The sequence below is a fragment of the Ipomoea nil genome, unplaced genomic scaffold (genome assembly GCF_001879475.1).
Source record: "Ipomoea nil cultivar Tokyo-kokei standard unplaced genomic scaffold, Asagao_1.1 scaffold2279, whole genome shotgun sequence".
Classification (NCBI taxonomy): Eukaryota; Viridiplantae; Streptophyta; class Magnoliopsida; order Solanales; family Convolvulaceae; genus Ipomoea; species Ipomoea nil.
In genome coordinates this window covers 432,066-572,500 of record NW_017618707.1, presented here as the reverse complement: position 1 = coordinate 572,500, position 140,435 = coordinate 432,066, and the positions used below count along the sequence as shown (strand labels likewise).

Genomic DNA, 140,435 nt, shown 5'->3' with positions numbered 1-140,435 from the left:
CTAACATAATGTTATACATTATTGTTCATTGTATTGTATATAATATAAATATAATCTACTATTTTTTAATAATTAAAAAAACAATTAGTGAAAGCTATATGATTATGATTGAAACATTAAAATATCATTATATTATCCATCAAATCATAGTATATATAAACTAAAATTTATATTTTTTTTCATAATTATATATGAATAGTATGTAATGTAATATACATATTTTCTTTCTTTTTAGTGTTTCTTTTTTTTTTTTTGAAGATAGCCTGCGAGGCCTGCTAACACCTGCATGTATAGATTAGGGCCAAATAAATTTGGCCCACGCAGAGGCCCACCAAATTTATAGCCCATCATAGGGCGAGCTTAACGTATGGGGTGAGACGGCTTGTATTGACACCCCTAATATTACATGGAATGGTTGAGATCCTTTGAAGTCATTAATGGAGGTTTGTCTTGATGAAGAAGATGGAGTGAAGATGAAGCAAAAATGAGAGACAAAAGCTACTAATGATAGTTCAAGAAAGTGTGTGTAGTTACGATATATTTACTCTCTATAATAATTTTTATATTCAAAAAATATTTTAATATATAATAGTACTAATTAATTTAAAGTCAAACTAGTGCGGAATCTTATATAAGGAAAAGCTTTCAATATCTATTACTCTAATGCTCTCACTTAATTAATTTATACCTATTTTTTTAGAAATTAATTTATACCTTATTTAAATTAATCCCTTCCACTCAAATTGAAGATCATTGGAACCGTTATTAATATTGGGATATTCACTCATTCCCTAATATAGAGTTGCATAGTAAGAATGAATATTCAATTGTAGTTGTAAATTAACAATGATTATCCTCAGAATCCAAGCTTAGTTACGTTGTTAATTAATAATTATTATCCTCACAATCCAAGGTAAGAATAGGACATTCTTTCCTCATTGTAAACACCGTCTTTCTTGTCCCATCCCCACTTCCCAATTCATAAAGCTCTCTCAAAAATGTCACCTTGTAGCTAATGAAATTGCACCATTCATCATCTTATACTTGGAAAGAAAAATTGGCTATGATGATGAATGGTACCAGTGATCATACCCAACCCAAAAACGGCGGCTCTCGGAGGACCGCCGCCGCTGTGGCCGCTAACGGCGGCGGAAAGCGTCGTGGATGGTGTAGAGGACTAACTGACTGCATCATTTTGGGGCCCACCAATGGTTCACGATACCACTCAACTGCTCCTACAAACACCACTCATCGTCAACAGGTACTTATGTGACATATAAGTAGTGATATAACTGCTCTCAAACCATTTATTGTAGGTCGAGTTTATTATTTCACTCCATTCTTATAAGGGCAATCTCAATAAATATTTTTGGAGGTTTTTTTCATGTTGGGGGAGAAGGTAAATTATACCATGGAACAGGGTCTACCTTGCATTGTAGATCATGGTTTCTAGTTGACACATTATGTACCTGCAGTTGATAGTTTCTGTACCTGTAGCTATCATATTATGTGTAAGCAATTATCAAGTCAGATTTTGTATCTATAGTTGACATATTATGTAATGTAGCTATCATATTATGTGTCAGCAATTATCAAAGTTATTTGTTTACATGTACAAAAACGGTTATGTGTTAACTGAAGGTATATAATTTGTGTATCAGAGTTCACAAGACAATATGAACCCTGGTCTCTAAGTATAACAATGGCAAATTATTCTGTGGACTTGGGTTCAAAAATACATAATTTATATACTGAACGTTCACAATTTTTATATACTAAATGTTCACAATTTACATATTAAATGTTTCACAATTTTAATTACTAAATGTTCAATTTACATATTGAATGTTCGCAATTTACATATTGAATGTTCACAATTTTATTTACTAAATGTTCAATTTACATATTGAATGTTCACGATTTGAATTGTAAATATTTAGTATGTAAATTGTGAATATTCAGTATATAAATTGTGTATTTTAAGGTGGACCCGGTCCATGGCATAACTGTACTATAACAATTGGTGGAAGGAAGAGAAAAAAGTTAGATAGTGGATTGGAGGCCCAAAATACGCAGGTCCTTGGGCCGAGGATATCCCTAAAATAGATAACATTATAATTTGACATAATTTGATCAAGATGTTGTGTAATAATAGAAATAGAATATTGTAATTTATGTTTTTGATATTGATAAAATTGTGAAGGTGGCAGAAATGGAGAAGGAAGTAGAGAGGCAAAAGGAGCTAAAGGGAATGTACAAAATGAGGCTGGAAAGAACACAGAATTATTTAAGGTATTGTCTCCAAGTGGCCCAAGAAAATGGTTTCTTGGACTTCATCATCAACAACAAACAAAAACCTCAGCAAGAAGAAGTTGCATTATCATCCTCAAGTACTACTCTATGTAATGGGAGTATGAGTCCTCTGATTAGTACACCTCCCAGACCGCAACCGCTCTACCATTCAAATCTTGAAGCCCTCATTCATCAAGCCAAGCTTAATGGATGGTACATTGAGCCCCATGAGGTTTGTTCATTTATAGTATAACCGGCCCCTACACAAATTGCATTTATACAACCAAGTACTTGCTATTTATTATTGTTTGCACTTCATTGTTGTTCATTTATAGTTTACCCGGCCCCTACACAAACTGCATTTATCCAACCAATTACTTGCTATTTATTATTGTTTGCACTTTATTGAGCATGACTACTCTTCCACACAAAAGGCAATAAATTCCCTTGCCCTCATGCCCCACACCCCAGCACATTAAGATAGTGGATGAGTATATCACGGGCGGTGACTCTCACATGCGCCTAGTGCTGGATTTGATCATTCACCGGCCTCCACCAACATGGTGCTGGGCTTGGCCCTACTTGAACTTGCAATTCTGCCCCTGCCACCTGGTGTAGTTGGACTTGGCTCTACTCGAACTAGTGACATAACTCGGATATCACTTGTTAGGATTAATAAGCACTTACCACTAAGTCAAAAGTTATAACTTGTAGTAAATGGTGCAATTTTATTTCCTTATATCGTCATATTTTCGAGAGGCAAGGTGTTGAACTTGACCTTTCAGATTTCTGTCACATTTTTCAGAGATAAGGTGTTGACTTAGCTCTTCAATTCCCATCCAATAATCTTTTAGTCATTTAGTGCTAGACTTACCCTTTCGCTGGTTTCCTCCCCATAGTAACCGATTGAGCTGCCCATGTGAACAGAATGACTACTCCTTAGTCCTACTCCATTGATGTGCTACTATACAATCCATTTTAATAACAAGTGTGTTTTTTAATCTTATAGGTACCCAATCATATAGCATTGCTACCTAGTAAGCTATTCGACTGTCATATATATTTACCTGCAGCTTATTGTGTATTGAAAACAGATAGAACTGCAAGAACTGGTAGCGCAAGGAACCACGGCGGACATATACAAAGCAAGGTGGCGCGGCCTCGACGTCGCCGTGAAATGCATATACCCAGATTTCTTCCACTCCAACGACAACGGCGTCGGCTTCTTCGCGCAAGAAGTGGAAACCCTTTCCCGGCAACGCCACCGCTTCGTGCTAAGCCTGATGGGGGCGTGCCTGGAGCCGCCGGAGCACGGGTGGATAGTGACGGAGTTTCTGGGCACCACATTGAAAGATTGGCTCCACGGCCCGGGCAAGAGGAGAAGAGAGAGAAGTGTTCCTCTTCCCCCCATTGCAGAGAGGTTGGCTAAGGCCGTTGAGATCTCGCAGGCGATGCAGTATCTCCATGCCCAGAGGCCATTGAAGGTGGTTCATAGAGACTTGAAGCCTAGCAACATTTTTCTTGATGATGCATTTCATGTTAGAGTTGCAGATTTTGGGCATGCTAGGTTCCTAAGCTACCAGGAAAAGGCTCTAACCGGAGAAACAGGTAATTATTTTTTAACTTAATGGTTCGATCAGTAGGCAGTATTTGGTAAAAGAAGAAGGTAATTGTTTAAAAGCATAATTATACATTTATTATAATTTCATAAGTAACTCTTTAATCTCATATATTATATTTTGATTTAAAAGTATTACATTTTTATAAAAATATCACATTTTTCTTCATAACTATTACACTTTCTCTCATAAAAAACAATCAGTCAATCAATCAATTTATCAGGATTAATATTACATTTTTTCTCATAACTAAATGTTCACCTTTAAATATTATATTTTAATTTAAAAGTATTACACTTTCTGTTATAAGTAATAATCAATTTATTCCTGATTATAAGTATTATATTTTTCATCTTCATCAATGCAACCCGTCTCACGAATAAGCTAAGGATTCATGAGACATGAGACTCACCCTTAATTATGAGATGATATTATATGCATCAAGTTTATTTAATTAATTTATATTAAAATTGACTTAGATAACCAATTAACAAAAAATATATTATACTTTTTATGTGTTTATAGAAAAGTATTACATTTTTTTAAAAAAATTACATGTTTGATTTCACACCAGACATGCTTTTTTTTTTTCCTCTTTTTTTTTTTTAAATATAAAAATAAAAAAATAATTATTCCATAAATTTGATTTTTTTTTTTTCATTCACTAAATATGTAATTACTTTTTGGTGTATGGAAATACTTGTTAGATATTTTTAAGTTTGATTGACACAATCAATTCAATCATGTGGGATTATTAGTCAAATATATAATATTAAAAAAATATACTTGAAAGAAAGAAAAAAAAAAAAAAATTAGTTCGGTTACATCATATAGCTAGATTGCATATTAGTTTGGTTATATTAATTTGGACTAACCAATAAGTTCTAAATCAGTCATATCTTTGAAACTTAGCTTGGATCTATCATGATTAAAATTAGAATTTTGGTGTTATTCCTCAGCCAACACCATAATGGTATTTCAGTACTGTTCATACGCTATTGGCCTCCATTGAGGTTTTATTAATTAATGGAGTAGACTAACTTTAATTTAATATTGTTTTTTCAAAATTTTAATAATTTAATTTGGATCATTTCTTTCCAACTTTAATTATCGGGAGACTATTACTCTCGGCAAATTATTGGTCCACCCAATATTATGTGGACCATAATAAAAAATATATTTTTAATAGAGTTCATATACAAAATGGTTATCCGACTATTAGCTAATACTTGATTTTGTCCTGAAGAATTAAACTTACTCAATTTAGTCCTCTTAGTTTTTAAACGATACCCAATGTGGTCGTTTATCCATCGTTATTTTGAGGACAAAGAAGTCAATTTACTTAAGAAAACGTCATTTTGTCCCAATTTTGTATCTGTCGTTGTTCATTAAGAAAACGTGGAGGAGGTCCATGATGTTTTGTACCTGCGTCGAAAACAACGATGTTGGTTTGGTGGTGGTGTTTGAACTTTCGGGATTTGCGTGTTTGTGGAATATCTGCTCGAGGGTGGTTTTGAAGTCGAAATTGTATTTTAGGTAGTTGATGATGTAACGCGTGAGCAAGTGAACAGCGCCGCCGAGGACCGGATTTCTCGCGGCGATGTCGTTTTTGATTGAGTTTTCAAGGTCGCAGAAAATGTTCAACGAGGCTTCCGCGATTCGGTCTTCGACTGCGAGAATCTCGGACTTGATCTCGTGCTCGGAGTCGTCGAAGCAACCGTCGTCGCTGATCGCCGGGATTAGGTCCCGGATTGTTTCGTACATGTGGAGGAATTTGAAGAGCTTCTCGGCGGCGCGTTTGGTCTTGGCGACGGCGTCGGCGAAGTCGAGAAGCTGAATGACGACGGCGCGTGCTAGGTTGCTGAAGAGGCTCCGAGAAATCATGGGATGACCGGAGAAGACTGCATCGCCAAGCTCCCTTTCCGCCGGGAAGAGAATTTTGGACAACGACAAAGAAGTTAATTTACCCAACGTTTTCTTAATATACTAAAATGACGTTTATGCCCTTCAAAATAACAGTGGATAGATGACAATTCTAACGGAGGACCACATTGGGTACTAAAATTAAGAGGACTAAATTGAGTATGTTTAATTTTTTGGGACAAAATCGAGTATTAGCTAATAGTCGGAAGACAATTTTGGGTATTAACTTTTTGAGTACATTATACAAAATAATGCATTTTTAGTTTTTTTTTTTTTTTTTTAAATATAATGTATATTTTTAATATATTAAAAGTATATTATTTGATAACATAGTTCACATAGCTATATGGACCTTGGTTTACAAAATAATGATTGATCACTGACTAATTACTTTGTTATCAAACTGATTAAAATAATGATTCTTCTGTTAGAGTTAATAATATGGGTGTTGCTATTTGCACCACCCATTAACTAAAATGAGGTATAAAGCACTTTGAAAATGTAAAAAGTAGTAAATATGGGTGGTGCAAATAGCCTAATGGGTGGTCAAAATGCTATTTGCACCACCCTATTAAATTTACAATTATGAGGTCAAAATGTAATTTAAAAAAAAAAAAAAAAAAAAAAAAAAAAAAACGGAGCAGCCATCGCCTTCTCCGGTGAGAAGGCGACGGACTGCCTTCTCACCGGAGAAGGCAACTGGGCTGCCTTCTCCGGCGAGAAGGCGACCCACACAGTGGGCTGCCTTCTCGCCGGAGAAGGCAGCCCAGTTGCCTTCTCCGGTGAGAAGGCAGTCCTTCTCACCGGAGAAGGCGATCATTTTATTTTTTTTATTTTTTATTTTTAATGTTTATTGTTAAAAAATAATAAATAATAAATATTACCACCTACTTTGACTACATTTATTTGCACCACCTACTTTGGTATTTGCACCATCTATTTGACCTATTAAATAGATGGGTGCAAATAGTAAATAGGGTGGTGCAAATAGAACTTCCCTATATATATTACTTGTATCGAATTTTGTGTCATTTATTATGAATTAATTTATAGTAGAGTCAGTTAAGATGAAGAAGTAAATATTTATGGTGAAAATTTTTAATGCAATAAAATTTTCATTATGAATTTCTAGGTAAGAATTTTATTATTATTATTATTTTAATATTTGAAGTCTTGTTCTTTGTAGGAACTTATGTTTATATGGCTCCTGAAGTAATTCGCTCAGAGCCTTATGATGAAAAAAGTGATGTGTATAGCTTCGGCATCATACTCAACGAGCTTATTACCGGTGAACATCCATATATTGAAACCGAGTATGGTCCTTCAAAGGTATGCCCTTTCTATTTCAAACAATTGTCCTCGAGTCCCCTTTCTAGCTTTTCCGAAGATCACATATAATTTTTATTTTTATTTTTTAAATTTTATGACTTAAGTTTCAAATTATATATATATATGATGTTTCATATTCAATTTTGTTGCCTCTTAGATAGCCATAGAAGTTGCAGAGAATGGATTGAGGCCAGCACTTCCAGAAGAGCATGATGATGATGTCCAAACAAAAGAGATAATTGAGGTGATACAACATTCATGGGATGAAGATTCTGCCATGAGACCATCTTTTGCAACACTAACATGTGCCCTCATAAACATCCACAAAGCACTACTCACCCATGATGATGCTTTATAGCAGTGTTGCAAAAATCGTGCCTAGACACTAGGCGGTCGCCCTCCTAGAAACCCGCCTAGGCGTTCTAGGCGCTCTAGGTGCTTTAGGCGTCTTAGGCGGTCCCCAGGCGCCTAACGATTTTTTCAACATTACTTTATACTTTTATAGTATGTAGTAAATTTTCAGAAATTTAATATATTACCAATTTACCAACATGTACTGTAGTCGAATATACCAATTTATTGCCATAAACGGCCTTCGATTTTATTATACAAATTTGAACTCCAAATTTAAGGGTGTCTCACCATTCCTTCTTCTCCCAAAAGGTTGAATCCCCAACTCTAAAGGTCCTCCGGCCGCCAGAACATTTGGGAGGATGTAAATCACGATGATTTAATGGCTCAACAAATTGGGCCAAATGTCGGTACACTTTGAGCATAATCCCTACACTGCTGCCACCAAAGTTTGAAACTTGTCTATTTTCTCAAATACTACCTATTGAATCATTGAGTTAAATCCATGCGCGTATGTCTCATCATTCCTGTCATGGATAATTGGAGATTAGTGGATTTTGAAGGAGGTAAATTCTTAAAATTTTTATTTTGTTTTGGTACAACGTACAGCTCATGCGTGTTTCATATGGGGATTGTGGAACTTATAAGTTATATATATAATAGGAAATTTCTATAATGTTTTTATCATATTCGAAAAAGGAAAACAATTCTTGTTTAAAATTATTGTACCTTTCTTTCTATAATGTTTTATGGTACGATGGGAATTAGAGGTTCAATTATGCTATAGTTTATGCCATGGAGCTTGTTGAAGGAACTACCAAAAATCAAAGAATTGAAGATGACCATGGTTGGAAACAAAATGTAATCATGCCAATGCATCAATAAGTAACTTATCTGATAATTATTTTTATTTTGCTAATTGTCTTGATTGCATAATTTTAGAGTGTAAATATCTAATTACACCCTGTTCAAATGTGATAATCTAATTAATTGCATTTTTACTTCCAATTCCTTATGATACTACAATTTCAAGCCATAAAATGTACTTTTATCATTAGTTTTTTTTTTTTTTGAATTTTTGTGGGCTCCATATTTAGAGAGAAATACGCACAGAACGCTTGTCTTGAACACTTCTATAACTGCACGCGCCATGCTGTGCGCGTGATTTTTGTTTTTTCTTTTTTAATTATTTTTTAAAGCTTTTGTTTATATATATATATATATATATATATATATATATATATATATATATATATATGCTTTTTTTTTCTTCTTTTTTCCTCTTCCCTCCTCTTTCTCTCTTACTTGGACCTCAAAAAGTAAGAAAAATTATAGACTAATAGGGAACACAGTAATGACATCATTGAAAGTAAGCAGCGTGATGCACGATGCAATAGGAGGCCTCAAAGTAGTTGCCCATCTCTTTTTTTTTTTTTTTTTCTTCTAATAATGAAGTGAATATCACTTTATGGATCATATGGGGCATGCACTGCACAAATAATGAATAAGATATTTCTTATTTTAATTATTGAGCTTATGCCCACACTGACTCACCCCATAATATTCCATGACAAGATATTGTACTCATCCAAAATTATCCTATTATTACTGCGTCTGCAGCCTACACTCTCTTTTTTATTTTTTTTTAAATGCTACTAGCTCTATTACATTGTAGTATCTGTTCATATACTTTCTCAACCTACTGAAACACAAAGAGCTAATAACGCCTCCACTGAGGCTCGAACTTACAACCTTCCAAATGGAAATCCAACTTGGGTACCATTGGACCACATAGTCCTGGTAATTGCAGCCTACACTCTCTAATTACTCCATAAATTCAGTTAATTACACCCAAATATTTTATATAAAAATTTGTCTCATTTCATATATCTTCATTTATAAATTATAATTAACTTTATATTTTTCTACAGTAATGCTACCACTTCTCAAAATGTGTCTCATTTGATATATCTTTATTTTAAAGCTCGTTTTGACGTAACATATTTTATTTTAATTTATTTTATTAGTTTTTTTTTTTTTACTGTCACATATGCAAGTATTTCAAATTTAAAAAGGTTTGTAGATCAGATTTTCAGCATCTTTTGACAAAGTTTTTAGTTTTTTTTCTTTTATATAATAATTTTAATTATTATTATTATTATTATTATTATTATTATTATTATTATTATTATTATTATTATTATTATTATTATTATAATAAAGTTCAGAGGATATACTGAAAATAATATTGAATTATTACAAATATCATATGATGATAATATAATAATAAGACTAACTTTTAATAGTGATCGAGAGAGTATTCCACGGATAAACACACTCAAGAGAGCCATTATTGTATGATTAAAATAGAAAAGATCTTATTGTTGAGCTATATGTGGAGTGAATATAATCAAGAGATAATTATTTTGAGTACGTAGAGTTTATATTTTATAATGCGCTTTAGAAATAGGGTGTGTTATTATCTTGGAGAGTAAACTTCAAGATGGGCAAGTCGGTCAAGTTGGTTAGACAACTTGTTTTGGTAACTACAAAATTTCAAATTCGACTCTTTGTGAGAACTGAAATGTCTATTAGTCTTCTTGATTTGAACTAATTAGCAATGACACTCTTGACGTACTAACACAAATTACGAAATTAAGGATTTACCTTTTGAGTCATACCTTAGCTTGATCTCATTAACTTATATATTTTATTTTATTTATAAAAAAAAATTGAGTTGTAATTATTTAAATAAGTGATATTTAATATGTGATTTAGAAATATTAAATTTTCATTTTTAAAAATTAAGCTTTAAATAGTGAAGTTTAAGTTGAAATAAATACGAAAACGATGAAACGAGATGAGTTGATGCTTTAGAATGCGATGGTTGGCTACCTGTGGGGGACGACAATTATATTATTGAGACTATAATTGAAAACTGCAGAGATTGACGATTGAAAAAGAAAGAAAAAATCTTAGGAAAGTGCTACTTGGCTTATCAACCTGGTCATCCTATCCTATTAAGTATTAATTAATGGCCGACTAACTTCGACGAAAATATATCTATCATTTTTATCACTTAATTATAATTATAAACTTGCCATTTTTTAATACTTTTTTTTTTAATGAATGTATAATAACGATGTTGGCTGACGTATGGGAATAATGAAATTATCTTTTTTTTTTTTCATGTTATTATAAGTCTTCTTTTTCATTTAATCAAAAAAGAAGAGGGCAAAGAAATGTGTCTTTTTTTTTTTTTTCTTTTTCTTTTTGTTAATTTTTTTTTTTATTTCCTATTATGGTTTATGTGTGTTTCTTTGAGGGTTTTGCCTATGTCCTCTTTAGCCTTTGTTTACTTCTTTGTGATTGCAGTTAAGTGTTTAAAAAATTATAATTATTTTTAAATTTATCTATTAATTTGATTAAATTTAATCATTTAATTTTTTAGACTGAATAAATCTTATTTGAACTATATAGAATATCCTTACAAAAGGGTAAAATCCGATAAAATGTCTAAAAACGAGAGCATTTCAAATAGTTTGCATTAAAATTGATTAATTTAAAATGTTAATAGATTAACTTGAAAAAAAAATTATAAACAAATAGTAATAACAAAAATATTATGATAGTCGAAAAACTAAAAGTTAAATTAATTCATTTTATTGCAATTTGGTAACATATGAAACGAGTTTATCCATTGATGGGCCGTCAAGCAGGACTCAAAATTGAGCAGCTGCAATCAAACAAATGGGTTTCAATCACTTTTATAAAGTGATTAGTGAATTGTTAAGCTCTACTTTTAACTATTTTTTGTTGGAATTGTTGTCATTTTGGATTTCCAATATTTTTAACTTTTGGAATATTATACACCGCTGCATAGCAATCGTTATATCGTGGATCATGCTTCATTATCAGCATTATGAACCGTGGTCCAAAGTATGTACATTTAGTTAACAGATCATGTATATTCAAATACAATTAAATGTATATAATATGTTAACTGAAAATACATAATATGTTAATTAACTGTATATACATAATTTGGATTAGATCTACAATGCACATGACGGATCTGATCTTGATCCACGATATAACTTGTGATATTGCTTAGGTGAATATTATTGATAGTGCAAATTGACTTGAGTCAACATACATAGTAAGAGTGAATAGTAGGAAGAGAGTAACGAGACAAGACATTTTACATGTAAACTTGAAATGGAAAAAGTTGCAAGCCTTTTTAGGCTGGGCTAGGTCGAAATCCACTATAATTGGTTAATAATACATATTTAGTGTTATTGAAACATAAAACAAATATAAGGTGGAAACTAATGTGGTTGGGAAACTAACTAAAAGTTCGACCCTATAAGGTCAGGAAAAATGGAAAATCCAGTTGAAGTGGTGTAAGTTAGGAAAAAAGCCTCCTCGTTCACACTAGGCATAATGCCTTATTTAATTATACTAAGTAGCAAGGGAACATAATGGTGGTAAATATTGACATAGGTGATGTGGCATCCAATGATCGGGATGCCTTCAGACGCAGAGGTAGGACCGGAAATTCTAATAGGGAGGTCGGGAAGTTTTCTAACAGGGAGGTTGGGAAGTTTTCTGACACAGAGGTAGGGAAGTCTTTTGACACGGAGGTCGGGAAGTCGAGGTTGGTAAGTAGACATACTGGTAGGCATGGCCACGGTTCCGAGTCAGAACAACCGGTTCCGATTCCGGAAATGGACAAGTTGGAACCTAAACCTTAATATAAGGTTCCGGTTTCGGTTGCGGATTTTTTCTAAAAAAATAAATTATATGTTATGTTGTTTGTCTGCACGGTGGTGCTTGGAAGTATATATGTAGGGCAGGGGGTAGTACGTATAAACTTTATAAAGTGGATGGACATACATATCAACATACTGTTTATGACAAGAAATCAAGAAGAAGCACTACAGGCTGGTTTTGTTCCAGTGCTGCTGCCTCATTATGGATTTTTTCTTTTCTTTGTTTTGTTTTTTTTTTCATTTTAATTTTTGTGTGTTGCCCAACAAAAATAATGCTTACACTCTGGCCTGGGTCTGATAACATTTTCATGCATCTATCTTTTGGTACATATGAGGAGTCAGGGATAAATTAAATATGTAACTTTTTGTTTATTTAAAATTATCAATTTATACCACTTTATTATTTACTTAATTTATCGATCTCTATTACTACATCTATATTTATGGAGACTTATTGTTTTAAAGCTGCTTTTTTGTTTTCTAAAATGAAAGACAAATTATATTCAAATATAATGTTTTCTAATACAATATTACAACATTAAAAAAAAAAAAACTTGTTTTCAATAGTCAAATAAGTTTTCATTCCACTCTTATTTTCTTACTAATGTTGTCTATGCGCGGTGCGCATGTATAAACATATGCCCAATATTTATATTTTAAAAAATAATTAACAAGTTTTTACTAATTAAAACTAGTATTTTCACCCGTGCGTTGCACGAAATGAATTTGTTATAATATAGTAAGAATATTTGGGTCGTTATATAATTATTTAAATTATAACATCAAATATTATATAGTGTAATTGAAAATATGCTTTGGATCATTTATGTTTGTTGATGTTATCATTACTTGATAATTGCTCAAATTAATAATTAATGTGTAGATGTATGCATGCGGTGCTGTAATTTTAGAGATTTTATACATCATTGTTAAGATTTTTATAAATTAGGCAAATGTGATCTGCCAATCTTGTGATGATGAGCCGCGTCCCATTACAAATACCAAGAGAGTGAACTATATTCCGCAATAACATAACAGGTGCACCGATCTTTAATGTCAATGACTGATGAATGATTAGGAAGACTCGACAATCTCAAACTATTTAAGAATTCAGGAGTGTGTACTTCTGATAGATTTTCATTGTCTGATTCTGTCTTACACAAAGAGTTACAAATTAAATATGTTTGTCCTTCTGCAGTATTAATGTCGCATATGTACTGATTAGTTTGATCAACGACATCTAAAGTCGGCGAGGGGATCGCTCGGCCTTCTAGCTGTGACTCATTAAGCATGTCATATCTCGAGCTTGGTAATGTGCTTTCCACTATAGTTGCTATGGGATCGTGTCCACACTTCAACAAAAACCGTGCCAGAATATCGATCTCAAATGAACTGCCGTTTATAACCCTGCAATCCCATATTCGATGTCTGCAATCCATTTTGAAAACCAATCAACCGTCTGTCTATCTTCCTCTAAAACTAAGGTCCGTAGTTTCAAGTTATTTGTGAACCTTAATACCTTGCAATTTGTCCACAAGTATGAAAAATTAATAGTTGCTCCGACAACTACAAGTCTTGCTATTTTTGGAATAATAGGATATGTCTAAAATTGCCGCCCAAAACTATTGTCTTTCCACCAAAAGTCTTTTCAGCACTACCCGGTATGAAGAACCTCAATAGATCCCTCATGATTTTATCAAAAGCCTCAAAACAGTGTTTGTGTGTCATCAATGCTTCATCACATATTATCAATTTACTCATTATTATAAGCTCAGCAAGGTCAATGCATTGCGATATATTGCACGTGAAATCTTCGTTCAAAGGGAGTGGTATAGAAAATCTGGAATGCGTTGTCCTGCCTCCCATCAAGAGCAAAGATGTTATTTCACTAGAAGCAACATCCAAAACAATATCACCGCGGCTCCTTCTCTCTCTCTCTCTCTCTCTCTCTCTCTCTCTCTCTCTATATATATATATATATATATATATATATATATGATCATATGAGAACATGTGCTTATGTGAGAACATGAGAACATACCATGTGCATCCATCTAATTTTTTTTAATGGTCTAGATTAGAATAAGTGTGTGCGAACGCGCAATAAATGTGTGCAAACGCGATTTAGTGTGTTTGCACACATTTAATACGCGTTCGCACACACGTAATCTAATCTAGACCATTAAATGATATATATATATATATATATATATATATATATATATATATATATATATATATAACCATAATTAAAAATTCTTGTATTGTATTCCGTCAGTCACAATAATAATATAAGAATAATTAAATATTCTTCCATTCTATATTCTTCTAGGATTTCTATTACCATCATTAATTATTCCCTAATTTACCATAATTAAATAATTTGACCAATTAGAAAGAGAGATTATTAAATAATGCACGAGACAATTTTTTTAATTAAAAATTCATTAATAAAACATAAGGTTCTCAGAGTTTTTTCTTAGAAACTATTTAATGAAGCATTTTTTTTTGAGAAATTGGGGGGCCAAACATCCTACGGCAGTTTGCGGTGGATAGATCTCGAAAAAATACACGATTTAAAAAAAAATTTATCCAAAACGGTCAACTGAGTCAAAAGTTATGTCTTGCCGAACTTTTGACACATTACAACTTAAAAAAAAAAAAAAAAATCACCGGTTAAGCCGGCTAGGCGGCCGCGCAGAAGGCCGATTCCGGCCTTCCTAGCCGCGGCTAGCGGAGCGATTTTTTAGGAATTGGGCGGGAAGTTAAAGTTCAGGATATTGTTTTTATATATAGTATAGATTATAATATGTATTGTATTACACAATTTTACAATATTTGAATAAAAATTTAACCCAGAATTATAGTACGAATGAGAAAGTAGAAAATAATATATTTTATTAGGAATTGGGCGGGAAGTTAAAGTTCAGGATTTTGTTTTTATATATAGTATAGATTTAAATGAAATAAAATTTATTTATTATATTAATTCAATATATAATGTCTATGATTAAAGAATATAAGAAAAGATATAGTGAATGCATGTGTATGGTAAAAGTAATGAAAAAGATAACGAACGTTAAAACGGTAAGTGTTTTGTCAAAAAATTGTATAGTACAATTCTAAAAGCACAATGTACAAAATGGTTAGCACTAAAAACATGGACATAAATTAGGGACATAACTTTGATTGAGATTTATTATTTTTTAAATAATTTTTAAATTTGACTTTTTGGATTCAATAAAAATTTTATTATAAATTTTAATATATAAATTTTATTTGATAAAAGTAAAATAAATAATGTAAAAAAAATTAAATTATATATTATTTAATTTGGGCCAACTCGCATTTAATGTAATTAGACATTAATTAGAAGCAGCGCAGTAGGTGCATGCATGCGTGCAAGTCTTGAGTTGGTGTAGTATCCAAAATTTATTTAAGATAAATAAAATTGAAAGTGATACTTCTTAAATTCAAATTTCAACCAAACAATTGTTTGGGCAATCATTAATTTGCGATTTATATTCATAGACACAAAATTTCACAACACAAGACATATAAATTCATAACATAAGACACAATTATTAATTTGTTTCAGGTATAAAATTTGTACTATTAAGATACATAATTTCATAACACAAGACACAAACTCATAATATAAAATACATACACATATACTAGGATCTTGGGTCCATAATGCACTATGAACCCTGGCCCCTGCATGCATTTAGCGTCATTAATAATAGAGTAAATACTCAAAATAGTCCCTCGACTATAGTTAAATTCACAAATTGGTCATCGATTTTCAATTGCAACCAATTAAGTCCTTAACTTTGTAATTTTGACACGATTTGGTCCTCCTTCTATTTGACCATTTGTTGACTGTGATTTTTGAGGATATATATGTAATTTCATGGTCCACCGTTGATTTTTTAAGGTCTCGGTTGCATTTTCAGACCGCACTGTTACATTTGAATCCACTGTCGAAAGTAATCTACCAAATCCGGTTGTCTTTCTTCATCCTTCCTTTGGATTCAATGTAGTTGAGTTCGTACCAGAGCGAAGAAGACGGTGTGTTTCCGAACTAGTGCAACATCATCCTGGAGGTCTCCACATGCTCCGACAAGAGCTGAAGGTTCTTCTGGAGTTCGTCGATCATGGCCAACAAACGGTCAAATAGATGGAGGACCAAATCATGTCAAAATTGCAAAGTTAAAGATTTAATTTGTTGAAATTGAAAGTCGAGGACTATTTTGTGAATTTAGGTATAGTCGAGGGACATTTTGGATATTTACTCTTAATAATATATATATATATATATATATATATATATATATATATATATATATATATATATATATATATATATATATATATATATATATATATATATATATATATATATATACATACATCATGTGAAGTCGACTTTGAAATTTTCACACAAATATCAATGTGTATGTAGTGCAATAGAAAAATAAATAAATAAAATACAAGCACTCAGCTTGGATTGCGCATCAAATTATATATTACCTTTTTTTTTTTTTTTTTTTTTTTTTTTTTTTTTTTTTTTTTGTTGAGAAGATTATATATTACCTTATTAAATCCTCCAAATGTACGTGCATATTCATGGTCTCAACCAATATTCAAACTTTTCATTCCCAAGCTAGGCTGTATAAGAAGAGGGCCTGGTCCTATGATTCAACAATTTCTTGTAATTTTCAATTTTGGATATTTAATTTTACTTTTTGTAGTATTAGCACAAATATATTACTCGTACAAAAAAGTAATTTGTAAATAATTTGAATTAAGTGTTATTATTTGTATATAGCACATATAAAGTGAGAAGGATGGAGTACAAACATAAATGTGACATTTTCATAATTTTTTGGTTAATTGTTTCTTTCTTTTCTTTGTATTTACTTATAACATTTTCATATTTATTTCTTTATTTGGACAGTAATATATATATGTTGGCGGTCGGTCGAGTTCAGCCCCTGCTCAATTCAAGATATGTCATTGTGCATGGAGGGATGTGGTTAAATGGTTAACTGAGATCCAACAATTGGTAGAGTCGATGTCACGAGTTCGAATCGATGGCCGCTAAGCATCGAGTCAAGCATGTTAGAGATGTTATTATTTATGTTATTATTTCTATTAGTTATGTTGACTAGTCTTTGTATTAGATTAGTTAATTATGGCTTTCCTAGTTAATAGGATTAGTTCACGCTGTGTATTTAGAATATTGTTCTGTAATCTCTATTGTGTTGGAATTGAAACTGCAATCCTTATCTCATATGGTATCAAGCCGGGTTGGGTTTCTCTCTCCTCTCAATCATTCTTCGATCATCTTTTTGACTTTTCCGATCGAAAAACTCCTCCCCCAAAATCGACGGCGATACACCATGTCTACTAACTCTTCCGAGAGAACAGTATCCGCCGACGATCCTACCCTCCCTCACCCCACAGCAAATTCCCTGTCAGGAGCGCACCATTTTGTCTCCATCAAGTTGACGTATCGCAACTTCCTGTTTTGGCGAACGCAACTGGTGCCTTTCCTCCGTGGCCAAGAACTTTTTGGGTACGTCGACGGCGAGACTCCTTGCCCTCCACCGACACTGCCGGCTGCTCCGGTCTCCGATGGCTCCACGTCCGCCGCCATCACTGCTGCGCCGGTTCCGAACCCCGAGTACCGGGCGTGGGTAAAGCAAGACCAGGCGCTGCTCTCATTGCTGATTTCATCGCTTTCCGATGAAGTCATGCACCTGGCTGTCGGAAAGACTACGTCACGCGCCGTTTGGGAATCCATAGGCGCTGCACTCGGGAGCTCGACACGGGCGAGGTGTCTCAGTTTACTCGGCCAATTCCATTCCCTCAGGCAAGGGAACAGTACTGCAGCCGAATACTTGGGCCGTGCGCAGCTGCTCGTGGAGGATCTAGCACATGCCGGTCGTCCCATGTCCCTAGACGAACAAAATTTGTTCGTGTTCCGCGGATTGCGTCCCGAATACCGAGCGATGGCTTCTTCTCTCACGGCGACCGGTACTCCCGTGACGATCCCTCAAATCGCAGACTACTTGCGCGCCCAGGAATTCATCTACTCCGATGAATTTCCGGCCGGGACGGACACTGGTCTCATGACTCCGCCGACTGCCATGTTCGCCGGACGAGGACGCCGAGGTGGAGGTGACAGTGGCCGAGGCGGCTCCGGCAGCAATGGCCGCAGCAACCAGAATCGTGGTCGGGGTGGCCGCGGAAACGGAGGGCGTGGAGGACGTGGTGGCGTGCCGCGCTGCCAAATCTATCGTGCGCAAGGGCACACTGCCTTCTACTGCTACAAGCGGTACGCTCCGATGCCGCAGCCCCAGGCAAACATGGTGGTGTCCGGTGATGAGTCGACGACAGTCTCCACGGCAGCGGCAGGTTGGTTCCCCGACACCGGAGCCACAGCGCATGCCACCCCGGACCCGTCCATGATGTCTCAATCCGAAGATTATACCGGTGGTGACGTTCTTCGCGTGGGTAACGGGACAGGTTTGATAATTTCGCGTGTTGGGCATGCTAATATACCATCTGCGTCAAAAACATTACGTTTGTCAAATGTGTTACACGTTCCAAAGTTGTCTGTACCGTTATTATCTGTTTCTCGTCTTACTAATGATAATGATGTGTTTGTTGAATTTCACAAAAGTTACTTTCTTGTGAAGGATACAATCACCAAGGCAGTACTGCTTAAAGGTTTCGTGTCGGGCGGCTTATACAAGCTCCCGGTCTCCCAGTCTAATTTCGCGTTTGTTTCTGCTCGGGCAACGCCCACGATTTGGCATCGACGCTTGGGACATCCAAACACTCATGTTCAAAGTCGTGTCCTAAAGTCATGTCCGGTTGCTTCCAATAAAAACGAGTTGGGGTCGTGTGCTTCGTGTCATCTTGGCAAGGCTTGTAGATTTCCACTAGATAGGGTTAATTATTCTAGTGAAAATGTATTAGACTTGTTATATACCGATATCTGGGGTCCGACACCTGTAATGTCTACTAGTGGCTTCAGATATTTTCTATTATTTGTAGATGACTACTCACGTTTCTCCTGGTTTTATCCCTTACGGGTAAAATCAGATATTTATAAAAGTTTTGAGGTTTTTCGTGTCATGGTAGAGCGCCAATTCGGGCGTTCTATCAAGTCTATTCAATCGGATCTAGGTGGGGAATATCGCAAATTACATAACATATTCACCCAACTAGGCATAATTCACCGTCAATCGTGTGCCTATACACACGAGCAAAACGGCAGGGTCGAACGCAAAAACCGGCACATTGTTGAAACTGGTTTAGCGTTAATGGCTGAAGGCTCAGTTCCCCAACAATACTGGGACTTTGCTTTTGAGACAGCCACCTGTCTAATCAATTATTTGCCAACTCCAGTCTTACAGTTTGAAAGTCCATACACGCGTCTATACAGAACTCCACCACCATACACTTTCCTTCGGGTCTTCGGGTGCAAGTGTTACCCCTATCTACGGCCTTACAATCGGCACAAGATAGAGTATCGCTCTGCCCCATTTGTCTTCTTAGGTTACCCACTCAGCTTTAGGGGGTATAGATGCATGAACCTAACAAGTGGAAAAATCTACACCTGTCGCCATGTGCGTTTTGACGAGTCAATTTTTCCTTTTTCAGACTCAACGGACTCAAACCAAACTCCGACAGCCGCCACAGCTGTCCCGTGGGCCGTAGGGCCGCTTGTGACTCACGAGTCACCTCTTGGTAACATTGACACAGTTGCACGTGCTCAACCCAATAGTCCAACCCCGTTGGCTCAGGAATCACCGCCCTTGGCCATAGAAGGGCCGACCTTGGCTCAAACCGAGCCTCCTCGGGCTCGAGTCCGAAAACGGCGGGCGCCGGGTCAAGAACGTGCACATGTGATGTGGCTTATGCATCAAACCCGTGGCACTGAGGAGCCGTTTCAGGCGTTAAACGTGTCTGTTGATCCAACCTGTTACTCACAGGCGGTAGGCCATCCACAGTGGCGGGATGCTATGGATCAAGAGTTCAATGCTCTTATACATAACGACACTTGGAAGCTCATACCAGCAGAACCACACATGAACATAGTGGGTTGCAAGTGGGTATTCTGCACAAAACGGAATGCTGATGGCTCGATTGAGCGGTACAAGGCACGCCTTGTGGCCAAGGGGTTCAATCAAGTAGCCGGAGAGGACTTCTTTGATACTTTCAGTCCTGTGGTCAAACCGACCACCGTTCGCCTGTTGTTTTCCCTGGCCGTGTCTCATAACTGGACTATGCGTCAGCTAGATGTCCACAATGCTTTCTTAAATGGGCATTTAGCTGAGACGGTTTACATGAAGCAGCCACCGGGGTATGAAGACCCGACACACCCCGATCATGTGTGCCATCTTCAGCGGTCGCTTTACGGACTTAAACAAGCTCCCCGAGCTTGGTTTAAGCGCTTACATGATTTTTTAATCACTGCAGGTTTCTTATCCTCCAAAACAGACGTATCCCTGTTTCACTACTCTGCGGGCACATCACGCGTATATTTGTTAGTTTATGTCGACGACATAATAATGATGGGAAACGACTCTGTTCTTACTCTCAGTTGTTACAGCGTTTGTCCACTACTTTCAAAATCCGTGATCTGGGCGCACCTAGTTTATTTCTCGGGATCGAGACCTTGAAAGTAGAGTCAGGACTACTTCTGTCTCAGCAGCGCTATATGAAAGACATTCTCAACCGTGCCGGAATGATAGATTGCAAGCCTCTGGCAACCCCCGCTGCAGTCACGCAGCCAGTGACTCCGTCGGATGAACCGTTTGACAACCCGACACAGTATCGGCGTCTAGTTGGGGCACTTCAGTACCTGACTATCACGCGTCCGGATCTGTCCTTTTCTGTCAATAGGCTGTGTCAGTTTATGCATTCGCCGTCCAGTGATCATTGGAGTCTATTGAAGCGTGTGCTACGATACGTGAAAGGAACCATCTCGTATGGTTTGCGTCTTTCTGCTTCTGCCTCGTCGACTATTCACGGTTTTTCAGACTCGGATTGGGCCGGTTGTCCCATCGACAGGAAGAGCACTAGTGGGTATGCTGTGTTCCTAGGTGACAACCTCATCTCCTGGCTATCTCGGAAACAGCGCACAGTCGCCCGATCCTCAACTGAAGCTGAGTATAAAGCTCTTGCCGATGTGTCAGCTGAGGTAACCTGGGTTGTTTCACTTCTTCGAGAGCTTGGGCTACATTCGGGAGAGCCGTCCACACTTTGGTGCGATAACCTGGGTGCTACCTATCTTTGTGCCAACCCATTGTTTCATGCCAGGACCAAACATGTGGAGATTGATTTTCACTTTGTTCGAGACAAGGTGGCTTCAGGTGACTTGGTTGTTAGTTATGTTTCGACGAGGGATCAGCTTGCAGACATACTTACCAAACCGCTACCAGGGCCCCGCTTTGCAGCTCTACGTGACAAGCTCAACGTTGTTGCTCACCACCCTTGAGCTTGAGGGGGTGTGTTAGAGATGTTATTATTTATGTTATTATTTCTATTAGTTATGTTGACTAGTCTTTGTATTAGATTAGTTAATTATGGCTTTCCTAGTTAATAGGATTAGTTCATGCTGTGCAACTAGGCTAGATCCAACATATATGCCATCAAACGAAAGATAACACATTAAACAAACATTGAATCATTATTCCATTGACCATGGTGGACCATAAATAAAAAATACATTTTTAATATACTAAAAATACATTATTTGAAAGTACATTATTTGAGTACTAAAAATATATTATTTTGTATACTATCAAAATAATATTTTCAATACATAAATAATATATTTTAATATATTAAAAATATGTCTGGTATCCATGGTCCATGTAGCTGTGCGAACCATAGTCCACAAAAAAAAAAAAAAAAAAAAAAAAAAAAAAAAAAAAAAAACACATCGCCACAAACGTACACTATCTAATCGAGGCTAAAAGTTTTTATTATTACAAAACTTAGTCTAATATAAATATGAAAGGAAAATGGTTAAATAAACCATTAAGCTTTATACAAAAGTTCAATTAGGCCCCTAAATTTTTTAAATGAGTAATTAATTACTTCAACTTATTAAATTCAGTCAAATAAATCCAATTACCGATAGTCAATAGGTTACCGATATGCATGTCGTCGTTGACCGCCACTAGCTACTAATGACCGTTGTCGTATTCTGTTGACTGCAATCATTGATAATAATCGGGGGGAAAACGACAATCGACAATCATTTTTGGATGAAGGCGATGGTTGCCTTCTCCGGTGGGTTGTCTAGATAACGTGACCCACTAGTTGCCTTCCTCAAAGAAAGTAACTGGCGATCGTTCTAAGATTGTCGATTTTTTCCTCGAAAATAGTCGGAACCGCAGTGACTCGTTATTACAGATCAGGGGTCTAGTTGCACTTTCGTGTAAAGTTTGAGAGTGTATTTGACCCTTTTCCCTAAATATGAATATTATATTGCCACATTGACCAAAAATTTTCACTAAATTATTTTTACGATTTGAAACTTGCTAGCAATATTTAATGCTTCTCTTACAATGAAATATTAAAACAATATTTAACATATCCTCATGTTAACTCTTTTTATTCATTAATTGCCATGAATTAACTGATTCTACCTCACCTTAAAAAAAAGAATCTATTTATTAATCAAATACTGAAATACGAATTATATACCGCTACATTAGATGAAAAATTTTGGTCCCCTATAAAAATTAAAAATTAAAAATATCATATACTAAAATATAGCAAAAACCATGAGATTCATAACAAGTATAAATTATGGAAATTTTGACAAATTACAATTATTAGGTCTAAAAATTAATATAATTATATTTATAACACATAATTCAAGTTTGGGTCGGATACAACTTCAACACATATTATATTAACCAAATTTATGTTAGAATATATCACAATTTATTTGAACTTTTGGGGCTAAAGTTTGAATAATTTCAACACCACCAACTGCTTCCAGTACAAACTGTCCGCTGATTTAAATATGATGCTGTGGCCTGCGGGCAACTCACTACTCACTAGTCAGCAATACTAACCATCCCAGCTAATCTTATCACACACATTTCATTCATTATATCTGCTTCTGATCTCTGTTTCTAACTTTTTATGCCCTTTATATTTACTTGCTATATTTCTTTATTTTCTTCACAGCCCACAAAAAGATCGAATCTTTCTTGATGCACAAAGTCTGATGCTTTGCTGCTGAACATTTAAGGTTTGGGTTTTACTTCAAATGTGTGTGATATTAATTAGATATGTTATGCATAGTCAAAAATGTTTGATTTTTCTAGTTTTTCAGTTGTTTCTAGATGTGTACAAGAAAATGTGTATAGGAAAGACAATTTCTTTGAAACCCTTTTTTATTAGCTTTAAATTTTAGATGCTGATGAGGGGGGAAAAGGGGAGGGCTTTTATGTTCCCATGTTTTTGCTAATTGCTTTTCTTCTGTTTTTGGGTTAGTTGTTTGATGTGGTGTGATTGCAATGGATGGAAATAGTAGAGGTTCAATGGGTAGTAGTGGAGAATTCAAGAAATCCTGTGAGGTGGCTGTTCTGATCCATGGGGATGATAAAGATTCAAGAAATAATCCTCCAGATGCTTCAAGGGATCAAAAAGGCACACCTTTGGCTAATTCACCACAGAGAGTATCACTTGATTCATCTTTTGCTTCTCAGAAGGGGGTCCCAGTGAGTGGTCCCTCTCCTGAGATGGGTAGCCACCACAATAAGCCTCCTAGAATCCCAGGAACTGACACTCTCACTCGGCGAAAGTCATTCGCAAAGTCAGTTTACTCGAGATCCAAATCGAGGTTTGGGGAGCAATCTGTGCCTATTGATCCTAGTATGTTTGAGGAAAATTATGACCATGATGTGAGATCAAATGCATCTAGTCGTGCTTCGCCCAAGACTAGTGTGGGCCAAAATGCTCCCGGGGTTACACAAAGGGAATTCGCGAGGACAGTTTCTGTGTCTGTGATGCAGAAGACGCCGCCAGTGATGGCATCACCGGGGCGTTTTGGTGGGGTTGATGAACACGAGGCGATATATAACAAAGTGAACATAAGGAAAAAGTTGAGGCTTAGGAAAGTGAAACTGAAAGTTCTGATGGATTGGCTGGTGTTTCTTGGCCTTTTGGGGTTTCTAATAGCCTGCTTGACCACCGAAAAGCTGCAGCATTTCAAGATTTGGGAGTTGGAGATCTGGAAGTGGGTCGTGCTCGTTATGGTGATGATCAGCGGGATGTTGGTGTCGAAGTGGCTCATACATTTCATCGCCTTGTTGATCGAGCTCAACTTTTTGTTGAAGAAGAAGGTTCTGTACTTCGTGTATGGCTTGAAGAAGATTGTCCAGGTTTTCATTTGGTTGAGTTGGGTTCTCGTCACTTGGGTGTTGCTATTCACGACGGGGGTTAGAAGAACACATCTCGCAAACAAAATTTTGGATTATATTACTTGGACTATTGTTTCTTTGCTCATCGGTTCATTTTTGTGGCTCCTCAAGACATTGCTGCTTAAGATTCTTGCAGCCTCCTTTCATGTGAACACATTCTTTGACAGAATTCAGGAATCTCTGTTTCATCAGTACATTCTACTCACGCTCTCGGGGCTGCCAGTTATGGAGTCTGCCCAGATGGCCGGGGTAGGAGCAAATAGTACCACCGCTCAGCTTAGCTTCGACAAACCAAAGAAGGGAGGAGGGAAGGAAAAGAAGCAGAAAGAGGTGGTTGATATCAATAAGCTTCATCAGATGAAGAGGGATAAGGTCTCGGCTTGGACCATGAAAATGCTGGTTGATGTCATATCCAATTCGGGATTGTGCACTATCTCTGGCGCGTTCGATGAAAGTGCTTTCGATGGAGAGAATGACCAAGCAGATAAGCAGATTACTAACGAGGAGGAAGCCATTGCTGCTGCCTATCACATCTTCAGGAACGTTGCTCGCTACCCCAACGCCACGTAATTCTTTGTTTCCTTATACACAGGATTGTTAGTAGCGAAGGCGCAACTTTATTTCCTTATATCGCCTGATACCTCTTGTTAGGATCAAACGTTTACCACTGCGCCAAAAGCTATAGCTAGAGCGAAGGCGTAACTTTATTTCCTTATATGCGAGGCAAGGTGCTAGACTTGGCCTTACAGGCCTCTGCCCAACAATCCCCTAGCCACCTGGTGTTGGACCTGGCCATACAGGCCTCTGCCTAACAATCCCCTAGCCACCTGGTGTTGGACCTGGTCCTACAGGCCTCTGCCTAACAATCCCCTAGCCACCTGGTGTTGGACCTGGCCCTACAGGCCTCTGCCTAACAATCCCCTAGCCACTAGTATTGGACCTGGCCCTACAGGCCTTTGCCTAACAATCCCCTAGCTACCTGTTGTTGGACTTGGCCCTTCACCGACCTCTACCCAACAAAAACCTTTCTTTCGATTATCTTTCTTTATTTGCATCATAATTTAAAGTCTTTTTTTTTTCTTTTTCTTGTGAAGGTATATTGATGAGTATGACCTGATGAGATTCATGATCAAAGAAGAGGTGGATCTGGTTTTCCAAATGATAGATGTGGCTGACACTGGACAAATCCACAGAAAAGCTTTGATGGAATGGGTGGTATTATGAAATTCTTATTTCCATGGAATACAATATGAAATAAAGTTATAAGCCAAGACCTTCCAGAAGTCTGTGCTGATAGTTGGACTGCACATTTATGTTTATATATTATATATGCTCGACAGAATTGACCCTTGAGCAAAAGTTTCATTTCTCAGTGTTGATGTACTTGGTACATGCAGGTTAAGGTTTACAATGGGCGCAAAGCGCTGTCACACGCCCTGAACGATACAAAGACTGCTGTAAGGCAATTGAACAAGCTCGTCACGGTTGTCCTTATAGTTATAATAATCATAATTTGGCTTCTATTGATCGGAATAGCTACCACGAAAGTCCTCGTCTTCCTCTCATCGCAACTCGTGGTTGCAGCTTTTATGTTTGGTAACACTTGCAAGGTGATATTCGAGGCCATCGTGTTCGTATTTGTGATGCACCCTTTTGATGTTGGCGATCGCTGTGTGATCGATGGCGTTCAGGTAATTAAAGAGATGGCAATGAACTATTTCTTGTTTTCCTCGAGTATGTTGAGCATATAACCATTAATGTGCAATCCAACTATCAGCTTAGGCTTTTAGTTGAGGTGGAGCACATGCTTCAATTGAGTAATCCGTATATCATATATCTCGAAATTAATTGCAGATGACAGTTGAAGAGATGAATATCTTGACAACAGTGTTCTTGAGATTTGACAATGAGAAAATATACTATCCAAATACAGTTCTTGCCACTAGGCCTATCAGCAATTTCTACAGAAGCCCCGATATGAGTGATTGCTTCGAGTTCTGCCTCGATTTCAGGACACCATTGGAGAAGATAGGAGCTTTAAAAGAAAGAGTAAAGATGTAAGTTCAATATATATCATAACCATTCCACTATGGTTGATGTGTACTTATATTTTCCTGTTTCAGATACTTAGAGAAAAGCTCCCATTGGCATCCCAATCACAGTGTGGTCGTGAAGGAGATCGAGAATATGAATAAGATAAAGATGGCACTGTTTTTCAATCACACAATGAACTTCCAAAACATCGTAGAGAAGAATCGGAGGAGAACTGAGCTTATCTTGGAGATGAAGAAAATTTTTGAGGATTTAGATATGAGATATGATCTTCTCCCTCAAGAAGTTCATCTCGTCGAGTCAAGGGCAGCAGCTCGGGGCAGTAAATGAGTACCTAGTTAGCTCTTCGGTTCGCCTTTGATTTCTGGTATTTCGTCTATGATTCTGCATTCAAGTATTGAATGTAAGTATCATCCTCAGAAACCTTGCACTGCATGAACTTGTTACCATCTTCTTTCGGGTTTTACGACATGGATCTATGTTAGAACTTAGAATGCTGCAACAGCAACAGGCAACAGGGCACACAACACCCTTCAGGTTTCCTTGCTTCAAATGGCCACTGAATTTTAGAAGATGAGCAGAATATGTATATTCTATGTTAAGATGCAAACAAGTGTTTAATGTTTCACATGTATTAGGTATTTTGTAGATGGAGTTAAAAGTGTGAATGTTTTTCAATAAAAATCTCAACTTATCTTTGCTAAGTTAGCTATTAAATACCACAATAATTATGTAACAAAATTTCACTTAAATATCATTATTTAATATAATGTATCAAAATATCTACTTTACACATTTAAAAATTTTAAAATAAATTCTTAAAAAATTATAGTCACCAACTAATAGTTAAATGCGTTAATTCTCAAAATAGTCCTCCGGCTATGACATTTTCTCAATTTAGTAGCTCGACTTTCAAGTTTTGCACTCTAATTTAATAAATCTACGACTCCCTTTTAGCAGCTTGCACACGTTTTTTTTTGTTTTTTTTTTTTAAATTAGGTTTTTGCTCTCCTCAATTTGCGATCAAAATGTAGGATAATCAAGTAGAAAATCATTTTCGCTTAAAATTCAATAGTCGGAAGACCACTTTGGTTGCAATTAAAAGTCAAGGAACTAATTTAAGAAAATGTTATAGACGGAAGATCATTTTGAGAATTAACTCAAAAAAAAAATATAAGATTGAGATTATCCCAACAAAGATAGCATTGGCAAGATGATGTGGAAATTTAAAAAAAACATTGTTTATTTTGGTGGGTTGTCCATGTAGCCAGCAAATTTGCTAGGCAGCTTTTGCCGCCAAAATGACAGTAAAAACGGTCGCTACCATACTTTTTTTAAAATTTCTTTTATTATTATATTTGTAATTTATAATATAATATGAAAGTCTGATATTTTTAAAAGTGAAAGAGTAGAACAAATAGTAGAGAATTTACAAATTTGATTTATTATTTTTGGAAGTGAGAGAGAATGGAAGGATATGCAATCGTTTTCCTTTTTCCGCAAAGGATAACCCTATCCTGCAGAGTAGATTACAGAGTTAAGAGCTGCCACGTGGGACAGATCTGAGATGCCATGTGAGCAGAAAATCTCCCTCCTCCCTTCTCCGCCTATCGGCTATCATTACCATTTCCTTCAATTGTTCATCCCCTCCATTTCTTCTTCTTCTGATCTCAGAAAACAGTTTCCCCATTAGCTAGATCGACAAAACTACAGATCAGAGAGCAAAATGGCCTCAATGTCAATGGCTACGCCGATCGCAGCCAGCCAGAAGAGGGTGCAGCCGCCCGGCGCCGCAGCCTTCTTCAACCCATTACCGGCGAGGCGGCCCTCAAAGTCCGTCGTCTGCTCAAGATCAAGCAAGCGGCTCCAAATCTCGGCCTCTTTGAAGGAGAAGGCCATCACTGGACTCACCGCCGCCGCCTTGACTGCTTCGATGGTGGTTCCCGAGGCGGCGGAGGCGGCGGTGAGCCCGTCGCTGAAGAACTTCTTGCTGAGCATAGTGGCGGGAGGGGTTGTGGTTGCAGTCATTGTTGGAGCTGTTATTGGCGTTTCCAACTTTGACCCTGTCAAGAGAAGCTAAGTACTTAATTACTACATATATTATTATTTGCTTTAATTTAATGTAATGTAATGTAATGTGATGAGAAACTTTGAATCTCTCTCTCATTTCTACTCCGTTTTCTACTTTAATAACCTCCTCCTCCTCATCATTATTATTATTATTATTATTATTATTATTATTATTATTATTATTAAGAACTTATTTTAATTGTTTTCAAAAAAAAAAAGAACTTATTTTAATTATGAGTGTGAATTCAAAGGAAAATTACTAAAATTAATCACTATACTTCTTCCAAAAGGCTGAACCCCAACCCTAAGGGCTCCTCAATTAATCACTATACTTAGTGTAGTAGTTCGTTGTTATATACTCGAAGTCACGACTGACAGAAGGCAGCAATGTGGGGGTTCAAATCCCACCGGAAACATGAATGAGAAAAAAAAAATTTTAAGATGATGGAATTTGTGATTGGATCCCTTGTGCACACATAAAAACTAGGGTCCGATCAGTGGGTAGGTTACAAGTTCTAAAGTTCGACCCTTATTGAGAGCAGCTTATTGGTTTTCTTGGTTTGGGAGCAGCTTATTGACTTTCTTAGTTTGGACCGATCAACTATGGATAACTTAAAATAAAATAAGAAGAAGCAAGGCATCATACATAGCACCTGAAGATTTGACATAGTCAATTTCATACATTAGAAAGGCAAGACACCGACTCTCCAATCTCTAGGGTGTTCAATCGGTTAACCGAACCGTTTTAATCAAACCAATTTAAACCTTTAACCGTTAACCGAATTGAAGTTTATGTTACCGAATTAATCGAACTGAATTTTTTTTCCGATTAACCGATTAATTAACCAAACTTTTTTTAAGTTAAAATTTAAAATCCTAAAAATAACACCTAAAATAATAAATTTAATTAAAATAATACACATTATTAATAAATTCATAACAAAATATACAAAAACAATACCGTAACAACACTATAAACAAATTACATTTAAATATTTAATACATTATATATATATATATATATATATATATATATATATATATATATATATATATATTAAAAAGTTCGGTTAATCGACACTTTCGAACCGAATTAACTGTTAACAGAACTTTGGAAAAACCTTTAACCATTAACCGAACAGAAAAAGTTCGATTAAAAAACAATTAATCAAACTTTGTCAGTTCAATCGGTTAACTGAAAATTATCCGAAGTTTGCACACCCTTACCAATCTCCATAAATATGAGTTTCATGTAAAGTTTAAATTTCTCTAAAGTATACATTAGACCCACCTACCAACAAAGAAGGCAATATATAGTTAGCAATGGGCTTTAGAATCACATCTTGAAAAAATTAGTAAAAAATGGCATCTAAATAGTCATTATGAGATAATGTTTCTAGTGAAATCTATTTTGATTTAAGTCAAGTTAAAGTGGATTTGAATTCTTTTAGTTGAGATGATGTTTTTTTTATATATTTATACTATCAATCCAGATACTGATGATTAAATGATAAAATTGATTCACAAAATATACCAATGAAATTGATAAAACTAGAGCTTGAAAAATGCTTTTAATTAGTCGTTATCCTACATTGAAAAAGTATATGTGGGTTTACACTAGTATACAAACATTTTAACATGGAATAATGTTTAAATTTACAATTGAACTATACATGAAAATACAATTGAGTCATATCTCTACAAGTATAAAATGATAAAATGATTTATAAGGTCATAAATATATTGCAATATTTTTATTATTAATAATATTATAATTATAATTATAAATAAATACTCTTATTAATTGTTCAATATTAAAAATATAATTTTAAATAAAAATAGAATAAACATAAGTTGTTAATAATAAATAATTCAATATCGGTTAATGCAATTATATATAATATATGTGTGTGTCTCTTATACCGTGTGTCAATTAAAATTTCAAGCTCTATGTCGGGAGGGATTCAGAAAATCATCTTAGCGGGAGGCGAAGTTCAAATGACGTTAGAAATGTTAATGACAAAATATCAAACAACAATAATAAGGTTAAAATATAAAATACATTATAAATTATAATAGAATATTTTTGATATATTACATGATTGTTAGGGTCGGGCCAAAAATATACTTGAGTAAGGTAAAAATGTGAAAATATTTAGGATAAAATATGAAATATAATCAATTAGATAAAATAATTTGAATAACTCTATATTCATAAATGCTTTTTAATTTTAATTTTTTTTAGTCAGATCAACTTTAAGTTTTTCTAAATTAATTCGAATACAATGAAGTATAATATAAAATTGTATATTACATTAATTAAATAATTCATAAAAAGCATGAAAAAATTACACTTTTGGTCCTATGACTATTAGATTCTAGTCAATTTCAGTCCACGACTTTAAAAACTAACAATTTATTACCCTAACTATGCAATTTTTAACAATGGTCCACCTGTCCAAATTGCCGGTGGGAGAGGGGCAGCTGCCCCCACAGTGGCTTCGTCCCTGGCTCTAGGCAATTTGATAATATTAAAATATAAATTTGAATAAAAAATTGAATACATATAAACACTATAATAATCAACAATTATTAAGAATAAATTAAACTTTTAAAACGAGAATACAATAAGCTAATACCAATAAATTAATCAAAGTAGCTTTTTCATTTTCAACTTATTAATATCAATTAGTTAAATAAAAAAAAAAAACTGTTTTACCAAAGACTCATAATATTAACTGTTTGACCATCAAATAACTAAAACTAGTTAAATAATAAATCAAAATTTGATTGATAAGTCATTTCCAAACACACCCTATGTCTACTATTTGCTTATGGGCACATTATTAGGAGCTTATATAGATATTTTATTGATTTAGAAAATATTATATCAAAATAATATTTCACCAATGCATAGAACCGTGATAAAGATTTAATTTTCATGATAATGATCATTTTGAATTTTAATGAAATTATCTTAATGGAAAAATACCAAGACTATGTGGTTTAATGGTACTTGGGTTGGACTTTTATTTAGAAGGTTGTGAGTTCGAGTTTCAGTGGAGGTGTTATTCACATTGTAATAGAGCCAGTAATATGTCAATTATCAATGTCACTCCTAAATTATTAGTGGTAAATATTGTCCTCAATTTTTTCAAAACGGCGGTACATATAGTATCGCCTGTCAATTGTTATGCGCGCCATAGAACCGTGTTCACCTTACAAGGTTATAAAACTATATGTTCATAATTTTTGAACTTTATATTCACAATTATTGAACCCTATATATTCACAATTACAGAACTCTCTGTTCATAATTACTAAACACTATGTTCATAATTATAAAACTCTGTGTTCATAATTTTTGAACTTCATATTCACAATTATTGAACTTTATATATTCACAATTACAGAACTCTATGTTCATAATTACTAAACACTATGTTCATAATTATAAAACTCTGTGTTCATAATTTTTGAACTTCATATTCACAATTATTGAACTCTATATTCACAATTACAGAACTTTATGTTCATAATTATAGAACTCTATGTTCATAATTATACAACACTATGTTTATAATTTTTGAACTGAGAAAATTTCAATTTTGGTCATACGACTATAGGGGCTTTGTTAATTTCAGCACCTAACTTTCAAAAGCGTCAATTTAGTACCTTGAGTATGTAATTTTTGTTAATTTTGGTCAATCCGTCCAAATTGCTGGCCAAATTTGGCCGGAAAAATTTAATCCAACATTTATTCTAAAATCTGAAGGGCAAAATTGTATTTTCAATTCTTTCTCCTAATTGGTGTAGTTTGATCCGGTTCAGAATGGAGATCGGGATGGGGAACTCAGATGGGGACAAAATCGCCGCCGTCTTAGACCGATGGGACAATCCCAACCATGAGACGCCTCTGCATTTGGTATCCACCTCAACTATGGTTTCGTTGTCCGAACACTTGCCAATGTCGGAGCAGACATTTCTCTCCAGAACGCTGCTGGTTGGAACCCTCTCTAGGAGGCCATTGTGCGGAGGTGCTCGGACATTGTCGCGACGCTCGTGCAGCACCACCACCTCGCCGCCTGGTTCAAGTGGCGCCGACGTCTCCCCCGCCTGGCTTTCCGCCCTCTGGAGGCACGACTTCTATATAGAGATTTTCTTTCATTTCGAGAGCTCAATTGTTCCATTTGTTGGCAAAAATCGCCCCTTTGGATACGTACAAGATCTGGAAACGCGACGCCAATCTCAGAGCAGACACATCCATAACGCCAATCTCAGAGGGCGACCGCAATTTTGACATTCCTGTCGGTTCACTTCTAATTCTCAACCACGATGACCGGAAAATTTTCAATGCATTTAAAAATGCTGGAAGTCCTTTAACCGACAGTGATGTTGCCAATTTTTTTTTAGCCAAACGAGCGTATATCGTCCAGGAATGGACGTGACGAAAGCAACTCTCATCATCCATATGAATTGGAGAGGTCAAGAGAAGACGGGGAGCGTTGGAGAGTGGAAATCTAGAGTTTACGAGGTGCACAATGTGACTTTCAGCTTTCGATTAGGGAAAGCCGCCAGCGGAGAAGTCGGGAGTGAGCAAATATTACCATTAGACTTGGAGATTGAGGAAGATGCCGACGAAGGATTTCTAGTTGTCGAGAATTCGCGATTCAGCGTCTCCGTTGACTCAGACAACCGACAGAGACACCATACTAGCTTTGTTCGGGAGGATAGAGAGTTGATTAGTGTCTCACGAAATAGTGTAGACATAATTCCAGAACCGCGGCGAAGATCGACGGCGATACCGGTTGCGCCGCCTTCGCAGACGAAGGAGAAGGAGTTTGTGAAAAACCTAAAATCGTCAATTTGGTTAACTGAGCATTTTCCGTTAAAGACTAAGGAGTTGCTGCTGTATGTTACTGGACATTTTAGCCAACAAAGTGAAGGCTGTTAGGCGAATGAGAGAGCTGTTGACGAAAAAGTTTCCTCCGGGGACATTTCCGGTCAAGGTAATGGTCAAATCTGTTATTTTGAGTTCTCCATCTCCATTCTGAACGAGTCAACACTAATTAGGAGAAAAGATTGAAAATACCATTTTGCCCCTCAGATTTTAGATTAAATGTTGGATTAATTTTTTCCGGTCAAATTTGGCCGGCAATTTGGCCGGAGTGACCAAAATTGACAAAAATTACATACTCAAGGTACTAAATTGACACCTTTGAAAGTTAGGTGCTGAAATTAACAAAGCCCCTATAGTTGTGTGACCAAAATTGAAATTTTCTCTTTTTGAACTCTATATTCACAATTATGATAGTTTTAGAACCGTGTCCACCTTGCAAGGTGAGATGGTTCCATAGCATAATTTGCACCCGCCCCCCCCCCCCCACCCCCCGTTTAAATGTTGCGCTTCAATTTTCCTCACGTACGATACGATGCTTAGACTACAATATCGTTGCAATCAATCTTTCAAATTCAGAAAATGAAGAAATTTCAAAAATAGTTACCGTTGCATGAAACTGAACATATTGAGGCATCAGTATTCGGACTACCTACAAAGTCATTGTTTTTACTATGAAGTAAACAATTTATGAATCAAGAACAAAAGGTACTACTCTTTAACCTTCTACAAATATAATAAATATTAATATTTTGTTCAATACTTTCACATTAGAATGTACAACACACATCTCACAACACATGAAACATATATAGAAAAACTACGACTACCACCCGTAATCAAGAGTTCATAGTACAACTAAGATCCCAGTCATATACACAACAAACACAACAAGGTAAATCCACCACCTCTTACACCATAGTCTCATTGCATGACGCTGCCCTCTATACTACCACCAGTAATCCAATTGCACATGACACATTACCAATATAATAATAATAAAAAAGATAACAAGTACTGAAGATGAAGACAATGACAATGCTACCTGAAAGAGAATTAAAAAGATTTAGAGAAATTCAAACCAAAAGTAGTATTTATTTATACATCATTTTTAGACTAAATATTTAGACTAGCATTTTTACAAAATTACAAATATTTATTTTAGTAACAATTCTAATTAATCTCTCATATATTATATTGCATTCAAATACTTTGAATTACCGATTTAAATAAATAAATTATACATTCAATTACATATGCATGGACATCTCTTATATAATCTTGCATTGATATATATATACTTTGAAGTAGTTATTTAAAAATAAAATTAGACATTTATATTCACCCAATGCACATGAAAAGTTATTAATAATATTATAATAGCCAAAAATTGCCATGGAAAAGTATATTATGCATTATTTGTGGTGATGAAATGTTGGAGGCTTATCTACACGCGAAACAAAGATAACCAAATTAAATCATGCAATTCACAGCGACAAAAAGAAGAGCGCAGAATTGGTAGCCATGGCAGGCACTTTGGGGAATGCTTATCTTTGTGCCCAAAATTTTCTACTGTCTCCCACCTTCAAACTTGAAGTTGGTAATGGCCGGAACACCATTAGTGTACCCACCACCAACCTTACATATGCTGCGAATTACTCGTTATATCACCCAAGAAAGTTGGTCGCCGCCGTTAGGAGCTCCTCCGGCGACGACACGGCTGCCGCCACCACGGAGACGGAAGAAACGCCGGTTGGAGTAGTCTCCGACGGACCTCCTTCTCTCATCTCAGCTCTTAATGCTGAAAAGGCCATCCGCGGCATTGGTAATCACTAAAAACACATTCTTAATTTATTAAGTTAATTATGGAGTGTTTGGTAAATAGTTGTTAAGTGATAGCTGTAAACTGATTGGGTTAGTGAATTTGACTAGTTGACAGCATTAGCGGATTATAGAAAGATGTTTGGTAATTTATTTGTTAACTGATATATGATTACATATAAAATGAGTTTCTCAAAAAGCTGCTTTAATTTGAGCAACTTTTTGAATTTTAGTGTTTTGAAGTAATAAGCTGTTACAAAAAAATAATTAATCAAACACTCATATTGATTGTTTAATCAAGTCAAATAGCTAATAGTGATTAAACAAGTCAAAATTAATTGATAGACCAACTATCACCAAATAGGGCCTATATCTTTTCCAACATACCTTGGAAAATTACAATATATAATTGTGTGATTTTGGAGAAAATTCAATTTTTTTTTTAAGTGGTGGTGTTTAATATAATGTTGCATTCAGTTCAAATGGAATTTGGCTTGATTTTGATTCATTCAGTCAAGTTGGGATATTTTTAGCTGGTTTTTTTTTTTTTTTTAATGACATTATTGTACATCTTATACTAATGAACTGTATTCTAGAACACAGCAATAACAGATGTAGACCACTATGGCATCCTTGGACTTCAAAGAGGATGTCCATATGAACAGGTCAGCTCCACACATTTCTCTTATCCATAAACGTTTATTCAGAGTTATGGTATAGAAAAGCGAGTGATATAACCTGTATAGGAATAGTCTTCTTTTAAGTTAAGAGCTAAACTCCAGTAACTGAAAAAAAAAAAGGCATAATATATTTTGAGTGACAGTCCAATTCCAAAAAAGAAATAAGAGAACAAAAAGTGTTCAGACTAATTCCATATATTTTTCAGTCCTTCATTTACATATGTAGCTGTGGATCATAAAAACCACCTATTATTGCACTATTTGTAAAGTGTTATAACTATCCATGAAAATGCTAGAAAATAGTGGTTATGCAATTATACAACAACAACAACAATAATAGAACATGGGTGTATCAGAGAGTAACAACTGAAAACATATGGGGTTATTTATCAAAGTGAAAAATTAGAAATTAAAAAAAAAAAATTGGAGAAGTCGAAAATAGAAAATGAAAAACTTTGTTTACTAAAATCAATTCTTCAATTTATTAACCTATCTCCATTCTCCACTTTTTCATTGTTTTTGGAGAAGTGAGAATTAGACTTCTCTGAATGGAGAAATGGGAAAAACACACGTGAATAGTGATACTTTTCAAGAGTTGACATTGGTAATGATCTCTGTATATTTTCTAATCCGAGAAATAAGAAGGGTGAAATGGAAAATTTGTGAAATTTTCAAGTATTGAATTGAATATGCATGCATGGTTTGGTTGATTTTGATGTTGGTGCAGGTGTTAGTTGCATATAACAAGAAGGTTGAGGAAGCAAAGAATGAGGGGCTTGAAGAAGAGGACCTAAACAATAAGCTTCAACTCTTACAGGTCTTTTGGAAGAATTATATCAATTGTTGCATTATTCCAACGTAACATTACACATATAAGATATTGGAAAATTAATAAAGTTTCCATATATGCATCTAATATTAGAAGCTTTAATTTTGTGATTAATGGTAGTAGGAATCATACAGAATTTTGTCAACAATGGAGGAGAGAAGACTGTATGATTGGAGCTTGGCTAGGAGTGAGATGGGAGATACGTACACGTGGCCGTTTGAGGTTGACATTACTCAAACCCCTAAAGGAGGAACGCCTCCTCCCAGAGTACGTCCAAAACATTACACTCTTTAATCTCTTAATAATATAATTATTCCACATTTTATTACAAAATTAACACACATACATTTGGTCTCTAAATTAGAACATGATCAACACATCTCATATCGTAATCATCTGCTAGTTGTATATACATTTATTTCACTTAGCCGGCACGAGCTTAGCTCACTAGTTCAGTAGACAGTATTTGAAAGAAGAGACCAATGTTCGAACATCCGCAGTCACAATGTGAAATTATGTCCAAAGTGGACATTTTCCTATTGATTCACTGTGATTTATATCCTCTCAAATACTCTATTGGATCAGGATGTATGTATCAATAACTCAAAAGTTAAGGGACCAATGTGTCTACATCCACAAAGTAATTGATGAATTAAAGTGTAATTTTGCCTAATAATTAATTACAAATTAAACAATACTTCTTTAACTTAGCTTATTTTTTACTTTTTAATTTTACATTTTAAATATATAGTGGTGTACGTGCAGAAACCAGAGGATGAAAGACCTACAAGATTGGTTGGGTACTTCATACTGGGATGGCTAGTATTAGCAGTGGTCTTGTCAATTGCTATTGCCTCTAATTAGTAGTTAGTAATAAAAAGTTTAATTGTACATGATCCAAGAGTTATGATATGAGATGATTATTTCATTTGTCTCCACACACTTTAAAGTTGTGAATTATTTAATAAAGTCGCATCTAAATATTGAATTGTGGTATATGTTAGATATGTTCGTTGTGACTCATTATTGATCACAAAAAAGTGATTTATTTATTTTTTTGTCATTGGTCGGAAATTCCGACCACTTTTACTAAGTAGTCAGAATTTCCGACCACTATTTATATATTGGTTGGAAATTTTTTCGGCCTATTTAAAATTTTAAATTAGTCTTTTTTAAATTTTTTTTTTTTTGGGGTGTTTGGCTATTAACAAAAATGTAAGTCATAAAAAAAATACTCATTCTAGTAAAATAAAAAAAATTATATAATTAGAATGAGTTTTGGTGAACGTATTTTCACTATTTTGTATGTTTTGTAGTAGGGTGTGGAATTGGAGTGATTACCAATATTAAATAGGAAAAATTGTATTTTTCGCCTCTAAGTTATACGATAATTTTAGGATTCATCTCTAAATGTTGTACATGCCCACTTTTCGTCCCTAAGTTATAAGTTACGTTGCAATTTTCGTCCTTTTTTTTTTTTTTTTTTAACAAAAGTGCTAAGTGACTTTTTTTTTTTGTTTTTTTTTTTTTTTTCAAAGGAGTTAAAGTGACTGTTTAATGTAAGGGAAACTCTATCCAAACACATTTACAGCACGTTTGGTTCACGGAATGAATTTTGAGGTAATAGGAATGCTATTCCATAAGGAATGGAATAGGCAAGGAATAGAATATGAATTGTATTCTATTGTTTGGTTCGCGGAAGGAATAGCTTTAGGAATTATATTACAGTGTTTGGTTGATTTAAGAAATAGAAATGAAATATGTTTTAAAAGACATAAATACCCTTATAAAAATATGTGATGGTGGCGATGGTGGTGGTGGTGGTGGTGGAGGCGATGGTGGTGGCGGTGGTGGTGGTGGTGGTGCTGGGGTGGTAGTGGTAGTGGTGGCAGTGGCAGTGGTGGGGGCGACGGTGGTGGTGGTGACGGTGACGGTTGTGGCAGTGGTAGTGAGGGCGGCGACGGTTGTGGCGGCGGCGGCGGCGGCGGCGGTGATAGTGGTGGCGGTGGTGGTGATGGTGGTGGCGGCGGTGGTGGTGCTAGGGTGGTAGTGGTGGTGGTGGCGGTGGCAGTGGTGGCGGGGGTGACGATGGTTGTGGCGATGGTGGTGGCGGCGGCGGGATGGTGGTGGTGGTGGTGGTGGTGGCGGCGGCGGTGATGGTGGTGGCGGCGACGACGGTAGTGAAATAGGATAAATTTATATATATGATAAAAAAAATTAGGTGAAAGAAAGGGGTAAAAAAGAAAATAGATTCTAAAATCTATTCCTGAGCGTTCAGTAATAGGCTAATACCAGGGGGGCCCTAGTAATAGCTATTACCTTATTTGAGGTAATAGGCTATTACCAGGAATATTATTCCTGGTAATAGCAGTGGTTACCAAACAAAGGAATAAGCCTATTACTGGGAATGCTATGCCATTCCCGACCTATTCCGTGAACCAAACGGGCCATTAGTCCTTAATATTGCCCTAATTATAATAGTTCCCGAAAAGTATTCTTGTTGTAATCAAGCACAACCTTAGTAGGTTTTCAATACTGACTCTTTAAAGCACTTAGACATCCTTTCCTTTCACGCTACCATTTTTTCATATCTCAAAACACAAAATTGACGTTCTGTCTTGGCGAAGCATTCCAAAAATTTCTCGATGACTAGTTGGTTTAAGCAATTTCGTTAATTTTGCTTTTTTCTTTGAGTACTATTGACTCTATTATAAGGTAGTATATGTTCTATACTTTCTCAATCTATTGCCGTCTAAAGAGTCAAGACTCCGCCACCAAGATTCGATCCTGTGACCTCCCCTCAAGGAGAGCCAAAGAGGTGTCATCTGAGCACAAGTTGCTTGGCAAACTCCATCCATTGTTAATTTTTTAATTTTTTGTTTTTTTGTTTAGGGCTTAGTTTTTGTTTGTTTGCTAGTTGGGTTAAATTGTTACTCTGTATTTGTTTAATAGCTTTGTATTTAGGTTCTAAATGTTTTACGAATGTTGTTGATACTAAATATTTTAGCAGTATCATCACAGAACGTAAATTTTGCATGTTTAAAATATGAAAAAAAATATTAAAGTAACGAACCTTGAAGGACTAAATGTGTTTGGACAGAATTATCTTTACATTAAACAGTTATTTAATATCTCTGTTAGAAAAAGGACAAAAATTGCAACATAATTTATAACTTAGATACGAAAAGTGGGGCACGTACAACACTTAGGGATGAATCCTACAATTATCCTATATCTTAGGGACGAAAAATGCAATTTTCCCTATTAAATAATAGTAATGTTTGGTTATGTATAACTCTATAATCGGAATAAAATTATTAAAAATACAAAAATAAAAAAATCAGGGCAATTGATTTTAAGAGTGACGATGAAGTGAGTAGGCAATAATGCAGTGAGAAAGTCGATGAAGTGAGGAGAGATGAGTGATGAGGCGACTAATTAAAATGAGGACGTGGCGAAAGAAGAAGGAATAAGACTGAATTAATAGAATGATACTTGATTTAAATTATGTAATGAGTTTTGTAATTATAATGGTAATCAAATCGTATACGTATGTTTTAAAAAGTTATCAACCAAACAATGTGTATGATTTTAATTCTCATTCTTTCGGTCTAACCCCATAAACCAAACACACTCCAATAGATTAGATCATTAGTGAACCAAAAAGTAAACAACTATAGTATTCTTAATCCCATTGCAATTAATATATCTTCCCAATTCCTAATTCTTCCCAAGTCGCACATAATCTTTTTAAGATTTTCCTGATTCTACAAGATTTTCAATTGATGCATTGTTTACAGAACAACAAGCAAGTTTCTCAAGTTCAACGGCTTAGATTCTGATATAAATTTATGATATCTTTTGTTTACTCAGATAATATATCACCCTACTACATCAACATATATGCCGTGTCAAACTGTCAATGCCTTGAGGTCCTGAGGACCACAACATCATATTTATTTTCATCAAATAAAATGTAATAATAATAATTACCATTATTAAATTATAAGAAGAAATGCATTTTCAGTTTTTAATTACAATTCTTTATGAAATTTGATTATTATCTTTTAATTGAAATAAATTTAGTCCCTTAAAAGTATCGTAAATGCAATCCTTTACGATATAGTATTCTCAAACTCCATTACTAAATGGGTTTATAATCCATGGCCAATATTTTTACTCGAAAAGTGTCAAATTGGTTCCCTAAGTCGAGAGGATAGTACAATTGGGTCGCCTAAGTGAAAAAAGCTCTATTTAGGTCCCCTAAACTTGTAAAATTGTTCAATTAAGTTCAAGTTGACTTGTTTATCAAGTTAAATGCATACGGTGTTAACACGTGTCCTTATTTTATTTTTTATTAAAAATATTATTTATTATATATTAATTAAAATAATAATTAAAAAGAATTTAAAAAAAAAAAAAAAACAGTTGTGACCGTTCGGCCACGGCCGTCTAGGGAAGACGGCCATGACCAACGAAAGAAGACGGCCATGGCCGTCTTCTAGATCTGGACGTCTGGAACGAGGGCGGCGGTGAAGGCCGCAGCCCTCGTCTAGATCTAGAAGACATCCATGGCTGTCTTCCTTCGTCGGCCATCGCCGTCTTCCTTGTCCGGCCACGGTTGTCCTTGAAGAAGGAAGACAGCCACCGACTGTCCGGCGTGGACAGCCAGTGGTTGTTTTTATTTTATTTTATTTTTTTAATTTTTTTAATTATTATTATTTTAATTAATTTATAATAAATAATATTTTTAATAAAAAAATAAAATAAGGACAAATGTCAACACCGTACCGTATGCATTTAACCTGATAAACAAGTCAATTTGGACTTAATTAAACAATTTTACCACCGATTTAGGGGACTTGAATGAAACTTTTTTCACTTATGGGACCCAATTGCACTATCCACTCGACTTAGGGGGTCAATTTGACACTTTTTCCTATTTTTAATTGTATATTAATAGAGTTTGAAAGTATTATACCGTTAAGGACTAAATTAATAACAGTATGAACAATTGAGATATTAAACCTCTTCAAAATAAATAAATAAATAAATAAATAAATAAATAACAAAAAACAAAGACCAATTTCATAAAAGAACAATAATTCAAGGATAAAAATACATTGAATTAATTTCACTTTTGATCTCACGAATTTTGAGGTCTTATCATTTTTGGTGCACAACTTAATTTTTTTTTTTTAAAAAAAATTTTGGTGCCTAACTTTGTTATTTTTATCAGTTTTGATCATTCCATCCAAATTGACGGTGAAATGTTGCTGAATTTTATATTTTAAGAATAAAATCATCATCCCAAAAAAAGATTTTCAATATCTAAACAAAATCACTGTAAAATATTTTGACAAAACATACTACTTTGGTGGCAATTTGTTAATTTATTAATTTGACACCAAAGTAGTATGTTTCGTCAAATATTAACAAAATATACTAAAAGAGAGTGTTTTGTAAATGGTTATTAGCTGATTGGGTTAGTGGGTTGTTTGAGTTGATAGCATTAGTTGATTGTAGAAAAATGTTTGGTAAGTTAGTTGTTAGTTGATAGCTGATTACATACAAAATGACTTTTTTAAAAAACTGATCGAAAAAGATACGTACGTATTTTGAAGAGCTTTTTGAATATAATTTTAGTATTTTGGAGCAGTAAGTTGTTACAAAAAGCTAATTAATCAAACACCCATATTGATTATTTAACGAAGTCAAACAACTAATAGTAATCAAAAAAATTAAAATTGACTGACAAACTAACTATTTTACGAAAGAAGGCAAAAAACTTCCATTTTTAAACACTTAATTATTAACAAGGTAATATCTTACAATTTAAAATCTCTTTAAATCTAAATCACCTTCAGCTTGCCATTGATATGGCATTTTGATCTTCACTTTAATTTCATTACAATAAAAATTGTTCACATGGGACCAAAAACCACTTTGAAAGAAATGAATTCATTATATCCACATAATTGAAGAATAAAAGTGTTCATTTTCCTATTACATATATTCGGACATATGTTTAAGGTGTGCATATATATCCTAGTAATCTCCTATTTCTGTGTCAAGACTCAAGAAGACCACAGCTTTATATTATTTGCATAGTTTGAGCATGATGTGAAAATAAATCAAGCAAGGGATCTGATGGCTTACTCAACAAGTCTCAAATCATGCATAGGAGACAAAAATTCTATTCCAATATCCTAACCCAAGATTGTCATCAGATTTTCACACCTAAAAGTGATATGCATCAAGCTAAGCATTTTGATTTCCAAGATTTGGTTTTGTAATGCTTTGAGATAACTTATGTGTGTTGTAATGCACTATATGAAATGACTTGTCATTTTCAATCAAGAAATAATATTCGTATCAAATCTTTGACGTTAAATATTATGACATGTGATGTGACTTAACTTGTGATATTTATTATTACAATCATTTATATAAGTGAATATAGTACACTTTACCAATTAATTAAGTAGATAAAGTTGTCTACCAATAATAGTACAATTTTCGAAGGAACAAAACTTAGTTCAAGAAGCATTACTTAATAATAATAATAATAATAATAATAATAATAAGATATGTACAAATACTTTTTCATCTTTATTGACACAACATGTTTGAATTAATCTTTAAAATATACGTCATAATTTTTATTCCTCCTCCAATTCTAACTTTTCATTTCTTGACAAGTAAAATAACATCAAATTAGCTAGCTTAGCTTTAAGCAACCTCACTAATATTGGTTTTTGATGGGCTTTTTACAGGTCAACTAGGACAGCTAGGACAGATATAGAAAGAGAGGAGGGAAAAAAAAAAGGAAAAAAACAAAAAAGAAATATGAAAAAAAAGGGGAAAAAGAGAAAAGAAGATTTACGCGTCCAGTTAGGCGCGACAGTGCAGCCCATACACAGTTACGTGACAATTGCTTCTATTTTTTATGCGGGTCCCACAAAAAAAATATTATTTACAGGAGAAAAACTATTAAAAAAGAAAATAATTCATTAATCTAAAAACTTACCTCACAGTAGTTGGCCTGCAAAAAACTCCCAAAAATATTGAAGAGTTCACTTATCAAAAATTATTTTAAAACTCAACTTATTTTAATATGTAAATAGCTATAAATTCTATTTAGTGCAAAATTACAAATTAAAAATAAACTCAACTTATTTGATTGGCGGACGAAGTGTTATATCTCGCCGTCGGCCGCACCACGTCACAGGAGGTCTGGACATCCATCACAGCGGCGCTTGGTTCCTCCACACGGGCGAGATGCCTTAATCTCCTGGTGCAATTCCAATCGCTCAGGCAAGGCGACAGTACACCCGCCGAGTATCTCGGCCGCGCGCAATTACTGGTGGAAGATTTAGCGTTGGTCAGCCGTCCGGTCTCGCTTGATGAACAAAACCTCTGGGTTTTCCGAGGACTGCGCCCCGAATTCCGGTCGATGGCTTCCTCCCTTGCGGCATCCGGAACACCGGTCTCGATTCCGCAACTTTCGGACTATCTCCAGGCCCAAGAATTCATCTGGGCAGATGAATTCTCCACTGCCGGCGCTTCCTCCGGGCACACTGCGTTGACTGCTGGCCGAGGCTACGGACAAAATCAGGCCGCTGGCGGTGGACCTCGGCATGCTGGTTCCGGACAGCAGTGGCGCGGCAGAGGCGGCCGTGGTCGGGGTGGACAAGGCAGAGGGCGTGGCGGAGGACCGAGATGCCAAATCTGCCGGTCTCATGGGCATTCGGCGCTCCACTGCTTCAAGCGCTACTCCGGCGCACCGCAACCGCAAGCCCATGCGGCAGTTCCCGGAGACGAAGCGGCGGTTGTGGCAGACGCATGGTACCCGGACACCGGGGCGTCGTCGCATGCCACGCCTGATCAGACGATGATGGCGCAATCAGATCCCTACTCCGGCGGTGATGTGCTCCGCGTAGGCAACGGATCAGGTTTGGGTATAACCAGTGTTGGCCATGCATCATTAAACTCTGTGTCTAGAACTCTTAAATTAAACAATATTCTGCATGTCCCCCGTCTTTCCTTACCGTTGTTATCAGTTAATCATTTTACAATTGATAATGCTGTATATTTTGAATTTCATCATGATCATTTTGTTGTGAAGGACTGTCACACCAAGGCGGTGCTCCTTAGGGGTCCTTTCACGGGGGGTTTGTACAAGCTACCCATGTCACGGTCACATGTTGCGTTAATAACGGCTCGTGCGCCACCGAACGTTTGGCATCGCAGGCTTGGACATCCGCATGAACCTGCCCAAAATCGAGTCTTACAAAAATGCCCGGTCACTCAATCAAAGTCCAGTATGTCGAAGTTGTGTTCATCGTGTCAGCTCGGGAAATCGTCTCGATTCCCGCTAGATAGGGTTTTTTCTAGTAGTAATAATATACTTGACTTGCTGTACACGGACATTTGGGGCCCGGCACCCGTTGTTTCTGCCGGGGGTTTTAGATACTTTGTATTTTTGTGGATGACCACACACGTTTTTGCTGGTTTTACCCTATGCGGTTAAAATCAGACATTTATAATATCTTCGAATCTCAACGCCACTCGTAAGTGACTACGGTTTACCGGTCCACGTGTTGCTTGGAACCCACCGCACACGTGAGGGGGCGTGTGAGCATATAGCCATTAATGTGTAGTCCAACTATCAACTTAGGCTTTTAGTTGAGATGGAGCACATGCTTTAATTATTCTTAGACGTTATAAAACATATAGAATTCGAGTAATAAACCCTAAGCCATAAAAAGTGAATCATTAAACAAAAATAAAAAGCAAAACACTAAACCAAACCAAATATCTAAACCATAGACTCAAAAAGATGACCACTAAGTACACTATACATTCAAATTAGTCAAAATGCACAGTATACTATTACAAAGTGCACTATATAGTGTTGAAAAAATCGATCACTTTACATTTGAAAAAAAAAATTACCAAAAAATACCATTACGATTTCTTTTCCTTTCTTGCTCTAGAGCGTTAAGTCTAACCATTGCAAACAAACTATGGGTGTGTTTGGTTCGCACATGAGAATCGGAATCGGAATCGGAATGTGTATCAAATAGTAATTGTAATGGATTTTGGTGAAAGTATTTAACATGTTTGGTAGTGGGGTGGAATGGGAATGGTTACAAACAGTAGTGCTTGAGAATGAATAAGTACATGAAACCCTTATTTTATTTGGGTATGAATTTTTCAATTGATGGGGTATTCGAAACCCATAGTAATGTTCTAAAAACCTATCAACCAAACACAATCGTTATGCCTTGGACCCGTGTCCAGCATGCTTGCTGGACACGGGTAACAGTGCCGTTAGGCACTGTTATCTCCTTCTTTTTTTTTTTTTCTTTTTTTTTTTTTAATTTCAGATCACTTTGTTATAGAAGTATATGTTCATAATTTTATTACTATATGTTAATAACTATACATTCATAACTCCATAACTGTACGTTCATAACTCTATAACTGTACATTCATAACTCTATAACTGTACATTCATAACGTCATAACTGTACATTCATAACTCCATAATTGTACATTCATAATTTTCGAAGCTCTATGTTCACAATTTTAGAGCTCTATGTTCATAATTTTATCACTATATGTTCATAATTGTAAGTTCATAATGTTAGAGCTCTTTGTTCATAATTCGATCAATAACTGTACATTCATAATTCCATAACTGTAGATTCATAATCTCATAACTGTAGATTCATAACTCCATAACTGTAGATTCATAACTCTATAACTGTACATTCATAATCTTCGAAGCTCTATATTCACAATTTTAAAGCTCCATGGTCATAATTTTATCACTATATATGTTCATAATTGTAAGTTCATAATGTTAGAGCTCTGTGTTCATAATTTCATAATTGCATAACTGTACATTCATAACGGCATAACTATACATTCATAATCAAAAAAAAAAAAAATAACGCCGTTAACGCCGTTAACGGCAAAACACGCGCGAAATTTTTTTTTTTAACTAAATGACGCGTTTTTTTTAAAAAAACGACGTCGTTTTGGGCCCGTGTCTACAATTCAATGTGGACACCGGTCCAGAGCATAATTTGCCAACCAAACAATAACAATCACTTTCATACTCATTCCTATGGGCAAAACCTATCAACCAAACACACCCTCTCATATGATCCTTTAATTTTCACACTCATACACACACACATATAAAGTGAATTAAGATCAATTGGGAACACTCTCTCAAGTGAGAAGTGTGGACAAATCACATCTATACATATTAGAAAATCTAACAACAATAATATTAAAAAAAAAAAGGTAAAATAAAAACAATGTATTGACATTTTTATAATTATTACAAAATTCATTTATGCACTAGGAAAAGCTTGAGAGTATATATGATGATAACTAACAGTGCACTCATTATTTGTATATATCATGATTGCATTGTTAGTCATTAGCGGATGCACATGGTCACAAGATTTTCCCAATATACATATAAAGTTGATAATAGTTACAAAAATATCGTCACATTTTTCCCCTTTCCCCTTATGTTTTAGCCATTAGATTTTTCATATCGATGACTAGTATTTGTTCGCACTTCTTACCTCAGAAAGTTTTCTCACTTAAATTTTTATAAAGAGAATACTAGATTTTTTGTTTATAAAAAAAAAAAAAAACAATTAAAAGAGAGAGGCAATAATCATATATTTTTGTAAATATATTATGATGGTCTTAGAAAATTTATTTTTGAAAATTTTAGCATAAAATCGCATTCAAGTGACTATTTTGTGGTACAAATTAAATAGAGTTCTACTACATGTACTCTCAAATCTTACTCTCTGATGTGGCGGGTTCTGATAAGTTATTTTTTCATGTGGGTCACAATACAACTGTCTACATAAGTTTTTGTGTGTGAGAGTAAAAGTTGGGAGTATAAAGTGAAAGTACACATAGTATTTTCCATACAAATATATACGGGGTTCACTTCTAATTTAGGTAAGACCAAAGTAAATTCGCCTTCAAATTCCAAATTGAGCATGAAAGGACTTTGACTCATGTGGTTACAAATATGAATTCATTGATTTTTTTTTTTTTTTTTTTTTTGTTGATTTTGAGAACTTCAAAATCTTTTTGTTTCCTAATTGTTTTGGAAAAAAAAAAAATCAAACATTCATACATTGTGATAATTATATTAAAATTTTTAAAATTTAATAAATCAATATCATACCTTTTTTCTTAGCTTTATAACAATTATTATAACTAAGTATACCATCTAGTTTTTGAAAAGTCTACTAAACATCGATCTATTAAGTTATTGTAGCTGGTGTAGTGTAATGTATAAACTTAATCCGGCCATCCAGTAGGACCAGTACATGAGAAATGTTAATTTTTGGAGAATTTGTGAAAGCCAAATGATAATTGCGAGAAGTGAATGGATTGGAGGGGATAAGAATTGTGTGGTCTTACGTTGGAAAATCATAGGCGTTGGTTGTCTGATGACGCAGGGTAGGGTGTCAGCAGATTAAGTGAATCTCGTCAAGGAGACCGCCGTCACACCAATTCAATTCAATATATTTACAAACTGATTGCGTAGCAGATATGATCATCACGCATGTGCATTTCGATCGGATCAATTCAAGTTTTTCCCTTCTTTACTCATTGCGATATGATCTATTGAATTAACACGTTACAAGTTACAACCTCCTCTCTCACCACCCACCTCCTTTTTGATACGCCATAACATAAGTCATGATATATATCAAGTAGCTAGAATGCTTAAAAAGAAATGAGTATTTGGAGTTGCACGAATACGTTAGTTGATTTTTGTGTGATAGATTGTGAATAAGAATATAAGGTCTAACTTGTTGGAAAAAAATAGTCAAAAATGATATTGTAAGTGACTAATTTTGGTACAAATATATGTGGGGGTCCACTTTCGATTTGGGTCGCGTCAAAGTGGATTCGAGTTTTTCGTAGTGAGACGAAGATATTAATATATTGTACGCTCAAAACGGATAATGAGTGAATTAGAAATTGATTCTCAAAGTAGACTCATTTAAGTTAATTGAAAAATATATGTGGAAATGCTTGAAACAAGCACTTGTCCCACATTGAAAAAAAAAAAAGATTTGCACCACGATATATACAAGAGCCTTTGATAAGGTGTTGAATTGTATATCATAGAGACTCTCTCTCTCGCAAGTGCGCAAATCAAATTGCTAAAGCAGCTTGAAAGGTACCATTTGGAATAGGGGTGGTTGTTTCGGATTTTGGTTTTAAAAAAATTAAGTCATTCGTCGGGTTTTGGTTTTAAAAAAATTAAATAATTCGATTTAACATTAGAGTGCGGTTCGGTTTCAATTCAGATTTAATTCGGTTCGGTTTAAGATTCCTAAATTTCAACATTTCCTAATTTTACGAAAATACTACCAAACAATACATAATCACATAATCTATATCAAAAATCTAAACATTACATAACAAAATAGCAATTCAAAGTTCAAACATACTACTAAGTACTAATTGTGAGGTAAAGAACAACTGCAACAAACAACAAAAGTGCAAAGTAGAGAACAAGCTATAAAGAAATCAAATAAAAAATTTAAGATACTAGTGAGAATAGGAACTGAACAACGGAGCAGGCATCAAGGACTTAGATTTACTTATTATTATTATTAAAACCAAACGGTATTCAATTCGGTTCGGTACGGATCAGATCAGTCCGGTTCGGTACGGATCAGATCAGTCCGGTTCGGATAAACCGAATCGAATTACCTGCCCCTAATTCGGTATAATTACCTCTCGAACTACTCACGTTCCGAACCATTCGAGCCACTCATCGAAATACCGTCTGGGTATTAATTCTGATCTCTTCGTAGTACCGTTCTGGGTATTAATATAATATGAAGGTTAGGTCTCAAAATCCTCTGCTCATCTTCCTCCTCCTCTGTCTGTGTTCTACCCGTGTTCTAGTTTGTTGGGCTCACTTGTTTGAGTGCACAAACATGGAGTCGTAGTACATTTTATCTTGGGAAACCTAGGCTATAATGCTCCTAACACCTTTGGGGGGAAACAAATAAGGTTTTAAAGAAAGAGTGTTTCGCTCGACTTGTACTAAACCCTCAACCTTTCGTTGCATGTGCTTGTATTTTTTCCAGAAATAATATGTTCGTAGGATTATTTCGTTACAAGCTTAAAACCTTATTTTCTCTGATTTTCCGTGAAGAATATGGAGAACCATGTATTGCTAGTTAACAACAATGGGAACGATAATGTTGGAAACACAAATGGTGGGAGTAGCAATAATGTTGCACATTCTTAAGCACCAGTGAACTTTGGTTCACAAACCGGTGAGAGCACTGGGGGGTACATCTCCACGATGCAGGTACCAGTTTCGGTACCGAGTGGTTCAGCTAAAAAGCAGGAGAAGTTCAACGGATCAAATTTCAAGTGGTGGCAGCAAAAGATTATGTTCTACCTGGAAACTCTCGGCTTGGAAAGGTTCTTGATCGAAAGGGTTTTTGAGATGAAGGAACAGGACACACAATCCGTGTTAGCGGTAGGTGCATGGAAAGTTTCTGACATCCTTTACCGAAACTACATACTCAACGGGTTGTGAGATGCGCTTTACGATGTATTTCGCAAAATCAACACAATGAAAGCGTTGTGGGAAGCCTTGGATCACAAGTACAAAAGCGAGGATGGCAGCGCAAAGAAATTTGTTGCCGGTTGATTCCTTGAATTTAAAATGGTTTATTCCAAAATCGTGCTTAGACAAGTTAAGACCTACAATTAATCTTTGACGAGATCTGTGACGAAGGCATGATGGTGAGTGAAGCCTTCCAAGTGGCATCTATAATCCACTTGTTGCCTCCATGTTGGAAGGACTTCAAGAATTACTTGAAGCACAAGCGAAAAGAAATGAACTTGGAGGACATGATCCAATGACTCTGAATTGAGGATGGGAATATGAAAAATGATGAGAATGGTCCTATCATTGCTGGCGCTAAGGCCAACGTTGTGGATTACAGTAAAAGCTCCAACCAGCGCTAAGGCCAACGTTGTTAGAGAAAGCGGTCACAAAGAGGCCAAGATCAGCCTTTCGGTAATGGTGACTGAGGTGAATCCTGTGGGCTCCAACCAGCATGAGTGGTTCATCGACACTAGTGCAACAAGGCATCTATGTTGCAACCGTGAGCTGTTTAGCACCTTCCATGCTGTTGAGGGCAAAAAGGTGTGGATGGGAAACTCTGCTCAGTTTGTTGTGGAGGGCATGGGCAAGGTGGTTCTGAAGATGACTTCTGGGAAAGAACTAATGTTGAACAACGTGCTGTATGTTTCGGAGCTGAGGAATAATCTTGAGTCTGGCTCGCTGCTAAGCAGGCATGGATTCCGTATGGTTTCTAGTCAGAGAAAGTTGTATTGTCTAAGTTAGGCATGTTTGTAGGAAAATGTTATGTACTTGGTGAGCTTTTCAAGCTCAATGTAATAACCATAATGAATAAAAGCAAAGTTAATTTTTTTTTACTTGTTTGTGTCTTCCAATTTGTGGCGTGGTAAACTAGGTCATGTTAATTTAATTTTATTTTTTAAAAATAAAGAAACTCATTCATTTAATCATAAGCTGAAGCAATTACAAATAGGATCGATGGAACAGTAAACCATTCCTTACAATCAAACATAGAAACAACTTCCCTAGCAATGCTATAAAGAACTTGAATCGCAAGTTGTTTCATAAATTTGAAGCTCAATTCGTTAGATGAATTTAACGCTTCTTTAATATCATTGAATAATTGATCAAACGTTGTCAAGACTAACTTTGGTTGAAAAGTCTTACACATCACTTGAGTATATATTTTTCATTTGTCGTTCATTGACAATATCCATCGAGCTGAGATGTAGATGCTAGCTCTTTTACATTGTCATCTTTGTCACCCAGGATGAAGTTCACAAAGGTCATGACCAACTTATATGATTCACACTTATGAAGAAAATAACTCGCCAAAATAAACGAGAGGAAAACAAACACGCCAAAAGAAACGAGAGGAAAACAAACTCGTCACACAAACGAGAGAAAAATACAGAAAAAAAGCAAAACACAAAAGAAAAGAGAAGCAATAGTACACCTCTTGAACTTTATTTTACGGATCCACGGGAATTAAGCCACTTCTTTACCCGGATCTGGCAGAATCCTTAAGCTTTAGATCTTTGGAACTACCGCAACTTCCTTGAAGGGTTGATAGTTGATTCGGCACTGGACTTTATTATGAAACTTAAAAAAAAAAAAACAAAAAACAAAAAACAAAAAACAAAAAAACAAAAAAAAAAACAAAACAAAAAACAAAAACAAAAAACAAAAAACAAAAAAAAAAAAACAAAACAAAAGAAAATAGGAGACCGCCGGCCAGGAAACGAAGTTTCGTCAAAGGCTCAAAGCTTCGGCCAGAGGCCGGTGGCCACCAGATGAAGAAACGCTCAAAAAAAAAGCAAGGTTTCGTGAGACAAAAAGAAGCAATGTTAATTTTAATTCAATACGTAGATTAATTAGCATGAACCATATTCCTACATTCGAAATTGACAGAAATAATAAGTGTGAATCAATGTTGCAAAACACGCTAGGCGCCCCCTAGGAGCCAAGGGGGCGCCTAGGCGCCGGTTTTTTATTTTTTATTTTTTATTTTTTATTTTTTTTTATTTTTTAATTAAAAATAAAATTAAAAATTAAAAATTTTTAAAATTTAGTAATAAAACATAAGGTTTCCATAGTTATTTCTTAGAAACTATTTACGAAAGTGGTTGTAAAAGTGTTCAAAATATTGTTTAAACCATCTAAATACATAAAAAACTAAAATTAAGAGCTAAAGAAGCATTTTTTTGAGAAATTAGTGGACCAAGCTGCCTTTGGCTGTTTGCGGTGTATAGATCTCGAAAAAATACGCGATTTGAAAAAAAAATTGTCCAAATCGGACAACCGAGTCAAAAGTTATGCCTTCCGAAAGTTTTCCGACATTTTCAAAAAAAAATTAAAAGCGCCGGTTCAGCCGGCTAGGCGGCCGGCCGCGAAGATGGCCGATTTCGGCCGGCGGCGCAATGGCGCCTAGGCGCGATTTTTGCAACATTGGTGTGAATTAAAATTTATGTTGAGGCAAAACTAACTAAGACACATTTCAAATCGGTTGAAAAGCAAACTGAACTATTTGAATTAATCCATAGTGATTTGTGCGATTTAAATCGATGCAAACGAGAGGTGGTAATAAATATTTTATCATGTTTATCGATGATAGCACACGTTATTGTTATGTTTATTTTGTGAAAAAATAAAGATGAAACCTTAAAGAAATTCATTCTTTATAAGAATAAAGTCGAAAACCAACTTAATCGTTAGATTAAGAAGGTTAGAAGCGATAGAGGTGGTGAGTATGAAGCACCTACCGGTGACTTCTGTGCAAGTGTAGGTATCATACACGAGCGTATGACACCTTACACACCTCAATCGTATGGTGTTACCGAACTCAAGAATCGCACATTGAAAGACGATGAATGCGATGCTTATAAGTTCGTGTCTACCTCAAAACATGTGGAGTGAGGCAATTTTTACAAGTAATTACCTTTTAAATAAGGTACCCCGCAAGAAACTCGATAAGACTCCTTATGAACTATGAAAAGGTAGAAAGTCTTCCTACCAATACCTCAAAATGTGGAGGTGTCTTACCAAAGTGTTGGTGCTAACACCTAATAAAATAAAGATAAGTCCTAACAACTCAAATAACTCAATCAGTGAAAAAAAAAAAAAAAAAAACTTAAACAATTGGAATAATAACTAGTTTGACATATAATTGCCCTAATTGCCTCCCCTCTATTTCTCTAGGGTTTTTTTTTTTTTTTTTTTTTTTTTTTTTTTTTTTTTGAGTAATCAGCCGTTACTGGTTTTGATCAACGCATATTAAATTAATTATTAGTTATTTTGTAAAAAGTGTGATGAATTATTTATTTATTATTATTATAAATAATCTATAAAAATATGATTATATTTCTTAGAAGGGTTTTGACTTTGGATTCCCTGTAACTATCTAGCTTGAAACTTGAAAATATTGTCAACCCCTTACAATATCTCAAAAACGTGGCAAGTGATGAAAAACATGCAATACCTTATACCTCTGACTTTAGGAGGTTGAAGATATCACAATAATTTATTATTTTAGTATTTGAATTACGTTTGATGAAATTAATGTAGAGAAACATCATATAATTACATGGTCAAATCGGGTGTACCCTTCTAGTGCGATCTATATATATATATATATATATATATATATATATATATTACATGGTCAATGTAATCAATTTATTATATAATCTTCATTTTTAATTATTATATTTTGTTTAAAATCTTTGTACATCATCAAGGGTCACACCTTCATTAGTTTAGGCCGGAACGATTTTTTTTCTTCTTAAAACTAGTTAATTCAATGAATTGAAGGAGGTTACAAAGTCAAAGGTATGACCTTGCAACAAAAGTCAAGACCGATAACTTATGACGATTTTTGAGTTTTAATTTTGTATTTAAAAAAAAAAAAAAAAAAAAAAAAAAAAACAGCCGAAAGAGTTCCTTGACCACAATTTTAATATCTCAAATTTATATTAGTCCGAAACTACAAGTAATTACCAAATATCCCAATGTGGTGATATAAAAGAAAAATATATATAAACAAAAAGTCAACTTTTTAAGCCAGCCATGGTCAAATAAATTGGAATAATCTGTGAAGTATTATATAGTGTGATGACACCTCTGTTACAATTATAAATAGGTTGTGATAGAACTGAACCCAGTGATGGAAGTCAGATACTACATTGTAAAGAGTGATGAGTGTTTAAAAGAATTTAGAATAATCCATTTTAGCCTTTTTATTGCCTAGGCCTATTAAAATTGTCAACATAATTAATGCATTAAATATACCATCTTAAAATGATATATTTTTGAAAGATAATGGCAAATTATACCAAGGGCCAGGGTCTACTTGTTGTAGATCGATCTTAGGCAAAAAGTAATCTTCTGTACATGCAATTAATTACATTTTGTATCTGTAGTTAACTGTTTCTGTACATGTAAACAAACTGAATGCATATTACATGGTAATTTCAGACATATAACATGATAACTACAGAAACATAAATTGTTAACTGCAAGTACATGATAGGTTGGTTAACTGTAGACACATAACAGGTTAACTAACATCTTATGTGTTTGCAGTTAACATATTTTGTACCAGCATTAACAATTTATGTCTGTAGTTAATTATCATGTTAATTATGTGCCTTTAGTTTGTTTACTGATACAAAAATTATAAATTGTAAATATAAAATATATTAATTGTAGACACATAATTTTTAAACCAAGGTTCACAATACAATATTAACTCTGGTCCATAGTATAAAAATTGAAAGATAACAATTGTTACTGGACAAAATAAATAATATAAATTAAGCTTCAAACAATTACATTCTGATTTGCTTGTCTACCACTGCTTACAACACTTATTTAATTGTACCGACAAGCAATTTTTAGTTAGTTATTGCAGTCGGTTTTTTAATATTTATTTAATTTCACCAATCATGTGTTTTATTAAATTAAAACGAATCCGTTTGATACCCATAAAATATACGATAACAATGAAGAAAAAAATTATCAACATTTGTTAGTTTATTACAATGAGTGATGTGAGATCATCTCACGGATCTTTATCCGCGAAATGGATTGAATCGAATCGCGTCAATATAAAATGTCATACTTATTTTAAAAAATGTAATACTAATTAGGAATAAAGTGTTTTTTACTTATAAGAGAAAATGTAATACTTTTAAGAACAAATGTAATATTTATTATTTAAAAGTATTATAGTTTTCATCAAAAATATTACATTTTACTTTATAAGTGCCTAAGTGGTGTTCACAAATGCTTGTTAGTTATAAGGGAAAATATAATGCTTTTGAGGAAAAATATAATCATTTAAATCAAAATGAAAAAGTATTACATTTTTCTTCAAAAAGTATTACATTTTTTCATATAAGATAATTATTTTATTTCTTATTAGTATTACATTTTTCCGTATAAATATTAAATTTGATCTTGACCTAACCCATCTTACGAACAAGAATCTATGAGAGGTGTCACACAAGTTTTTGCGTTTTTTAAATTATTATTCATAACTTGTGATGGGTCTTCTAGTCCGCTGGTAATCATTGAATTTAAAAAGTGGTTCGTGGTCAACAATAATAGAATTCAATTTATATATTTAGGATATTAAAATTATATTCAAATCTCATAACCATCTTGGTTGGCGTGAGTAGCCGTGTACTCTTGTCCTTTAAAAACGAGACGAGATGTCAAGAGTCCGAACAAAGAACCTCCCTCTCGTATAGAAAAATCAATCTGGGTAGCACTTTGCCCCTTAATTAGACCAGGCCTATGCGAACAGAGATTAGTGTGAATATGATACAATTATCCGAAGGATAATGACATGTATTTAAGACACATCAAATTAAGATATTTGGATCGAGTTTTTTATACTTTTGTTCTCACGAGTATTTTGACACTAATAATGTGAATACATAACTTTTAACACTTGCATAATTTTTTGATGAGTATCAATTTGTTTTATAAAAAATGGTCCTTCCGGTGACATTTCGACAATTTTTCACCGGAAAATGACTTACTTTCAGTGAAAAATTGATGGAAATGTCACCGGAATGACCGTTTTTACAAAAAAAAAAAAAAAAAAAAAAAAAAAAAAAAAAAAAAAAAAAAAAAAAAAAAAAAAAAGATACCCGTGAACCAATTATGCAAGGTTTAAAAGTGGAAAATTCACATTGTTACTGTCAAAATACTCGTGGGACCAAAAGTGCAAAAAAAAAACTCGATTTGGACTCAAAGAAAAGATTCCAACATTATATATATGTACCGTTTTAAAAATTGAGAGGCAACATTTATACCATTAATAATTCAGGGGTGACATTGATAATTGGCATATTATGGAGGGGCAATAAATATATATATATATATATATATATATATATATATATATATATATATATATATATATATATATATATATAAAGGTTCATGTGAGAACATACTTCTATGTAAAAAATGTATACTGATCTAATTCATTCATCTAGGTAAGTCAACTATTAATAAACCTAGCCTGATAAACGGTTAAGATTAGTCAGGATCAAATGAGAACAAGTTCTCCGGTAAAAAAGTGATGGTTGATATCAGCCGTTCATCAGGGTTCGTCAATGGTTGAGAGTTTTAGTAAAAAACAAACTACAAGATTAATTTTATAATTATCATAAACTTTTAAGTTTCTAATATTTATAAAATTGACACGCTCATTTACCTTTATTTTTCAGCAATCGTCAACTATTGATCTATTCAGATGGATTGATACGATTAATCATGAGTTTTTAAATTTTTATCTAGAAGCCAACTCTCACCTCACTAGTAGAAAATTGCCACCTAACCAATGTGTCGCTGCTCAACTGTTTGAAGACGATGATCATATCGCTTTCTTTACAGCTCATGTTTAACTAAGTTAATTTCACTAGAGGTCTTTTGTCTTTAACGATAATTTCAAATTTAATTCCTGACTATCATTTTTGTCATTTGACATTTCAAACTATTATTTTTTGAACACTTTAAGTCTTCAACTTTTTCTATTTTTAGTAAGGACATTTTTTGTGTTTTCATATTTTTCTTTTGTTATTTCTTTCCTGTTTCAACCGGTTTAATTGGTTCAGAACTTTAGGTAACCTCTAATTTAAAGTCCTAAACCAATTAAACTGGAAAAATAACAACAACAAAAAATGAAGAGACAAAAATGTCCTTACTAAAAATAGCAAAAGTCATGAGAATGACTAAAAGTGTCCAAAAAATAATAGTCTGGGATGTTAAATGGCAAAAATAATAGTCTGAGACTAAATTTGAAATCATCACCACTGACAAGAGACCTCTGCTGAAATTAACTCTATTTAACTAGTATAGTTAGTAAAATTATCAGCCAATGTATGTTGATGCAGGAAATGACTAGTGGAGTTTCTTAATTAGAAGCTTAATTATAATGTCTTATATAGTTGGATGTCTTATTTGACCATTTTCCCTTACAAAAACGAAAGAAAATAAACAATATGCACACCATATATCATATAATATAGTATGTGGCTAAGCAAAGTGTACTGTTATAATTTTTCATATACAATAATGTAATAAAGTAAAGTTAAATGAAATGGTAAAAAAATTGTATAAAATTAATTACACACACAAAAGATAAAGTAAAAGAAGAATCAATTTAAAAAAAAAAAAAAAAACAAAAAACAAAAAACAAAAAACAAAAAACAAAACAAAACAAAAAATCAATCACTTTCTAAGTTTCTATCTTCATTGTACTTACTATATTGAGACCAAATAGCTTCGCTTTCACGACTTGCTGGCTGTCATTAGAGATAATTTCACCTACGCCCTCGACATCTTTCATATTAACACTTCCACTCCTTTAATTCCAAAAAGTTGTTAGAAATTAATGAAACTTGAATTCTCAAATTATAAAATTCTAGGAATAAGTTTCGAATGCAATTACTAAAAAGTAATAAATTAAAAAGATGATTAATTAAAATTATCAAGGACGATTGAGTACAATACTTTTGAGTCACTAGTAAAAAATATAATACAAGTCATGGTGAACCAATCGCACAAATCATACCCGTAATAATTTAATGATCAACAAAACGTTCTTTATCCTTAGCCTTTTTTTTTTTTAATCCTTTTTTTTTTTTTTTTTGTCCATAGAAGTTTGAAGATGCAATGTTGTACAAAGTGTCACTGTGCTGAAAGTTGAGTCATCATTCTAACGCAAGAGTACCCATCCAATAGGCCAGGGTTTACATATGTAAGACCACGACAACTGTTTTTGTATGTATTGAATTAAGGATCTTTTTAGTGTGATTTACCTCTTTTATATGGTCGGTGAACTAACACATATGAGCAATGTTTATTCAGTGCACACTCTCTGACTTTCGGATAATGGCTGCGAATTTTCATCGTCACTTTTAAAAAATTAAATTTTAACGGTTTACCTCTCATGTGTGGTTTGTGGGTTATTGTTGGAAAAAATAGCTAAAAATGGCATAAAATGGCATGTTAAGTGGCTATTTTGTGGTACAATTATCAGTGGGGTCCACTTCCGATTTGGGTCGGGTTAAAGTGGATTCGGATTCTTCGTAGTGAGACAAAGAGATTGATATATTGTACGCTCAAAACGGATAATGGGTGAATGAGATATTGATTCTCAAAGTAGACCCATTTGAGTTGGAAAATGAAGGGAAAAAGTGAGCTTTTGTCCCACATTGCTTTGGAATGAAGATTTCCCCCCTCCCCCCCCCCCCCCCCTATATACAAGAGCTCTTTTGAAACTTGTAGAATTGTATAGCATAGAGGCTCTCTCGCGCGGGGGGGGGGGGGGGGGGGGGGGTTGCAAATCAAATTCCAACTAGCAGAGCTTGGAGAAGGCTTGATTCAAGCCCGAGCTCGTGTGCGCCGGCACCTGGGGGCACGAATGTCGTCCAGAAATTGGCTGGCCTTGCGAGCACAACTCTCGTGCAATAGAGTCCACGAAAGGTGCAAGGGCCGAAACTGGATGAGGTCGAAAGTTGAGACAGAACCCTGTACGCTAACGGTCTGGAACCCGAAAGTTCTGACTGTTGAGGGCCGAGAGCACAACTCTCGTGCTACACGAGAGGTTGTGGTGCACCGAGAGCACAACAGAGTCCACGAAAGGTGCAAGGGCCGAAACTGGATGAGGTCGAAAGTTGAGACCGAACCCTGTACGCTAACGGTCTGGAACCCGAAAGTTCTGACTGTTGAGGGGATTGAATTCATCTGTTACGCTATTAATTCCAATTTTGAATTCTGAATTCAATTCCCAGGTAGTGGCCTGCTGTTATAGCTGTTGGAAGACAGCTTTAATGTCATTTTTAATTGCCATAATAAAGGCTATTGGCTCCTTCAACCCTATATAAGAGAGGGTAGAGGCAGTAGAGTTTTACACACAAAAACATAGAACACGAAAGTTCGTTTTTTCAGCTTCAAAACCTCTCTGCTTCTACTCTTTCTTGGCCTACTGTGTTCATAGCCATTGTCTTGCTCGCCGGATTCCTTGTTTGAGTGCTCAAACATTGAATCATTAGCAAGTTTTATCCTGGGAAGCCTAGGCCACAACGCTCCTAGCATGTTTAGGAGGTGGCAAATAAGGTTTTAAGGAAAGAGTGCTCACTTGACTCTTGCAAAAACCCAACACCAAACACTAGCCAAATTTCTTCATCTTTTCTTCCCTTCTTTCTAGAAAATAATAGTCAATTTTAATTTGATTATTATTTGTGTTTTCTACCAACGGTACCAACAGTTATCACATAAGAGTTGAATTTTTCTAGTACACACTCTTAAATGATGGCTGCAAATTCCCTAAACGCCCAAAAAAATAATTTTTATTTATGCACATTAAACTTAAATCAACTTCTTATTGTTAGTAATATTGATGTATATTATTATATCATATGCTTTATATGTTTGTGGCTGTAATTTATTTGGTTTAGTCTAGCTTAGAGTTTAGGAGACTGTTGTGTTATCCTTCTTATAGGTTCTATCTTGTTGTAATCTTCTCTAACTGAATCAATTTTGAATTGTGTTGATCTCATCTAGTATCAGTTGCGTTAGGCTCTCATCCTGATTTTTCTCCCCCAAAATACTATGTCGACTAACTTTTTCGAGCGTTTATCTTATGTTTATGCACGATTGTATATGTTTTAGTTAATTAATTTGGCGTGCATCTTTACATGAGGGTGCAATTCAGATACATTTGCATGGTTAGAAATGCATACACTCCACGTCTAGAGTTATAAAATGTTATACTTTTGGAAGAATAAAATGTTATACTTAATTTCTCTTTATGAGGATAGGGTTAGTATTTCTTTTAGATTAATATCTTGATGAGGATAGGTTTAGTATTTTTTTTAGATTAATATCTTTATAGATTATAACAATTAACAAATCATCACATCATCAACATCAAAATATATCACTCCTTTTCTTAAAATATCTTGATGACACGCAATGCTCTTCAAAGAGGATAAATTGAATTATTTGTTAAAAAATGGATTTTTTTTTTTGAATACTATTGACTATATTACAATATAGTATCTATTCATATACTTTCTCAACCTACTGAAACACAAAGAACCAATAATGCCTCCACTGAGGCTTGAACTCATAACCTTCCAAATAGAAGTCAAACTCGGGTACTATTAGATCACATAATCTTAGTGTTAAAAAAGGGAATTAGTTCATCAAGAAAAAGAAACCCAACTTCAACCTATCTACCAGAAATAGAACGAATTTACCAATTTTGAAAGAGGAGTGACTAAGTGAGACATATTTATTATGACGGAAGTATTATTTTTTCAAGTTAATGAAAATTGACCGCGAACTAATTTTGGATTTACTTCATTTATCTATTTTCTATTTCTCTAGGAATTGATTATGACGGAACTATTATTTTTTTAAGTTAATGAAAAATTGACTGCAAACTAATTTTCGATTTACTTCATATCAGTTTTCTATTTCTCTATGAATTGACCAAAAAAAAAAAAAAAAGAGTTAGAAATAATGTTGTAAGGAATTGACAGTTCATGTCTTTCTCTATTTCTCCAAATTTAAAAAATTAGTTAAATAGATTCTCAAATTCTTCATTGGAGTGTGGTCTGTTTTTTAATTGTTCATTTCTCTAATTTTTTTAAAGGAAAATCACACTTTTAGTCCCTCAATTAGTAGCCAAAATATAATGTCATTCATACTTTCTAATTTGGACAAAATTGGTCCCTCAATTATTCGACCCTTAATCGATTTAGTCCTTCTGTGAGACCATCAGTTTAACTCCGTTTAAACCATGGGTATAATTGGAATTTCACATAATATAATAAGCCTATTTCTTCCTTTTTCTCCACCCGATCTGCCATTTCCCCTTCCGCGTCTTTGTTGTCTTCTTCATCGATCAAACGCTTCCAAGCCGGCAATGCTGCACTGCGACCCTCCCAAGGCCTCATCTCTCCTCATAAACATGATCGCCATTAACAATTTCATTATCAACACCCTTCTGCGAAGTCTCATATCGCGAACTAGAACCTGTCATTAGAGGCTTCTTTGGTGTTTGAGTCCTTGCATGGACCATCGGAATCCATGGATGAGGCAATGGATGCGTCTTGATCAACCTCCGCTACTCAGATTATAAATCGGCAATCGCCGAAATTTCTGGGATTTGGTTCGTTGTTGGCGAGTCTCCATCGACCTGAGGAGTCCAGAACGATTGGTGGCGTTGGTCTCGGGGTGGTGGCGGCTGCTGTTTCATCTAACTTGGACTCAATTCGAAGGCCCCCAAGCGATGGTCTTGCCCCGGCTTCTTGCGCTCCATTGGTCATGGGAATGGGACTGCTAGTAGAAACCATTCTGCTCAAAATGGTCTTACTCTTGTTTCTCAAAGCAGTTTGTCGACACTTAGTAACTCTGTTGATGCTAATACTGGGACTAATGCTACAGTTAGATTCACAAATGATGTGTCTAATTTGATTGCTAATGATAGCGGAAACTTACTAATATGGTGGAAGTTCACGAAGAAGTAGAAGCCGTTGGGGAAGTTCGCCATTCACGAAGAAAGAAAAGCCATACCCAGGAGCATACTGTAAAACAGAGCAAACGCTAAAGAAATAAAAATGGATTCGTCTTCTTCCTCGTCCTTCTATGTTCAATGTCATCTGGATTGTTGTGGAAGCCGGAGGAATCACAAACGAGACCGCCTCGTTGCTAGCCAAGTCGGGGCTCCGAACTATCCTGTCTATCCATATTGGATTCCGCGAGAAAATGGCTATTCTATGGAAGCATCGCCACAAACTGAAGTCCAGAATGCGAGTTCATGATTTGAGGTATGCAAAATTGAAGCTTTATTGGCTCCACTTTCATGCCTATATTTCAGAACTTGAATTTGGATTTGATAGAATAAGTGTTGTTTGTTTTTAATTTTGAATTTTGAGCAGAAATGTAAGAGATGAAAAGCTAGATGGGATAGTGATGTTTGCGGATGAATAGATGATAGTAATATGCACAGTCTGGAGTTATTTGATGAGATCCAAAAGGCGAAATGGGGTTGCTGCAATGTCTGTTGGTATTCTTGCTCATTCAAGGAGTGCCGAGGCAAAGCATATGCAACTGCAAACCCAGTGGGGGCGGAAATAGCAGACCGGGCAGAGAAAGAGGTAGAAATAGACTTATTATATTCAAGGTTATGTGAAATTTCAATTATACCCATGATTTAAATGGAGTTAATTAAACTGATGGTCTCACAGAAGGACTAAATCGGCTAAGGGTCAAATAATTGAGGGACCAATTCTGTCCAAATTAGAAAGTAGGGATGACATTGCATTTTGGCTACTAATTGAGGGACCAAAACTACGATTTCTATTTTTTTTTTTAATTTTCTAAAAAATAACCCATTTTTTCCAATTACTAAACTTCTTAAATTAAACTAGAAAAAAAAAAAGTATAATGGCCATTATTGAGAAAGAGCGAGTCTAGTGTGACTCTCTAATACCGTCTCACAGATCCTTATTCGTGAGACGGGTCAGATCAAGATAGAAATGTAATACTTATATTGAAAAATGTAATACTAATTAGGAATAAATTGTTTATTAATACTTATAAGAAAAAGTTTTTTTTTTTTTGAAAGTTAATGGCTCTATTACATTGTAGTATCTGTTCATATACTTTCTCAACCTACTGAAACACACAAAGAATCAATAGCGCATCAACTGAGGCTGGAAGTCCAACCCGGGTACCATTAGACCACATAGTCCTGTTAAGAGAGAGAAAGTTTAATACTTTTGAATTAAAATGTAAAAGTATTACACTTTCTTTTACAAGTAACAGACACGTATTACATTTTTATGTTGATTCAACTCTTGTCACAGACAAAGATTTGTGAGTCAGCTTGAGACAAGTTTTGGAAAATAAGAAATTGAGTTTATACGTTTTTTTTAAAGTATTATTGACTCTATTACAATTCAATTGAGTTTATACTTAAACAATTGAAGTCATTTTCTCCTACCTGTTTTATTGCATCAGCAGCAATGCCAACCTCACATTTTCCCATTTCAATCCCCTCCTCCAGGCTGCACCTCCACTACCAATCCCGCCGCTATTTAAATCCTCCTCCTCAAACCTCCAAACCCCATTCCCAGATTTCAAAATTTTCTATTCTCGTTTAACCAAAAAACCACCAAACATTTCAATTCTGAACCCTTCTTTACATACATTTAAACAGAGAGAAGAATGACAGCATTTCTAACGGAGCGCTACTCGTCGGAAAATAAATCTGCAGATTCGATACCGGAACCGGAGAGTGAAAGCGGCGGCGTTTTGAGCATCTGCGATGCGCTGGCCGACCTACAGGGGGTTGTAGACTACGGCCCGACCTCCGCAAGCTTAGCGGCTAAGGATTTCGGCGGCTTGCATGCCGTCAAGCCGCTGGCTGTCGTGAGCCCAGCCAGCGCCGATGACGTGGCGCGGGTGGTTAAGCTGGCGTTACGGTCACCCTCCCTCACCGTCGCCGCCAGAGGCAACGGCCACTCCATCAACGGCCAGGCTATGACCCACCGCGGCCTCGTCGTCAACCTCAGATCGCTGGTCGGCGGCTGCGAGAACGCCGGGATCACCGTCGTCCGCCGCTGCGGCAACGGCGGCGGGGCCTACGCTGACGTCAGCGGCGGGGCCTTGTGGTCCGAAGTGCTGGAACGGTGCGTTTCGGGGCACGGGCTAGCGCCCCGGTCGTTTACCGATTATCTGGACTTAACGGTGGGCGGGACGTTATCTAACGCCGGCGTTAGTGGCCAGGCCTTCCGTTTCGGCCCACAAACGTCAAATGTAACGGAGCTAGAAGTCGTCACCGGAAACGGAGATATAGCCGTCTGCTCCGAAACCCACAATTCCGAACTCTTCTACTCCGTGCTTGGTGGTCTCGGCCAATTTGGTATCATCACTAGAGCTCGGGTCATGCTCCAACCCGCCCCGGATATGGTGAGTATTTTTTATTTATTTATTTATTTCAATTTATAAAATATATTTTATTAGCTAACCCGCCATTTGTATTGTGCACAATACACATCATGATGTTACAAGATATTATAAAATTCATCTATTATATATTAATTTATTGTAATTGAGTACTATATAGAGATACTGGAATTGTAATACACTAGATCTTAGTAGTTTCATATAATATTATAACTTAAGTAAAATGTGTCATGTTTAACCTTATTTTCGAATATACAGGTGAGATGGATAAGAGTAGTATACAGTGCCTTCGAGGACTTCACTCAAGATGCAGAATCGTTAGTGACTCGAGATGAGTCCTTTGATTATGTGGAAGGATTTGTGTTTGTAAATAGTGATGACCCTGTGAATGGATGGTCTACGGTGCCATTGAATTCGGATCATCAGCTTAACCCGACCTATATACCTAAGGATGCTGGTCCTGTTTTGTATTGTCTTGAAATGGCTCTACATTATAAAAATAACGATCATCCCTCTACCATTAATAAGGTAACTATATTCATATTTTCTTTATCTTTTTCTTTATAAATGCTTGAGTATTACAAGTAGTTGCAGTAATGAAATTGACTAATTAATGTTGTGGATCGAGTGCAGAAGGTGGAGAGATTGGTTGGAGGGTTGAGATATTGCAAAAAGTTAAGGTTTGAAGTGAACGTAAGTTATATGAATTTTTTACTGCGAGTGAAGAAAGGGGAAGAGCACGCTCGAGCCAATGGGACATGGGACACCCCACATCCATGGCTCAATTTGTTCATTTCTAAGAAAAACATTGCTAGTTTTGATCGTGGTGTGTTTAAGAAGATACTCAAGAATGGGGTCGGTGGTCCTATGTTGATTTATCCCATGCTTCGTAGCAAGTAAGAATATTGTCTTTTTTTTTTCTATTTATATAGTAACAGTACAACTTATGATGTCTTTTTTTTTTTTTCTTTTATTTATTTATTATTTATTTTGTAAAATAGGTGGGATAATCGCACTTCAGTGGTACTGCCTGACAGTGAAATCTTTTATCTAGTTGCACTTCTCCGGTTTTGTCCTCAACGCACGAATGGACCCCCACTACAAGAATTAGAACAAAACAGGGAAATTGTGCAATTTTGCATAAATAGTGGGCTCGATTTCAAATTATACTTTCCTCACTACAGCTTCAAGGATGAATGGATGCAACACTTTGGGGATCAATGGTCTAGATTTGTCGACAGAAAATCTGCGTTTGATCCGAGGGCTATCCTTGCTCCAGGACAGAAAATCTTTACTAGGAACCAACAACTCCTGTAATATAATATACAGCACTGGCCTGGTCTTGTCAGTCATTAAGTCTATATTTGATTTTATCCTCTTTTTATTTTATTTATTTTTGTAATTTTTCTATTTTACGTATCATATACTCTATCACGTTATTATTATTATTGCCATGTCAATGATTCTACCATTTATCATTACCGCATTATATTTCTTTATAAAATCTACATCTACAAACTTAATAAAAACTAATAAAATCAGGTCCCTAACACTAACTAAAAAATATTGATGTAATTGTTTGTTGAAATAAATGGTTTATATTATTTGATTTTAAATTTTTTTCCTATTTTAATCTCTATTACATCATTTACTTTTCTTAAATACCCCTGCATTTCGTCTGTGTAAACTTTAGTAACGAAATATTCTGTTAACTATTTATTATTCTTATCTTACTCATCGATTTTCATAAGGAAGATCTTATGTTCGAACCTCATCATATCCCAATTAAAATTGACATAATTGTTAAACATATACTATGAATATGTTAGAGTGTATTAAAAAATATAATATAATATTTAACATGAACTTTGGTCAATTAATTAGAATCACACATTGATCATTGATGTAACGGCACACATAATTTACAGTATATATTCAATACAGATGAGAAACTATGCATATTACCATTATCTTTTTGGGGAAGGAAGATTTGGTTCTATTTTATAAGGTAGTGCACTATGTCAAGGCACTAAAATTGCAGTGAAGCACACACCAAGGGACTGGACTAAATCAAGAATTCATTTCTGGCGGAAGTGGCAACAAGAGGAAGCATAAATCACGCTAATTAATATGGTTGTGTTACAAAAATTATGTTTGGGTACTATCCAGTGAGTGTGTTTTCTTTTAAACCTGCTATTGCACTAGTTGACTTTATAAAAAAAAAAAAAAAAAAATTATGCCACATGTCATAGTTATGCATTCTTGAAATATTTACCTTTATGAAAAATTTAATAATTGATATATGTCAGGATATCGAATGATACTTTGAAAATTCTGAAACACTAATTTAAAAATACATATTGGACATTGGACTATTCGCATAATGTGCGCGTGGTAACTCAGCTAGTAATAATAATAATTTAAAATTTCATTAATAAGAATTATACATAACCAATTACATAATGAATAGATATTTAAACTAATGTACTATAGCCAAAAATCGTGTAGTCAAGTGGTATGAAGTGACTTTCCCGAATGGGAGTGAGGTCATGCGTTTGAGTCTCAATAGGGGTAATATTGACATTCTTTAATTAAATATATTTGAAAATGATATTAAAATTGATTGTGTATTTGAAAAAAATGAAATGAAAACCATTTAAAAAAAAAAAAAAAAAAACCTTCTTTGAGCAGTAATATTTCATACATTCTTCCATCTCGATCGTCCTCTATATATTATTTCAAGCAATAAAATAATAAGTTACCCATATGAAAAGTCATAAGTCATGTGACAATTTAAAAAATTGCAAGATTTAAATATTTAGTTATTTTATCATTTTTCTAAAAAAAATTCCACCATCCATTAAAGAGTTTAAACATTGTAGACTAGTAATAGCATCATTGGCACCCATTTGCATGAAAGGTACATAGGCAACATGTTGATGGCAATGAGAGCTAGTTAAAGCCAACAACTAACTTTAATTTTTCTTATATTATATTTGCTATTGTACGATTGAGAAAGAATCTATCTTTTGATAGGATTAGTTTTTAGAGATGATTTCTTGCTTCTCTTAGAAAGATAATAACAATAACAATAATAATAATAATAACAACAACACTATGCAAAGACATTTAATTTGTCTATTTTAATTGGGGATAAAGTGCAAATAAGTCACTGAACTATTTTGGAAACATCAATTAAGCCATCGAACTCAAATAACCCCCAAATAAGCCATTGAACCCTGAAAAAAAGAACAATCAACATTTTTAACAGGTTAACTCTAAGTTTTTGCTGACTGGATTGTTAAATGTTTATTTTATTTATGTTTTTTTTTTTTCATTATAATCCACCACATACTAATATATTTTAAAGTAATTATAATCAAAATAGTTTTATCTTGTCTAGATCTAATTTATTTATTTATTATTATTTTTTAAGCAAAAGATCTAGTGAAAAAATAATAATAAATAAATCAATCAAATCTCGACAAGACAAAACTATTTTGATTATAATTACTTTAAAATATAATACTATCCAAGTGGATGATATATTAATATTAATAATAATAAGAAGAAACGTAAATAAAATAAACATTTGACAATCCAGTCAGCAAAAATCTAGAGATAATAACCTGTTAAAAATGTTAATTGTTCTTTTCTCCGGATTCAATGACTTATTTGCTCTTTTTTCCCAGGTTCAATGATGGCTTACTTGATGTTTCTCAAATAGTTCAGTGGCTTTTTGTACTTTACCCCTTTTAATTGTTATCATGGTATTCAATCATGCTACAAAAAATGAGTTCGAACAACTCTAAATAGCAAAAACCATGAGGTTATCAACGATGTTGCTTGCAACATATATGGTGAATAAAAGGCTATATAACAAAGGGATAATGGTGAAATAGCGCAAATTATGCCGTGGAAACGTGTTCACCATGCTTGGTGAACACGATCCCAAACGGTATCGTTTTTATCGGAAAAAATAAATAAATTTAGTTAATGTGCTGTTAACGACGTTTTGCATTCTATGATCAGATTATGAATTTACATTTATTAAATTATGAATTTTATGTTATGAGATTATGAATTTAAAGTTATGTAATTATGAATTTTCTGTACATTCATAATTTCATAACAGAAAATTCATAATTTCATAACATAAAATTCATAATTTCATAACAGAAAATTCATAATATCATAATAACAGAAAATCCATAATCTCATAAAAGAAAATTCATAATTTCATAACTGCACATTCATAAATCCATACCTGCACATTAATAATTTATGAGTGTTGAAGAAACTTGCGCGAAGAGGAAGTGAAACTGCAAAATGTGAATATGAAGAAGAAAAGTCGCGCCCTGTTAATTAAAAAAAAAAAAAAAAAAGATTGGTGGAAGATAACGGTGCCCAGCGTTTGGGACCGTGTTCACCATGGATGGTGAACACAGTTCCATGGCATAACGATTGGTGAAATAGGTCCTCCAACTATAAGTCAAAGTGAAATTAACCCCATGAACTAACAAAAGCTCCAATTAGGCCCTTCATTTCTTTACTTATATGCAATTAAGTCCATAACTTTTAAATTTGTACAATTAACTCAATTTGCAGGTAAACATAAGGTAATAACAGGTAAAATTAATTTTTTAAAAATAATTTTTTTAAAAAAATAAAATAAAATTGGACAGGTGATGACCTTCTTCTCCATCAACTGGACGGAGAAACCGGCAGAAGCCATTGCTGATTTCTCCGTCCAATTGGATGGAGAAGCCATTGCCAGCTTCTCCGTCAACTGGACGGAGAAGCCATGGCCGACTTCTCCGTCAACTGGACGGAGAATCCATTACCGACTTGTCCGTCCAGTTGGACGGAGAAGCCATGGCCGACTTCTCCGTTAACCGGGCAGAGAAGCCGCGGTGGCGGATTTTTTTTTTTTAATTGAATTAAAAATATATTTTTTTATTTTAATTCTTTTTAAAAATTGCTATTTTTATTTTTTATTTTAATGTGATCCTCACAAGCTTAACCTATATAGGCTTGCGTTCGATTAAGAGTCATATTTTAGGTGAGAACATGAGAACTACATACTACATGAATGCACACAATTCTAATGTGATCTGCTATCTAATAATCTAATGAGACTTGAATACAGAGTCCTAATAATTCCCAGGGCGGGAATAACCTAGCTATTGATTTGTTCTGGCCATCCTTGTGATCCTTTGTCATCAGGTATAAGAAAAAGAAATGATGTGTGTAGTTCTAAGAAAATGAAAAAGAATGGGAAGCAAATTACAATATCGAACTCAAAAGTACATTATTTTTTTTAATAACCGATGTTAACCTAAAAGCCTTCCCCAATATAATGAACCCGGGAAACAAGACGACGGCCTTGAAGATGATGAAAAAGGAAGTTGATTAAATCAAGATCTATCGCCGTTCTTATATATGCATAATGCATGCAGATTATATTGCAGAGATGGAATTGAAGGCCGTACAAGTGAATCCAAGTGAATCCAATAAAAGTGGCCTGAAAAGTTGTGTTCTCCACATCCATATAATTTGGCATCTAATAAATAATTAAGATTTATTAAGTAACGACAGGAATTCAAAAGGAAGCTCTTTTAATAACAAGATTAATTAGTTTGCATGGCGGGTTTAAGTTGATTAATTAGTCTCTAGCTACTAGGAATTAAATTAAAGTCTAATAATAAGCTATTATATATATAGGGTAGCAGGAGAGTATCAGATTCTCTGCTCTTTTCATCTCATGCAATGCAAACATACACCTGAAAAAGATGATCCAAACTACTAAATATTTATTTTGCTTTTTCAATTCTTTAGATGATTTCCTGCCCCTTAGCTTCTTTTCCGATCCTTTCCATTTTTCTATTCCAAATCTCCAATAATCTTAGATTATGTTACTTCATCAGATCTTCCAAAGTTTTTATATATAAATAATAAATTATGAAGCCTTGTGATAGTTTTCTTAATTAATGAAAACCACTTCAATTCTTAAACTCCATCAAGTACCATATTTTATGCTTTACATGCATGGTATAGTAGGATGTTATTGTTGTCCCTAGTTCTCATTCATGTTCGTATTTTGTCATTAATTTTTTTTTTTTACCCAAATTGCGATTTTTATTTATAATTCTTAGTTAATAGTTATTTTTGTCCTTAGCCCTTATCCAAGTTGTATAATTTTTGTAGGGGAGGATTTCGGTAAATTATGCCGTGCAACCGTGTGGACCATGCATGGTTTACACTGTTCTATGTTCATAATTACTGAACTATATGTTCATAATTATAAATGCAATATATTCATAATTTTTTAACTTCATATATATTTATAATTATTGAACCCTATAATTACAATTACAGAACTCTATGTTCATAATTTTCAATGTTCATATTCTCAATTGTTGAACTCTGTATTCACAAATCACAGAACTATATGTTCATAATTTGATAACTATACAGTTTAAAAATTATGAATGTACAGTACAGATATTATGAGTCTGCAGTATAGAAATTATAAATCTACTGTATTCAAATTATGAATCTACGGTTTAGAAATTATGAATCTACAGTATAGATTTTATGAATCTACAATATAAAAATTATGAATCTATAGTATAGAAATTATAAATCTATAGTATAGAAATTATGAATTGAAATCGTGTGCACTTTGCATAGTACACACGGTTGCACAGCATAACGTTCCGAGAATTTCCTTTTTTTTTTTTTTTTTTTTAAATGGAAGTAACTCTAAGCTCAAAATGTCAACTACCATGTAGTGTGATGATATTCCGGTTACCATTTCAAATGAATGGTCAAAGGTCCGAACTCTCAGCTAAAAATGTTTGAGAAAATATAGAACAGATACTATCTTATAAAGCACCAGGACCGGATGGAATAAATCCGGGTTTCTACCAGCATTTTTGGGATGTAGTGGGTGGTGATGTATCGGCCTATATTGTGAATTGTCTTAATACTCACTTGTTTCCAGCTCGCCTAAATGATACAAATATAATATTAATCCCTAAGAAGAAAACCCCTGAGATGGTCTCGGATTATAGACCGATAGCACTGAGTAACGTGGTATACAGGATTATGGCTAAGGTTATAACTGCCAGGATGAAACCGCTTATGGGGGATATTATATCTGACACCCAAAGTGCTTTTATTTCTGACAGGCTAATAACAGATAATATTTTGATTGCTGCTGAGATTGGACATTTTTTGAACAGAAAGCAATGTGGAATCACAGGATAGGGGGCTTTGAAACTGGATATGGCAAAAGCTTATGACCGAATGGAGTGGCCCTTCTTGCGGAGTATGATGTTAGCATTGGGCTTTGATGAAAGGTGGGTGGATTTGATAATGCTGTGTGTGACCTCAGTTTCATATAGTATTCAGGTTGGTGGAACACGAAGTGACCAGATCATGCCGACTCGTGGATTGAGGCAGGGTGATCCACTGTCACCTTATCTCTTTATTATTTGTGCTGAGGGACTTTCATTGCTACTACAACAGGCACAGTTGAGAGGAGATCTACATGGGTGCAGAGTAGCTAGGGGAGCCCCCCCTATATCCCACTTATGTTTTGCAGATGACAGCTTACTCTTTTTTAGAGCAACTGCGCAGGAAGCCAGTGTGGTAAAACAGTGTTTATCGGTGTATGAGGAAATGTCTGGGCAAGCAGTGAATTACTATAAGTCAAGTATTTGCTATAGTAAGAATACGCGGGATGAACACAGAGAGGAGATTGCCAGTATTTTGGGAGTGGTTCAGGCTCCGAATTTTGGGAAGTATTTAGGACTTCCATCGTTTGTGGGCAGGAATAGGAGAGCAGTTTTCTCATATATTGATGATAAGATTAGACAGCGGATTGGGTCCTGGAATAAGAAATTGCTTTCACAGGCAGGTAAGGAGGTCTTATTGAAAAGTGCGGCACAGTCTATGCCCACTTTTTCTATAAGTGTCTTTTTACTACCTATGAATACTTGTACAGCCATTGAGAAAGCTATGAATCGTTACTGGTGGAGATCTAAGGATGATCAGGGAATCCATTGGAAGGCATGGGATAAATTGTGCATCCCTAAGAAATATGGGGGATTGGGCTTTAAGGAGTTGCATGCCTTTAATTTAGCAATGCTGGGGAAGCAGGCCTGGCGTTTACTCACCAAACCTGAATCATTGGTTTCCAGGATATATAAAGCCAGGTACTATCCTAAAGGGACATTCTTTGATGCTTGTATAGGGAATAATCCAAGTTACTGCTGGCGTAGTATTATGGCTGCACAGGAATTAATTTGTGGGGGAGTCAGACGCAGGATTGGAAATGGGAAGGGAACTCTTATATGGGATCACCCATGGCTTCAGGATGAAAATAATGCGAAAATAATCACTGACAAACCACCATACTTGGCGCAGGCAACTGTAATGGGATTAATAGATCAGGAAGCGGCGGCCTGGGATCATGATATTTTAACTGATATTTTCATCCCGGAGGATGTGACACGAATATTGAAAATACATGTGTCACCAGATTATGAGGATATGTGGTATTGGCATGGTGATATAATAGGAGAATACTCGGTAAAAAGCGGTTACAGGCAAATAGTGGGAAATTATGAACAGACGACAGGGATGTTTGATAAATGGCCCAAATTATGGAAGCTCAAAGTACCCCCGAGATGGAAAACATTTTTATGGAGAACCTTGAATAATATATTGCCCACAACAACGAACCTCATTATAAAGAGAGTGGAGATTAGCCCAACATGTGCTATGTGTGGGATTATGCATGAGAATGTTATGCACTCTTTGGTTAGATGTGATTATACAAGAAACATTTGGGCACAATCTCACCTTCCAATCCCCAATACTATCACAGATCTTTTCCATGCTTGGTTTAATGAGATATTAAATATTCTAGATGATGATGGAATTATTTATGTAGTAGGCCTACTATACTATATATGGCGAGCCAGGAATGGAGCTGTGTGGGATGCATACTTGCCCAGACCACAAAAGATAATTGCAACTGTAACCGCAGCGATCCGGGCATGGCAAATTGCACACCCGGACCGCCCGCAACAGCAACACGCCCCGCGTGGATTGCCCACGGCAACATCCGAGCAGCGCCAAGGAGTGGCACAACAGCCTGCCGCCGTCCCGCCCACAAGCCACACGGCTGCCTCCCCACGGAATAAATGTTACTTTGATGCGGCCTTTTTCCATGCCACAAATAAGACCGCTGTTGGGGCAATTCTCCTAGACGAACAGGGATCGTATATCACAGCTCTACAGGCGCCATTGATAGACTACTTCTCCCCGCTTATGGCAGAAGCAATTGCATGTAAAGAAGTGTTATCCTGGCTATGGGATCGTGGAGAGAGATCGGTAGACATACTAACGGATTGTTTGTTACTACAGCAGTATTTATCACAAGCGAAGGATACACCACGTTCATACCTCGGCTATGCCATTGACACCTGCAGAAACCGGATGGTTTCCTTTGATTATGTTTCAGTTAATTATGTTCCTAGATCGGATAATTGTTTAGCACTTATTTTAGCCACTTCGGCCTTTAATTATTCAGCACCTATGTATTCGGACAATGGTCCGCCAGACTCTATTTCAGCATATTTCCAATAAATGCCGCGCAGGCTCTTTTCAAAAAAAAAAAAAAAAAATACTATCTTATAAAGAATCATGTATTTAAAAAAAAAAAAAAAAAAAAAAAAAAAAAAAAAAAAAAAAAAAAAAACCACAAACTCAAAAGAGCTAAGGGTGGCTCAGCTCGTTGTCTTGCCCAATGCGCAAAAGCATATAGGCTTGAATATACGTTACGTACGTTCTCCGGTTAATGTGCCATGCATGCATGGACTCTCCTTTTCTTTTCTTTTTAAGTCAAAAAACACTACTTTATGCCCTCACTAAACCACGTGAATTACTGCATGGTCTAATTATTTAAAATAAAGTTTAAAGTAATTGAAAATGTGATTGAAAGTTGACGACACACACTTTCATCCAAAACTAATATTAGAAAACGAAAACCAAAAACCAAAAACCAAAAAAATGGTACGTAAAATATGATGTGAAAAGCAGGCGATATATATTTCTAATCAAATATCACATGCACGACGTAGCTCATGTATTCAAGAGGATTTTCAAGTGAATTGTATGAGTCACATATTCGATAATGAGATTATTTAGTTTTTTTTTTTTTTGTTTTTTTAGTATTACTGACTCTGTTACAACTTACAATATAGTATCTGTTCATAACTACTTTATCAATCTACTGAAACATAAAAAGCCAATAGTCAGCGAACCTCCAATAGGGAAAAAATTTGGTATCAATGGACCACAAGGTCCTTGGTAAGAGCAGTTATATAATTAGTTTTCACTAGGGTATAAAAAATTATACTTGCACTAATGTATTCAACAATATTGTAATTATGTTAGGAGTAACTGTAATTAATAAATTATTTTAAGATGTTATTTAAAAAAAAAAAAAAACAACACAAAATGCGCTAAATATAGAAACATAAGAGTTCAAGTTAAAATCTCTCGCGTTAATTATAATTTTCTGAAGAAAATAATGTGTAAATATTTACAAGTTTAACAAATACAGAATCAAGTCTAAAAATACGCTCGTAAATTAAGTAGCCACTTTATTATCATTCATGGGGGTGTAGCTCATATGGTAGAGTGCTTGCTTCGCATGTGAGAGGCACAGGGTTCAATTCCCTGCACCTCCATATGGTCATTGAAATAGCATTTTGATTTTTATTTAATTCATGTTTTAAAAGCAATAGTATGCAAATGGGGATGTAGTTTAGTTGGTAAGGTGCTTTCTTAATTAGCATGCTAGAGGTATAAGGATTGATATCTTGCTTCTTTATTATTTGATTGTGTTGAATTTTTTTTCTCGCCAAAAATGATTTTGTGAGAAACTAAAAGAGTTGAGATGTTTGAAATTATACATACAGAGTTGAGATGTTATTAAGCTTTCAACTATTTCATGATCTCTTAGTAATAGGTCACATCTCAATATATATATATATATATATATATATATATATATATATATATATATATATATATATATATATATATATATATATATATATATATATATATATATATATATTTAACACTCCTAAAACCTGCAATAATATGAAGTTGCAAACAAATTAAAATGCATTGAAAATATAAGTAAAAAAAAAAAAAAAAAAAAAAAAAAGCAAACATCATTAATCATAGCAAACTATAGTAAGTCTTCATTGGATATGCATACCTTGAGTTTTTCACTTGTGAATTTTCTCTACCATTTCTCCATCTCTATTGCACTCATTCCAAATAGTTAATCGTTTGTATCTAAGTTGGCAAACTTATTAATAGGTAATTAAAAATATATATCTTTTAAAAAATTTATTTGATTAACACTTGAAAAGACGGGCTAACGAAAACTACCTTGGAGATGGGAGTTCCAAAAATAAACTAAAGCATTAATGGACAGATTAGAGAGGGAAGGTTATAGAGGATTTTGTTTTCTCTTATACCTTCAAAAAAATATCATTTCATCAAAATTAATTATAATTTTTTAAAGTAAATAATGTGTAAATAATCGCAAGTTCAACAAATATAGAATCAAGTCTAAACATTCAATTCGCTTATAAATTGAGTAGCCACTTTATTATTATTCATGGGGGTGTAGCTCATATGGTAGAGCGCTCGCTTCGCATGCGAGAGGCACAGGGTTCAATTCCCTGCACCTCCATATGTTCATTCAAAATTCATGTTTTAAAAGCCCTTATATTTCAAAGGGGATATAGCTCAGTTGGTACGCAAATTATGCTATGGAATCGTGTTCACCGAGAATGGTGAACACAAGGCAAAACGACGTCGTTTTTAGGCCAAAAAAAAAAATTTCGCGGATGTGGAGTTAACGGCGCGCGTTTGATCAAATTATGAATTTTCTGTTATGAGATTATGAATTTTATGAAAATTCATAATCGCATAACAGAAAATTCATAATCGAATAACAGAAAATTCATAATCGCATAACAGAAAATTCATAATCTCACAACTGAAAATTCATAATCTCATAACAGAAAATTCATAATCTCATAACAGAAAATTCATAATTTTATAACAGAAAATTCATAATCTCATGGTTCCAAAGTGAATGTGTAGGCATGGTTCCAAAGTGAATGTGCAGGCATGGTTCCAAAGTGAATGTGCAGGCATGGATTCATAATTTATGAATGTTCGTGATTTCGGACGGGAATATGTAGGCATGGTTCCAAAGTGAATGTGCAGGCATGAATTCATAATTTATGAATGTTCGAAATTATGAATGTAATGAAAATTCATAATCTCATAACAGAAAATTCATAATCGCATAACAGAAAATTCATAATCTCATAACTGAAAATTCATAATCTCATAACAAAAAATTCATAATCTTATAACAGAAAACTCATAATCTCATGGTTCCAAAGTGAATGTGTAGGCATGGTTCCAAAGTGAATGTGCAGGCATGGATTCATAATTTATGAATGTCCGTGATTTCGGACGGAAATGTGTAGGCATGGTTCCAAAATGAATGTGCAGGCATGAATTCATAATTTATGAATGTCCGAAATCTTTTTTCACCTCAAATTAAAGTGAAACCGCAAAATGTGAAAATAAAGAAGAAAATTCACGCAATTAATTAAGAAAAAAAAAAAAAAAAAAAAAGATAACGGTGTACTAACACCGTTGGAACCGTGTTCACCATGGCATAACGACCCTAGTTGGTAGGGTGCTTGCTTTGCATGCTAGAGGTATAAGGATTGTAGACTGAAAATTTCTCCGCTGGGAATAAAATCTGTGAATTGGAAAAGAGTCCAAATCAAATGGAATTGGATCCTATGTATTGGCTAGCTTTAATTGGGCCTTTATCACATATGAGTGTACTATATACTTTATGTAAGTCCACTTTCAATGCAATATGTCCCCTCTTCCCCTTCTTCTGTCTCATCATATATATATATATATATATGGATGATTGTATTGAGTTAATGTAATATTAGTAATTGAAACTTTCTTTCTTAGTATAAAGTTGCTTTTAAAAAAGTCAAATTAATAAGCATATCATGAAGGGTTTCAATCACCTTATCAAAAACTTTATAAGCAACCTTATGTGATTGGTCTAAAACTGCTTGAATTAACTAGGTTTTCACTTTTGGTGTTAATACCATATATGCCCTCTTAAGGGTATGCATGTATAAAAACTAAATACTCTCATTAACTAACATATTAATGTATCACTCACATGAAGATGTTATATAGTTAATTGCTGATTCTTCTTTTAAAAGGACGATGAATTTCTGACTCCAAGAGCTCTCAATTTCGATCCGACAGAGCATTTGAAAGGATATAAATTACGGTGACTTAATGACTCAACAAACAGAATCAAATGCCGATCGCACAAGAGATCAGCAAACAGGACCAAATGTCGGTCCGTATTTAATTGGTATATAAATCTGTTGTAACTTTAATTCTTTCTTTGTCATGAATTGCGAACAAATTACATGTTCTCGTTTCGGTCAACTACTGCGGCTCTACCCTTATTTAATTTCTTTCTTCTTATAAAGTACAAGAAAGAAAGTGAGAAACAAAGAAAAATTCAATGGCCATAGACAAAATGTATTGTCCATATATACAATCATTCAATAATTTCACTTGGATCCCTGAGGTATTAGATAATAACATTCCAACCTCTTGTTCGGAAATCACATGATTCACATCTAGCTAGGCCCCTTCCAAATGTTCAGCTTTTGTCAACGTACTGATCTGTTCATAAGTCATAACTATTTTCTTAACTTGCTGAAGCACAAATAATCAATATCGTTCTCATTGAGGTTCAAGAGCCATTTCGTATCACTAGACCATTAGGTCATTGACGCCTTATCTATTGATTTACTATCATTCTCTTATATAATTTCTATTCTCTTAGTCTCTTCAATTTTTAGTATTATTTCCATGATATCTCTAATCTATATCTTGAATAAGTTTATTGATTTACCCTATAATCAAAATACCAAGCTCATCAATAATTAATTTGAGCGACTTAAAAAAATAGTATTCAATTTTTATTTCAATCCAATTTTTGCCTATTCAAATCTAACATGAACAATCCAATAATAGAATGCAAAAATAATTAATATGAAAAATGAAACAATCAAACCTAACATTTAATAATTGGATAACATAGGATTCAAAATTTTTATCAATATTTCAAGATATTAAGAGAAGTGGGTAATTAAATATACGTATGCCCTTATAAGTCATTTTACATGTTAACTGTTAATCCTAAAAATATTTTTTTTTTATAAATTGTTGATCCTTTGGTCAAAATTGCTAACACAATCTGTTTAGGAATGACAATTTGTCCTATCCCTCTTGAAAAAAAATTTGGGGAGCGGGGACGCGGATACTCCTCCCTGAATATATATATATATATATATATATATATATATATATATATATATATATATATATATATATATATATATAAATTAATATTTAGGTTTTTAATTTTTTAAAATTAAAAATTATTCTAATTTAAGATTTTGACTAAAAATTGACTGGAGACAGGAATTTCCTGTTCCCACGAGAACGAGAATGAAGACTATTTTCAATTTTTCACCGAAAATGGGAACGAGGACGGGGTCAGAATTTTGGGAATAGGGGGTATACTCTCCGCCCCCGCCCCGCCCCGTTGTCATCCCTAAATCTGCTATCCGCTAGCGGATTGCAAATGTTAAACCAGGCCAATATTTCAAGAGATTAAAAAAAAGTGGGTAATTAAATAGTCCGTATAAGTTTAGGGGTCTATTCACAAATTGCAAAACGAGAGGAGGCAGAGTGAAATTATGTAGAACAATAATTTCAGTCCGTACTAGGATTGTAGTTGGAGAATTTGGAGCATACGGCGGAAGATATAAATATGAAAGCTTTTCAAAATATTTTTGTCGGGCCACCAATCTGAAGCTTCCCCTTTTTCTCCTTCTTCGCCGAAAATGCGTGGCACTTCGCGGCCACTTTCTCTCTCTACGCCTGTGGATATTCTATATTCTCATGTCTTTTTACGAAATTTCAACCCAATTTTACTACGCCTTCCGTATAGGTCCACTTCAATGCCTCTTATTATAGACTCTCCCTATTATAGTAATATAATTATAATTATTGTCTTAAATTTTACTTTTGCTATTCCTTTAATTGTTTTTAATATTATCCCCATTTATTGCTGCTCTTCCGCTACTGTTTCTTCATTTTTTAAGCATGATGGTGATGATTATGGTGATTATGATGCCCTTTTCAGAGGAAGAAACCGTATGAACTCAGCGGTGTCAAGATTCTGTATGAATTTTCTGATTTTCACTCTCTTGTTCCGTTTCTTTGGTCGGAATTTTTATTGGGTTTTCGAGTTTAAATACAATTTTTCTGATTTTCAAGGCTATCAAGATCGTTTCTGATCAAAGCCCTTGATTTTTTTTTTTTGGGGTTCTGGGTTCTGTTCCGTATATATTTGTAATTGTATACATAGAGAATTTTGGGTTTCAGTATAATAGGAAAGCTGACTCTGTTGCCTCTGAATCTTTCCATTGTTTCTGATCAAAACCCTAGGAATTTTTTTTGGGGTTTTGCTCTGGGATATATATATGTGGTGTGTGGAGAAGATTGGGCTCTCATTCATATAGGAATTCTTGAAATTTTGTTTCTTTAAATTGATCGTTAGGGTTTTGGATTCTTGGCTTGCCCTTACTCTAAGCCGCACATAAACATGATATACATATAAGTGAAGTGATTGGATGAAAATCAAGGTTGTGGGGAGGGTATGAATATGGATGATATGAGAGGGATGAAAAGGCTGGGTGAGGAAGTTGGAGGTAACTTGGAAATTAAGAAAGTAAGGGTAGGAGAAGTTGATGGGATTCTTGGGACTCTGAATGAAGTTAGGCTTCTGCAAGAGGTTGAGCCGGATATGGCGGCGGGTTTAGGAAATTTTTTGTCTGATAACCATTTTCTAGGGTTTGAAGAAACTGGGGTTGCTAAGGGGTTTGATGGAGGTTTTCGGGATGCAGGGGATATGACTGGTGATTTGATAAGAGGGGAAAGGATCGACAATGAGGTTGTGGTTGTTGGAGAAGATGATATGTATAGAGGAAAGGAGGTATCTTATAGTGGTTTACAACCGGTAAATAGTAATAATCAACTTACGGCAGAGAGGAGAGAGGGAGTAATTGACATATCATCTGATGACAGTGATGAAGAGGTAATAGTCCTGGGTGAAGCTAAAGGGAAGGGAAAACAAGTTGAGCAAATAAATTCGTATGAGAATTTTGGATATTTTAGTAATGTCTTGGGAGGAACGGAAATGGACTTGTTACATCTTCAGAATATAGATTCATTTGAAAGTTTCGATCTTGGGTTTGGAGGAATGGAGATGGACAGGTCACAGGCTGAGGAAATAAATCCATTTGAAAACTTTGGAAATTTTAATCTTGGCATTGGAGGAATGGAGATGCCAATGGACCGTGCTCTGCGTGGTGGAAATTCAGGGAGATATTCCATGGAAGAAAAAGGGAAAGCAAAAGTCGGTGATTCTTGGCTATCAATTGCCAGTGAGCCATTTCAAATGGATGTCCTATCTGAGGAACACGAATTTGGAATTCAGTACGATACTTCCTCGTCAATTCCATTTCAGTTTGAAACTATAGAGCTCGAGCAAACTGATGATCCCTTTTTGACAGCAGATCTTGGGCTTAGATTAGAGCAGGTTGCTGGATATGCAGACCTGGTAATGCCTCAGTATGAACTTCCCTTGATCGAACAACAAATTAATCAGGCCCCGGAGTTCGGGAGGGAGTGGGGTGCTGGCAATGCTGCACAGCCAGTTAGACATCGTACAGTTTCGAGCCAGGTAGCCCAGCATTATGCACGGTTCAATTCCCAAGAAGCAGATACCGGTTTGAAACAGAAGTCGCCATCCATAGAAATCGATGAACAACTAGGAAGCTCTCCCGGTCCCTTTTCTACAGCATTGAAGATAATCAGGGAGCGAAACCTGAAAAAGAACGCTCCGCTGCTGATTGGATGGAAACCGTCTCGAAATGCTGACTTTGATGGTTCTGCCCGCCCTGCTCCTTCTCTGCTGGATCTTTCTTTGAAAATCCTTGTACAAAATGCTGAATCTTTAGTTTCACTTGAGGGTGTCCCTGACACACTGAGGAAAAGACTTATGGACTTGCTATGTGATTCCAGGAGAATGAATACCCGAATGCTGAACCTCCTCTTAAAGGGATCTCCAACTGAGATCAGGATAAAGGACTGTTCATGGTTAACAGAAGACGGGTTTTCCAAATCATTCCGAGACCTTGATGGATCTAACTTGATGGTAAGTCAGAATTCTTTGCTTTTTTATTGTAAACTTGTTTTAATTGCTTGATCTAAAAGAGAGGGGTAGCAAAGAGAGAGGACTTAAAGGTGCCTCCTACAGTTAGGGCTTGCTCAGGACACCTCGTGGTCTGACCCCCCAAAAAAAAAAATTACATTTTTATAGATTCAAATATGCCTTTCTCATGCTATTCCCTGTCTTAATAGTATTGTCTAAGCTCTTATCTGGAACTTCAAGAAAGTCTTAGCTTTCTTTTTCTTCTAACTATCTCCCCGTACTTCCTCTAGAATGTGATGGTCTTATTTCCCATTCTTGATGTCTTGAAACAGGTCCTTCAGCTTGACATGTGTGGGCAAGGCTTGCTTGACCCTGTGTTGGGCGAAACCATAGCTCGATCTTCACATGGTTTGCCGAATTTGGGTATTCTATCACTAAGGGGCGCGTGTCGTTTATCTGATAGTGCATTGACATCACTCGTAGCTTCGGCGCCTTTACTGCAGTCAATAAATCTGGGACAGTGCTCTCTTCTCACACACAGCTGCATCGAAACTATCTCCAACTCACTGGGAGGACTTCTTAAGGAGCTCCACATCAACGAATGCCATAGTATAGATGCAATGTGTACTATCCCCGCATTGAAGAAGTTGAAATGTTTGGAAGTGTTATCAGTTGCTGGAATTCAGACTGTATGTGATCAGTTTGTTTGTGAAATCGTGAAAGAATGTGGTAAAAATCTGAAAGAGCTTGATTTGGCGGACTGCGAGTAAGTCCACAGCACATTGCTTCTTCAACTCGAAACTCTTCTAGTGTTTTCTTCGTTTATTAATAGCAATTTCACTTTGGCTGCAGGAAATTGAGTGATTATTCTATGAAGGTCATCGGAGATGGATGTGCGAATTTGTGTTCGTTAAATATCTCAAACTTACAGAGATTGACAGATGTGGGAATTCAGTTTCTCGCAAACGGTTGTCGATCAATTCAAAGACTCAATTTGCAGCGCAATGGCTTTAGGTCAGTTCTTACACACCAGACTATTGTAATATGTAATCTGGTTTAATATTTAAGGAATATTATATGAATACTTAGTGAGTTAGTGGCCTATCTATTAATTGGCAGCTGATTGTGTTATATTAATTGCTATTGTTTCCACTAATTTTCTGTTGATCGTTCATTACATGCTCAGTGATGATGCTCTTGCTGCATATTTGGAAGCTTCGGGACAGTGTTTGGAGGAACTTTCGCTTAATAATTGCTCCAAGGTAAAACTTGCGTGTCTTATAATACCCGTGCCAAGATTACATCTATACATAATGTCACGGGCATAGAGTCCGGCGGAGCACACAATGCCCGTGCGGCGTCCCGGGGCCCCTCATACCCCGCGGACCAGCCTTACCCTCATACGTGCCAATCTGGTTTCGCCCTGCCATGGGCTCATCAGGGAAGCGGCAATAGCTCCCGACCAGTTGTGCCCTTCGAATTGCATCAGTCCCCTTTATAGTCAAGTCCAAGACTAGCGACAGGCTCCACAAATTTAATCAGGTCGGCGTGCCTAATTCGGCCAGACCTTAGCGACTAAGGCAGAACAACCCTTAACGCTATCGACACCCCCTTCACCCATTTGGCATTTAACCAGCTGGCCGTTTCATTCTTTGGGTCTTAACACGGTCACGGAAAACAGTCCGTGCCAGGAAAAATGAAGAAACCGTTTTCTTTAATAATTTGTTTATTTTTTGGCTTAATTGTTGTCTGTGCCTGAAACGGTGGATGTTGTATGATATTTGTAGGTTAACCAAAATACTGCATCGTCACTCGCCAAATGTTCGAGAGCGTTAGTCTGCTTGGACCTATCATGGTGTCGCAGAATATCTGACGAGGCACTTGGACTCATCCTAGACAGCTGCCCCCTCAAGCTCGTTAAACTCTTTGGCTGCACACAGGTGAGCTTTAATAACGAGCAAGAGAAAGCTATCCTAGTAATTCTCGGTTAAGTTGTTAATACATATATAGATGTTGCGAGATAAGAAAAGGACATATATAGATGTATCAACTATTGTCACATTGCGTGTTGTCTGAAACGAGTCGTTTTTTGAGCAGATCACAGGCGCTTCCGTCAATGGGCACTCCAACTCTACTGTCCAGATTGTCGGGCTGAGGGGGACGCCCATATTACACAACATTAACAAGCTCGAACCCGAGGAAGTTTTCTTGCGCTATTCGCCTCTCCTGACATCTTCTGGTATCTGACAACTGCGATCATATGTATTATTCGAACATGATAGCGCATACGTTTTGTTGTCTGTTGGATTGGTTGGTTAAAATTGTTTTCTTTAGGCTTGATTGTTTCTGGTCATACAGAATGCTAACATGTATCACCAAAAGGATGAATATATTTTGATTGCAAGCCTATTTGTTTGCAGATAAACCTATGATCATATTGTTGATTTTCTGTGTCTGCCTAACATGTTTGGTCCATGGGAATAGCAGTGGCAAATTATGTTGTAGATCATGGTTCATATTCACTAATAAATCTTCATTTTTAGTATATTGAAGATTTATTTGTAGGTAAGTAGTGTACTTAAAAATTAATCTTCAATATACTAAAAATGAACATTCAAAAAATAACTATTTATATATCAAGTTGACTCGACTGATGTCATACTCTAAGGATATGGAGGTCAATGTCGACGGTTACAAGTGCCTGCTTCTTTGTGAGGCATTCGGATTGCACAGGGTGTTACGAAAAGAGATGTGATTTTTCTTATATAAATAGTTCAATTCTTGTCTTGTTGAGACATCTTTCGTCTCATTATTATACTTTATCAGTTTATCTTGTAATCACAGAGTAATTATTGACAAATATTACAAGTTCTTTGTCTTATTTCGAGTATTCCCTTTCATTTTATTCATTTAGCTATTTTTATTATTATTATGTTGGGGCTAATTAATTTGGACCTCTTGGTTAGTTTTCTACATAATTGGTACTTTCATTGAGTGTTTGGTATTCAAGCTTGAGTATGCTCACACTAATGTCTCTTTGACGGGTGACTAAAGCTAATCAATTTATTGTCAAGTGAGAGGTTACTCAAAGCAGATGGTTAAAATTAGATGTGGACGCTGCTATTAACAAAGGAAGGAGAATGATAGGTCTTGGTTTTATCCTCCAAGATGAGTTTGAGAATTTTATTGCAGCAAAAAGAATTCCCTAAAATGGGACCTTTCAAGTTTCAACCCATCGAAGCCCGAAGCTGAAGCCTTAGCAGTCCTAGAGGCATTGAGTTGAATCAAAGAAAAAGGCATGAATTTTTTTACAGCGGAATTTGATGGTTTGCCTGTTATCTAAAATCACAGATTAGATAGTGAGAATTTTTCTTTCGATTTACCAGTATTATATGCTAAAGAAATGTTGAGCTCTTTGGCTTAAGTTGATTTCTCTTTTGTTAAGTGACTTACAAACCGCGGCTACCCATTTAGTGGCTAGAGAATCTGTTTCTTTGTTAGGTTGTAGGATATGATCAATTCGGCCTCTTTCTTTTTTGTTAAATGTCTTTGTTTTAGTAATTTAGTAGGAATGTTGAAGAGGAGATGAGGGGTACAGTGTGTACTATACTGGGAGTGAATAGGGTTGAGGGGAGAGAGAATTACTTGGGACTACTTATGCTGGTGGGTAGAAACAAGAAGTAGATCTTCGACTTCTTAAAACAGAAAATTTTGAGCAGGATTGGGGGGGGGGGGGGGGGGGGGAATCGAGATTCCTGTGTAGAGCAGTGAGAGAGGTCCTCCTAAAATGCATTATACAAGCCATTCCATCCTATGCAATGGGGGTTTTCCTAATTCCTAAAGACATCATAAAGGAAATTGAGATTACCATGAATGATTTCTGGTGGAAAGGTGGTCACATTGAGAACAATATTGGCATTAAATGAAACTCTTGGAAGAAGTTGTGTGTACCAAAGGACTGGGGAGGAATTGGTTTTTGGAACCTAAGGAATTTTAACTTATCTATGCTCACTAAGAAATCTTGGAGACTTATCAACAATCCTCAATCCTTGGCGGCCAGAGTTTACAGAGCAAGATACTAATACCCCAATTCCACTTTCTTGGAGGCTCGTAGAGGTTCAAACCCATCATTCATTTGGAGTAGTCTAATGGAAACTCAGGACATTGTAAGGAAACATGAAGAGTTGGGAGGGAAAATTCCATCCACATATGGAATGACAAGTGGCTTCCTGATAATCTGAATCCAAAAGTTACATCTTTTCCTTTCTTGCTGATGGAGAATGCAACTATGAATACCTTGAAGGATCTTTCTGAGAACCATTGAGATGTGGAAACTGTTGGAGCAATTTTCAATGACAGAGATACAAAATTAATTCTGAAAATTCCTCTACCTTCTAATGACTCCCCGGACAAAGTAATTTGGTCACCCGATGAAGATGGTGTCTTTTCTGTCAAGAGCTGTTATAGAGCTCTCAATGGTGAACAGCCACATGAGGAGAAGGAACAATCGCCGCCATTCTAGAGATTAAAGCTTCCTCCAAAAGTCAAAATTTTCTTTTGGCAGATGTGTACTAACTGCCTTCCAACAAGAGACCTCCTTCGGAGGAGGAAAATTGATTGTGAAACCCTATGTCCATTGTGCTGCAATGAAGATGCGTCTATAGGGCACCTCTTTGTTACATGCAGGTATGTAGGAGCAATCCGGAGACATGCAAGGTACACTTTTCAGGCGGTACAAATCTGTTCATTCCGTGACTGGCTAAATGTTAACATGAAGCGGTTGAACACTGTGCAACTTGGTTACTTCATCATAACATGTTGGGATCTTTGGAAGCGACGAAATGACAAAGTCTGGAATAACAAAAATCCTCTACCTGCACCAGAGACACTGAAAAGAGCAAAATCCTTCTTGGATGATTAGAGGAAAGCAATGGATAGCCCACGGGCAGTGCAGACAGTGACAAGATGCGATGAGGGTAGCTAGACTAAACCACAACATGGTTTCCTCAAAGTGAATGTGGATGCGGCTATAAACAAGAACAGTGAAAGGATGAGTTTTGGATGTGTTATACGCAATGAAACTGGTCAGTTTATTGCTGCAAAGGAAATTTAGTGGATCGGCTTATACACTTCAAGAGAAGCCGAGGCAATTGCGAACCGGGAAGCCCTAAGCTGGATAAAGGAATTACATTTAGATAGGGTGTATGTGGAGACAGATTCTCTCAAAGTGGTTCAAAGCTTAAAACATAGTTAAGGGGAGTCTAATTTTAACTTAGTAATCAAGGATATCAAAAATCTACTGAGTTGTTTTTCTCATTTACTTTTATTGTTTTCAAAACGGTCAGCGAATCGGGCAGCTCATCTAGTAGCTAAGCAGTCCGTTTCTACACATTATGCGGAATGATTTTTTAACCCTCCTCCTATCTTTGTAATATCTTGTTTTCAGACTTTTATTAATCTATGAAAAAAAATTTTAAAAAAAAATTAATGAAATATTTTTCTCTTCATAAAAGAAAAAAAAAAAAAAAAACTCTAATTGTTTACCTAGCCCTCTAGTTTCTAAAGTTCTAAAATGAAGTCCTAATTCAAAACCCTCCGTGTCTCCCTCAGCTTCCCCATCCACCACCGTCAGGACCGCCGATCGCCACCCTCCAGCCTCGCCATCTACCGCCGACCTCCAAATCTGAAATCTCCGTATTCCGTAAGCAGACCTCCGTATGTGTTTGAAATTTTGTAGCCAAATCAAAATGAGATACGTGCTGTATGATTGTGTACCAGTTATTCATATTCAACACTTTTGAGTCTGAGAAGTCAATGCCATTTAAATAATGTTAGCTCCGGGTAGTGTTTTATGAATTTATGACTTATGAGCTCCTGTTGTTGTGCAATTTGAATTGAAGAGGATGATGAAATATACACACACACACATACTTTTTTGTTATTATTGTATTTTTTTTTTATTCAGAAAATTAAATGAAGAGATTAAATTTTGAATTTTTTATATGATGGAGGTTTAAGGCTTTGGCAATTTGGCGTTTGGCGTTTATATTCTGTGTTTCTAATGAATATATGAATGCATGAATACTCCATATAAATATATTTAGGAGACTTTTTAAAACTTTGTATTAAGTTTGTTCAGAGATATCTAGGCTAACTATTACATTACCTATTTGAGTTGGTGTTTTATTTCTTATTATTTTTTTTGAAGTTCTTTACATTTTTGATGGGTTAACCAAATGGCAGGTTATGGCGGGATGGGGGCCAGTCTGCCTTGCTAACTCGTTCCAACAGTATTAAGCACTAACTCCAGCAGAAACAGAAGTCAAGTTGCTTTTCGTGCGTGCAGAGGAGCGAGGACAATGCTCTGAAGATCATGTTGGCATCATCAAGAAATTCATGTTGTCAGTTTTCAAAATCCATGTTAAATGTTTCCAAACTTTGTCGGTAATGCTTCCACATTTCCTCAAAGATCCCTGCTGTTTCATGTATTATAGTGTCCTTGTGCTTTATCAGGGATTAGTATACTTGATTATTTAATGCTTCACTTTATGCAGGAAGCCTCATCTTTCTTCTAGCGTTTTCACGGATGGTGATCTCAGTCAATTGTTATTGAAAAGAACAATCAGTCATGTAGTAGACTCAATCTGGAGATGCTACTGGCCATTAAAATTCCATCCTGCATTCTCCTATGAGTCCCCTCCAGTCAATACATTATGTCAAAGATCGTTTGGGTTTCATTCGAAACCGTTAGAGGCTAGACAAATGCGTGATGTGTCAATTGAGCTGAAGACAGATAAAGATGTGGTGAGATTTTCGGTCAGTGAAGAGACACAGAAGGGTGGTTCACATGCAAAAGCTAAGAATGTAGGCAAAAAGATTAAAATGTCTAAAAGAGCTAAAGTGAATGAACTCAGGTTTTACAGATTGAAGGCAAAGAAGAAAATGAAATCGCCAAATCCTGAAGTTAGAATAAGATACAAGCTTGATAAGGTTGGTGGTAGTTGATCATATAAACATTCCAAGTACTATGTTTATGATGCCTATCAATAGCTGATTAATTAATTTCGCTACTATGGAATCGCTGACAATTTATGCTTTTTATGTTAGGCAAAACGAAAGGAGGTTTGGTTGATTGAGAAATTGAGAAAATTTGAGGTTCCCAAAGCGCCGGCTGAACCACATGACCCTGAAATTTTGACAGAAGAAGATCGCTTTTATTTGAAGCGCACTGGTGAGAAAAAGAAACATTATGTACCTGTTGGAAGACGAGGTGTATTTGGAGGTGTAGTTTTAAATATGCATCTTCACTGGAAAAAGCACGAAACAGTTAAGGTTGTTTGCAAGCCTTGCAAGCCAGGGCAAGTTCATGAATATGCTGCAGAGTTGGCACGCTTAAGTGGAGGCGTTGTTATTAACATCAAACCCGACAATACAATAATATTTTATCGAGGAAAGAATTACGCCCGACCAGATGTTTTATCCCCTCCAGATACCCTATCCAAAGCAAAGGTATTATTAGTTTCTCATTTCAAATTTCACATTTTAAACTAATTGTCAATTTCATTCTTAGCAATTCTGTTGAATGAACTCGCATATTCAGGCCTTGGAAAAGTATAAGTTGGAGCAATCACTAGAGCATACAAGTCAATTCATTGAGAAATTAGAGAAAGAGCTGGAAGACTACCATGAATACCTTGCTCAGAAGAGGGAAAGAGAGACTTTGAGGGATTTGGATGCTAATACTTGAAGGTATCCTATGCTTAACATGTTAAAGGTTAATATTCTGTTTGTTTATTGTACGGTGGTGCCAGTGAGTTTCTGTATCTTTCTCTATTATCATCCCAAAGTTAGATATATCAATTTTGAATATATAATACGGAGTATATGAGTTTGAACTTTGAAATATTTCAACAATTTGCAGTCCATGACTAGTTGGGGTAAATTTGACTTGAATATATCTTTCTCAATCAACTTCTGGAATTGCATATGTTCAGTATAGCACATACATAAATGCAGATCAGTGTTCTGAAGGTTTCGATTTGAACATCTGACTTGCTTTCAACTAGAATGTGTTGATATAGAATTGCCATTGTTCTTTCTTGTGTTCAAACTTCAAATAGATGCTTCATAATTATATCTGACATAAAGCTGGTTTGAAGCTCAGCAATGAAGCGGATACTCTTATTTTCTGCGCTGCTTGCCTGCCACGAGCAACATTTTACGACAGTTCACAGTTGCCATGTTGGAATAATCTAGGCATTGTGGCATCAATAGACAAAGTATCTGCTTGTTATAAGTTATAATCTGCATTTTTATTTTATATAAGAGTGCTCGAGTACTTGTTACTTGAAAGCTCCTTATGTTAAAGTTTTCCTGCTCCCGGTTTGAGCTCTGTACATTTGCAATCATGTTGCTATGTGTTATTCTCTAACCATTGATGTGAAACTGGCCTGGGCTATCATGTCCTACATAATAAATTAGAGAAGAATGATCAAAAGCCTTTACTAGTTTATACTTTCTACTGATTTGAGTGATTTCATTTCAACATGGTGTCTAATATCCTTTTACGAGCTTTCTTGTCTCTTTTACAAAGCACTCTCCATTACATTCCGCTCATTTGCATCAAAAGTGGCGAGCCTAATTGTCACGAAGGTTGATTCATCTGTAACTGATTTACAGCTCCTTTAGAGCCGGTACTGACCGAAACATGTTGACACTGTTGCAGATCTGCTAACGAGAAGGATCTCCAAGCCAAGCTCCGCTGAACAGAATACGGTGATGATGGCAGCGCGTTACCTTGGCACCCTTTAAACAGCGGGTTAAGGCGAGATATAGCCGGGGAAGATCTTAGAATAGTTTCATCGTTACTGCTGGCAGAGGAGCAGGTCATGGCTGTGGCCAAAGCCAACGACGTTTTGCTAAAGTTTGCTCCTTTCTTCGATATCCCACCACCACCATGATATCTGAATGGGGAGCTCTTGGCCTTGCCATTGCCATTGTTCTCCAGGTAAAGAGCACAAGCCAGTAGGTTTCTGCGTTTTCTTATGTAGGCGTTCTCGGGTTTCGCAAGCTCTTTGATTGATGAAGAGGATGACGCCTCGCGGAGAGTTGTGAATGACTTTGATCTGCCATTGTAGAATCTTGATATGCCTCGCCTGCTCATGGTAGCAGCAATACAGGAAATTAAATCATGTATACCTTCTTTTAGTTATTGTGATTATAATTATGGACAAAAGTAAAAACAAAAAATAATAAGCTCACATCCCGCATGGACAATTCAACTGGTCACTGAAGTAAAATTTATCACAAAAAATCAAAGATTAAGTTTCACTTGCAACAGTACGAGAGCAACCTCTCAAATTAGGGGTTCTTTGTGTGCAATAAGCAAAAATCAGTTAGCTTTTGTCAGAAAAAAAAAGCTCACAATACTCTTTTACATTTTCCATATCACAATATTGTCTTCTGTGTAGCATTTAATTCTAGTACTATAATTAATATTAATATTTTCTTAGTAAAAAGCAAAGAAATCTTAAATATTAAAAATAAATCTGGCAAAGAGATGCTCAGTTACAGTTCCTACCTAGTCCTAGTAACCCCACCTCGTGTTTTATTTTGAGACAAAATGGATAAGGACGAGCAAAAGCATGATTCACAGCTCATCACATAAATATTTCCCTTTATTTTATCCCAATCCAATTTTTTTTTATTCAAAAGTTGCTGTAGATAACATTTCTTCTTTCATGATACCCTTTTTTCTGCACTTCTTCATCTTTTTTACTTTAAAATTCATTTTTCTATGAATCCCCAGCCTCAAGAACTCAACGTTCCGACCCAACAGACTAACATAGAGATTAAACCAACTGAGCTGTCTATACGGATTCTTTTTACTTTAAAATTCATGATCTATAAACACAACCCATAATATAAATTCATCCCCTCTAAAATTATTATCTTCAAAACTCAAAAAAATTACAAAATTATTTATTCAACAAAATAAATTTATTTTTAAAAAAAGTACCTTATTGGCAAAGCTTCCTCGAGTGGGTGAATGGAATGGAAGGAAGGAGGTTTTAAAGGGCTCTGAACCTCTTCCGTATCATCTGATTTCTCCTCCAAAGATCCCTCAGATAAATCACTGTTTTTCCCAATAGAAGATGTGGAAGAGCTGCATGAATCATCCACACCGTCCATTTTTTCTCTCTTCTTCTCCTCATTAACATCTCCGAAAACCGCCTTTTTCTGATCACCCAACAAGAATCTCCGATCGCCCTGGAGAATCTCCGGCGGTGCCTCCACCACTGAGATGTAGGGAAACCCATGCACGTAGGGCGGCCCACGTGAAGAGCCGTCCAGCTCACCCTTCTTCACAACACTCACAGACATAATCTTCTTCAATTCCTCCGATCCTTTTACTTTTCTTCTACCTCAAAAATAATATAAAATATGTATATATGCACAGAAAATTAATAAATATTGTACACTGGAAAACTATAAAAGTAAGGATTCAGATGAAAGGTTGGTGGTATATGTATGGTAAGGAAGATCTGTATTGGCCATGGAAAAAGCTTAGATCTCTGAAATAGAGAGAAGGGGAAAGCAAAGGACGCATGTGTTCCTTTATATATATATATATATATATATATATATATATATATATATATATATATATATATATATATATATATATATATATATATATATATATATAAATATATAATATATATATAGAGAGAGAGAGAGAGAGAGAGGGGTGTTGTTAGTTGTTACAGTGTTACTATGAGAAATTGAGAACCACCTCCCTAAGTCTATGAGAATTAATTTGATGTATTAAAAATTAGATATATGAATGACATTAATTGAGAATTAAATACGCGTGTATGTATATAGAGGATTTTGAGTATGCGTATTAAGTATGGTGTTGTGTATAACATAGTGACACGCATAATATGTAAATATTATAATGCTCTATATGCCAGCAGGTTTTTAATTTCCCAATTAATCTTATCCATAGATCTATTTTTAATTGTGAATTGGTTCTCATAAACTCATGGGGACGGATGGTTCTCATCCGACCTCTCATATATATAGATACTGATTCAAATGTGGACAATGCTTCAATGCGGTCGATGCAAACAAAAATATACAACACTACAGTGTTCAGAAATTGTTATAATAATAATAATATTATTATTATATTTATTAAACCAAGTCTTAAGCACAAACATGGTAATGGAATACATGGGTGTACGTGCAGTGTGGCAACATTACGTGGAGTTGTGCAACCTTTATTTCCCTAATTTCATGGTTAATTAGTTTCTTCTTTCACTATAAATAGGATGTATTACTCATTTTAATTCATCAATCAAGTTATCTATTCCTCTCTCTCTCTCTCTCTCCTCAATATATATAAATATAATATATATATACATATTATATTTAATATAAATTATAGATATATTATATTATATTTAATATATATTATATTAAATATATTATATTTAATATATCTAACATTTGGTATCAGAGCCAGTCAACCTTTCAACCCCGAGATATTTCCCGTAGTGAAATATGGCTACAAATTTCAATATTGTATGGACGGGTCCCAAATTGGACGAGAAACTCGATTACAATTATTGGCAAATTATGATGTCCACACATTTGCAAGCTCAAAATCTTTGGAGCTTTGTTGATCCCGGTCTACCCGAAGGAGCTGATGCAGCCGCTATACGGCGAGATAAATTGGCCTTGGGTAAGATTCACCAAGGTGTTCATTATTCCATTTTTAGGCAATTAGCTCGTGCTCAAACAGCAAAACAAGCTTGGGACATCTTAAAGGTGTCACACAAAGGAGTCGATCGGGCACAGAAGTCTAAGTTGCAGTCGTTGAGAAGGTTGTACGATAATTGTGAGATGACCTCTACAGAAACAGTAGATGCGTATTTCACTCGTCTTATTGATATGGTGAATAAGATGAGGCTATATGGAGATACGATTGAAGATGGTGCAGTGGTTGAAAAAGTTCTTCGAACTATGCCGATGAAGTATGACCATGTGGTGGCTTCAATAACAGAGTCACACAAAACCGAGCTCTTATCAATTGCAGAGCTGAAAGGTATGGTAGAAAGTCATATTGACAGGATTGCGTCAAAATCGGAACCACTAGCAGAAGAAGCTTTGAAGAGTCAAGTCACCCTTAATGTGACTGGCACTAATCAAAGAGGTGGAGGATCTGGTAGAGGTCGTGGAAGAGGAAGAGGAGGTTCTAGTGGAAGAGGTCGTGGTAACTTCAACCAAGGAGGATGACGTGGTAACTCCAACCAAGGAAGAGGTGGAGGTAATACCAAACAAGGTAAATTTCCATTTCATTGCTACAATTGTGGCAAGTATGGGCACAAGATTGCAGATTGTTGGTATAATGAGGACAACAATCATGGAAATCAAGCAAACATTGCTGAAAACACTGCTGAAAAGTCTGGTGAGAGTTCTGAAACTTTACTTTTAGCCAGCGATAGTTTTTCTGCAGATAAGAACATATGGTTCTTGGATACTGGGTGTAGTAACCATATGTGTGGGAAGAAAGAATTGTTTTCTGAACTGGATGAATCAGTCCGGTCTGAAGTGACATTTGGCAACAAGTCAAAAGTGCCAATTTTGGGAAAAGGTAAAATCTCTATTCAGTTGAAGGATGGTACTCACAATTTTATATCCGATGTGTTCTATGTTCCTGAACTACACCAAAATTTGTTGAGTATGGGTCAGTTGTCAGAAAAAGGATATAAGATACATATTGCTCAGGGGTGTTGTACCATTGCAGATGCTAAGGGAGTCTTGATTGCAAAGGTAAATATGTCCCAGAATCGACTATTTCCTTTGAAAATTAAGCATACTCTCCTTGCTTGCTTTAATTCTGAAGTTTGTGATGATAATTGGTTATTGCATATGCGGTTTGGGCATTTTCATTTTTCTGGGTTAAACTATCTTGCGAGAAAGGAACTTGTTGCTGATTTACCTGTTGTGAATGTCCCTAATCGTATCTGTGAGATTTGTGTGATTGGGAAGAAGCATAGAGATCCCTTTCCCGTGGACAAGTCAAGGAGAGCCACAAAACAGTTGGAGATTGTTCACTCAGACCTGTGTTCGTTGGAGGTTCCCTCATATGGAAGTTGTAAGTACTTTATTACTTTCATTGATGATTTCAGTAGGAAAACATGGGTTTACTTTCTGAAGCAAAAGTCTGAAGCATGTGATGTTTCAAACAATTTAAGGCTTTTGTTGAAAAGCAGAGTGGTTATGAGATTAAAATCTTGAGAACTGATAGAAGTACAGAATATATTGCTTGTGATAATTTTCTGAAAGAAAAGGGTATTCAGCACCAAATGACAGCTAGATACACTCCACAACAAAACGGAGTGGCTGAGAGGAAGAATAGGTCAATCATGAATATGGTGAGGTGCATGTTGAAATCCAAGAATCTGCCTAAGCCTTTTTTGGCAGAAGCTGTTGCTTGTGTTGTCTATGTGTTGAATAGGTGTCCAACTAAAAGTGTGTGTGATAAGACACCCGAAGAAGCTTGGAGTGGGAGAAAACCCTCTATCAAATATCTCAAGGTTTTTGGATGTTTGGTCTATGCACATGTGCCAGATCCATTGAGAAAGAAGTTGGATGATAAAGGTGAGAAATGCATATTCATTGGTTATAGTGACGCTTCAAAGGCTTATAAACTATACAATCCTGAAACTAAAAAGGTTGTTATAAGTCGTGATGTCACTTTTGATGAATATGGTGCCTGGGATTGGTTAGCTAAAGATGAAAGTTCAGTTGTTATTCCTGTTGTTGAAAATATTGTTAAAGAGCAACCGATTCTAGATAATGTCCAGTCTCCTTCACAGCCAGAATCGTCAGTTTGACGATCTCAGCGCGAGCGCCACTTACCAGCTCGCTTGCAAGATTATGTTTTGGGTCATGATGATGACCTGTCTGATGAAGAGATTGTTCAATTTGCTCTCTTTGCAGATTGTGATCCTTTAACTTTTGAGGAGGCTGCTACAGAAACTCATTGGCTTAAGGCGATGGATGAGGAGATACGTGCCATTGAAAAGAATGGTACCTGGGAGTTAACAGATTTACCTCCTGGAAAGAAGCCAATTGGAGTGAAGTGGGTTTACAGAACGAAGTACAAGTCAAATGGAGAAATTGACCGTTTTAAGGCACGGTTAGTAGCAAAGGGTTACAAACAGAAACCAGGTATTGATTATTTTGAGGTTTTTGCTCCTGTAAGTAGACTTGATACAGTTCGAATGGTTATTTCTCTTGCTGCTCAAAATGATTGGAAACTGCATCAAATGGATGTCAAGTCTGCTTTTTTGAATGGTTTTCTTGAAGAAGAAATATATGTTGAGCAACCTGCAGGATTTCTGAAGAAGGGGAGGAAAATAAAGTGTACAGGTTGAGAAAAACCTTGTATGGCTTAAAGCAAGCGCCTAGGGCGTGGTATGGTTGCATTGACTCATATTTTGTTGAAAGTGGTTTTATGAGATGTCCTCATGAACACACTTTGTATGTCAAATGCACGGATTCTGGTGATATTGTTTTAATCTGTCTGTATGTTGATGATCTGATTTTTACTGGAAACAACTTGAAGCTAATCTCAGAATTCAGGGAGGCACTCATTAAGAGGTTTGAAATGACCGATATGGGCCTTATGTCTTACTTTCTTGGCCTTGAGGTTATTCAGATGGATGGTGGAATCTTTATTTCACAGAAGAAGTATGCTGCTGATATTTTGAAAAAGTTCAAAATGGAAAACTCCAAACCAGTTTCGACTCCGTTAGCTGAAAAGTTAAATGTGTCCAAAGATGAGTGTGGTAAGAATGTGAATGTTACAGCTTATAAAAGTTTAATTGGAAGTCTGAGGTATCCGGTGGCAACAAGGCCAGATATTTCTTTTGGAGTTGGAATACTTAGCAGATTCATGGAGGAGCCAAAAGAATCACATTGGGCTGCAGCAAAGCGAATTCTGATATATGTGAAAGGTACGAGTAATGATGGACTTTTTTACTCTACTAATGAAGCTGTGGAACTTGTTGGGTACACGGACAGTGATTGGGCTGGAGATATGGAGACCAGAAAAAGCACATCAGGATATGCCTTCTATCTTGGTTCAGCCATATTTTCTTGGTCGTCAAAGAAGCAGCAGATTGTAGCACTTTCAACAGCAAAAGCAGAATATATTGCAGCAGCAAACTGTGCTACTCAAGCAGTTTGGCTGAGGAGAATTTTGGAGTTCTTACAACACAAGCAGGAAGCATCTACAACTATTTTTTGTGACAACAAGACATCAATATCATTGTCTAAAAATCCAGTCTTTCATGGTCGCAGCAAACACATTGATATCAAGTATCACAAAATCAGAGAGTTGGTTGTTGAAAAACAAATCAACATTGAGTATTGTTCAAGTGAATGTCAAGTTGCAGATATCTTTACAAAATCGTTGAAGACGGAGACATTCCTTAAATTGAAGAAAGATATTGGAATGACCAATATATCCAAGGTTTAAAGGAGGCAATGTTATAATAATAATATTATTATTATTATATTTGTTAAACCAAGTCTTAAGCACAAACATGGTAATGGAATACATGGGTGTACGTGCAGTGTGGCAACATTACGTGGAGTTGTGCAACCTTTATTTCCCTAATTTCATGGTTAATTAGTTTCTTCTTTCACTATAAATAGGATGTATTACTCATTTTAATTCATCAATCAAGTTATCTATTCCTCTCTCTCTCTCTCCTCAATATATATAAATATAATATATATACATATTATATTTAATATAAATTATAGATATATTATATTATATTTAATATATATTATATTAAATATATTATATTTAATATATCTAACAGAAATGCATCACAATAAAATGCACCAACGCACCACAAAATTCATCACACACCAAAAAAAAAAAAAAAATGCACCATACCGCACCACACCTAATGAAGCATTTTTAAATATTTTGTGGTGCATTTTAACGTACCTAATGGTGAGTGACCGCACGGGAGGCACTATCTGCAGGTAAACCTGACCGTATATATATATATATATATATATATATATATATATATATATATATATATATATATATATATATATATATATATATATATGTGTGTGTGTGTGTGTGTGTGTGTGTGTGTGTGTGTGTGTGTGTGTGTGTGGGGGGGGGGGGGGGGGGGATTCAATTCCCGTGCGGTTGCATGATTAAATTTGAGCCATTGATCTTGCCTAAATCAACGTCTACGACTAACAAAATAATAAAAAAAGATACGGTGGCAATTTAGTAATTTTTGCATCTAGGTCAAATTTAAGGTGCGTGATTTTCCCTCTTAAGGTGCGTAATTTTTGTGCTTGAGGTGAATTGTTTTTGTGCTATGTGATTAGGGTGCGTCAATTGTTGAAAGTTAAGTGCGTTGGTCTAAAGCTTTAGGTGCGCGGTTTTCCTTCTTAAAGTACGTGGTTTGTGTGCTTGAGGTGTGTTAGTGTTGAAACTTAAGACGCGTCAACCTAAAGCTTTAGGTGCGTGGTTTTCCTTCTTAAGGTGCGTTGTTTTCATTCTTAAAGTGCATGATTTGTATGGTTAAGGTGTATCAGTTGGAAGCGAACTAGCTTCATTGCCGGGCTCAGGAAGAGATTCAAAACCTTCTAATACAAGCTCTCCGTCGCTGGTCATATCGACTTCAGCCCCTCCGGACTTAAGGTGCGCCATTTAAAACTTTAGGTACTTGATTTGTGATCTTAAGGTGTTTTGTTTGTGTGCTTAAAGTGCATCGATTTGTGTACTTAAGGTGCGTCGGTCTAAAGCTTTAGGTGCGCGTGGTTTGTGTTGAGATTTGTATGCTTAATGTGTGCCAGTTGTTGAAACTTAAGGTGCACCATTTTAAAACTTTAAGTGCGTGGTTTGTGTTCTTAAAGTGCGTATTTTTTAGTTAACCGCACGGGAAACTATACTCGCACCTGAACCCTTCCCTCTGTGTGTGTGTGTGTGTATAGAAGGATCATGTGCGGTTATAGGCTGCGGGTCAAAGATGCGGTTTAATCTCAGCCCTTGATCTAGCCAAAATCAACAGGCCAGATTGAAAAGAAAGCTTTAAAAAAATGCGATGACATTATGATAATTTTTCATAAGTTCAAAACTTAATGTGCGTAGTTTTATAGCTTAAGGTGCGTCACTTTCTAGTTTAAAGTGCATCTGTTTTAAACTTAAGGTGCTTAAGTTTTTAAGGTTAAGGTGCGTAGTTTTATAACTTAAAGTGCGTATGTTTAAAGCTTAAGGTGCGTCACTTTCTAGTTTAAGGTGCATCAATTTAAAACTTAAGATTTTAAAGTTAAGGTGCGTATGTTTAAAACTTAAGGTGAGTCACTTTTCTAGTTTAAGGTGCGTAGTTTTATACTTAAGTTGCACCAGTTTGAGACAGTTGATCATTTGCATGCATGTTGAAGGAAGCGCGTTTCTTTTTTTAAATCAATGGCTCAAATCTCACCCCATCTTTCACCTGGAAGACTCTCCGCACGTGAACTGATATATATATATATATATATATATATATATATATATATATATATATATATATATATATATATATATATATATATATATAGTAGAGTTTAGGTGCGGCCGCGACTTAACGTGCGGTCAGTGCGGCCATACCAATAGTTATGCAAATATGCACCAATAGTGTTAGGAAATGCACAACACAAATATGCACCATTAGGTATGCATCACCAAAAAACGCACAATTAGGTATGCATAAAAGCACCACACAGTGTTCGGAAATGCACAATTAGGTGTGGGGAGTTACGGTGCATTATTTTGTGTGTGTTGTGTGTTTTTTGGTGTATTTATGCATTTCATTGTTGTGCATTTTCCTAACACTATTGGTGTCTTTTGTTAACTATATTGGTGCCTTATTTGAGCAGAAGTGTATATATATATATATATATATATATATATATATATATATATATATATATATATATATATATATAATTAGGATCATATGAGAACATGTGCTTAGGTGAGAATGTGAGAACACATCATGTGCATCCATCTAATATTTTTTAATGGTCTAGATTAGATTAAGTGTGTGCGAACGCGCATTAAATGTGTGCAAACACACAAAATCACATTTGCACACATTTAATACGCGTTCGCACACACTTAATCTAATCTAGACCATTAAAAAATATTAGATGGATGCACAAGATGTGTTCTCACGTTCTCACCTAAACACATGTTCTCACTGGAACTCTACCATATATATATATATATATATATATATATATATATATATATATATATATATATATATATATATATATGGATGAGTTCTGGTGCGGAGATAGCTTGCGGTTAACACAAAATCACGCACCTTAAGCATTAAAATGACGCACCTTAAAACTTCAAACTATGTGACCAACTGAGCTGTCCATACAAGCACATCATAATAATTCATGACTAAAAGTAAAACTTGCTCAATATAAAAGAATAATAACATTTGTTTTAGAATAAAAGTTAATTTCAGATAGAAAATTTAAAATAGGAAAAATGGTCAAATAAGTCCTCTAACTTTACACGAAAGTGTAATTAGCTCCCTAAACTTCTAAAAAGTACAATCAAACACTTCAACTGACTATTTTAATACATTGAGACCCTAAAATTAACTAATTAGCTAATGACATATAATAGCAGGTCACTTGTAGGTCATTCATATTCCGACGGTCGACGGTTTTATCGAAGCAGAGGGCAATTCAACCACATCTAGGTCGTCTCTCGTCGGACAAGGCGACCAAAGTGGTCGCCTTCTCCCCTGGAGAGGGCGACCACTGTGGTCACCTTCTCGACCACCGGGGAAAAAGGCGACCATTGTGGTCTCCTTCTCCAGGCGAAGGCAACCACTGGTCGCCCTCTCCGGTGTAGAATGCAACCATAGTGGTTGCCTTCTTTAATGAGGGTCACCGGTCGTCGTTTATTCTTCGATTATTATAGTCAATAGCATTCCACGGCGGTCAACGGCAAATAGTGACGGTCAACGATAACTTATATATTATTAACCTGTTTGGTTAGTGATACATTAGACTTATTTGATCCAATTTACTAAGTTGAAGTGTTTATTTTCAAAAAAGTTGAAGTGTTTAATTTTACATGATGGCTTATTTGACCATTTTTCTTTTAAAATATTGCAATAGTGGTAATGTATATGAAATTTTGTTAAATGTGTTTAGACTAAGTTGTGAGTTTTTTGAAATAGTGTTTTTTTCAGAAAGTCATACAGAAATAAAGTTCATTTATGATTTGTTTAGGCTTTTATTTTTTAAAAAATTTTTTTTTTTTTGGGGTTTGTTGTGTGTCTGTGTGTTTGAAAAATTAATTAAATATAATCATGACATGTTAAAAATCTTGAAAATGCAATAATAATTTTGAGTTAACATTAGATTTGGAATATGTAATCTATATATAATTTTGTCTATAGGAAAGGTTAAATATTTTTATTTTAAAAAAAAAAAAAAAAAAAGCTATAGAAGTTATAAAAGAATTGTTGGTCCGGGGAGGTAATTTCTTTTAATTAAAAATATTACTTAAAATCTAGTCACGGTATAATTGAAAATTAATTCAAGACGTGTCACACACACTGACACATTGTCCTTAAAATTGATTCACTTCTTCTTGATGGTGTTAGGAGTTTTGAAGCGTCAATTTCTCATAATACAATGAATTATTATAGTTTATTCGAGAACTCAAATAAAACGTACGACGAACTTGAACAAAAATGAACACTTCAAATTTTAAAAAAGTGTTGACAAAATTTTAGAAGAGTATAGAGAAGTTCATAGTAGTGAAAAATAGGAATTCCAGAATCAAAAGTTGAAAACATTCTACCCAACACAAAGGTATTTATTATAAGGATTTAGGAATTCATTAGCGTTCAAAATTGAATTTAAAAAATCAAATTCAAACTAATCGGAATAAATCTAATGTTACCTAAGATAAATTGGATAAATTTCAGGTGTGCCAAAATTAAAGTTGAAAACATTCTACCCAACGCAATGTATTTATAGGGAATTAGGAATCATTAGTAGTAATAATGACATTCAAAATTGATTTTAAAAATTGGAATAAGGTCCAAATTGGCCCCTGAATGAAACGTGAAAGTGCAATTTGGTTCCTGAACGTAAAAGAAGTGCAATTACCCCCCTCAACATCTCAAATATGTGCAATCTCATGAAATTTATCTTGCTTGTAAATTTGAGAGAAAATATCGATGGTGGAATATTACAACTACTAGAGTTAGTTGTTTTGTAAAGAAGAAGACAAAAGAAAGAAATAAAAAAAAAATGCCAAGTCATCTTTTCAAAAAAAAATGTCAAGTCATCATCCACGTCACACATGCAACCTGCTAGATGGGATGTTAACCTGCTATCAGGTCAAATTGCACATATTTGAGGTGTTGAGGGGAGTAATTGCACTTTTTTTTACGTTCAGGGACCTAATTACACTTTCACATTTCGTTCAGGGGCCAATTTGGACCTTATTCCTTTAAAAATTCAAATGCAAATTAATCAAAATAAACATTATGGTACTCAATTAATTCTTAGATAAATTGAAATTAATTATAACCCAATATAATTATTCGTGAAAAGTTTGTATTCATTCAATCAAGTAAAAAATAATAAATAAATAACGCTTCCTTTGAAAGAGTTGGGAGACTGAAACAGTTAGAACAATAATACTGATATTAAAACAATTACTATTAGACTGTTATAATTACACCACTTCTATCCGACATTAACCCTCCAATTAAAATTTGTCATTAGAACAATAATCATTTCAATTGATATCGCTACCATCTTAATTCAATTCATATAAACCATTTTCAAAAAATCTATTATAACTGTTCTTATTATGGGTTTTCAAGAGCGTGGGGAAGATTTAACCCAATGTCACAAGAGGTCGTTAAATATATCATTATGATTTTCACAATCCCTATAAGTACGGTTGTAAAAATCAGTTTAGGCGCCCCTAGACTGTGATGATTTCTCTCCTAGGCGCCCGCCTAGGCGATCGGCCACCTAGACGCTTAACTCGGTCAGTTCGACAGCCTAGACAGCCGCCTAGCACTTAACTCGATCGAATTCAGCCGAATTAACTCGTCCATTTCAGTCGAATTAGTCGAGTTAACCCAGTGGACTCAGTCTTGCTAATTTTTTTCATTGTGTGTATGGGGGGGGGGAGAGGGGAGATGTAGTGGTGGGCTGGTAGTAGGGTCTTATCCTTAATCTTTATCCACTAGCCACTTAGCCAGCTTGTCAATGTCCTTGCTAAAGAAAACTGCACATTAAATTAAGACAGCTAATTAAATGCCATAATAATTAAGATAGGTAGAAACTAATCTTTTGGATAATGATAACCTAGTGTTTTTATTAACCATAATAATCTTAACTTTACAGCTAATTGCCAATTTTAGTGTGGGCAACTTAACAATATAATATCCTTTATGTTTTCTATTTTTGAATCTTCACTAATAAGATGTGATAATACAAAAGGATATTGATTAACACCAATAGTCAAATGATTTGACCTACAACCTTATCTTAATCAAATTTATTATTCATAAAAGGGTGTACAATGTTACATACTTACATGAAGGTGAACAACTGAACATGTTTTTCTTACAAATTATTTTTAAAAATTATGTATACATATATTTCATTGTGAAATATTAATCTTGATGTGTGTTTCATTGTGAAATATTAATCTTGATGTGTGTGTTCCTTATATATAGGGGACCCTTGTATATATATAATTTCATAATCTTGAAGAATAGGTAGTCAAATTGTAATGAGATATCAAATGTGTAACTTAAAGTCAAACGATTATCAAATATTGTAATCATTCAAGTAACGAGTTTACTTTTTTTTTTTTGAAAATAAGTAACGAGTTTACTTAATTAATTTGACTACAATTTTTACTCAATTAAATTAGTGTTTGGTAAAATTATCATATCATAAAAATGTTTGTTGTTATCAGGCGAGTAAATAAAGTTATTTCGCGTGAGAGTTTAAAGGAAATTAGAAATTATTTTGTTTATTTAATGGACTGTTATAGGGTCAAATATGCGGGTGATGGTGCATAAGGTTTGGTGCGTAATTGACGTGTAAATATTATCAATATATTTAATTTAAAATAAACAATCAATTCAATTGATGTGAAATGTTTGGGAATTTAAAAATATTATATTTTGGGTGATGATCAATTGACCAAGTGGTGTGTAACATAATTGCTTTTGCCGGCTCAATACCAACTGCTCAACAGCCTAGGAAACATATAACTTTGCCCAATCATCTATGGACGTACCATTATATATAATTGACCATACTAAGCATATATATATATATATATATATATATATATATATATATATATATATATATATATGGACCATTTATTTATACGTGTTTATTCCTTTTTTTTTTTTTCCTTTACACCGATAATTTGTTCAATATTCACATATAAACATTCTATGTTTGCACATTTCAGGGTTCCAAATAAACCGTAAATCTATTTTATTATATTATCTTTGACTAAAATATTTTTTCTTACCAAGACAACCGACTCTCTTAAATCAAATCTCTTGCTCTTGAACCAACCCGGCCTATTCTAATGCAGTTGCTTGGCTAGCTAGCTCATTAGGCTGTCCTTAACCCAGAAATTTTAACAATTGCAAAGTGACATGGCGTGGTTAGTGTAAAAAAATATATTTTTTTCAATTTGTTTTTGTTTCCCACATGTCTTGCAAGCTTTCTGTTTTAGAAAGCTTGCTAAGTACAATGACAGCGGCCAAATGGCAGCTTTGGCAGCAAAGCTTGTACGTTTTTTTACTTTTTCTATTTTAATAATATTATTATATATATTTGTTTATTTTATTGAAAGTGGGACCCAATTTTAAAAATCAGAGAAATTGCAGGGGTGTAGAATGAATAATGGAGAATTTGTAAATTTGATGATGTGGAAGTAAGATCCATTTTAGAAAATGAGAGATATTTGCAAGGATAAGGATAGCCTTAGGGATGTTCTAGGCTAGCTAGCCCATTAGCCCATAGGTTGGCACATTTATTTCTTTTTATATCATATTTACTCAATACTAACATGACATATACCGATAGATAATAGTAAATACAATGCTCTTGAAAAACCTTTCTTTTTCTCATAAGGATGAAGATTTGCTCGAACAAAGTATGAAGATGTTGTTTTGGAGACGCAACTAGTGGAACTTGGAAAGAAAAAAACTATTTGAGAGAGCAAAATGGTGAGACACAAGAGGAAAATGCTGTTGGTCGGGGTTATTCAAAGAACCAACCTGTCTTATAAAGATTCTTTAATTTAATTGGTATTCCGCAAATAAAGGGAGGGAGGAAACACAAATAAAGCATTTTCAAAAACCAAGAGCAAAACATCCATCATAAAAAAAGCTTGGATTGAAAACCAAGGGATATTAATCTTGCATTTGCGTGAGCCATGCAACCTAAGAAATTGAACACAATAAGCAAGGCTTGAAAGTGGGTGGGTAAAGCTAAACACGGACGAGTGTGTGAAGAAGAAGAATAGGGGAAAAACAAGGTGTCGAGGTTTGCTACGAGGAAAATGAAGGGAATGTATCATGGGGTTCATGTGTAATGTGCCATTTTGCGAGGTGGAAAATGCAAAACTCTATGGCATTTTTCATGAGCTAAATATCATCTTTTCGAGTAAAACTTACAAAAAGGTGACAATTGAATATGACTTAATTAGCGAAAGTGATAGGTCAAATTAACAATGTTGTCAGGGAAACACACATATAGGGATCAGGCCCGCCGCTAATCTCATTAAGGAATGCAAGAAAATGATGCAAAGACAAAAGAGTGTTGGGATGGTTCATATCTTTCATGAGCAGAATCGTGCAACAGGTTGATTTGCTAAGGTAGCAAGTTTGAAGGAGCTGAGAAAGATTTGTCTAGGCGACTCATCCAAAGAGACCTTATGAAGATTGTTAGTAAATATTCAGCCGTGCCTATTAGTCAATGAAGATTCATCTGAGCTTACTAGTGTTTGAAGAATCTCAAGAAGACGGTAGCTAGAGTATGCTCGTCGTGACTTTCAAGCCCTCCACCCTTCAATTTGATCCCCAACAAAAAATATGTAACTTAATTATACTGATTAATTTTTCTAAAAAAAAATAAATAAATTAAAATTGAGGAGCCACAATTTTTTTTTTTCCTTTTTCTAATAATTAAAATCATGATATATTAAGAGAGAATTACTCTCTTGTCATTGTCCTAGTCACATACATAATAATAACACGTATATACAATCCAAGATTCACTAGATGACAAAAATCCATAAAAAAAAAAACAAAAAAAAAAAGATATTATCGTATAACAACCGCACAACTGTAAAACAATTAAATGGGTGGCAATACGTACTATACGTGATTCTTATCCACAACAAAAACGATGAACGTGTAACTTCCCCCACCGTACCACCAAATGGAGAAGGCCCTCCTTCATTTAAGTTTGAAGTTTTTGTGTGTAATGTTGATGAGTATGGATGGGAGCTACCCTTAGCCTTAGGCTTTAGGCTTATCCACTCACTATATGGTCCCTTCCCATTATTATTGTATGTAGTGTGTATTAAGATAAGATGTTAAAACATCATCATCTCCCCCAACTCTACTTTCTTCACAACTTTATCATCATATATACACATTTTGACAAACCATATTATAGTATCAATTATTTCATGAACGAATTGAAGTTGTGTGTTAGTGTTTACTTGCACTCTTAAACAAAACTTTGAAAACAAAACCAATTTTATGGGTATTAAATGAGGTAGAAAAAGTAACACTTTTTGTACCTAATTTTGAGAGAAATAGCACATTTCATTTCATAATTATACGTGTTATTAATTTTCATCACTTAATTATTTACAAAGTGACTTTTTTTGTCTCTAAAATATATTACGATTGAGTTTTTTGTTTAAAAAAAAAAAATAATTTGTAGGCAAATGAGAGAAGGAAAAATATCACTTTGCAAAAAATTGAGGGATGAAAAGTGGTTATGATATAATTAAGGGAGAAAAGAGACGCCTCTATTGTAAGACCGTTTCATGGATCCTTATTTATTAAATGAGTCGGGTTATAATGGAAATGTAATACTTATGCTAAAAAATGTAATACTAATCAAGAATAAATTGTTTGTTACTTATAAGGAGAAGTGTAATATTTTTGAGAAAAAATGTAATACTTTTAAATCAAAATGTAATATTTAAGGTTGACTAGTTACTTATAAGAAAAATTGTAATACTAATTATGGATAAATTGTTTAATTATTACATATGAGAGAAAATGCAATTCTTATGACAAAAAATGTAATACATTTGATAAATTGAATAGTTACTTATGATGAAAATTGTAGTACTTATGTGAGAAAGTATAATACTTATAAAAAAGTTACCCATCTTACGAATGAAGATCCGTAAAAAGATCAAATAGGAGAAGTGGTCAGGAGAAAAGTGTTGTTTCTATATAATTTATGGACAAAAAATATTACTTTCCCAATGAAAAAAAAAAAATAGAAATTTAGAATAGAAGATCAAAATCAAACGTAATTAACTTATACTAATTGGATGAGAGTACAGTAGACTCGAGAAGGTAGTTGTGCATAATGTTGTGTACACATGCAACACATTTGTTATATTGTGGACTGCGGTGCACATGCACTGCGGTCAAAACGGCGCCGTTTCTTTACCCTGTTACTGTTAATGGAGCGTGCAATTTTTTGTGTTAATAATCAACTGAAACTACAGTTTATATAAACCGACACTGCCTCACGTATTATTTTATATATTATCAAATGAAACTGCAGTTATATCAAAATGATACTATAGTTGTGGTGAAATGAAATTGCAGTGTTTATAAAATGAAACTTAATAACATTTCACATATTTGAGTGTATATTGTACAATGAAGCCGTAGTTATATCGAAATGATCAAGTAGTTGTATTTTAATGAAACTACAGTGTATATAAAATAAAAGTAAATAACATTTTCACATATTTGAGTGTATAAATATCGAATGAAACTGTAATTATATCAAAATGAAATTGTAGTTGTGTTGAACTGAAACTGCAATGTATACAAAATGAAATTGAATAACAGAGTTACTTTTTGCGGAACGACATGAAACGGTTGTCGTTTCTTTTCATTAAATAAAATGACATCATTTTGAAATTCGGTTATAATCGATTATGCACCGCGGTACACGATATATTTTGCCCATGCAACATTGTGTGATTGTGATGGCAAATTATGATGTGCATCCATATGCACCATGCATGGTGCATACGGATACAAAAACGACGTCGTTTTAATAAAATGCGCGTCTCCCCTTAAAAAAAAAAATCAGGTTCGATTCCCAACAACAACATATGAACTAAAATTCCATAATCGATGAACTATAATTCCATAATCGATGAACTATAATTCCATAATCTAATCTATGAACTAAAAATTCCAGAATGAATGAACTAAAATTCCATAATCTATAAACTAAAATTTCAGAATCGATGAACTACAATTCCATAATCGATGAACTATAATTCCATAATCAATGAACTATAATTCCATAATCTATGAACTAAAATTCCAAAATGAATGAACAATATAATGTTGTTGCTGGGAATCGAACCTGAATTTTTTTTAAAGAGGAGACGCGCGTTTTTTAATAAAACAACGTCATTTTGGCATCTGTATGCACCATGCATAGTGCGTACGGATGCACAGCATAACTATCCGATTGTGATCGTTATTATTATGGACCACTGGTAGGCTGGGCCAAATGATGGGCCTCTTAGTTTGGGTTAATTCTAAAAATGAAGTAGATTTATTTATTTATTTATTTGTTCTCCATAAACAAATATTGGAAACCATGATTTTAAATTTATTATTTAATATTACTTTCACTTAACTATCACAATCTTGAAAATCGTGTTTGCACATATTTAATTGGCGTTCGCACACATTTAATCTAATGTAGACCATTAAAAAATATTAGATGGATGAACATGATTTGTTATCATATTCTCACCTAAGCAAGTGTTCTCATATGATCCTATATATATATATATATATATATATATATATATATATATATATATATATATATATATATATATATATATATATATATATATATATATTAGGTGCGATCGCTCCTTCCCGTGTAGTCAGTGCGGCCGCACTAATAGTTATGCAAATCTGCAACATCAATGTTAGAAAATACACAACAAAAAATACATTGTTCAGAAATACACCATTAGGCGTGGGGAGTTATATGATTTTTTTTTTTTTGGGTGTATTGTGCATTTTTGATGTATTTTTGTATTTCATTGTTATGCATTTTCTTAACACTGTTGGTGCCTTTTGTTAACACTATTGGTGCATTTTATAAGCGCGCGCACACACATACACACACACACGGAGTATATGATAAAATGACAAACCAATCTTAGCCTTACATTTGAAAAAAAAAAAATCAAACAAATCAATGATTATATGGAAATTGTGTTGATGTTAAAAAAACAAAACAGAAAAACATAAAAAACAATCGTATGCAAGGATAAGGGGGCAAATTATACTTTAGATCATTATTCACATCACAAAGTAAATCACCAATAAATATTCAATATTAATATACTAGCAGTTCATTTTTAATGTACTAAAATAATATACTAAGTGTTTGTCAATAATCACCATACAATGTGGACGAACATATATGTCAATGATCACCTTACAATATGAAGCACGGTCCATAGTATAAACATAAAGATTGGGAGAAGGGCTAGTGATGCCCAAAACGATTCACATATAATATAATGCTACAGAGCTTAAACCCAATAGGATGGATCCAATCTATTAACCAGCAATTCAACTATGAATATAAATGGCTTACTTGACCTTATAAGTTTAGCTTAATAAGGATACCAAAAAGTAGGATTTGCTAATTACCACAAAGTAGTAAATCAAAAGATGATAACATCTTTCTTTCTTAAGCTAAACTAATTAAATTTCATTCACTTTGCTGCAATCAATGATCACTAAAAAGTAGGATTTACAACTAACTACTAAGAGCAGCTTCTTGATCACCCATGACCAGAAGGTTGCCAGGCATTTGCATATTAAATTTTAGATTTTACAATGTGTATGAATTGCACCCCTGTAAGGGTTCGTTCAACAATAATACCGACCACCTACCAACTCATTTAACTCTCGTCTTGAAATTGATTTTTCGTATTAGTATCCCAAAACAACTTGAAAACCGCCCCGGGAACTCCAAGCACAACTAACGTGTGTTCCTGAGGGAGGAAGTGGAAACAAAAACAAACCTCAACACCCCCTTATAATGCTAGCCACGTTTTGTCCAATCTGTTCCTTTGTTTTCTCGCAAATAGGGAGATCACCAATGTACATATCAAAAAAGGCCCCTGGAAAACAAAACCAATAGTAAATGTCATTTGGGCAATTTTTCTTTCTTAAAAGTAGTTATCTTGAAGCATCAACTCATGGCTACTCCAAATTTATTTTTTTAAAAAAAGACACTTACTACACAATTCCTTGCTATGAACTGTTCCAATATGATTACCACCAACTGCACAAACAAACGACCATTTTTTACAAATCAAAAAAACATTAAATTTTGCTTACAGACATGTTACAGTCAAGTGAGGGAGAGTGTTACCAAAAAGGTGAAACAACAAATAACAAATCTTTAACAGTATGTCAGCCACTTACTCTCGGTGATCAGATGTCCATCGGCCGTACGCCGAAAATTGATTGTCGTACCCTAAAGGTTTTATATTCATACAAAAAATTCAATTACGTGATTCTAGAAATAAAAAATAAAATAAAATAAAAAGGAGAATATAATGCAAGAATAAATGAGTACTTACAACATGTAAAGGGATATCTTGAGAGAAGATTGAACCAAATGTTTGTATGCAATGAAAATCAGTCTCAGGATTTGTCTGCAAAACAACAATTGTCAATATAAAAGCGTAGACAACGCTTGCATGAAAAAAAAAAAAAAAAAAAAAAAAAAAAAAAACTCTACCAACAACTAACCTTCAATAGTCGAGCTCGAAGGGATTTCTCAAAAGAACTGCAAGAAAATGGGAATTATAGACTTGTATATAAGAACAGTATATCACAAATGCATAATTAATTCCTCATGCATATCAACTTTACCATATCAAGGTCAAATCAATTGCATCTTCACATTAATAAAAGTTTCAAAATAATTACTAGTTCTGAAACTAGAAGAATGCATAATTTGACTTACTCTCTGACATTTTTAATTTTGATTCCATTGCAGCTAACTACAAGCCTAACCGTCATGTTGATATCCTCCCTGCATACATGCAACAAATACACATAAGGCAATAGATACACTAGAAATGATAACAAAAACAAAAAAAGAGTCCTCATTATTATGTTAACAAAAGTTGTTGAGAGTATTCAAGTACTATTTGCAGCTACCTCAAAAGATCTTGATAAAACTCATGCTGGTTGTTCAGTTCATACGTGGGAACAGAAGAATATTTTGGACCCAACTTCTGGCAGACATCAAAAGGATGAACATCTATAGACAATGCAAAAGCAGATCAAGTGTTTAGGATTAAATTTGGAAAAATGTTATGAGCAACTAACAAGTTTCTGTGCAAGAAGGGGAACTCACAGAACCCAAAGGCATAAACCTTCAAAGTTTTTATTCTGATTATATTCATAATACGGGACCCAGTTCCAACAAGGACCTGAAATATACATTGAGTTCAATTAGAAGCTTTTCTTAAATATCATTCACAAATAGGAAAATTGGGAAAATGACTGATCAAGTCAATAGACAATCTCCTAATCAAGCCTAAAAATGCTTCAGAAATATTTTCTGGAGGAAAACAGCACTCTGGCTAACTAAAATGTTACTATAAGTTTGATGATATTATCCCAAATATCTACAGGCAGCACCATAAAGAAACACTGCCCGTTAAACAATCTGCCCATAGAGTTAAAATCTTATTTACTGTGATAAAGATAAATATGTTGAATACTGAATAGTTCCACAGTTGATATGTTTACCTCAGATGTAAAACTAGAACTATTATCTCCGACAAATATGTTGTCCAAGATGGTAGGAAACTCAATCCCAGTTCTGGGCTCAACTGCATGTCTAGACCAATTTAACCTTTGAAAGAAAGAATTAGAGCATCCCCGATGTTCAACTTCACAAGGGCTTTGATCCATAGACATCTGTGTTTCCATAGGAGTAGATTCCAGAGGAATAGCAAGTAAATTCCTGGAGCTGATTGCCATACACACCATGCATAGTTAGAGTATAGCCATTGGTATACTTCGTTCATACCCAGGTCAATAGTTTTAAAATTAAAGAAATGAACAAAAGAGCTTACACATTATCAAACGGTGGCACCAATACAGCTGCTAATGAGAGTACTGGAATTGACTGAAGATAATTGGATTCTCTAAATAGTTGGTTTATAGTGAACTTAGAAAGTTTGCTAATTACCACCGGCATTGCAAACTTTCCTCTATAGCTAGATTTGGAAAAGGGAGAAATATTCTGTCCTTGGATTAACGAGTTAGATCTGGAGTGTGATCCATGCTGCTTGCTTGATATTCTAGAATTGATATTTGTATTTGAGCCCGTTGCAAACCATAGTAGCAGGGCACCAGCAAATTTTGAGAAGCAACTGAAAGCTTCTTGAAGTGCCAGACTTGAATTATCAACAACACAGTTAATATGATGCAGGAAATTCATTCCAAAACCATACGGCACAAGTGGATCCATTGGAAACATTTGAGATGGATCTTTATCAAAATCCATGAAAAGCAACCAATTCCTATGCATATCCAGCTATTGTTCCCAAACCAACACTTGTATGCAGGGACGGATAGAAGAATTCAGTTCGAAAAGAATGTTTGATGCAGTAGTGAACACCTGTTGAAGCATTGATGCAAGAAAGTGTTGAATTACCTCAAAACAAATAAAATTATATTAAATAAAAACAAACAAAACACTCATACTCAAAAAAAAAAAAAAAAACACACACACAAACAAACAAACAAAACACTTAGCGGCAGGTAAACAACGCCAGACATATCAGACATATGTAGTCAATCATAGTATTATAGAGTAATATGAAAGTAATAAACAAATCATTCAACTATCCAAACCCTGCTAGTCCGAATGACTACCACCTTAGCAAATTATTTGGGAAAAAAAAAAAAAAAAAAAAGACCATAGTACTGATAAAAAGACACCAAGACAAGTTTTGATCTGTGAAATATCTACAAAGGAATGAATGAAAAGCAGCTATAACAAACTATTCTAAACAAATATTGTCAAGAAAATGGCATAAAATAAGTTGTGACTACATAAAGTAGGGTTATTAATTTTCACATATTAGTGGAATAGTCTCATAACCTCCTATTCTAAATGCACAAGGAATTAGTAAAAGTAAAGGATACATTTCTGGGAACAACATAAAAAATAATTTTCAAAAATCATTTCTAACATACACAGCATTGGACATTATAGTTTCCCAAATTATTGGCAGTCAAATCCCAGAAAATATCAGCCGCCCATAACAATCATGACACTGAAGCAATATTATAAGTATGATCTTCAACAAATAACACAAGAAAAAAGCAAAGCCAATTACAAGAATTCCTTCAGCCATTGCATCAAGAATTTGAAAGTAAATATCACCCAATGAATCAAGAAAATCAAATTCGAGGAAGAAAGAGAACAGACCCGAAAAGAAATACGAGATATCTAAGTAATCCTTGAAATTGGGCAGAGCAATTCACAAGGGTTTCCGTTGCATTCCTCCCTAAAAAATCAGAAGGCAATCCAAAAGTAGTTTTTCTGTTTGTCTTAGGGTTTAGTAGTTTAAGGAGCAGTAAAGCAAGGAATATGCTTAGGGAAGGAAAGGAAAAGAGCCCTTTTCTTTGATTCGGCTAACTCTCCCAGACCCAGAGTACATGAAAAATTATAGATCAACACAAACACGGTGTTCTAAAAGCGATGCCACTCGCCTTTCTCAAGGAATTGCCAATACACCAAAACTTGTCACCAATCTTATGACTTCTTTTTTTTTTTTTTTAATGCTATTGACTCTATTATAATGTATATCTATTCATACATACTTTCTCAATCTACTAAATTCATACTGGGGTTCGAAGTTGAGACCTCTCATTTGATGGGTCACAGCTATGCCACTTAACCACAAGACATTCAAAATCTTATGACTTTTCTTCTTTTCTCGAAAAATAGGTATCACTATTTCTTTCGAGTTAATACTCAATTTAGTCGTGGATTATAATTAATTTTTTATTTAGTTTGAACGTCATTTTGTGTTTAATTGGATCTTGGACTTTGATTATTTAATTTTATTGAGTCCTCCGATGTTAAAATTAATTACTAAATCGTAAAAAGTCATCATAATTGAAGATTAAATTGGATAAAATCATCATAGTCAATTACCTAATTAAACAAAAAAAATTTACTAAATCGATAAAAAAAAAATACTATAATCGATGACTCAATTGGATATTAACTCATTTCTTTTTACAAATACAAATATGAAATTAAATCTGAAATATATTACATAGAATCATCTAAGTATTTCTAATATTTAGTATTCAACATTCAACATTATATTAAGTCAGATATATCGTTACATTCTACGTATACAAATATGAATTGAATTTGACATCTCTTATATAAATAGAATAGTCAACTTTTTTTTTTTTTATGGGAGAAGAATAGTCAACTTTTTTTAATAATACTATGCTATTAAGTATTCAATAATCACATTAAAAGTTGAGTAAGTAGGCAATTAACGAACATCAATTTCTCAAAACCTCTTGTTGCATCCATCAAGCTCCTACTTAGACTACTAAATCCATATAGAGATTAATTACTGAAAGAAAAAATTCAATAATTGATGGACTAAGAGCTACCTTATATATGAATATTTGAAAGAGAATGACAGAGATTATAAATTAGAGTGAGTGTATGAGAGAGAAGGATTGGGTTCAACTGCAAGGGGTGGGTTTTTGGAATAGTAGAATGGAAGAAAAGCTGAGAAAGAATATTGAATGATATGCGCGTTTGGCACACAGCAAGGCCACAGTCGGGCGCGTGCAGTGCACACGCTCGGCTACGCGTCAAACGCGCCTGACATGCATGTACCGAAAACATATATTTTTTTTCAAAAAAAATCAATTTTAATTTTTTTTTCTCTCTCCCCTCTCACCTTCTCTTTCCTAACCACACTTACATAAACCCCTCAAAAACAGCAATGGAGATCAACTAATGTGGATGCTCTAAGTATATAATATGATTACTAAATGATTAAAAACATCATTTTCTCTTTATATACAATACGATCACTAATGATTTAAAACATTGTTATGCTAAACATTATGTATTTCGAGTGTATATGGATTTAGTGTGACAATGACTTTGTGATCTAATGTCATGGAGTGACTCTCCCAAATGAGAGATATTGAGTTTGAGTCCCAATAAGCGGTATTGACTCTTTATGCTTTAGTAAGTTGAAAAAGTAACTATAAACAGATTATATATTATACCAGAGTCAGTAATTACTAAAAAAAAAATGTATTTCGAGTCTGAAATGAGTATATCACTTTTATAATATTTTTGGTGATAGATACATTCTCATCAATAATACCTAATTTGTACAACATATTTTATAAAAGAAAAATATGGGGACCCCACAACTACATGCTCACTATGTCTCTTTCAAGCATGTGGGTTTCCTTCTACGAAACTGCATGTGCACCACTGCCAATTTCAATTTCAGTTTTTTCCCACTTCTTATTCTCAAACTTCTTTTTTTTTGGCAAACAAGCAAACATTTTATTTTTAATTATAATTTCGACAAACATTCAAAATATTAGGGAGTATCATTTTGTACAAATTTATCATATCTAATAGTACTTTAGGGTAGTATTTATACCGTTGTAACCCCAAAGAAACGTCAATAGTAATGCTATCAAATCATAAAGTCAGACAAATTAAAACAAATCTTTTACCCCTCCAATTGTTTGTATAATTCTTGTTAATGTTGATTTGATGTGAACTCAAAAGAAAAATAAAAAAATGCAGACAACTATCATCGTCCAAACATTTGTTGTCAACGTAACATTTTATGTGCATTTTTTTAACCTTCACAAATCAAATGTGTCTTATAAATTGTATAACTATTTATTTGATGACTACAATGTTCTCCCAAATGTCGGTGTGCACAAAGAATCTACCCACTTTGGACATAATTACCACACTGCCGCTGCCGAGGTCGAACATTGGTCTCTTCTCCCAAATACTGTCTACTGAACCATTGAGTTAAGCTCGTGCAGGCTTGATGACTACAATCTAACTTTATCTATAGTAGTTGTTTCAACTAATAATTCTATATTTATTTGTTGGTTACAAAATGAATTATAATGAAAATACATTAAATGATACAAAATTGGATGAAGTGACATCCTCGTTTCCAAAGAAATGTCTTTGCCCTATTTTTGTGGTCACATTCATATTTGTAGAGAGGTTTCCTTCCTTTCTGTTTGATTCCTTAATTTGTCTCACAACAAATGTCTTTGCACTATTTTTATGGCCACATTCATCGACAACTTTCTTAGATTCATGTCAACTATTCATTTTTGTTTCTTTTATTGCTTAGAAATTTGGAGTTTAATTTTAATTTGATGAAAACAAAAAATTCTTGACTTCTCCCGTTCAAATAAATATGACATTTTCATGTAAAATTTAACAAGTAAATTAGATTTAGAATACTTTTAGTTTGCGAAGTACTTCGTTCACAAACAAAAATACTTTGAAGTTGGCAAAAATTGATATAAAGTTAACTACATATATAATAAGTAACAAATATTCACTTAATGCATAATTTATTTTATTTAAAAGACTAATTCATAGTTAACAAGTGATAGAGCCTAATGAAAAAATTAATATTCCTAAGCTTGGGAAACATACACAAGTTATATCGGAAGCTATTTAACCAAATGGCAGTATTCATTGCTTGTTAGTTGATTAATTTGATTGATATTTTAATTATCTTGATTGATTTATCAACAAGAAATATGTCAAACTCATCACCTATAAATAGGACTCATCCTATTAAACTCAAGCCATCCCAATAGCTTCATTCTTCATACATTTTCTACTCATATTTATCTTGTTCTTAAATCCTTCTTATTCTTTTAGAGTCTCTTTGAACCTTTATTTGTGATATACTCCAACTCCATAGATTTCCTTGTAATCTTTGTGGAGTAGAATATTTTGTCAAGAGACTAGAGATCGAAGTTGTGAGCTTCATTATTGTATTTGGTCTAATTAGCCTTTATTGATTATACCATTGTAATAATTGTTGGATTAGTCGTCAAGATCCATCTTGTAGAGGGTTGTTGAGCGAGTTTGAAATACTCAACGATAGTAGTAGTTATTTGATTAATTGTTAAAATCATATGTGATTTTTTGTTTGTAATCTAAAACTTGCAAGTACGTGTATAATTTGTTAGGTAAATTTTGAAAGGCCTAACAAGGGTATTCACCAATGAGTGGTATTCATTGGAATTAGGACATTGGCTGAGGAAGGCAAGGATGTTAGATTCTTAAATCTAGATGATTAGTTTTAAGTAGTGAATTAGGCGATTGTCAAAGTACTACAAATATCAATATCTTCTACTCTCTATTCTTCTTTGTACCTTTACTTTTTGCATTTGCTATCGTCTTTCTGTAACATTTCCATTATGTCATCATTAAGTGGTGCAAGTTAATAGGCCATTTATGGCCATAATGTTGTGGTTTGAAACGGAAGTAACGGTTTCCGTTATTAACATATAATGATGGCATGTAGGTTATATATATGTGTATGGTCCTCCCACTGCTCCTGTGACTTGTTACTACACCATCTAGTTGTACAGAAGCCAAGTGGTAGACAAAATCCTAAAATTCTTTACTGTTCTTCAAACAATGTATCGAAGATTACAACTATGGCTGGAGATTCTTTGATCATATGCTTCCGCTATAAGGTTAGATTACATGTATTATTTGTGTATTTCTAACATTTGGTATCAGAGCCTGTATAATCTCTGCCTAGTTGGTCAAAATTGCATGAATATATTTTGAACAAAATATATATGCTATACGTTTTTTTGTTGCCAATGGAATTGTAGCAATTTTTCAGTGTATGTTCATATATTACTTTTGCAAATCACTATGCATATACATAATTTGTGCTATTTGCCTTATAAAGTGTATTACTATGTATATACATAATTTGTTGCATTATATATATACATTCGTATATCGAAGTAAGCAATTCACTGTGTATATAGTTTTTGTTTTCAAAAATTGTTCATATGCAAATGTCTCCCTTTGCGGAGGATTAAATGCATCAATTCATTCTAAGTATATACATTTTGTATATGCTTATTTTTGAAAAAAAAAATTATTTCAAAAATTATTACAAATTTATATTTTAATTACATGTTTTTGAAACATTATATTTGTAATAAATATATTTGCCGGATTTGGTTGCCGGAATTCCTTTTTCTGCATGGTCGGGGTTGCCGCCATTACTGTCGGTGGAGCACCATTCCCGCTGCCACCCATTCCTATGAGGTGGATAATCTATCAAGTGGTGATACCTCAAGCCGTTGGAGCTATTGTCACCACTCCTGGTCGTGTTCCAGCAGAGCTGAGGGAGGCGGGAGGCATCACCACTTGATAGATTATCCACCTCATAGGAATGGGCGGCAGCGGGAATTTTAAGTAGTAGCCACGGTATCTTTTATTAATTGAAATTTTGTGAGATCACATACAGTCATAGACGTATTGATTGTGATTAATTATATGATATAATAAAATTTAGCCCACAGGCAATTTTGTTATGATTATATGATTAATTAGGGTAAAAACACCAAACTATGATCATAATTTAGCCCACAGACAATTATGTATCGGAATATAGTTTTGGTGAGTTTTATCATTATAGATAGGAAAGTCAATTTATTTAATATATGGTTGTAATATAAATAAATTGGCGTCTTCTATCATAAAGTTATGATATATGTACATATTCAAAGAGTATTTTCATGTGTACATTTTGTGGTACTAGTCTAATTTCTTTTATGTGTATTTATTATGCATAGAAATTAAAATTGGATTAATAGCTTAGTACATTAATATTCTTTTGTGTACAAATATCAAGTGATCAATACAATTTCATAACTGAAATTATTAATTATTTTGATCACGTTGTGACTAATTACATAAAGTATAATAAAATCTACCCACGGGAATTTTATTATATTAATGTAAATAGTCAGAATAAAATATCGAATCATATTTCTTAATTTACCCACAGGGATTAAGAAAAGGAACATGGTTTGATAGTTTTATCATAAAGTTGTAGATGGATCTAATTGAATGAAAATTTAGCCCATAGGCAAGTTTTATGTCATTAGATTCTTCTATCACTTTGATAATAATTTTATCGTAAAGTTTTAGTTGAGTCTAATTGAACAAAACTTTAGCCCACAGGCAAAGTTTTGTGTCACTAGATTCTTCTATTTGATTCTCATAAAGTCTCAGTTGAGTCTAATTGAATAAATCTTTAGCCTACAGGCAAGTTTTATGACATTAGATTCTTCTGTTTAAATTGATGAACAAGATAAAATTTTATCATACCAATTTTAGAATTTATAACTTTAAGGCTAGTTATAATTCTATGTCACATGAGTTGCATTGGCAACACATGTATTTTATTAAAACTCTAAAACTTTAGTAACTTGAAATTGTTAATGTATGTGGCTTACTTGGTTTTTCAGTCCAACCACAATCGAGCCTTTGAATTTGGACATGATATACCTTTTGGATCCTTATATTGGAAGTGTACATATCTAGCTAAATTTCAACTAAAGCAATTTAATTTGTTTAAGTAGTTGGAAATTGTGTCTGTTACATGTACATATTTAACATGTCCAACTATGGTGGGGAATTATAATCCTTGTTAAATTAGTTGGCCTTGAGGATCATTAGTGTGTATATCATTTATGCTCAAAAATAACTTTATTAGTGGGAGTAATGGTTTGATCAGTGGGAGTGATCATTTAAAAGATCAATAAGATGCCTCATTTGATCAGTGGTAGTGATCATTTGGAAAGATCATTAAAAATGTCTCACTTTAAGATTGCTCCACTTCAAGGATAAGACACATTGCCTTATTATTATAAAATCAATAGTTCAATTTGTTGAACTACAAGTTGTGCAACATGTTTCTGAAAATGTTGTAACAACATTAATATTTTTTATTATAACAATGACATTAAGTTTATGGTGAACTATCACGAGTTAGATTCTTTAGCATTTATTTGGAGTCTTTCGTCTCATCAAATTGATCCTGGGCCATTAAGATTTAAAAGGTTCAAGATTCAATGTTGAGAGACATAAAGCATGCAAAGACTCATGATGTTGGTTCATATAGATGAATCTTGAGGATTTTTTGTTTTTATGATGATACAATATTTTTGTTGTTTCATAAAGTTACATTAATAAATCCTCGTTATTGCTTTGTTCCTTTGTTTGTTTTGGATATCATTTATAAGGTGTATGTTTAAAATTCCGTTTGTGGGTTTAGACTCATGAATTTGTTATCTAAGTTGTTGGAATATGGACTACTCAATTATTATCTTTGGCTAAAATTAATGAGAGTAGGAGTGGCAGACGTATCAACTCTGAAAACTTAGCTGTCAGCGATAATATTAAAGATAATGAGTTAGTCGTGCAATATATTAGCATTTTTGCTAATAGTTTCAGATCTCTACTTAAGGCATGCTTATAAGAATTTTAGGGATCATAGAGGGTACATGGAACTTATTATGTGACTATATTGTACGTACATTTAAGTTGTCACCTCTATGTAATTTGGATGGTTTCTCCTATGGTTATGCGCATATTTATTTGAGAAACGTCCATAAGGTTGGACCAAGAGTAAACGTATGGTTTATTCATAAAGGACCTGAGTTGGGAATCAAAATGCATGTGATGCATAGATGGTATTACTCACCTTTTTAATTTAGAGGACATACCACTATGATTCATGTTTTTTTATCTTCAACAAAGGTTGTGCCAATACTTGCACCAAGTGGAAAATTGTAACATTTTCCATTAATATTGTACAAATGAAGTTGTGCAAGTTTATTAGGCCAAATTTAGTCATTGCGGCAATAATTAGTTTTTGATAACTAATTATAATCAAGAATGAACATACGGTTTATTCATTAAGTTTTATACCACAAGGTACTTACAGAAGAAGTTACATTGTAATCATAAGTGGATACTACTCTGATTAAGAGGAACTATCTCTATGGTTCATGTTTTTGCTTCTTTGAGTTAATATTTGCATCAAGTGGTAGAATGTAACATTTTCATTATGTCACCATTAAGTGGTGCAAGTTAATAGGCCATTTATGGCCACAATGTTGTGGTTTGAAACGGAAGTAACGGTTTCCATTACTTAACCTATAATGATGGCATGTAGGTTATATATATGTGTATGGTCCTCCCACTGGTCATGTGACTTGTTACTACACCATCTAGTTGTACAGGAGACCAAGTGGTAGACAAAATCCTAAAATTCTTTACTGTTCTTCAAACAATGTATCGAAGATTACAACTATGGCTGGAGATTCTTGATATATGCTTCCGCTATAAGGTTAGATTACATGTATTATTTGTGTATTTCTAACACTTTCAACTTGTTAACATAATTGTATAGGCACAAACCTACACTACACAAAACATTTATCTTAGAATATTTGCATAAATCTTTGTACCATTTATCAATGATACTAGAGGCAATTCATACTCCACAAAAGAAGCCACAAATTCATTTACACAACGCATTTATCACTGTACCATCAATTGTAACTTTTAAATTGTTCCAACACTCACATTAACATCAATTTTAATTACAAGGTGAACAAATTTTACCACCTTACAAAAATCTCATCTTTATATTAAGCTTATGCAAAATTAAAGATGATTTTTTTTTTTTTTTTTGCTAGTGCTGAGCTGGTCTTCAAGTCTTCAAGAGTGTGGCATCCTAAATATCAAAATTGGGACAGGCAAGTAGTAGAGCTCCACAAATCCATTCTTCACTGCCCTCTCTGTAGCGTATACTTCGGTCAAGACAATGCCACCGTCTATGATTCATCTGCCAACACACCCACATGTTTGTTGTCCGACTTTACTTTTCCTTTTTTGGTCTTTTTTTGTGAGCAGAATCATAATATATATATATATATATATATATATATATATATATATGCTAGGTTCATATGCAATCAATCCTTCCCATGTAGTCGTGTAGCCTGGTACATTATTTACATATTTTGGTGGTACATCCACTCCCTAAAAGTGCATCACAGTTCACTCATAAATGCACCACGCTCTAGCATGTAGTGCACCACCGAAGTATACACGCTGTAGAAAATTACCAAAATGCATGCCACCGCGTTTTTCCCATTATAGTGCACCACAGGCCAGCAATTTGTGGTACAGCATAGTTCACTCAAAAGTGCACCAAGCTCTCATAAGTGCACCACACCCCAACACTTAGTGCACCACCAAAATATACATGATGTAGAAAATTATCAAAATGCCATCACATTTTTTCTCATTAGTGCACCACAGGCCAGCACTTTGGCCCTGTTTGGTAAGAAATTGGCCTATAGGCCAATTTTGGCTTATTTGACCACTAATAATTATTTGATTTAGTTAAAATATCAATATAAGTGTTTGGTTAATTAGCTTTTTGCAACTCTAAAATGCTAAAATTCAAAAAGCTACTCCAAACAACTTTTTCAATTAGCTTTTTGGAAAAAGAAATTATACCAAGCAGCTATCAGCTAACAGCTAATTTACCAAACACTTTTCTACAACAGCTAATGTTATCAGCTAGTTATACCCTCTAATTAACACAATCAGCTAACAGCCATTTACCGAAAAGGGCTTTTGTGGTACACCATAGATCTCCCAAAACTGCACCACAGAGCACTCACAAGTGCACCACATCCCAGCACTTAGTGCACCACTGAAATATACATAATGCAGAAAATTATCAAAATGTCACCGCATTGTTTTCAATCTTCATTGATTTTCAATCGTTGATTTGAGCAAATCTAACGGTCCAAATGAACCTGCACGACCGCATGGGAGAGCAACGCCACATTTGAACCAAATTATATATATATATGAAAAGAATCTAACTTAGTTCACCTTACAAGGTGTCACATGGTATAATAACTCGATATTGGCTTACCCTATGTAAATATATTGTAAAAAGTGTTTTCATAAAAATGATTAGTACGTACCAATACGTAAAAGTGTCGTTATTATGTAACGTGGGCACGAATTAAGTGTGCCGAATGTTTTGGTTTGACTTAACGTAAAAGGAACTTTCAAAAAAACAATCTTGCCTAGCAAAAGCGCTTTTGCTTTCACGGTCACGCTGCCTAAGATGACTCTATCAAAAAATATCGCCTACTCTTCAAATCCTGGACGGCACCGTCTTGTCAGCGCCAACCCACAAATCTCACACGTTTACAAAAATATAAATATGATTATCACAAAATAGTATATGTTGGGATCAACAGACCATTTTTTGCAAACAACAATGGTCAAATTGTTGACTTGTGGTTTGACTTAATAACCACAAAGTCACAAATTCAACTCTCAATAAAAACGGTCTATTAGTCTTCTTAATTTAAGCTGATCAGCTATAAACAACTTAAATTGATTTACTTCTTTGTAATTTTTTATAGTTAAAGTCACAAAGTGAAATTTACTCAGTACACACTCTTAAATAATTACCGTGAGTTTATGTCCTTACCCCGAAAAAAAGAACAAAAAGGTAGTTGTTGAGATGAAAGAGAGGTGGATGCCAATGCCAATTCCATTTCTGGGAATATAAGAATGAAGATGATTTAAAACATTTTGCACACTAATCCCTACTTGATTGTCCGTCACCAATACAATAACAAAATAACACAAATGTTATAGCCAGTGCAGCAGTCCATATACAACTCTTACATTGAGCCAGCCTGTGATCAAATAATTACACCAATGAACAGCCAAATAAAACGACAGCTAATCCTCCTCGCTGGAGAAGAGCAGCCAGCAGGTTATAAAAGAATCAACTTCTTTGATATGGGGGCAGCAAACTAAACAAAACTTTTAACCTGTAGCAAATGCCAAAACTTTTAACTCCGCGCATCTTTTTCCAATATATCAACATTTCTCCTTTGTAGATTGTCACAACAAACCCGCTTCAAACAGGTTTCTCCTTCTCAATGTCTCGTCTACCAGTTTGAAAGTCTTCTTTACAAGCTTCTGGTCAAGGGCCGTGGTTCTATAGATTTTAAAAACCCGGTCCACACAATCAGGGGCAGTGTTCTGGAAATACGACTCTTCAAATTTCTTTTTAACAAACCTAAGTGTTCGTCACCAAAACATGGAATACCCATTCAGCACATCAGCTTTTACACAAGATAATAAAAAAAATATTAAAATTATTTAACACAGTCAATATCTTGCCAGAGACTTATGAACCCAGAAATACTGCAAATAAAATTTTCCCCAAATTTAATCATGCTAGCACAACAAAATGCTTACTCGTATGCATGTTCAATCTCTTGTTTTCCCGAGGAAACTGGCTGGTAATCTTTGTACCACTCACATACATTGAGAGGCACCTAGAAACAAAGAACGTCAAAATGCTGATCTAATGGGTCTGACAAAACAATGTTCATGAATAACACGTACTTACTTTCAGAACCTTCTTTTCAAATAAATCAAATTTGTTGAGAAATAACATGAATGATGTTTTCTGCACAGTAAAATGCAAAGTTCAGCAAACCTGCTTTATAGAGAAACCGTAACCATGATAAAGGAGAATTCAAATAAAGAACAAAGCCAGAGACTCACTAACATGTTATAAACATACCTCAAAACATGGCTGTTTCAGAATCCACTCAAAGAGTTCTTTGCTCTCCATCATCCGATTCTTGTTTTCATCCTCAAATAGTGTCTGATCATACCTGACACAATAAACCAATATATGTAAATCCACGTATAGGTCTTCCATGCATGATCAGATAACTATTCACATAGTCCAAACTTTAAGTCTGTCTCAATGATTTCTTTGGTTCTTTCTCATTAATACATTACTCCACAACAGCTAAACTCATAAATCTCCAAGAATCATAAATCTTTCAAGCAAACTAGACAGCACAGGAAGAGAAGTCTTACTCACTAATAGCAGCACAAAATATTACAGCTGTGACACCCTCAAATAGATGGATCCACTTTCTTCTTTCATTTCTCTGACCTCCAACATCAAAAAGACGATATACTTCACCACTCTTTTTATTCTCCCCAACTGGGCTGCAGATATTTTGAGAGTTACTAAGATATGTATTGCACAAATAAAGATAAACAAACCATAAATAGTTCTTTTTAATTACAATAACAAGCAAATAATGTATGAGTTCAGTACTCGTTAGAATACCGACATAGAAAAAGAATGGTTTTATTATTTTGCACCTTGGTTCAGCCATACAAGCAGGAAGTAATGTATGTAGCATTATAAGAATGAACAATAGCACCAGAAAAGAGCCCCAATTTTCGAGTTGTGCAAAAAGTAAAACCTAATGATGAAAACCCAAGCAAGACCAACTTCATGACCAAACTACATAACCAACTCATTTAACAATGCTCAAACAGCACAGTACGCTTTAGTCTCCAAGCACATAGTTCAAAGTATTATGTATACCATGATGCATTACTACATGAAAACTAGGCTGCAACCTTGGATTTTTCTTAACTAGAATCAATCATCAACAGGCTACATTTAGCTAAAAGTAAACATATTAAAAAAAACAATTAATAATAAATGCACAGTATAAGGTGTAATAATAGTCCATTTCAATGAGCAATAATACTTCTGCGGTTCCGCCTGCCCATTAGCATACTAATGTAAATGATATGATTTACATGAACAAAGAAACATAACTTTCTAGAGGGTAATCAGTTCTACTTCATGATTGTTTTTATAACAGAATCAAGCCAGCCACAGTGCCACACTCACTTTCGCCACATTTTTCATTTTTGTGGACAGAATAACTAAAGTAGACTTATCAAAGATAGTTCCCGCTAAGGTGAACAAGCATGGACACATTCGTTCATAAAAATAAACAATTTAACTAAACAAATGGTAAGCTAAAAAAAAAAAAAAAAAAAAAAAAAAAAAAAAAGAAATCTAAGTTGCAATTCACTTAATAGAAATGGAGAAAAGTATGCAATGATGTACTACAATGCAATGAGAATACTGAAATTGTGGAAACTAAAATGGTTTATTGGATCTTTTCTTTCCTTCTTATTTATTTATTTCTCCCCTAGCTGAGAAAGGAAATACATGAGATGATGACAGTAGAAGTCACCTGAACTGGATTTCAACAACGCCAGTTGTTCGAATACGGGCATATAGGATATCATCCTTCAAAACAGTAAAAATAAGTTCCATTAACGAGAATGCACAAAGAATTACATTACTGATGAAGACAAGAATACTGTGTATAGTTCTACTAAAACCAAGTGTTATTCAAAAAGGAAAAAAAGATGGAACGTCCTAATAAAGCCATGGATGTATGTTGACAACCACCCAGTAAGTAGCAAATAAAACAGTGGTTATCATTCCAATAACTCTCCAAACAATGTGATCAGATAGATATAACACTTAGATAATGCTGAACCATCAATGGAAATCAAATAAAACAATTACCTTGATAAAACAATAATTATGGTAAGAACATAAACAACATCCAGGTATATATCAAAAAGGTGTACGAGTATCTCCCTAAAGTGAAAAATAAATCAGTGCACCTAATAGTAACAAATGCAGTTATGAAGAATGGCCCAACCAACTATTGCAAGCAATAGAAAGGATTTTCTAGTGTTTGGGTAATATATGTTCATGTTGGTTGGCCAAATTCGGCCAAAATGGGTTGGGATTGGGGGAATTTTGCCAACAAGCTAAAGGGCCAAAAATGCAGTCAGCCAGTCACAACTCACAAGGTCTGTATGCTGACCATAGCTCATGGCCTTGGGTCTGCCAAGCACATATTTAATTGGGTTGAGCCTAAAGGTGGTTGTTGACGGTTACAACTGGGCAGTTATGCAAGGGAGGTCACCCCTTAAATAGGGGGTGGTGGAGTTGTGTCATTTGGCAGATCTCTTTCCAACGATGGAACCGTTGACAAATTGTACTGAAACAGTGAAACATTCACTTATGCTCAATTAAATAAAGGGAAAATGTTCTTATGCACTACCATCAATCCATATTATATCATTCCTCACATCACTTATTCCAACTGCAGACATTCTCCATTAGGTTTGTGTCAGGCCAATCTAAAAAACCAATCTAGCATTCAGAATATTCCTATTCTTGAATTCTCCATCATCTTAAAACAAATGTTAAAGTCATTACAATGTTGCAATAAGCACATACAGAGGACAAAAGGTGTAAAACACACTTTAGTGATAGAAGTGCTGAATCAATAATGGATTGTTAGACTATCCACATGTTTTTGAATGGAAAATACTACCCATGACATACAGTATTAAAAAAATAAAATAAAAAAATGAAAACCATTTAAAATAAGCAAAGTAAGAGATAACTTTCAACTAGCAAAATGAAATGTCTGAAGATAACATTCTAGTACTAAGACCAGCAAGACTGAGATTCTTGGCATTAAAAGAATAAATCCTGGAAAGAGAGGACCTATTGAAATGTTAATCAACTTTCCACAATACAATACTATATTACTAGTAGATTCTAAACATTTTATTTTTCAGTCCTCAAGAACTTAATCAGAAGATGATACTTATCTAAAAAAGCACTATCTCCTAGAGAAAGCAGGGAGCATGATAGATGCAGCACTCTAGAAAAGATGATTTTACTACACATAATGTGAGGAAAAAAGAGTAACTAGTGCTTATCATACCTTTGTGGGAACATAATTAGCTTCAGAAAATCTATGTAAATTTTCCATAAAGTAATGTGCGCAATCTGGAACTTGAAGCTCATTACCACGTGAATATGTTTCCTACAGGGCAACAGAAATGACATCAAACACTAGAACCACTATCTTCCAAGGAAAATCCAAAGGGTTTCTTATTTTAAGTGAAGGAAAAAAAACCACTGCAGAGATGAAAAGTAACCTGTACAGCAGGGTCTTTCCAAAGAGCTTCTATCTCCTGGGCCATATCCTTTGTTAGGAGAGGATAATCCAACCTGCCTCCAAGTTCAGAAAGTTTTTCCCCAATTTCCTGATGCATAGTACTATATGTTATTTTTCACAGAAATAGGAACAGGCAAGAACTTGTTTTTAAATTCAATCGAACTCACCAATTACTTATAAAGAATTTTTTAAAAAAATTAATGAAAGAGAAAAGTAAGTACAACAAAATTGCATAATATTAAATGATTCAAACCTTATTTTCATCTGAAATCACATACTTCGAAGAATCATCTTCACTTTGAGCTAGTTCTTTTGACCCATCATGTAGAATCTGTTTGTAACATTAAACAATCACCAAGACAGAATTTACAGACTTATAGTTCTCTAATGATACTTAAATCTACAATGGGGTTTGATCAATTGTTAAAGGCATACATCAAGCATATTCAAAAAGGGAAATTTCCAACACGCCCTCTAATATTTCAACATGCTCTTTCTACAATGTGGTTTATAATTCTAAAATGCATATCTCTAGCATCAGTGATCAAGTGTTTACATATCACAAAAAGGGAAATAACCAACACACCCTTTCTTATAATTCATACTTTTATTGTCTGATAGATGTTGGCATGAATGACTGGGATATAGCTCTTTAGCTCTGCATCGTCAAAGCCAGTTTGAAATAAAAGTTTTATCTGCTCAAAAAAATTTAAAAGATCTGGATCAATTAGAAAACACATCTACAAAGGAAAATGAAGAATGAATAACTAAATAAATCTCATATTTCACGTTCTCACCTGTTTGAAGATTGTAGACTTCCCTGAATCTCCAGCACCTTTTAACAAAAACAAGCAAGCGAATCAGTCTATGAGCAAGAAGGGCTTAAATAACAATGTAGATATAAAAAGGAGACTTGGGGAAAAAAGGGAAGGCAAAAGAGCATTTCATGAACTCATCTAGACATTTCAAAAAGCATGCAATAACCTGTATTGAAGAATGTGCATGATATGTTTCTCCAAAAAGCAAGCTTAATAAATGTAATTTTAAAATACAAAAGCAGCCAAGAATTATATGATCACATCTTTTTTAAGCTCAAGAAATTGAAGTTAAATCATCTTCACAATGTCAATAGACTCACAAGGATCATGAGCTAGCATGGTCTGTGAGAGAGAAGAAAATTTTTATAGATTAACATCTTTCATCTCACCAAGTAGAAGAAGTTTCTGAATATGCTTCTCAGCCTTCGTTTCTTGTTCAATCCGCCTTTCTATTTCTGCAGTCTGAGATGCAAGATCATAGAAGGAAATTACAGCAGGGAAGAGAGATAGACAATGTAAGAGGAAGCAGTCTGTAGGGAGAACCTATCAAGAATATCTTTTGCCAATAAGTAGTACCTGTGCATTTTCCTCGGAATCAGCTTGATTGTAGTGTCTATGTTTACTACATAGCAAACCCATGTTTTTTTTAATACTATAAACAGCATAGAAATGTGTGATAATCCAGCTCAAGACTTAAAATTCCTTCTTTAAAACTCCTACATTATGTCTTCCATGCTTACCATTTATAGCCAAATACAAGCTCCACCCGTTAAACAAATTACTACAAAACAGAGGAAGGGCTTCAATAAAATTGAATTTCATTTATATTTACTCAATTGTCAATTCAATTGAAAAAACACTATACAAATGCATAACACTTCAACAAATGTTCAATACTTCCCATATTGGAATAACCATCCCGTATTACTCATGAAATGGCATAAGCAGCAACAAGCAGAACAGAGATAATAATGTAAGAGTATAACATGATTTTATCCCAAGACAAATTGTAAACAAAAATAAAGAACGATGAAATATAAACTCATGAAAGAACCTATCCACACAGCCAAAGGAATTGCTATAGTCAAACTAAAACATGACCAGGCACAATCAATAACAACAAAACCTTGTCTTTTATATATGTACAGAGCAACAAAGACCATGGTCATAGCATTGGTCATTGGAATCTTATTAAATACTTGTCTTTCTTAACAGTAGTAAATACCACTAAGAAAAGTACATTTCATAAATATTAATTGTACCAATGGCGTTATAGCATGCCACTGAATAGCAAGTAACTAGCTCTGATTTCAATCTTCTTTTACAACAATCAAGTCACCCAGTAAAACCTGTATTACAATTCTACAAACATCAGACTTCTGAATAAAAATTAAACCAAGTTTACTGGTCCTTAGCAGTCCTCCTCAATTCAATCTATATAATCTTGAAATTGTGTCACTCATTCTCAAAATGGTGTGCACAATGAAGGTAAAATGCTATGAAATAATCAGTAGATCCATCTAAATGATAAAAAGCAGGTTCAAAACAGTAATAGTAATATAAAACTCAAAGAAGAGAGAAAGTGATGGTCTATTTTTACAACATTTGGTGCACACATTGCTTTGGTGGCATGACATTCATCTGGCCATAATTAGCCCATTAGCATTAGAAATGTAACACATTACAATTCATATAGCTGTAAGTCATGTACACAGCAACAACAATTTGTAACTACAAGAAAATTAATGAATTAAAATAGTATTAGTTCTAAGAAACAGAAAATTGAGTAAATTATAATCAATCATCCACTATTGCAAGCTGGAAACTGTAAGTGTGATAAATGATAGGAATTTGTAAAATTTGCAAATAATTATGCATGTTAATTAAAATTTTATATAAAGAAAAATATAAAAGACATTTAAAATAAAACATATATACCATGCAATTGAACTGCAGAATAGTTGAATCCATTTGCCCGGATATTGAGAGATCAGGTTTCTTATCTCTACGAATGGATTACAATATATTGTATAAGTTGCACCGTAGCAGGGATGATGGGTAACTAAAAGTGAGTTCGGAATGCACCACACGATTATCCCCAAATCTGACCAAAAACTCAAATGGATCTTGAAGAACTTGAACCATGATATTTAATACACTCAAATCTCCAGTATTTTTGAGCTAATTCAGTTACTTTAATACACCGCTCCGATTTCAAATCTTCATAAACAATTTCAACAGACACTAAATTAAAGACTTAACCTGGTGAACAATTCCAGAAACTGACACACTCCATAATCATTTCCACAAATTGAGAAAAGCCAAACAAAAACACAACTTAGTTACCCATACAGAAAAAAAAAAAAAAAAAAAAAAAAAAAAAAAAAACCAAAAAAAACAAAAAAAAAAAACAAAAATTGATGCAGAAATACAAATTTATACAAAGTACAAGAGTTGATACCTCCAAACAGGTACAGCTTCAGAGCTTCTCCTGTAGGATCTTGAGGCGAGTGGGATTAGGGTTTCTCTCTCTCTCTCTCTCTCTCTCTCTCTCTCTCTCTCTCTCTCTCTCTCTCTCTCTTTATGTTTCTTTAACGGATTTAAAGGTTCAGAAAATTACCAACCCACCACTCAAAAACACATCAGTCAAACTGTTTGACTAGAGTTCTTCTTTTTTCTTTTTTCTTTTTATTAGTAACAGTTGTCACTTTGTGACTACTTGAGTTGAGTGTTTGACTGGATCCTATTTGGAAATTGAGAAGGATAATTAAAGATGTTTGATTTAAAATTTTAAGATAAATCAATGTGATTAAGATATGATTGGATCATATAGTTTGATTAACATTTCAATGTTCAATTTTGTTATGCTCGTCACTACAAATTTTCTACCTTAATTTATATCCGTTTTTTATATGTTAATAAATGTATAGGTGTTGTACATTTTAAGTTTATTGGACAAAAGTGTCCATACTACATACTTGTTAGACAAAATTATTCATTACACCTTTATAAATCCATTACTATTTTTTTTGTAATCCAAAGGAAGGGTGTTACCCATATATTTATGAAGAAATAAAGGGAAAGAGTTTGATTTACATAATAAAGTGGCGCCAAAAGAAAAAAGAGCTGCAGTCATATTCTAAATAAGGAACAATTTCTGCTGGAGGATGGTGGAGTATGTGGATGCCACGAGGATGAGAGATTGCCATTCTCGCAAGAGCGTCCGCTGTGCCATTTTGCTCACGAGGTATCCAAGCGATTCTCCAATCTCTTATACCCTGCAATTCTCGTCTGCATGTAGCCAGAAGGTTGTATACAAAAGAGTTTGGCAATGAGTCAGAAGTGATACCATCAACTATGGCCTTGGAGTCACTTTCGAAAATAACCTGTTGAAGATCAAGAGCTTTGGCGAGTTGGATGCCTCTTAGAACTGCCCAAGCTCCAGCCATTAGTGGAGGACAAGAGCCAATATTGCTAGTGAAGCCTCCAATCCACTTTCTGGAACTGTCTCTTGCAAGCCCTCCGCAGCCCGCCATGGAGCATTAAGGATGTACACTGCCGTCAACATTAATCTTGCTGTAATTATCTTGGGGTTTTATCCACTTTACACATTTCCAGACTGCCGTATGAGAAAGCCCGTTCGGGTGGGTGGCTCTAGCAAAGGCAGTAGCAATTTCCGTGTGTTGGGTAAGGATCCAGCTGATTTTGGAGTTTAGAGGGAGCTCTCGATTATTGAAGATGGTGTCGTTTCTCCATCTCCAAATCCACCAAACGGAGATTGCAAAAAGATTAGCAGAGTTAGAGGGGAGTCTGCCACCATTTCTGTCTGAGAGACCTTGATCGAACCATGTGGTAAAAGGGGCATGCAGCGAGGCATAATCTGGGAGAACCTGATTCCAAATTGCCTGAGCCTTCGGGCAGCTTCTCAAGATATGTTCAATATCCTCCGCTTCATTAGGACAAGCCCAGCACTTATCATTAGCAGAAAAACCTCTTCTTACCCTATTCACATTTGTCATGGCTCTATTGTGCTTAGCAAGCCATAGGAAAGTTCTGATTCTGCTTGGCACTTTGAGTTTCCAAATTTTTCCCCAGCTCGCATCGTTAGCTTCAGATGGGACGTTGGTTAAGATATTGTAGGCCGATGACACAGAGAACATCCCCGAAGGCTCACCTTTCCAGACAATCTGATCCTTCCTGCTTTCTTCCGGGCACAGTATGGTAGCAGCAATGGCATCTAGTGTGGTCGTGGGGAGGAGGCTCTCAAAATCATCCCATTTCCATCCATTAAGCTCTGACCAGTAATCAGAAACAGTGTGGTGGGCAATCGGGTCTGGGATTTGATCTAAAGCCAGGTCGCGCAGTGGCCGCTCTCCTAGCCAAATGTCATCCCAAAATAGTGTATCCCTGCCATTACGTACTAGGGACTTGGAGCCTGATATGATTGTAGGGACACTCCTAAGAACTCCTTTCCATGCAATCGACATGTTGCGTTTGGGACGCCATAGAGCAGGGCTGGACTTAGAAATTGCATATTTGCTTCTAAAGATCTTGGCCATGAAGGAGTCATCTTCTGTCATTATTCTCCAGCCTAGCTTTGCAAGAAAGGAAATGTTCATCTCTTCAAGTCTTCGGATGCCAAGGCCACCATTGTCTTTAGAATTTGTCACCATATTCCAACTGACTAGGTTGAATTTTCTCTCCCCCTCCTTAGCGCCCCACAGGAAACAACGAATCAGTCGTTCAATGGACAAGATCACTCCTTTAGGGAAGAGCATGGTTTGCATAGTGTAGAATGGGATCGTCGAAAGAACTGATTGGACAAAAACATGCCTTCCAGCTAGTGAGAGAGATTTTGACTTCCAACCAGCTAGACTGTTGCGGATCTTATCAAGTATGCCTGCAAAGGAATCGCTCTTGAGTCTGCCATGCAACGAGGGAACTCCCAGGTATTTGCCCAAGTCGGCTACTCTAGGAATGCCGGTCCTGTCCAAAATAGCCTGCTGTACGGACATAAGAGTATTAGAAGAGAAGAAGATGGATGACTTAAGAAAATTGATACGTTCACCGGAGGATTCACATAACGCATCGAGGCAGTGCATCATGGTTTCTGCTTGTGCAAACGATGCTTCTCCAAATAGGACCATGTCGTCCGCAAAGAATAAGTGGGTGATGAGTGGTCCCTGTCTAGCCAACTTTATTCCTTTCCATTGTCCTGAAAAAACAGTTTGTTCAATTAGATGGCTAAGTCTTTCCATGCAAAAAACAAAGAGAAGAGGGGAAATAGGATCTCCCTGTCGAATGCCGTGACCGGGGTAGAACCACTCCGAGAGATCTCCATTCCAGTTTATTGAGAATCTTGGTGAACGAATACACGCAAGGATATTCCTTCTCCAAGTCTGGTTGAAGCCTATGTCCTCCAAGGTATCCTGAATGAAGGCCCATGATAAACGATCATACGTTTTTTCTAGATCGATCTTCCAGATCATCCAGCCAACAACCCCTTTCTTTGTCCTAGCTGAGTTTAGGACCTCTTGGTAGATTAGAATATTATCTGTTATATGTCTACCGGGTACAAAGCTAGTTTGGTATTGCCCAACAAGCTTTTGCGAGATGTCCTTTAATCTTGTTCTCATGGTCTTAGTAAGGATTTTGTATGTCACGTTATAGAGACCTATCGGACGAAGTTGTTTTACCGTTTTCGGATTGGGAATTTTTGGAATTAAGGTAATAATTGTGTCGTTGCTTCCTTCTGTAAGCACTCCATTGTTGAAGAAATTGCGGGCAAAGGCTATGATGGAATCCCCAACTGTCGGCCATGTCTGCTGAAAGAAACCAGCACTGAAACCATCGGGTCAAGGAGCTTTGTAGGGAGCAATGTCGAAAAGGGCTTGTTTGATTTCTTCTGGAGAGAAAGGCTTATTGACTTCATACCAGACCTCATTACGGATAGAAGGGAAACGTCCACGAGGTAGAGGGTTAATTTGTGTTGGATCTGCCGTGAAGGGTTCCACAAAGTATGAGCGGATGTGGTCTCGTATTGCAAGTTCTTCTGTAATCCAATTGTCTGAATCATCTTTCAGCTTAGAGATCCTAAGGGAACTGCTCTTAACAGAGGTAGCCACATGGTAGAAGTGTGTGTTCCGGTCTCCAGAAACGATCCATTCCTCCCTAGATTTCTGAAACCAAAGGAGTTCCTCCTGGTAAAGTATTTCTTCCATTTCTTTTCGCAGCTTGCAGTCAAGTTTGAGCAGACCTGATCTACAGTGTTCGGCCAGATTACGTTGGACACCACTAAGCCATGCCATAACTCTTTTCTTCATCTGAAAAATGTTGCTGAAGACGTCCCTATTCCAAGATGAGAGGGCTTGGGCCATTCGCGTTTTATTGAGGTCGAGATCATCCTCTTTATTCCAAATCTGATGTACGAAAGGGTGAAACATCTTATGGGATGACCAGGCCATATTGAATCTGAAAGCCCTTGGCCTTGTTGCTAGACATGGAGACGAGGTCCTAATGAGTAGGGGAGTGTGATCTGAGTTAAGCATTGGTAGATGTTCTACTTGTGAATCCGCAAACCTGGTCTTCCAGTCCATACTGCAGAGCCCGCGATCAAGTCTTGCTCCTTTAAAGGTTAGTTGGTTTATACCTCTCATCCATGTGAACTTTGAGCTTGAGAATCCTAAGTCTACAAGCCCCTCTTGAAAAATCCAATCTGTAAAATCTGTAGAACGGGAACTGTGCCAGTTAACGGGGTTACTGACTTCATCCGGGCTAACTACGGAGTTGAAGTCGCCAGCAGCTAACCAAGGCCCTCGGATATTCGTATTAAGCTTTGTCAAGTCAGAAAAAAGCTTCTTTCTTAGAGTTAAATTCGGGCTGCCATAAACTGCCGCAAAAAACCATGGTACAGAGTTATGTTCATTAATCTGCATTAAGACAAACTGAGGGTGTGTAACAGAAATCTCCAAAGAGCAACTGTTGTTCCAAAAAATCCAGATTCCACCAGAATAACCCACTGCTTCAACTCTTAGCCAGTCCTTGAATCCGAAAGACAAGCATATGGTGTTTGCTTGGGTACCTGAAACTTTAGGCTCAAAGAAGCATAAAATCGTTGGGGAAAAGACCCGGATCAAATACTTAAGGGAGCAGTGAAATGATTTGGACACCGCTCCCTGGCAATTCCAAGTTATAATATTCATGGATAAATAAGAAGAAAAGGGGCGCTTAAGAGCGCATGGGGTGATCACCCCCGGAAACAAACGGGGCAGATGTGCCCGCAGAGTCACCCATATCAGTCATAGCCATATCTGGTGGTTCAGGTCTGTGTAATGGGTCTGGTGGCTTGTCTGGAGGAATTGTATTCTCCAGATCAGCCATCATGGGTTCATCCGAGTGGTGAACCATCGTTGTGGATATACTTTTACCTTTATCGTAGCCTCGAACGACAATGTGTTCAAGCTCCGCCGCTGCTCGCCTGGGAGTACCTACTCTGCTGCCTGAACTTCTAAAAGAACGGGCCGGGGGCTGTCTCAGGGGTCTCAAGTCTGGAATTGATTATCTGGGTAAGGATCCTGTGAGTGGGGAGGTGTGCGTCGCCTGGGCCTGGGCACGAGGTCTTGCGACTTGGTGCTGGGAGGCTGTAACAGTACTGGATGAAGATGCGAACTGAAAGGCCGGCGCCGGATTCATCTCATCTCCATCCAGATTGGCTAGTGGAGTGAATCGAGACTGGTCCTGAAAGTTTGGTTGCATAGCTGCGTTTCTTGTAGGGGATCTCTGCGGTTGATCCACCAAGGCATTGTTAGCTTGATTCGAACGCTGTTCTGGCTTTCTTGAATTTCTTCTAACTCTTCGTGGCGCAATCATCCAAGGACCAAATTTCTTTGTTAGAATTGGCCTTGGTTCGGGCAGAGAAAGCGGGGGAACTTGGTCATCTTTCTGGGCGGGATTGTCGTGAGTAGTGTCAGAGGATTTACCTAGGTTCCCTGTGGAGTTGCCGCATTGATCTAAACGATGGCCGTATAAATCCATTACTATTTAATTATAACTTAGGGTGTGTTTGGTTGGTGGGTTTTGCCCATAGGAATGAGTATGAAAGTGATTGTTATCGTTTGGTTGATAGGTTTTTAGAACACTACTATGGGTTTCGAATACCCCATCAATTGAAAAACCCATACCCAAATAAAATAAGGGTTTCATTCCCTTATTCATTTTCAAGCACTACTATTAGTAACCATTCCCATTCCACCTTACTACCAAACATGTTAAGTACTTCCACCAAAACCCATTACCATTACCAAGTATTTGATACCCATTCCGATTCTGATTCCTATGTGCGAACCAAACACACCCTTAATGACTTCATCATTATTACCATATATACACTTTCATCCCCAATATAAGATTTTAGCTCAGTTTTTTAAGGAGGTTATATCAAGACATAGTGTGTTGGAGAGAGAAGATTTGAATTGTCGCAGGAGTAACAGTTTTTGTCCCTTGAAGTGGGCCCCACAAAAGAAAATAAAAAAATTGCAGCTAGTATGCGTTAAGCGCACCAGCAGCGCCCAGTGGTGAGCGCGTGTACTACACGCGCTCACTAGACGCGTTGAGGGTGATCGCCACCTGCCGACCACCCTCATTAATTGTTTTTTCTTTTTTCTTTTTTTCTTTTTTCCTTCCTTCCTTCCTCTTTCCTACTTGGATTCTAAAAATTTGTTCAAAATCTTAGACTATTGAGCATGTTCATATCTATCACATCTGTTTTCTATTATTTAATTATCATTTTATTAAAATTATTATATAATTAATTTAATTATTTATATTTTAGGGTGTGTTTGTCTGGGTTTCCGGTGTTTGAATGTGCATAAAACATGTTCATTTTAGAGGAAAATGACATCCCCTGTTTTTTGTGAAGTCATTTTGTAACTCTTACACTAACACCACACCACCACCACTATCACCACAACACCATCACCACCATACCACCACCACCATACCACCGCAACCAATGCCACTGTCATACCACCACCAATTATTATTATTATTATTATTATTATTATTATTATTATTATTATTATTATTATTATTATTATTATTATTATATAACAAATAACACTACCACTACCACTACACCACCACCACTGCCATCACCAACACCACCACCACCACCACCACCACTATACCACTTATTATTATTACTAGTATTTTCTATGCGCGATGCGTAAAAATAGGTGTCCAATATTAGTACTTTATATTAAAATCTTAGATTTATTTAGATTTTAGATATTTAAATTATTGTAAATAATAATAATAATAATAATAATAATAATAATAATAATAATAATAATAATAATGTAAAACATTTTTATAAATTTGATATTTATGTATTAGAAAATAACTAACATATATGATATAACTCCAATATATATGTGTCTATATGAAGAAGATAAGAAAATATACTGTGAATGCATGTGCATGGTAACAATAGTGGAAAAGTTAACGGAAGTTATAATGGTAGGGATATGTTGTCCAAAATATTGTGTAGTACTACTTTTATAGCATTATAAAAAAAACATAACGAAAAAACGGACATAAATGAAAGATATATAATTTTCCTTCACACTTATTATGTTTTCAGATTATTTGTTGTTGTTGTTGTTGTTGTTATTTTGAATTACAAGATTTTGGTTAATTATTTTGATATCTTATTAGTTATCTTTTATTATATTTAAAATTGTTACTCTGTATCAAAATATTATACATGTTATATTATAAATAAAATAATTAAAATGTTTAATTATACAATTATACTCATTTTCCAGAAAATGAACCAAACACTCCAATGCAGTTTTCCAGAATGCAACTAAACGCTGTAAATGAAAATGTTTTCTTGAAAATGACTCGTTTTCCAGAAAATATTTTCCTGCTTTCCAAACGGATCCTTAATTAAATTTTAATGAATGGTAAATCATGTGTCATGTGTATATATATAATACATATATTATATGTGTATATATAACTTGAACTATAATTTGTAATTACTTATGTTTATCAATGTTTTAATATTAGACATAATTTTTGCTCGTTGTGCGTACAAAAATGCTAGTAATATCTACTAATATAGCAAGAGCCAATAAAGTTAAGCCTATAACGGGAATTAAAAAATGTTTCCAATTGTTTGTTAAAATGAATGGTTCATATTATTTTGATTTTAGTATTTTTTATTATTTTTAATTTCATACTTTACCATCTATTATATCATTTTCTTTTCCTAAATACCACTGCATTTCATCAGTGTAAACTTTAGTAAGGGAATATTATGTTAACTATTTATTATTCTTAACTTAGTCATTGATTTCCATAAGGAATGTCTTAGGTT

The 140,435-nt window shown here is 34.9% G+C and overlaps 10 protein-coding genes, 1 non-coding gene and 1 pseudogene across 19 annotated transcripts; 9 read left to right on the top strand and 3 right to left on the bottom strand.

Moving 5' to 3' along the window:
• Positions 1-966: 966 nt before the first annotated feature.
• On the top strand, positions 967-7,789 carry LOC109150349 (serine/threonine-protein kinase STY46-like). Its single transcript, XM_019298249.1, has 5 exons — positions 967-1,261; positions 2,204-2,524; positions 3,387-3,900; positions 7,021-7,163; positions 7,321-7,789. The coding sequence occupies exons 1-5, from the start codon at positions 1,016-1,018 to the stop codon at positions 7,519-7,521; spliced, it is 1,425 nt and encodes a 474-aa protein (XP_019153794.1). The 5' UTR covers positions 967-1,015; the 3' UTR covers positions 7,522-7,789.
• A 15,597-nt stretch (positions 7,790-23,386) lies between these two features.
• Positions 23,387-27,444, top strand: LOC109150657 (mechanosensitive ion channel protein 10-like). 2 transcript variants are annotated; one of them, XM_019298642.1, is made up of 6 exons: positions 23,387-23,576; positions 23,822-25,316; positions 25,845-25,965; positions 26,148-26,441; positions 26,605-26,807; positions 26,874-27,444. In XM_019298642.1, exons 2-6 carry the CDS (start codon positions 23,845-23,847, stop codon positions 27,130-27,132), a joined length of 2,349 nt encoding a protein of 782 aa, XP_019154187.1. In that variant the 5' UTR covers positions 23,387-23,576; positions 23,822-23,844; the 3' UTR covers positions 27,133-27,444. The 2 variants fall into 2 exon arrangements, with proteins under 2 accessions (XP_019154187.1, XP_019154188.1); XM_019298643.1 differs by lacking the exon at positions 26,874-27,444 and having other exon boundaries at positions 26,148-26,482; positions 26,566-26,654.
• Positions 27,445-32,704: 5,260 nt separating this feature from the next.
• Positions 32,705-33,926, top strand: LOC109150383 (annotated as a pseudogene).
• A 1,272-nt stretch (positions 33,927-35,198) lies between these two features.
• Positions 35,199-38,102, top strand: LOC109150355 (NAD(P)H-quinone oxidoreductase subunit U, chloroplastic). 3 transcript variants are annotated; one of them, XM_019298258.1, is made up of 5 exons: positions 35,199-35,594; positions 36,194-36,255; positions 36,998-37,087; positions 37,223-37,366; positions 37,851-38,102. In XM_019298258.1, the coding sequence occupies exons 1-5, from the start codon at positions 35,294-35,296 to the stop codon at positions 37,920-37,922; spliced, it is 669 nt and encodes a 222-aa protein (XP_019153803.1). In that variant the 5' UTR covers positions 35,199-35,293; the 3' UTR covers positions 37,923-38,102. The 3 variants fall into 3 exon arrangements, with proteins under 3 accessions (XP_019153803.1, XP_019153802.1, XP_019153804.1); XM_019298257.1 differs by having other exon boundaries at positions 35,200-35,594; positions 37,865-38,102; XM_019298259.1 differs by having other exon boundaries at positions 35,486-35,594; positions 36,187-36,255; positions 37,865-38,102.
• A 26,279-nt stretch (positions 38,103-64,381) lies between these two features.
• On the top strand, positions 64,382-66,659 carry LOC109150353 (cytokinin dehydrogenase 7-like). Its single transcript, XM_019298253.1, has 4 exons — positions 64,382-65,273; positions 65,529-65,798; positions 65,904-66,166; positions 66,272-66,659. Exons 1-4 carry the CDS (start codon positions 64,530-64,532, stop codon positions 66,585-66,587), a joined length of 1,593 nt encoding a protein of 530 aa, XP_019153798.1. The 5' UTR covers positions 64,382-64,529; the 3' UTR covers positions 66,588-66,659.
• A 5,901-nt stretch (positions 66,660-72,560) lies between these two features.
• On the top strand, positions 72,561-74,930 carry LOC109150382. The gene has a single exon (XM_019298291.1). It carries the CDS (start codon positions 72,561-72,563, stop codon positions 74,928-74,930), a length of 2,370 nt encoding a protein of 789 aa, XP_019153836.1.
• Positions 74,931-76,985: 2,055 nt separating this feature from the next.
• TRNAA-CGC lies at positions 76,986-77,058 on the top strand. The gene has a single exon. It is a non-coding gene; the product is annotated as a tRNA-Ala (tRNA).
• Positions 77,059-80,314: 3,256 nt separating this feature from the next.
• On the top strand, positions 80,315-85,178 carry LOC109150583. The gene is made up of 6 exons (XM_019298531.1): positions 80,315-82,725; positions 83,055-83,488; positions 83,575-83,736; positions 83,909-83,984; positions 84,510-84,662; positions 84,820-85,178. The coding sequence occupies exons 1-6, from the start codon at positions 81,166-81,168 to the stop codon at positions 84,967-84,969; spliced, it is 2,535 nt and encodes an 844-aa protein (XP_019154076.1). The 5' UTR covers positions 80,315-81,165; the 3' UTR covers positions 84,970-85,178.
• Positions 85,179-88,284: 3,106 nt separating this feature from the next.
• Positions 88,285-91,528, top strand: LOC109150611 (uncharacterized CRM domain-containing protein At3g25440, chloroplastic). Of its 4 annotated transcripts, none has more exons than XM_019298569.1 (6): positions 88,285-88,416; positions 89,033-89,166; positions 89,277-89,712; positions 89,830-90,231; positions 90,323-90,471; positions 91,448-91,528. In XM_019298569.1, the coding sequence occupies exons 2-5, from the start codon at positions 89,096-89,098 to the stop codon at positions 90,467-90,469; spliced, it is 1,056 nt and encodes a 351-aa protein (XP_019154114.1). In that variant the 5' UTR covers positions 88,285-88,416; positions 89,033-89,095; the 3' UTR covers positions 90,470-90,471; positions 91,448-91,528. The 4 variants fall into 4 exon arrangements, with proteins under 4 accessions (XP_019154114.1, XP_019154112.1, XP_019154111.1 ...); XM_019298567.1 differs by having other exon boundaries at positions 88,966-89,166; XM_019298566.1 differs by having other exon boundaries at positions 88,285-88,423; positions 88,966-89,166.
• Positions 91,181-93,342, bottom strand: LOC109150612. The gene is made up of 2 exons (XM_019298571.1): positions 92,741-93,342; positions 91,181-91,877 (listed from the first exon to the last, which is right to left on the bottom strand). Exons 1-2 carry the CDS (start codon positions 93,103-93,105, stop codon positions 91,367-91,369), a joined length of 876 nt encoding a protein of 291 aa, XP_019154116.1. The 5' UTR covers positions 93,106-93,342; the 3' UTR covers positions 91,181-91,366.
• Positions 93,343-110,659: 17,317 nt separating this feature from the next.
• LOC109150654 (fatty-acid-binding protein 2) lies at positions 110,660-114,911 on the bottom strand. Its single transcript, XM_019298638.1, has 11 exons — positions 114,640-114,911; positions 113,276-113,823; positions 112,947-113,169; positions 112,549-112,624; positions 112,350-112,452; positions 112,153-112,221; positions 111,936-111,972; positions 111,764-111,838; positions 111,606-111,657; positions 111,418-111,462; positions 110,660-111,298 (listed from the first exon to the last, which is right to left on the bottom strand). Exons 2-11 carry the CDS (start codon positions 113,731-113,733, stop codon positions 111,201-111,203), a joined length of 1,236 nt encoding a protein of 411 aa, XP_019154183.1. The 5' UTR covers positions 113,734-113,823; positions 114,640-114,911; the 3' UTR covers positions 110,660-111,200.
• Positions 114,912-124,871: 9,960 nt separating this feature from the next.
• On the bottom strand, positions 124,872-132,597 carry LOC109150600 (guanine nucleotide-binding protein alpha-1 subunit). Of its 3 annotated transcripts, XM_019298552.1 has the most exons (15): positions 132,516-132,597; positions 131,993-132,059; positions 130,631-130,835; positions 130,444-130,516; positions 130,034-130,071; positions 129,842-129,931; positions 129,490-129,567; positions 129,217-129,324; positions 129,000-129,101; positions 127,437-127,492; positions 126,247-126,381; positions 125,942-126,035; positions 125,765-125,824; positions 125,611-125,690; positions 125,005-125,428 (listed from the first exon to the last, which is right to left on the bottom strand). In XM_019298552.1, the coding sequence occupies exons 3-15, from the start codon at positions 130,691-130,693 to the stop codon at positions 125,251-125,253; spliced, it is 1,155 nt and encodes a 384-aa protein (XP_019154097.1). In that variant the 5' UTR covers positions 130,694-130,835; positions 131,993-132,059; positions 132,516-132,597; the 3' UTR covers positions 125,005-125,250. The 3 variants fall into 3 exon arrangements, with proteins under 3 accessions (XP_019154096.1, XP_019154097.1, XP_019154098.1); XM_019298551.1 differs by lacking the exon at positions 131,993-132,059 and having other exon boundaries at positions 124,872-125,428; XM_019298553.1 differs by lacking the exon at positions 131,993-132,059 and having other exon boundaries at positions 130,631-130,790.
• Positions 132,598-140,435: the final 7,838 nt, after the last annotated feature.

What these genes read in the sequence shown, in the direction of transcription:
- LOC109150349 (XM_019298249.1), top strand. Translation starts at nt 1,016, where the DNA reads ATGAAATTGCACCATTCATCATCTTATACTTGGAAAGAAAAATTGGCT. An exon ending in GGTACATTGAGCCCCATGAG is followed by an intron (nt 2,525 to 3,386) that starts GTTTGTTCATTT and finishes TATTGAAAACAG; the next exon opens with ATAGAACTGCAAGAACTGGT. An exon ending in CCGAGTATGGTCCTTCAAAG is followed by an intron (nt 7,164 to 7,320) that starts GTATGCCCTTTC and finishes GTTGCCTCTTAG; the next exon opens with ATAGCCATAGAAGTTGCAGA.
- LOC109150657 (XM_019298642.1), top strand. Translation starts at nt 23,845, where the DNA reads ATGGATGGAAATAGTAGAGGTTCAATGGGTAGTAGTGGAGAATTCAAG. An exon ending in GTGTGATCGATGGCGTTCAG is followed by an intron (nt 26,442 to 26,604) that starts GTAATTAAAGAG and finishes AATTAATTGCAG; the next exon opens with ATGACAGTTGAAGAGATGAA. An exon ending in TTAAAAGAAAGAGTAAAGAT is followed by an intron (nt 26,808 to 26,873) that starts GTAAGTTCAATA and finishes TTCCTGTTTCAG; the next exon opens with ATACTTAGAGAAAAGCTCCC.
- LOC109150355 (XM_019298257.1), top strand. Translation starts at nt 35,294, where the DNA reads ATGGCAGGCACTTTGGGGAATGCTTATCTTTGTGCCCAAAATTTTCTA. An exon ending in ATAAGCTTCAACTCTTACAG is followed by an intron (nt 37,088 to 37,222) that starts GTCTTTTGGAAG and finishes TAATGGTAGTAG; the next exon opens with GAATCATACAGAATTTTGTC. An exon ending in GAGGAACGCCTCCTCCCAGA is followed by an intron (nt 37,367 to 37,864) that starts GTACGTCCAAAA and finishes GTGTACGTGCAG; the next exon opens with AAACCAGAGGATGAAAGACC.
- LOC109150353 (XM_019298253.1), top strand. Translation starts at nt 64,530, where the DNA reads ATGACAGCATTTCTAACGGAGCGCTACTCGTCGGAAAATAAATCTGCA. An exon ending in TCCAACCCGCCCCGGATATG is followed by an intron (nt 65,274 to 65,528) that starts GTGAGTATTTTT and finishes TCGAATATACAG; the next exon opens with GTGAGATGGATAAGAGTAGT. An exon ending in TATCCCATGCTTCGTAGCAA is followed by an intron (nt 66,167 to 66,271) that starts GTAAGAATATTG and finishes TTTGTAAAATAG; the next exon opens with GTGGGATAATCGCACTTCAG.
- LOC109150382 (XM_019298291.1), top strand. Translation starts at nt 72,561, where the DNA reads ATGGCAAAAGCTTATGACCGAATGGAGTGGCCCTTCTTGCGGAGTATG.
- LOC109150583 (XM_019298531.1), top strand. Translation starts at nt 81,166, where the DNA reads ATGAATATGGATGATATGAGAGGGATGAAAAGGCTGGGTGAGGAAGTT. An exon ending in CGCTTAATAATTGCTCCAAG is followed by an intron (nt 83,985 to 84,509) that starts GTAAAACTTGCG and finishes TGATATTTGTAG; the next exon opens with GTTAACCAAAATACTGCATC. An exon ending in AACTCTTTGGCTGCACACAG is followed by an intron (nt 84,663 to 84,819) that starts GTGAGCTTTAAT and finishes TTTTTTGAGCAG; the next exon opens with ATCACAGGCGCTTCCGTCAA.
- LOC109150611 (XM_019298569.1), top strand. Translation starts at nt 89,096, where the DNA reads ATGTTGGCATCATCAAGAAATTCATGTTGTCAGTTTTCAAAATCCATG. An exon ending in AATGTTTCCAAACTTTGTCG is followed by an intron (nt 89,167 to 89,276) that starts GTAATGCTTCCA and finishes CACTTTATGCAG; the next exon opens with GAAGCCTCATCTTTCTTCTA. An exon ending in ATACCCTATCCAAAGCAAAG is followed by an intron (nt 90,232 to 90,322) that starts GTATTATTAGTT and finishes TCGCATATTCAG; the next exon opens with GCCTTGGAAAAGTATAAGTT.
- LOC109150612 (XM_019298571.1), bottom strand. Translation starts at nt 93,105, where the DNA reads ATGTCTGTGAGTGTTGTGAAGAAGGGTGAGCTGGACGGCTCTTCACGT. An exon ending in GAGGAAGCTTTGCCAATAAG is followed by an intron (nt 91,878 to 92,740) that starts GTACTTTTTTTA and finishes TACCATGAGCAG; the next exon opens with GCGAGGCATATCAAGATTCT.
- LOC109150654 (XM_019298638.1), bottom strand. Translation starts at nt 113,733, where the DNA reads ATGCATAGGAATTGGTTGCTTTTCATGGATTTTGATAAAGATCCATCT. An exon ending in AAAATTAAAAATGTCAGAGA is followed by an intron (nt 111,973 to 112,152) that starts GTAAGTCAAATT and finishes ATTTTCTTGCAG; the next exon opens with TTCTTTTGAGAAATCCCTTC. An exon ending in AAGATATCCCTTTACATGTT is followed by an intron (nt 111,658 to 111,763) that starts GTAAGTACTCAT and finishes TAAAACCTTTAG; the next exon opens with GGTACGACAATCAATTTTCG.
- LOC109150600 (XM_019298551.1), bottom strand. Translation starts at nt 130,693, where the DNA reads ATGGGTTTGCTATGTAGTAAACATAGACACTACAATCAAGCTGATTCC. An exon ending in TTGAAAAGAAGGTTCTGAAA is followed by an intron (nt 125,691 to 125,764) that starts GTAAGTACGTGT and finishes CTTTGTTTCTAG; the next exon opens with GTGCCTCTCAATGTATGTGA. An exon ending in GAGATTGAACATGCATACGA is followed by an intron (nt 125,429 to 125,610) that starts GTAAGCATTTTG and finishes ACGAACACTTAG; the next exon opens with GTTTGTTAAAAAGAAATTTG.